Source organism: Haliotis cracherodii, unplaced genomic scaffold (assembly GCF_022045235.1).
Source record: "Haliotis cracherodii isolate W230 unplaced genomic scaffold, xgHalCrac1.p SCAF_6, whole genome shotgun sequence".
NCBI classification, from domain to species: Eukaryota; Metazoa; Mollusca; class Gastropoda; order Lepetellida; family Haliotidae; genus Haliotis; species Haliotis cracherodii.
Window position 1 is genome coordinate 52,783,560 of NW_027266319.1, and position 144,179 is coordinate 52,927,738.

At 41.4% G+C, this 144,179-nt stretch overlaps 3 protein-coding genes and 1 pseudogene across 4 annotated transcripts; 2 read left to right on the forward strand and 2 right to left on the reverse strand.

Moving 5' to 3' along the window:
* Window positions 1–2,822: 2,822 nt before the first annotated feature.
* On the forward strand, window positions 2,823–33,733 carry LOC139445042 (DNA repair protein complementing XP-C cells-like). Its single transcript, XM_071226104.1, has 22 exons — window positions 2,823–2,896; window positions 7,215–8,296; window positions 8,824–8,911; window positions 9,763–9,847; window positions 11,034–11,258; window positions 12,206–12,274; window positions 13,341–13,433; window positions 15,124–15,683; window positions 16,558–16,685; window positions 17,730–17,780; window positions 19,719–19,811; window positions 21,139–21,294; window positions 22,221–22,278; window positions 23,373–23,484; window positions 24,487–24,531; window positions 26,037–26,081; window positions 27,287–27,382; window positions 27,527–27,608; window positions 28,368–28,464; window positions 29,087–29,180; window positions 31,061–31,150; window positions 32,064–33,733. The coding sequence occupies exons 2-22, from the start codon at window positions 7,222–7,224 to the stop codon at window positions 32,226–32,228; spliced, it is 3,507 nt and encodes a 1,168-aa protein (XP_071082205.1). The 5' UTR covers window positions 2,823–2,896; window positions 7,215–7,221; the 3' UTR covers window positions 32,229–33,733.
* Window positions 33,734–41,515: 7,782 nt separating this feature from the next.
* Window positions 41,516–64,365, forward strand: LOC139445001 (G/T mismatch-specific thymine DNA glycosylase-like). Of its 2 annotated transcripts, none has more exons than XM_071226042.1 (9): window positions 41,516–41,581; window positions 44,854–44,942; window positions 48,211–48,369; window positions 48,979–49,156; window positions 50,110–50,179; window positions 51,320–51,452; window positions 51,845–51,927; window positions 53,777–53,853; window positions 57,289–64,365. In XM_071226042.1, exons 2-9 carry the CDS (start codon window positions 44,920–44,922, stop codon window positions 58,147–58,149), a joined length of 1,584 nt encoding a protein of 527 aa, XP_071082143.1. In that variant the 5' UTR covers window positions 41,516–41,581; window positions 44,854–44,919; the 3' UTR covers window positions 58,150–64,365. The 2 variants fall into 2 exon arrangements, with proteins under 2 accessions (XP_071082143.1, XP_071082142.1); XM_071226041.1 differs by having other exon boundaries at window positions 41,518–41,602.
* A 7,959-nt stretch (window positions 64,366–72,324) lies between these two features.
* On the reverse strand, window positions 72,325–74,764 carry LOC139445881 (mannan endo-1,4-beta-mannosidase-like). Its single transcript, XM_071227117.1, has 3 exons — window positions 74,399–74,764; window positions 73,864–74,258; window positions 72,325–73,284 (listed from the first exon to the last, which is right to left on the reverse strand). Exons 2-3 carry the CDS (start codon window positions 74,104–74,106, stop codon window positions 72,325–72,327), a joined length of 1,203 nt encoding a protein of 400 aa, XP_071083218.1. The 5' UTR covers window positions 74,107–74,258; window positions 74,399–74,764.
* Window positions 74,765–132,095: 57,331 nt separating this feature from the next.
* On the reverse strand, window positions 132,096–139,805 carry LOC139446491 (uncharacterized protein KIAA1958-like; annotated as a pseudogene).
* Window positions 139,806–144,179: the final 4,374 nt, after the last annotated feature.

Below are 144,179 nucleotides of genomic sequence, written 5' to 3' on the forward strand. Positions count from 1 at the left end.
CAAGAAGCACGTTACTTCTACGTCCAGTGGGTACACAAGGAGCACGTTACCTCTATGTCCAGTGGGTACACAAGGAGTATGTTACTTCTACGTCCAGTGGGTACACAAGAAGCATGTTACTTCTACGTCCAGTGGGTACACAAGGAGCATGTTACTTCTACGTCCAGTGGGTACACAAGAAGCATGTTACTTCTATGTCCAGTGGGTACACTAGGAGCACGTTACTTCTACGTCCAGTGGGTACACAAGGAGCATGTTACTTCTACGTCCAGTGGGTACACAATGAGGATGTTACTTCTACGTCCAGTGGGTACACAAGGAGCACGTTACTTCTACGTCCAGTGGGTGCACAAGGAGCATGTTACTTCTACGTCCAGTGGGTACACAAGGAGCATGTTACTTCTACGTCCAGTGGGTACACAAGAAGCATGTTACTTCTACGTCCAGTGGGTACACAAGGAGCACGTTACTTCTACGTCCAGTGGGTACACAAGGAGCACGTTACTTCTACGTCCAGTGTGTACACAAGGAGCATGTTACTTCTACGTCCAGTGGGTACACAAGAAGCATGTTACTTCTATGTCCAGTGGGTACACTAGGAGCACGTTACTTCTACGTCCAGTGGGTACACAAGAAGCATGTTACATAAGCTGGGAGATAAACATCGTGTAGCTGTATATTGGACGTGACAACCTCGTAATGTGAACATGCATTAGTATTATAAATATACGGCCCATATATAACCATGTTTATTTAAAAAGTAAGGAAGCTTCAATCCAAAATGAGGCGTTTAATCTTCTCTGTTGCTTAACCCTGGCCTTTGTCAGTTTAGCACGCCTCAGCCAGATGATACATCAGGTTCACTGACCAAATACATGCACGCCCAACCAATACTGAATGTCAATACCGGTCGATCATTACCAGCAGGTTAACACGTACTTTGCCTTACAATTAAACACCCGGGGCCCTGCCTTGGTATTTGAAATGAGCGGGAGCATAGCTAGAAATATTATGTAGCGCCGGCGTGAAATTCTTAATCGAATCGTGAGCACAATGAACAAACTGGTTCCTGTAAACATGTTAATTAACTTCCATCTCTCCTGTATTTGTAGGGAATGAATGGACCTCCAGCTTCTTCTAGGGCAGTGAACAAAGGGAGACCACTCGGATTATTAGAGCGAGTTACATTGTAATTAGCGAAGAGCTTCTTAGATGTATTGCACAGCTTGTCTTTCCGCAGCTACCGGCAACGCACATTACGAACATTACGAACTACACACGAGAAGACCGTTCCCAGGTCGGATCAATTGTCTTTGCCAGCAATTAAATACGTGCATAAGTTAGCCAGTTAATACTCGGCGTCAAAAGAAACACAACCTGCCCTTCTTTTAATCACCAAAAGATAAAGCCAAGATGCAAGAGCGAAGGCCCAAACTAACTCATTTCTGAGAGATGGACAGCTACTCGAACGTATGTAAACAGAGTAGCCAAAGATAAAAAAAATGAAGTCATATCAATATACGGAAAAAGAATCAATACAAAACAGAACCTTAATGAACACCCAAAGTGACACTATATCAAGATCTAGATATGTGTACACTACTCACACGTAGACGAGTCCCAAAAAGGGACAGGTCAGACGAAATTACTATGGCAGATGGCGACCTCTTAAACACCTGAAACAACAACAACAACAACAACAACAACAACAACAGCAATGCAGACAAAATCGAACAGGAAAAGCTTGATGTGTGGCAAACTGTCTCACAGAAATGCTGGAATTCAGGGCGTCTTTAATAATTCACTTATTTTTCACAAATTGACTCGGTGTACACCAGACATTTCACGTTAACCGAAAAGTTAAAAATACACTTCGAACAATTTTACATTGTGTGTATATCCAATTTTATCTCACACAAGCCCCATAGTACAAAGTTATCTTCTCCAACGAATCTATCGGGAATGTGAACAATCGGCGCCCTAGCTTGATGTCACACCCACACCGAGACACACACTTATGTAGGTATCCCGTTGGAGGAGCTCTCTATGCTATCGCTGCCAAGCTTCGGACAAATACAAGCTCCTTCAATACGCGTGACACCTTCGTTGCACTCTCGGTAACATCGCTGTTACCAGTGTGGGCGTGGCCGTTACAAGAATTTTTGAAATATGCCCTCTAACCATATATGTAGAAACGTTTATACTTTTGTTTCTGTCTTTGGGCATGCCATCATCTTGAATTTTGAAAAGGTTTACGACTGACCATATTTCCCTCATGAATTACCTTTTTGTTTGTTTAATCAGATTGGTTCGAGATTGGAGACGAACAGAAAATCAACCAACTTCCCCCTTACATTCTTACTATGCTAATTACATGATAGTTGTAATGAAGCAGAAATTCAAATTGACAAACAAAGACGGCAGTCAGCACTTGTTTGTAAACATAACGGTCAATCGGCTGCGAGTTCAACTCCAAGCATGGTAGCCACCTATAACAGTGAGGAGCTTTGACCGGTGGCAGCGATATAGCTCCGCGAACGGCCTACCCCTGTGAGGAGCTTGGAAAGGACAACAAAGGGAAGTCACTCTTATGAATTAAAGCGGAAAATCTTCAGCCGAGAAGGTCCGATAATAAAATAATCTCTAATGCTAAAGGAATAAGAAACTCTCTTTTTGAAATTTAAACATATCTAAGTAGTTTATAACTTATCATTAGATTTAGTATAGGGCCGATAAAATGAAACGCTTGTCCTTCCTTCAATACCGCGTAGGAATGAACAGACGGAACATTTTTTTTTAGGTGATATGGTTTGAGGCTAACTGTTGCATAAACATTGCCATGTGTTTGGCGGGTAGTTCTGTCAATAGGCTTTAAAAACGTATTCCTCGTTTCCAGGTAATCACAGATATTGTCATATGGTTTTCAACCAATAATTTATATAAGTATTAAAATATATAGTTCCCCCTGTCTAGGCTACTGATTACAAATGAGAGACACGAAAGATTGGAATCTTTATCAGCTGTTCTGTAGTGAAAGTTTGGGACATAATTTAATGTGACCCAGTTTTGACTTGGGGCAATGGTTAGTGTAGGTTACTCCAAACACTACCCTTAGCCCTTGGATCCCCTCTCTGAACACACTCTTTAACAGTTAAGTTCGATCTTTAGGTTCGGATTATATTTCTCAATTCTTTTTATGAATGTTTCCAACATGAATTCAATGTAAGGCATCATTGAAGTTGACCGGGTCGGCTTTTGCTAACAGCTGCCGGCTGTGGTTTTCACAGATCTCGAGTGCCTCATCAGTTAGTTTGTGTTGGGGTTTGGGTAGGTACCCCAACTCTTTCCTTAGCCCATGTATACCCTTTCCGATCATGGAACCCATTAGGGTTATGCATGTACACCTTTCCCATCAAACAGCCGTTCACGATCCTAAGGGTTGAGCACCACTTGCCCTATACCCCTATGCAATGCTTAAGATTTAGGCACTCCCTTTAGCATCATTAGGGTTAGTTGTGAGGTAGGTTATGAATGTGTTAGCAATCTTTTTATTAACATTTTTTTCCAGTGTAAATTGATGCAAATATGTAAAAAAAATTTATCAAGTTTCCATTATCAGAAAGAAAATGGCTATTGTAAAGATAAATATAGTGTGCTTATCATGCTTATTCATCATGTTTTGCTAGAAAAAAGTGCATTTACACTGAATATCCAGATGATCGTTTACATTTATGCATGAATCAGGTGTTTATCTCATGTTAAAGTTTGGGCTTATTAGCTCTTTAATTGAGCCTATATTGAAGCTGGCAACATAAGTTCAATCCTCCTATATCTGAATGAAGCCAATTGGAATCTGAAAAACACTGGTGCCCCCAATAATGTGCACAACTCAAGAATATTTGTTTAAATCTTTCAATGAATCAAATATCAATATCTGACATTTGGATTACCTTGACATGGGTTTTCATCCATCTTCTGTAACTGTAAATCAATTAAAAGTGGTGCGAAATGAAACATGTCAAAAGTACTGAACATAGCGATATCATATTCCCATCACATATTCAGGGGTAGAAAATTACATTTTTAGTCCACTAGTCCTTATAATGATAACAGAGAGCAAAACCTTATAAAATAGCAAATTTCTTCTAGTCCTTGTGATACCTAACTATTGGGCAGTTTGGCAAGGACTATAGGATTAGTGCCAATTTCTAACCCTGACATATTCCACCACTGTCTCTGGTCATAACAAAGTATTTTTTCATTTTCAAAAATGCAAACTAGCTGCTGACACAGCACATTTTTAAGTAGAGTACAGCCTACATACATTAACAGTGTAACAACTTTCTCATGTGATAGTTAGAGTAATATACTTAGCAGGGCTCGATATGAAGAACTTGATTTAACTTGCACCAAGTGCATGTTGACATGAAAATCTACTTGCACCACATAAGGACGTATATATAGATATACATTTTGCACCAGACATAACCAGGTTGCACCCGGGTACGAGTTTATCAAAGTTGAAACATAGACATGACCGATGCATAAAACTAGTCGAAATAATTAAAATATGTGTATTGATTTTGCATAAAAAAGTCATATATTGCTGTGAAAGCACATAATCTTGAAGTACCTCAGTTTGATAACTTCAAGCCCAAGAAAGCATGACAAATTACACATAACACAGGGATTAGTGATGCTGTATGATATATCAGCTTAGACATGTTAGAGGTATTGAGTGTGTTCAAAGATCATTTTTGTTTGGAAAAATAAGTGTTAGTCGGCCACAAATTTGAATTCTTTTTGACCATGTTGACATGCACATGGTGCATAAAAACTTGTATATTAGGATGCAGTTTTCAATAACAGGCTGCACTGGTGCCTGTTTTATATAGTAAATTGTGCCCTGCTTAGTCTCTGAAAATAACTTATATTTATAGAAACAAGCAGCTACATATAAATTGAAAAGGAGCACTAGAGAGATTGGAGATTCCTGGCGACAATCTAGACTTGCTTCATTTAGGGCTGAGCGGAAGGGCAAATAGTATGGTTCAGGGACTGTGAGACAGACTAGTGACAGGTTTGCTCCAAGTAAGTGTGCTGATAATTACTGTTTGAGATATGATACATAGGAAAACGAAGGATTTGAAATATGATGATGTTAGTCTCTATATTTGGGCTAAGCAGTGCATGAAATAATTCCTCCATGACTTGTGTATAGGTGAAGATCCGGGGTAGAATAGGTTTTCATGCTTGCTGTAAAAGGGGACTATGCTTGTCGTAAGAGAGGACTAATTGGATCAGGTGGTCAGGCGGTCAGCCTCGCTGACTTGATTGATGCATGTCATCGTATCCCAACTTCGTGGATCGATGCCCATGATGTCAATCACCGGATTGTCTGGTATACATACAGACTGCCATCCTATAGCTGGAATATTGCTGAGTGTGGCGTTAAACAACCAACCAATAGGTTAAGATATGACTGGGGTCTCAAACAAAATAGGTGAGAGGGTTTCCCCTTGACATACGATAGTAGAACACAATCACTTCACAGTTCCAGTCAACAACACATCAAAATGACACATAACAGGAATTTAATTAGACCTGCTGTGAGCCGGAAATTTGGTCCAAATGTCAGTAAAAATTTCAAAATTGGGATTTAATAATTTGCTATGTCATTTTATTGTGGTGATAATTTGAGGGTTTTGGTGATAATAGGCAGGGATAGAAATTAACCCAAAAATCAACAACCCAAAATAATGAAAACATAGCCATATTCCAAAAAATGTTTAAAGATCTACTGGCCCTTAGAGTACCTTTAACATTAATGAAGCTGGTCTGGGCTATCAGCATGATCAGGCTAGTGCAAATTTCTATCCCAGACAGGGCCAATAAACAAAATGCGGCTTTAACATTAAACATGTTAAATATACCCTGAAATTAAAAAAATTAATAACTTTTGAGTAAATTCAAATTTTGTATAATATTATGTCTTTTTCCCAATTTGGTTGCCAAGGGAACTTAGTTTAGCATCCTAGATAAGTCTCACCAAAATTAAAACCTTCTTTGACAAATTTACACCCGAGGATATGATACATAATATAACTACCGATGTATCGATCCATGTTTAATTTCTGTGTCATGTTTCAATGCCTAATAACCATTAATAGCACAAAAGTGCTTAATCTGGTTGTAAGATGCCACTAGAACCAGCCTACATTAACCAGCCATGCAAACAAAGCACCAACTGCATGAGAGCAGCAGCCTCAACAAAGAATTTCCTGCAAAAACAGAGTGGATCACTTATCCTGATATGTATCATATCTTGACTCAAGATTCACTATGTGTATCGATACGTGATGTATCATGTAAGTGTATTGTGACAGCTTTGCAGAATGGCACTCGCCCATAAACCATAGACAGTTTATCCAGTGTTAAGAGGTTAGAGTACAATTTCAGATTTTTAATGGGAAGTCCTTGTATGTTGTCACTATTACCATGACTACGGCTGGTACTAGTATATGTTTGCATGTTGCTGAGTTACTTTCAACCACTGCAAAGCTACATCGCCATGCCCTTGAAGGTTTCTGGAAGTTGGTCTGATTTTTATACCCCACGACCTAAAAGGTCGGGGGTATATAGTTATACCAAGGTTCCATCCCTCTGTCTGTCCGTCCGAAAACTTTGTCCTCGCGGTTTCTCTTAAACTATTCAGTGGATTGATCTCAAACTTAGTGCATATAATCTGTGTCATATGGTGGGGTGCAGTCAAAAGAAAAAAAATTCTTTTGATTAATTTTCCATTTTCTTATGAATATTTCAAACCCTAACGTACGTCCGAAAGCTTTGTCCGAGCAATATCTCTTAAACTATTCAGTGGATTCATGTCAAACTTAGTACATATAATCTGTGTCATATGGAGGGGTGCAGTCAAAAGAAAAAATTGTTTTTATTAATTTTCCATTTTTTTTATGAATATTTGAAACCCTAACCCTATCCTAGCTATTTAATTTAAAACTACTGACACACTAAGCGGGTCGGGGATATTAGTGAGCCACGCTCACTTTTGCTCTTGTTTAAAATTAATAATGGAGTCAAAATATACAACTCAACATTTGCTAAGGACCAAAATACATGTAGTCACCTTTAGTGAAAGGTGTGGCTCTTGGCAAGTGTTGAATAGTATGTAATGTTGTGTATTCTGACAATTTCAGCCTTACGATGCCTCCAAAGAGAAAAACGAGAGCACCTGTGAAAAAGCTAACTGATAAAGAAACGAAGTTAGTTAATCATGATTTTGAAGAAAAAGATAGTACCCAGAAAAAATCTATAAAAGGGAATAAAAAAAAAAATATAGAACAAAATGAAAAGAAGACACAGCCTGTTAGGAAAAGGAGAAGTGAGGAAAATATAAACCAAAATGTGCCATCAGCTAAACAGAAGCGAAAAGAAGAAATAGAAAATGCTGTGAGTGAACAGAAAAGTTCGAAAGGAAAAAAATCTAAATGTGGTGATTTGACTCTGGAAGGTTCGCAGGGGAAAAAACCTGTGACAAATACAAAGAAAATTCTTAAAAAACATGCTGATTCCAAGGATGGTTTGAAGAAACGAAAGAAAATATTAAAGGGGAAAGAAGACTTAAAACTAGATGGCAAAAATAAGTCAAAACAGGAAGATATAACAAATAAAGAAGAAATTATCAATGAATCGTTGAATGAAAGTGATACAGAAGAGGATGATTTTGAGGAAGTAAAAGACAAATCCATTAAGGAAATAAAAGTGGAAATGGTTGCCTTGGAGACAAAACCTGATATATTGCATCCTGTTGGTGTGATGAGTGATTCAGATGACTCAGACTTTGAAAATGTCGAAGATTTGGCATCCAAAAAGGATGAGGCTAAAACAAGTAAAAAGAAGCCTACAATTACTAGGAAAACTCTCAAAACTACGCCATCGGCAAAGAGAAGAAGTAAATCGAGTTCCGATGTTAAAAGCAAGCCTGGAACCCGAAAACGGCAGAGTAGAAAAGGTGCAGCAGAAGCAAAATCTAAGTATTCCAAGATGGATGAAGTTAAAGCTGAAGCAGACGTCCCTTCAGCCACCAAACTAGACGATATTGATGAAGGGGATGTGACGGCCATCTTGTTGAGAATGGAAGGTGCAAGCTGCTCTCAATCAGTAGCTTCAGGTGAAGGTCAAGGTGAGAGGAAGGTCAAAGGGTTAAGGTCATCAACTGAAGACGAAGATGATGATGATGATGAGGAAGAAGATAGTGAAGACTGGGAGGAAGTGGAAGGTAAATCTTTTCCCTAACATACTGGGGTAGTTTGGTAGCCTTTTGATTGAGGCTATTGCTCGTCAAGTCGAAGGCCCGGGTTTGATTCCCGACACATGTACAATGTATGAAGCCTATTTCTGGTGTCACATGGAGCGGTTGGGTAGCCTAGTGGTTAAAGTGTTCGCTCATCACGCCGAAGACCCGGGTTTGATTCCCGACATGGGTACAATGTATGAAGCCCATTTCTGGTGTCCCCCGCCGTTATATTGCTGGAATATTGCTAAAAGCGGCGTAAAACCATACTCACTCACTCACTCTGGTGTTACATGCTGTGATATTGCTGGAAGTTTGCTGAAAGTGGTGTAAACCCCAAATAACATAGTTTGTGTTTGAACTTGATTGAGATGACAGTGCTGTAAGTTTTTGAACAAGTTATTGTCTTAAGTATACTACATGTTATTTATCACTGTTAATCAGGTCCCAGGTATTTCTAGGCATGTCTTATGTATGCTCAGTGCTTAATGTCCAATTCTCCTTTTGTTCAGATCACAAAGGAAGCCAGTTAATATCTCGGATTCCAACAGAGCCGGTGGAAATCACACTAGAAGCACCTGATGTCATGAGGAAGAAGAGGTAGTGTAGTCTTCAAGGAGACTCATATATTCATTGACAAGACACTATTGGTGGGAATTCTCTAAGTACACTGTATGTTTGTAGAAGGATAGTCTTGATGAGGTTACTTCAGTAATGTGTCCTCTACCTATTATAGGGGGCTCCGGGTAGCCTAGTGGTTAAAGCGTTCGCTCATCACACCGAAGACCTGGGTTTGATACCCGACATGGGTACAATGTGTGAAGCCCATTTTCTGGTGTCCCCCGCTGTGATTGGCTTGAATATTGCTAAAAGGGGCGTAAAACCTCACTCACTCACTCACTCATCCTGTCCCCACACAAGAAAATACAGGGCAAGTAAGTTTGGCCAATATGATTTGAGTGAGTGAGTGAGTTGGGTTTAACGTCGCTTTTAACAGTATTCTAGTTATATCACGGCGTGTCAGCTTAATATGGGAGGAAAGCCCGAAGTGATGCAGGTCTTAAATGTTTACCACCGGTGAAACCCACAAGTGCTGACAAACCTAGAAACATAATCGGGGCGAACTGGGATTCGAACCCACAATCATAGGTTTCTGGTGTGCCCAAGGGACGCAACTCTGCACAGCGAATCCCTGCGCCTTAGACGACTGGGCCACTCGTGCCCCCCAATATGATTTGAACCTGATTGCTGTTCCATTTTTGTTATTTGGCTATACAGTTGTACATGCTAAAAGTTGCATTGCGCCACTGAATCCGAATTACCCAGATCAATTGGTGATGTTTTAAATTCCCTGAGATTATTCCACTTCAGTTTTTGTTTTTGTTTTAAGATGTTGTATTTCTTATGAAAAGAAACCAAACCTCTAATGTGTATGTGTTGTTTTTTTTAAGGAAAAAGAAGAAGTTTGACTGGCTTGGTTACATTCAGCGAACAATGAGAAGGTTTCAGAAAGATGTTCGAATTAACATGCATAAGGTAAACTTGTATGTGTTGTAGTTAAATAGTTTTTGTGAATGGTTGCTGATACTCTGGCCTTACTAATCAGGGACCCGTGAAGATCCGGGGTAGAACAGCAACCAAAGCTTGTCGTAAGAGCTGACTAATGGGATCGGGTGGTCAGGCTTGCTGACCCAATTGTGTGGTTAGATGCTCATGATGTCAATCACTGGATCGTCTGGTCCATCCTTAATTTTTACAGGCCTCTGTCGTGTAGCTGAAGGTGAGGTGATGTGAAATTGGGTTTAACGCCGCGTCCAAGATTATTGCACTTATATAGCGACGTGCATGCACATGTATGTGTGTGTGTAGCCGCTTGTACTAGTCCCGACTGATGGCGATTTATAGTGCTAGCTCACTGAGATACCATGCCGCAGTTTAACATGGATACCCCACTCAGACACAGTATACTGACTCCGAGCCGACCAGTCCTTGTTTTAGCCTCTTAATGCCGAGCGCCAGACAGGGTAACAACAAGTACCATCTTTTAACGTCTTTTGGTATGACGCGACCGGGGATTGAACCCTGGACCTTCCGCTCTCCGGGCGGACGCTCTACCACTAGATTACGGAGGCGGTCCGTGTAGCTGGAATATTGCAGAGTGCAATGTTAAACAACAAACAAACATTACTTAGCTTATTTGATATTTTTTTGTTCACAAAGTTTGGGGTAAGGTTTATGTGTTCCTGAACCCTACCTCTGTGGGTTTTAGTTCCTGATTCCCCCTGACCCGTGAAGATCCGGGTTAGAATAGGTCTTCAGCTACCCATGCTTGCCGTTAAAGGCGACTATGCTTGTCGGTAGAGGCGACTAACGGGATCGGGCGGTCAGGCTCGCTGACATTGTTGATGCATGTCATCTATCCCAATTGCATGGATCGATGCTCATGTATGAATCATTGAATTGTCTGGTCCAGACTCGACTATTTACAGACCGCCATCATATGTATCTGGAATATTGTTGAGTGCGGCTTAAAACAACCAACCCACCAACCAGATTCCCCCCGATTGTTCCTAGGTTTGTCAGCACCATTCCATGCTCATGGACTTCATCATAGTTGTAAAAAGTTTTGAATCCTTTCAGGCCACCAAACTCCCCCACTCACTCATTAGCACTCCTTGACCACTGACCAGTGTGTGACAGTTGCAGTGCTTGATCTTCACAGGTGCATCTTCTGTGTCTACTGGCCCACGGCTTCCGTCAGAGCAACATCTGCAACGCCGACACGCTGGAGGCGCAGGCCATCTCGGTCATCCCGGCCAGGTTTACTCATGGCGCCGCGTCCTGCAGCTTCGAGGGGTTGAGGCAGATTGTCAAGTGGTTCCGCGAGGAATTCCCCCTCCAGGCCAAGTCTCAGTACTTCGATGGTGATGAAAACAATGCTGGATTGGTACGTAGCCTGGTGTTGGCAATTCTCACAGAATTTGTAATACATGACATCACCAGAAAATAATGGATTCTTATGAGATGACAATTTTATTGTTCCTGTATTATCAGCAGAATTTCTAGGATTGTCCAAATATAGAGTTTTACCTTACCTGGCGCTACACCTATAGCACTGTGTAGCGTCAGGTAAGTATAAAAACATTGCATTTAATCAGAAATGCTCATTTTAAAACTATATTTAATTTGTTTGACTTGATAGGCACAAATGTCAGCAGCTTTTTGTGAAGGGAAGTTACCATATTCTCATGACAAGAGGTGGTGGAATTTACCATGCAGAGTTTAGCCCCTTAGGTATACCAGGATCCTATAATGTGAGTTCAAATGTCAGATTCCCCCTGATTACATTTTTTGTGTTTTTCACCAAAGTGGCCGAGTCTGACCACCGACTGGAATACTGTTCAAAGCGGCATTAGACCCAACTCACTCACTCACTCACACAGAAAGATACAGTAGGGGAAGGTTATGAGATTGAAAAATGTCATAATCATCATTGTTTTGTCACCCATGTGATGGTCCACTGTACCTCATACTGGTCATCAAGCAGGATCAAGATCAGTTGGTTGGGGTCTGTCACTTGGCTGATAGCAAGTTACTGTTCTGGTGATGCAGATTGCATGTTCCCGAGGCAAGGGAGGTAACTGGCTGTAAAGGTCCAGAAATCCCATAATTTCATCCATAGTTCGGCAAGGTTTTTATAGTCAGTTAACTCCTTTCCCTCAGGAAGATGTGTGGATCGTTGCTCATGCTTTCAGTCACTGGTTTACTTGGTTCTGACGCGATTGTGTACAGGCTGCTGTGACACAACGGGAATATTGCTGCTAAACAACATTCTCTCCCTCACTCACTCACTCACTCCTGAATGTTGTTTTATTTGTCATTTGTATCATGCAGATTAACCAAGCCCAGTTAGAAGCAGCCATTTCAACACGCCAGATTTGTGACGGCAGAATTCTTGCAGTTGTAAGTATTATTCCATCTGTATGTACTTTTTGCCCTGTAATGTCGGTTGTGGTGTGTTCCATGTAGTTCCACACCTGCAATAGCCCATAGTCCATATTCTGTATTGTGGGAGACCCGTAAAGATCCGGGTAGAGAATAGGTCTTTAGCAACCCATGCTTGACGTAAAAATGGTGACTAACGGAATTGGTTGGTCAGACTCGCTGACTTGGTTGATGCATGTTATCATATCCCAATTGTGTGGATCGATGCTCGTGATGTCAATCTTTGGATTGTCTGGTCCAGACTCGATTATTTACAGATTGCCGTCGTATAGCTGGAATGTTGCTGAGTGTGATGTTAAACACCAAAACAAAAACAAACAAAAAAACATCTCTAACTAGCGATTTAGGCAAACTCAGAAAACGTTGTCCTTTTGTTCAACATTTGATTTTTTCTTTAGTGTCTTTTTTCTTAAATATGAGGTACATTATTATTGTATTTTGATATTGCATTCAATGCAGTGATATGAAACTAAGTGTTTAAGTCTCTTCCTGTTTATTAGTCGTGGTGTTAATGAAAAAAATTTGTTCTATGTAGTAATAAATTAGTTATTAGTTATGTATGTAACCATAAATTTGTAATTAAAATTAAGGAATTTAGTAATGATATTTACTACTGACTTTGGGACGAACACAACCATGGACATTGCAACCCGTCTGCCCACAACTATAGAACTGTGGGTACATGTGTGTACATCACTTGTGCGCTTTCATTAAAAACATGAAAAGATAGGGAAAATATGTTGATGCCCAGTCGGCTTTACGTATGTTCTGCAAATCCTGCGAAAGTTTGCATGGGGGTCACCATGCTGTTTTGGAACCAGATATTGATTTCGTTTTGCGATCATGATCGGACTATGCATAGTCTCGTTAGTCCAGCCAAAATAGAACAAAATTCCAGCCTAGTTCAACAAGGGTGGAAACTGGACTTTCATGGTCAGTTAACTCCCTTGCTAGGCAAGATGCAGTCAGTCGCTCCATGCAATCATTAATCAGTCACAATGTGCAAAATTCAACTTCTCCCCAGATTTTCATCATTATCTTGCGGACACTAGGATTTGATGTACGACTGATGATGTCACTCCAGCCAATGGGAATCAAGCTTGCGGAAGAAGATAAGGTAGAATCATAAGTCATGTTTGTTTGACCATGTGGGATATACAAGCAGGGTTTAACCACACACAAATTATTGCGTTCTTTTCGCATACACGTTGAGAATGGATGCAATTAATTTGAGATGAGCGTGTGCAGTGTTAGCGTGAAGATCCTGGCTTGTTTGATGCATGCTCATGATGTCAATCACTGGATTGTCTGGTCCAGACCCGATTATTGACAGACCACCGTCATATAGCTGAATTAATGCTGAATGTGGCGTTAAACAACAAACAAACAAACAAAGCAATGAGTTCTAAGCAGTCAGGGAAGCGTGTCACAGGGATCCAACCTGGGAATGACCCCCATACTCACGCCATGAACCCCCAAATTACAAAGAGTCCCCTGGACTCAAACATAGATAAGGTATTGATCTTAATGAAATGGAGATACAGTCAAGTCTCGTTAATCCGACACTCGTTAATCCGACACTCGGCTTTATCCGACACAAATGATGGGAACCGATTGATTCCGCGCTATTTAGTCCCGTTAATCCGACATTCTCGCACTCCGACTCCGACACACCTAATTTGCAACGAATTACCGAAATCACTCATTAATCAGTCTCGTTAATCCGACACAGTGGTCAGCGTACTCCGTGGTCATCTGCCCGTGAGTACACAACCCTGTGTTTTGACACGCACTGGCTGCAGAGATTAACTTTAGCAATTAACAGGAAAAGCTATTCAAACCTGTATGTACAAAGCTATACAAATGTAGTTTACAGATTGAAGCCAGATAAATGTGCATGAAGCCAGTTTAAAATACGAACAGGTATATAAAACATGGCGGACTGGTATGTAAACAAGAAAGCATGGATGACTTCATTAATATTCAAAGCCTGGCTACTGATCTTGGATCGGCAAATGCGATTGGAGCGACGCCATGTGGTATTGCTGTTGGACAACACCCCATCACATGCTACTGTCGACACAACTATTGTGAAATGTCACTTTTTGCCACCAAACACCACATCGCACATTCAGCCACTAAATCCCGGGATCATAAAGAATTTCAAGCTTTATTATAAGAAACAGCAAATGAAATTACACCTCGACAATGTTGATGCTGAAGAACCACAAGCCCTAGACGTCAAGTGAACAGGGGACTTTGAGAAATGTGCCTTCAAAATGTGAGAAACAGAAAACACTGACAGACTATTTTAAGTAGATGAAGCAAGTTGTTAAGACAGTAGCACTTGCATTTACACGAGGAAACGTGTGTGGTTGATGTGATATATTCAGTGAGTAATGTCTCTATTGTTACGTATAAATGGGAAAATTATTATTATTATTGCAATGTCATTAATTATAAATTAAGGAATGAATGAATAAACAACATAACAATGTAAATATTTCGTTTTTAATGATTTTATTACAAGGTACACAAGGTTATTACCTATCGTGAAGATGTCCGATTTTAATTTCCTTAATTTCGTTAATCCGACATACTCGTTAATCCGACACAATCATGTGCAACCAACGATGTCGGATTAATGAGACTTGACTGTAGTACACTAGAACATCAAGGATGATGATTGTCAAGAACAGAAACCCCGATAAACACCTTTGTCAGCATGTCATAGTTTGATGTTGTTGATGTGTAACCAGTATAAAATCTGCTGTGTTTGGTGTTCATACGACAATATTTATCTTCAGTTTAAAGTGAAGAAAGAATCCAAAACTGGAGATAGCCCTTCCAGTTCAGTAACAACTCAGGTTAAAGAAGAAACTGCAGAAAAAGGCAAAAAGCGTGCTGGAAAAAATAAAAGATCTGACAACCCCAAATACTCTAAAAGTAGTTCTGCTGGACTAAAAGTAAACTCTAAGTTCAAAGATCAATGTAAAACAGAAGCGGTGGACAAAGACACTAAAACCAAAGCCAGGAAACAAAAAGGTGAAAACAAGCCTAAGAAGGGCAAGGCTGCCAAGGGGAAACAACTCTCAAAGAAAAAGCGTTCTTCAGAAGATTCTGATTCTGATTCTGATGCGGAAGAGAAGCCCAAGAGGACATTACGGAAAAGAGATGAGAAGAAAACGATGATTGAAGAAAAGGATGGGAGTGAGTCCGGGTTTGAAGAAAGTGTTCCCAGTGACCGCGACAGTAGCTTCTCAGAGGAGGAATGTAATATGAAGAAGAGGAAAGGAAAGCGAGGAAGCAAAGGGAAGCAGAAAGCTGTAAAGAAGGAGGAGATGGAGGAAGAGGTCATTCAACTGAGGTATGATAGGGTTTGTTGACACGCATTAGGCTTGCCAGGATGAGTCCAATTTACTTCTCAGGTACCAGTGCCCTATCACCCGACCCTACCCAGGTACTCGCTATAGGTCTCAAAAGTTAGGTACAAAATGTCTGATTAGGGATTGTTTTACCGAAGCCTATCAAAACCTTTCAAATGTATGTAGATGATCTGATCATTCATACACTAAAGTTCGCTGAAGCTTTGTCTTTATTCAAACATATAAAAGTCAGAAGAAATATGTGCATAGTTTGAGAGAAATGCAGACATTAGTTCCTTGTAGAGTAACCATGGACTTAAAACAAATTTTTTGTCATTAAACAATATATCATGTGACTAACCACGGGTCTGGGTAGTCCTGTGGGTACTCGGGTCCAACTTAGTACCAAACCCAGTACAGAGTTACCCATCCCAGCCCTACCATCCTGTGGTATACGGTCATATTTATTCTGCCAATTAGTGGGGCGGCAGGTAGCCTAGTGGTTAAAGCGTTCGCTCATCAGGCCGAAGACCCAGGTTCCATTCCCGACATGGGTACAATGTGTGAAGCCCATTTCTGGTGTCCCCCGCCGTGATATTGCTGGAATATTGCTAAAAGCGGTGTAAAACCATACTCACTCACTCACTCTGCCAATTAGTAATACAAGTCTCCATATGAAAGCTGCAAGGGTAGTGATATTGTAATAGTTTTTCTTAAAAAAGTTCATTGAAACTTGTTTCTGGCCACTTTTGTGGAACTCTGGTATCAGTGATGAGCCGTGGACAAATTGACTGTTATTTATTGTACTGATTGGCAACATAAGTGATGACTGGAATGTCGCTGACTGTGGGGTTCGACATTCACTTGATGCTTCAGCTCTGGGAGTGAGTTCACAGAGGAAGAGACATCTTTCCGGAGCCCCCTCTCGGAGAAGTTGCGAAGGAAGAAGAACAGGAAGATTCTCTCTTCGGACTCGGATGCTGACAGCAGATCTGGAAAGAAAGGTTGGTTTCCATGACAATGTAGAATCCTGGGAATCTTTCACATTATTAGAGGGCATGGTGGATCAGCTATCTAAGGGGTTGCAATTCACAGTTCATGAAAGAAAATACCAAGGTTCCTACAGGCTTGAAAAGGCCTTCTATTTTAAGGTCCCACTTGAAAAGTGGTTTGATTTTTAGTGTCAGTCTTGCAAAGCCTTGAAAACCACCCAGATAGCTTGAATATGACATATACTATGAAAGTATTAATAGCGTTCCCGGTAATTACCAGTAAAATTTGGCTTGGTCTGGTAATTCATGTGACTATGGGTCTCTATTGACTCACAAATAAAGAACCTTATAGATCTTTGTTGAACAAAACATCGATGATATTCATATAAGTACATTTTTCGAACAAAGTCAGCTTGTCTGCTACCATCAGGGTTTCCCCTTGTCTATTTCTAGGTCAAAATATCCATTTGTAGCGCCTAGTCTCAAAATTTAAAAAAGTGTGAAAATTGTGACTGAAGTTTGTGTGAATGACGTTTAATTCTAAGTTACTTCAGAGATGACATCCTTGCATTGAACATGATGTTGAAAGAATTAAAACCAAATAATCTTCATATGTTTTTTTATTTGTTGAAAGTTGGGGCTGGCAAAAATTAGGGGTAACTGGTATTTTTTAGAGGTGACAGTCCACAAGGAAAGCCATGATTAACATTTACTATGAAAGTCATGACAGACTTTATCAATTTTATTTCTTGGTTATGAAAATAAATCTTTTTGGAAAATTTGTGATGTTCATACTGCTTTTAAAATCTTACGACTAATATGTAGTAAACTGGATTAAAAAATATTGACAGATTTAAAGAAGCCTTCAAAATGGAAGTTGAAAGTCTTGAATAGCCTTGAAAAAAGGCCGTTAATTTGAGTGTTTCATATATGTATGAACCTTGATCACCCATAAACCCATAAACCCATAAACCCTAAAGCTCCGAAACCTATTCTCCCCTACAAAACTAAATGTGCCTCATACTTTCAACTGTGAGATGAGCATTGATGTTTCAGGCTGTGACATCTGGACGGAAGTGTTTCTGCCGAAAGAATCAAGATGGGTGTGTAAGTACTGTTAATGTATCTGCACATCGGTCAACACAAGAAGCCAATCTCATTAAAATCAGACCTCAGTTCTTGCTACCACTAAACAAAGATCTGAAGACATCCCATGAGGGGTCACGTCAGAACGACCTTTCATCCGACCAATCAGAGCATCGCTTACCAGATAATGAAAGTGACTGTTAGAATGTGATTTCTAATCATGCAACCTCGAAAACTTTAACTCTGAACGATAGTTACGGGTTTAACGACTTAATCCATCCAATCTAGACCATCTATTAGCCATTCCAGAATGTTCTTTTGTTCAGGTTTCAAATTTGTAATCGAGAATTTGTCAAAATATGTTTCGAAGTGTATCGCGAATTTGAAATTTGTGCCGTAAAGCACGAGAAAGCTGCCTTCTGATTAGTCATTCCATTGGTCGGTCAAAGTTCGCGTAAGGTCGGTCTGACGTGACCCATAATGGGATGTTCTCAGATCTTTGTTTAGCGGTAGCGAGAACTAAGATCTGATTTTAAAGAGATTCCACAAGAAGCAGGATAACCATGAAATCTAACCCTCACCAGAGTGTTATCAGTTTGTTGTTTAACTACACTGCATCATTCCACCTATATGATGGTCTAGACTAGACAAACTAGTGATTGATATTACAAAGTCGGGGTACGATGACACAGTATCACAGAGTATGACGACACCTGGGACCCATTCCACAAAGTGATCATAATGCTATGATTGTCGTAAGAAGTGTTAAAGAATCATTCTGAATGGGAGTTACGACTTAGCGCTAAGATCACTTTGTGGAACGGGGCCCTGGTCCATGTTGTCCCTTGTACATCAAGCTTAGGTTGCCGGGAATCTATTCTAACCAGGAATTACCGATGGGATATCAATTTGTGTAAACATTAATTATGATTTGCATCATGCTGTGTTGTTTTTTCTATTCAGCAATATAACATCAAAATGTGTTTGTGGAAATAACAGATATTTATAACCTTCAGTCTAGGGCTAGGATGGGTTACGCGGGTACTCGGGTCGGATGGGTCCTGAGTAGGACCTGGATCCCATATGGTCTAATAGGATTACCTGGATTTGTGACCCGTGAAGATCCGGGGTAGAATAGGTCTTTAGCAACCCATGCTTGTTGAAAAGGTGACTATGCTTGTCGTAAGAGGCGACTGACGGGATCAGGTGGTCTGGCTCGCTGACTTCGTTGATGCATGTCATCGATCCCAATCAGGTAGATCGATGCTGCAGTCATATAGCGGGAATATTGCTGAGTGCAGCCTTAAACAAACAAACAAACAAACAAACAAACAAACTTGGATTTGTGGTTACATGGTTACACTACAAGTCGCTAATGTTTACATGTATTCAATCTCACTAGGCGTGCATTCCTTCTGACTTTTATAGGTTTGAATAAAGATAAAGCTTCATTCAACGTCAAATTATGAATGATCCGACCATTATATATATGTATCTAAATAGTCTTTGCCAGGGCCCTGGTAAACAATTCTGGCTGAGTGGGTTAGATCGCTGACTTTGTGTGCTGGCAATGAGGTGCCTCCCAGACGGGACCCTAAAAAGTACGAGAATGTGTACTTTACTCAGAAAGTGTTATCCCAAATATAACATTTGTTACATATTTAATTAGGTGCTGGAACATAGTCAGATGTAATGTATGACTAATGTAACCATGGTAACTTGAATAGTGCTCAATAATTCCAGGACATCTGTTCAGGGCCCAGTTCCACAAAGCGATCTTAGCGCTAAGTCGATCGTAACTCCCATTCTTTAACACTGACTTACGACAGTCTTAGCGCTAAGATCGCTTTGTGGAACGGGTCCCTGGAGAATATACAAAACACCCTGCATGGTAAAGGGTCTGTGTTGTTTTTGAATGAGTTGATTTTCAGTAGATTTACGTTATTTCTCTTCAACCAGGTGTTGACTGTGCACACAATATTATGGACAAGCCATATGAGATTGAATCCAAGCTGGTCCAGCCAGTTCACTACGTGATCGCCTTCAGTGCCGGTAAGGAGACAGTAGCCATGCTACCTGAGACACTGTTGAGTGAAGCATTTAAGGTGAGGTGAGATAAAATTGGGATTAACGTCGTGTCCAAGATTATTGCACTTATATAGCGACATGCATGCACGTGTGTGTGTGTGGCTGCTTGTACTAGTCTGGACTGATGCCGATTTATAGTGCTAGCTCACTGAGATACCATGCCGCAGTTCAACATGAATACCCCACTTGGACACAGTATACTGACTCCGAGTCGACCAGTCCTTGTTTTAGCCCCTTAATGCTGAGCGCCAGAAAGGGTAACAACAAGTACCATCTTTTAATGTCTTTTGGTATGACGCGGCCGGGATCGAACCCCGGATCTTCCGCTCTCCGGGCGGATGCTCTATCACTAGACCACGGAGACGGTCGTAAAGCCTTTAAGAACACAGCCTGTAACATGAATGAAATGATCAGATGATCAAGAGGTGACACCTTTCTGGAGCTTGAATAATCATGTTAGCTAAAGTTTACGTATATCTTACTGTGGGCTAAACACAGACAATTGTTTGTGATATTATGGTTTGGTTGATTTTGTCCATTTTATCCGTTTTGCGGTCCGTGAGATGTCCCATGATTCTAACTTTGCTGATCATTTGAAACAGGGGTGGTCGGGTAGCCTAGTTGTTAAAGCGTTCGCTCATCACGCCGAAGACCCTGGTTCGATTCCCTCCATGGTTTCAGTGTGTGAAGCCCATTTCTGGTGTCCCCTGACGTGATATTGCTGGTATATTGCTAAAAGCGGCGTAAAATCAAACTCACTCACTGAAACAGGACATGGTAGGGGGATGAACACTTCGTCTGCTTATCAGGATGCCATGATGATATATGGACTGTGGGTCATACGTATCTAGGTCATTTGACTGTGAGTTTGATGGTAACCATTTTGTCCTTTCGCATGTTCTTGGTCACTTTTCACTTAATTGGGCAGAAAATTCAGAATCAAATGTTTTTCAGATCTGTATACCGTATTCAACGTAATAAGCGCCGAGGGCGCTCTCAAAATTAGGAATAGGGGGCTCTTATTAGAATATTATTTTGGTGGAAAAAGACGACCTGAAATGTTTATGTACGACAGATATATTTTTCCAGAATTAAATTGCCCATAATTAAGGGTGCATATAACACACCAGTGTGTATCATATGCGAATAAATAAGTCTTGTGTACATTGATCAGTTGGAAGGGGTGCTAATTGGGATTGTTCATTTGCCAATATATTAACAAATATCGCCCTGGGTGCTTATTAGAGTGGGGTGCTTATTACGTCGAACACGGTATGTGTTTTTGTTGTAGATGGGTTTCTCCGAGACGTGACTGCCAGGTATGCCTCCCAGTGGATGTCCCACACCCGGAAACTGAGAGTGGATCCGGAGTGGTGGGATGAAACACTGGAGCTCTACAAGAACCCAGCACCAGAGCAGGGAGATAACGATGAAGATGATATCAGGGGTAGGAGTGTGTGGATGTTATCAGAGGTTGGGAAATGGATGATATCAGAGGAAGGGATACTTGGATGATATCAGGCGTAAGGAGATGTGGATGATATCATTGATAGGGAGATGTGGATGATATCAGAAGTAGGGAGATGTGAATGATGTGAGAAGTAGGGAGATGTGGATGATATCAGAGGTAGGGAGATGTGGATGATATTAGAAGTAGGGAGATGTGGATGATATCATAGGTAGGGAGATGTGGATGATATCAGAGGTAGGGAGATGTGGATGATATTAGAAGTAGGGAGATGTGGATGATATCAGAGGTAGGGAGATGTGGATGATATCAGAGGTAGGGAGATGTGGATGATATTAGAAGTAGGGAGATGTGGATGATATCAGAGGTAGGGAGATGTGGATGGTATCAGAGGTAGGGAGATGTGGATGATATCAGAGGTAGGGAGATGTGGATGATATCAGAAGTAGGGAGATGTGGATGATATTAGAAGTAGGGAGATGTGGATGATATCAGAGGTAGGGAGATGTGGATGTTATCAGAGGTAGGGAGATGTGGATGATATCAGAGGTAGGGAGATGTGGATGGTATCAGAGGTAGGGAGATGTGGATGATATCAGAGGTAGGGAGATGTGGATGATATCAGAGGTAGGGAGATGTGGATGGTATCAGAAGTAGGGAGATGTGGATGATATAAGTCAGAGACATGATGTTTTAGATGAATGTACTTTATGTGAATTTTAACAGGCCCATCACCAACCTTCTGTATTTTATTCAGGCCCTAGATAAAATGAGTATTAGAAACTAAATACTTCACATTCACCCCTCAACACCTGTGTCCTGCGATGTCCAGATCAAGTTCTCACAGTGACATTTGTGAAGCCAGTTATTGTGCCGTCTTACAGGACTTTGATCTCTACTTCCAGCTCAGCTCATGAAGAGACCACTGCCTACCAGCATAGGCCAGTTCAAGAATCACCCACTGTAAGCAGCTTCTGGCATTGTTAACAAGACATCAACCTGTCAATATTGTTGTGTGTGATCTTATCTAATCTAGTAGTGCCAGCAGGTATTTATCTAGGATTCCAAACTAAGCACCAAGCAAGTTGGGTAAAAATATCAATATTTTACTAAATTTTGGGATTTTCTAAAAATGTACCAATGTATTTTCAGCATTGCATTTTTTGTAATGCTTTACAACTAAGTGTTAAGCCTCATACTCATTGTCATGCCTACTATTATGAAATTGGGAAGATTAAATTTCCAATTTCCAAGTACTGACATCATCTTCACGAGGCAATTGACTTTAAAAGTCCAGTTTCCACCCTTGCCGAACTAGGCTGGAATTCCTGGGTTCGATTGTAGCGCCACCAGTGGTTAACCAGAGTTATGTCCCTTCTAAGCCTCTCCTATGGACCAATCCGAGTCCAGCACTTGCATTGGTTTCAAACAAAATGGCAGCGACCATTCAAGATGATCTGATCGATTATTAAGATCTATATTGTGATTAAACAGGTCTTACATCGCGAAGTGCATCAAATCACGTGAGCACCTTGTTTAAAAACATATAAAGGTTTTGAAAGTATCTGTTGACGTCGATTTGGCCGTGCGCATGCTTTGCAAATCCTGCAATTGACTGAAATCTGCACGACAGTTTATTTGACAATATCATTGCGAGATTTTGATTGAACTATGCATAGACTCGTTAGTCCAGCCAAAATGTAACTCCATAATACCAGCCTAGTTCGGTAAGGGTGGAAACTGGACTTTTATAGACAGTTAACTCTCTTGCCTCGGGAAGATGTACTGACATATGCTTCAGATTTTGGGCCTAATATCCCTGACCAGATCAGTCTGGAGATTACTATCCATATTGACAATCATAATCAATATCAGTATAACTATCAATATTGATGTTGGTCACATGGTATTATCCACCATTGAAGCAAAATAGCAGGAGCTTACAACAATTCCTAAACAGTCTCTTGATATTCAAACCAGATATAAAAAAAAAAATGAAATTAGAAAAACTTGCTCTTGTGCTATATTCCACTGAGGGTCTCTCCTGTGTCCATCAGGTATGCACTGTCTCGTCACCTGTTGAAGTACGAGGCGATCTACCCTGAGTCCTCCATCCCCCTCGGCTACATCCGGAGTGAGCCTATCTACGCGAGAGAGTGTGTTCACACTGTAAGTATTGGGTGTCTTGTCGCTTCTTTGAGGGAGCACAGGATTTATCTAGGATTTCAAATAAAGTTCTCAAGTCCTCTTAGGGGGCACGGGTGGCCCAGCCGTCTAAGACGCCGCGATTCGCTGTGCAGAGTTGCGTCCCTTGGGCACGCCAGAAACCTATGAATGTGGGTTCAAAACCCGGTTAACCCCAATTATGTTTCTAGGTTTTCAGCACCATACCCCTGCTCTTGGGTTTTAACCGAAATGGTAAATGTCTGAGACCTGCATCACTTCGGGCTTTCCTCCCACATTAAGCTGACACGCCGCGATATAACTGGAATACTATTAAAAGCGGCGTTAAACCCAACTCACCCCCTTAAGTCTTCTTAAATTAAACATTGCGATTAATGCACTAATGTAATGCTTAATATTAAACCTCCATTGCTGTTTATTGGACCTGTTATCAGTGAAATATGAGTCACCTCTGCTAAGCTGTACATTAGCCATGGCAATAATAGCTTGGTATTTTTATGTGGGAATTTTTACATATGTTTGCAAATAATTGCAAATAATTGCCTGTCCCACTGTTGGTGACGGGTTAATTCCACCAAAGACGTGTGAAATACAAAGTAGACCCATCCTGTAGAGCTGTGATGAGTCCAAATTTACTACCCGGGTACCCAACCCCCTATTATCCAACCCTACCTGGGTACACACTGTAGGTCTCGAAGATAGGTACAAAATGTCCAAATGGGAATTGTTTTACAGACCCCTGGCAAAAACCTTTCAGATACATGTAGAAGGTCTGATCATAGATTCATTTTTGCCACGGCAATGGTCAAACTATTCCATTCAGACAGTTTGACCATAGCCTTGGCAAGAATGTATTTAGATATACATGTAAAATGATCTAGCCGTGTATATACTAAAGTTGACAGATGCTTTATCTTTATTTAAAACTATGAAAGTCAGAAGGAATACGTTAATAGAAATGTGAATATATGTGACTTGTGTTCACAGCTTCATTCCCGGGAGAACTGGCTGAAAGAGGGAAGAGCTGTTCGGGTAAGAATGTCGCTGATTGGTCATTTTAAATGTGCATATCAGTCTTTTTCAATCTTATTTCAAAAATGTCATTTCCAGCCTTGTATATTCAGTGTTATGTTATGCTTTCATGAACACTGGATTGGTGAGTCTGGTTGGTGAGATGAGGCAAGGTGAAATGGGGTTTAACATTGTGTCCAAGATTATTGCACTTTTATAGTGACATGCAAGCACGTGTGTATGTGGCTACTTGTACTAGTCCGGACTGATGCTGATTTATAGTGCTAGCTCACTGAGGCACTATGTCGCAGTTTAACATGAATACCCCACTCAGACACAGTATACTGACTCCGAGTCGACCAGTCCTTGTTTTAGCCCCTTAATGCCGATCGCCAGACAGGGCAACAACAAGTACCATCTTTTAACGTCTTTTGGTATGACGTGGTCGGGGATCGAACCCCGGACTGCTCTCCGGGCGGATGTTCTACCACTAGACCACGGAGGCGGCTGAGCCTGGTTGGCTTCAGACTGGAACTATTTGCCTGCAACAATGTATTTTATCTACATCGACAACACATGTGGAAAGATTTCAAACCTTACTGTCCATAAATATGTAAAGTTGCATGTCAGTATCTTCAAAAATAGAGATATAGCAAACCACATCGCACCACAATACTTAATATCAGTCCTGGGTGTACCAACCTTCCACTTGACACTTAGACAGCAAAATACCAACCTGGATCGAGCATCTAGATATCGCAGTAACCACATCAACAATGGACACCAGAGGTTTCGAATCAACACACACACACAGTGGCCTTGACCTTGGGGTCAAATCCTGGAACCTGGAGTCAGTACCATGTACAGATTGTAGATAAAACAAATCGCAACAAAATGCAAGGTCGAATCTTTTATTTAGGTTTTCACAAGTACAATGTAACTCCAAAACAGCCAACTTAAGGCTAAAAAAAATAATAGTGGTTCTCAGGCACTGTCCGCATCATCAGAAAGTCTGCAGCATGTTTTGTTTATATTTCCATTTCGCAAACAAAATATAAAAATCGTAATACTTGAAAACAATGTGATCCAATATGGCACGCACTTACTTCCCTTTACATGGCGGCAATAGGAGTTTGCATACTTATTTATGTAAGGGTCCCTTTTCCTTTTAGTTGAGAAGGAAAATGACCTCTCGTTTACTGCCCTTCTCCGTTACAATAATCCAAATAATTGTTTCACCTTCATCAGTTGGAAAAAATATAGGTTCCCTAGGAACATAAACTATTTATATTAAGTGATACATTCACACTTCTACACTCCAACAAGCTCATGTTTATAACATATATAATGATCTTTTATGTTATGAAATTGCATGATCATGATTTGATCTTTATAAATCTTATTCTTCAATGATAAAGTTTACATTATCAGTGGTAAGTCATAATTATTCAAGGTAATTCAAAATAATCATGTTTTTAGAAATATTTTTCGTTACTTCATGGCCTGCCTTACTTGTTCTATTTCAGCTGGGTGAACAAACATATAAAAATGTCAAATCGAGGAAGAGATGGGTGAGTATTGCATATATACTACTCAAAAGAAGTTGAGATACACAATCCTTTCATATTACTATCCGTCATGGCATGGTAATCTGTCATGGCATGGTAATCTGTCATGGCATGGTAATCTGTCATGGCATGGTAATCTGTCATGGCATGGTAATCTGTCATGGCATGGTAATCTGTCATGGCATGACAGGTTAACTATAGTAATATGAAAGCATCGGGTGATCTTTAACTTCTTTGAGTAGTATATTATTGGATAGAAAATATGAATAAGGGCCCAGCCAATGGATGTTCTTGGCACAGCTTGGTCTTGAAGCAGTCGCCGAAAAATATTACCTAGCTGTTTCTAACAAAAGTCCAGTGCCTAAGTAATACTGTTTAGTAAGCCAGCAATCATTTGTGACAGTGTGAAGACACAATACTAATTGGTTTACTGATGTTGTTTAAAAATGTTGGGTTAGTGGTTTAAAAAAAAAAGTTCCACACATGTTGTCTTATATTCCATTTATGTTATGAGCTTTAAGGATGGACATATGGCCTATTTCATGATGGGCCTATGGCCTATTTCATGATGGGCTTAAGGCCTATTTCATGATGGGCCTGTGGCCTATTTCACGATGGGCCTATGTCCTATTTCATGATGGGCCTATGGCCTATTTCATGATGGGCCTATGGCCTATTTCATGATGGGCCTATGTCCTATTTCAAGATGGGCCTACGTCCTATTTCATTATGGCCTATTTCATGATGGGCCTATGTCCTATTTCATGATGGGCCTATGTCCTATTTCATGATGGGCCTATGTCCTATTTCAAGATGGGCCTATTTTCTATTTCATGATGGGCCTATGTCCTATTTCATGATGGGCCTATGTCCTATTTCATGATGGGCCTGTGGCCTATTTCACGATGGGCCTATGGCCTATTTCACGATGGGCTTAAGGCCTATTTCATGATTGGCTTAAGGCCTATTTCAAGATGGGCCTATGACCTATTTTAAGATGGGCCATATGTCCTATTTCATGATGAGCCTATGTCCTATTTCATTATGGGCTTAAGGCCTATTTCATGATGGGCCTATTTACAGACTTGGCAAAAAGAATAAAAACAACTCTCCAGATGTCCCATGTAATATATTTTCTCCCTCCCTTTTTTACTTCCCCCTTCTGTTGCGCTGCTTATGTGATTGTCACACTGTCATCTCTTGTTTAGAAACAAAAGCAACCAAAGGAAGATCCTGATGCCCTTGACCTTGAGCTGTTTGGACTGTGGCAGACGGAGATCTACATCCCTCCTCCTGCTGTTGACGTAGGTTCTCAAACTGTCAGCTCATAACGTTTCTCCCATTTGTCTTGATTTCTGCAAAAGAAATATTTCCATGTGTTCATTTTCAAAATCTAATCTCATCTGTATTTTATTGAGCCATGCTACCAGTATGCTGTGTTTCTGCAGGGCAAGATTCAGCGGAACGAGTACGGGAACATTGAGCTGTTCAAGCCGTGGATGTTGCCGGGGGGAACAGTGCACCTGCAAGGTAGTTGTCCTCATAGCTGATGTATATCACTGACAATATCTTTGAGAATAACCTGTGAAGATCCGGGGTAGAATAGGTCTTCAGCAAACCATGCTTGTTGTCCTGTAGAATAACCTGTGAAGATCCGGTGTAGAATAGGTCTTCAGCAAACCATGCTTGTTGTCCTTTAGAATAACCTGTGAAGATCCGGGGTAGAATAGGTCTTCAGCAAACCATGCTTGTTGTAAGAGGCGACTAATGGGATTGGGTGGTCTGGTTGTTGATTTGGTTGATGCATGTCATCGTATCCCAATTGCGTGGATCTATACTCATGATGTCAAATACTGGATTGTCTGGTCCAGACTTGACTATTTTCAGACTGCTGCCATATAGCAGGAATATTGCTGAGTGCGTTGTTAAACAACCAACAGTCAATCAATGTATGAGAATAGGACAACATATTAGTGATGGAAATTTAAAAACAGAATACGTACAGTGTTAAACTAATCATTAAAGTCTTTGTGAAAATCACATCATTTAGCTGTTGAACATGTTGTGGTGTCATGTTGTGATAGAAAGGTCATGTTTCAATACATGATATAATATGTGAAAAATCAAACTAGACATGTCAGGATGATTTGACATATGAGACGATTTGAGACAGTTCGTGAAACGTACTTTTCATTCAGTTTTATGTGTTATATATATAAATGGATGTATTGTTTTGTATCGATACATGACTTACATAGGCTTGGTATCAGTTTATTGTTTGTTGTCCAGGATTCCCAGCTCTGAACAGAGTGGCGAAGAAGCTGAACCTGGACGTGGCGCCGGCCATGGTGGGCTGGGACACTCACTGTGGCTTCGCTCATCCTCTGTGAGTTGAGAGAAGAAATTAAGAATGGAACAGTTTCTATTATTATAACTGCTGTTGCTGTGTGCCAAAATATTTTGTCTGGGTGTTAGTTTGTTGATGCAGGATTGGTGTATGATGTTAGTTTGTTGATGCAGGATTGATGTACGACATAAGTTTGTTGTGTTCTGGATTGATGTTCAATCCTGCACACAACAAACTAACGTTGTACATCAATCCTGCATCAACAAACTAACACCAAATATCAAATGTCGTACATCAATCCTGCACACAACAAACTAATGTCGTACATCAAATGTTGAAGTTGAAGCAGGATTGACCATGGGTGTTGTATTTTTTATGCAGGATTGACGGCAGGTGTTATTGTATTTTTTATGCAGGATTGACGGCAGGTGTTATTGTATTTTTTATGCAGGATTGACGGCAGGTGTTATTGTATTTTTTATGCAGGATTGACGGCAGGTGTTATTGTATTTTTCATGAAGGATTGACGGCAGGTGTTATTGTATTTTTTATGCAGGTTTGACGGCAGGTGTTATTGTATTTTTCATGAAGGATTGACGGCAGGTGTTATTGTATTTTTTATGCAGGATTGACGGCTCGTGTTATTGTATTTTTTATGCAGGATTGACGGCTGGGTTGTGTGTGAGGAACACAAGGACATCCTGATCGCTGCGTGGGACGAGGACCAGGAGATACAGAAGCAGAGGGAGATGGAGGTACATGGCTCTCAGATATGTGCCAGGATGTGCTCAACCCTCACTCACTCAGTTGGTGTCCTGCTTTGTCCGTGACAAGGATTTGCAGGCAGCAACCTGACAGCTAACCACAGTATTCTAGCATTCCAGTTATATCACGGCATGTCAGCTTAGTGTGGGATGAGAAATCCCGACGTGATGCATGTCTCAGGTGTAAACCACTTTTGTGCTTACAAGCCTAGAAACATTAGGGGACTCACGATCAAAGGTTTCTGGCGTGCCTCAAGGATGCAACTCTGCACAATGAATTGTGGCATCATAGGAGACTGGGCCATGCATGCCTCCTTCAACATATTCTTGCTTTTTTCCACAAGCTTCAGTTTCCGGCTAACTTGCAGACTGCTCTAACCAAAACACATCTGTCACAATGTATACTACTCAAAAGAAGTTAAGGATCACCTGATTCTTTGATATTACAATAGTTAATCTCTCATGCCATGACAGATTAACATTACCAATATGAAAGAATCGGATGATCCTTAACTTCTTTTAAATAGTATATTTGGCGCCATGCGTGGCCCAGTTGCTTGTCAACTATGCTTGTCGAAAGAGGCGACTAACAGGATTTGGCGGCCAGGCTCGCTGACTTGGTTGCTGCATGTCATCGTATCCCAATTGCGTAGATCAATGCTCATGATGTCAGTCACTAGATTGTCTGGTCCAGACTCGATTCTTTACAGACCCCCACCATATAGCTGGACTATTGCTGTAAACAATAACTATAAACAACAAACAAGGATCAGTTGTCTGAGGCACTGAAAATCACTCTGCATTGGTGCACCATGTAGGTTCGCAAAAAACTAAAGAGCATGGTTACAAATCCAAGATTCTGTTTGTCAATACCACACCGGTGATCTTAAACCTGATTTCAAACCTGACATCAAGCTGACTTGATGTAATTAATGTTTGTATCGGTAGCTTGCTTTTTGTTCTTGCACCTGGTCACTTGCCCTCTGTGTATGAGGTGTATTGGTTGATATCAGTTATAAGATTTTCATCATGTCTGCCTCGGTACCATTCTCTGCGTCATGTCCTTCTAATGACCCCAGTGCATACAAAGGACCTGTGAATAGAATAGGGTAGAATAGGTCTTCAGCAACCCATGCTTGCCGTAAAAGGTGACTAACGGGATCGGGTGGTCAGACTCACCAACTTGGTTGATGCATGTCATCAATCCCAATTGCATGGATCGATGCTCATGATGTCAATCACTGGATTGTCTGGTCCACACTCGGTTATTTATAGACCGCCCTTATAGGTGGAATATTGCAGAGTGCAGCGTTAACAAACAAACAAACAAAAACATACAGACAAAGGAAATAGCTTCTGTATTTCTTTACTTGAGGAATGACACCATTAACTTCCTTTTACTAGACATTCATGCTTTGTGTGAATCACATCCATTCACAGTTCATGTACACAGGTACCTTGAACATTTTGGACCCGTGAAGATCCGGGGTAGAATAGATCTTCAGCAACCCATCCTTGCCGTAAAAGGCGACTATGCTTGTCGTAAAAGGCGACTTACGGGATCGGGTGATCAGGCTCGCTGACTTGGTTGACACATGTCATCGATCTCAATTGCATGGATTGATGCTCATGATATCAATCACTGGATTGTCTGGTCCAGACTCGATTATTTACGGACTGACGTCATACAGCTGGAATATTGCTGAGTGCGGCGTTAAACCACAAACAAACAAACCAACTTGAACATTTTGTCTGCAAAAAGTAATATAAAAACATGTCTCCTGCCTAACTTTGGATGAAAATCTAATACTTGATATAATGTGGCCTTGCTAAGATGTTGTACTAAATGACTGTATCATGTATGTCAACAGAAAAGGGAGAAGCGAGCCCTTGGAAACTGGAAACTGTTGACACGATCCCTGCTTATCAGAGAGAGGCTGAAAAAACGCTTCGATCTGCAGGTGAGTCAGATAAAAAAAAATTAACAATTTGATGGAAAATTACCTCAAATATGACAATGATATAATAAGTTCCTGTAGCGTTGAAAACTGTCACTAACTGATCGAACCTGTAGGGTTTCTGGGTTTGCATATAGGTCAACCTGTCCTCATCATTAGAGGCCATTAAATGGATTGGGTGGTCAGACTCGATGACTGGGTGATTACATGTCATTGTATCTCATTTGCATGGATAGAACTCAATCACTTGATTCTCTGGCCTGTATCAAGAAATTAATCTTAAGATTAATTCTTAAGAGATGGTAGAGTGTCTGCCTGGAGAGCAGAAAGTCGGGGGTTTGTGAATATGTCCAGTATTCATGGTGAATAGATAATAACATTGATCATTTGCATTTAGAGGATTACACTTACTCGTCTAACAATACTTTTAACCTCTTCATCAGTGACCTGACCCACATTTGTATGTGCGTTATAGGGAATTTCTTGCTTTTGATTCCATTCAAAGCAGTGGCAAGTTTAGTTTCATGAAGATACCAAATGATATTATTCAATTAAACTGCTATCTCCCCATTCTATATGATACCTCGAGTATTGGTGTTGTTTGAGGATTAGTTTAACAGTTCAAGGGCAGGGCTACTCACATTCATTTTGTGATACATTTTAGGCGGGGGATAGACACTCACATTAATTTGTTGACAGATTAATCCGCAGCAACAGAAACTGGCACTTGTCCTATAGTCCTTGCCAAACTGCCCAATAGTTAAGGTACTATAAGGACTAGCAGAAATGTGTCACTTTTAGGGGTTTCTATGTTCTGATTATGAGGACTAGTGAACTAAAAATGTTGAATTTCATGATTTACTAATCTGTATTGTGAAGATGTTTCATGCAATATTTGTCAATGTTTTGTTGCTAGGATACAAACCCCGAGGAGGTGGAGGTGGAGGAGGACAAGGATGATGAGGAGAAGGGGGGAAAGGGGGAGAAGGCAATGGACGTCATTCAGTCGTGGCCGGCAAACAGGCAGAAGGGGAAGCACAAAAAACACCATCCCCCATCTGAAACCATGGAAACCATGTGATCAGTGTGGAACTATCAGTGAGATACAAGCAGCTGTGGCTTCAGGGTCATGGCGACCCGGTGACACAACCCACTGAAATGTGGAAACTTCCAAGTCATTTGAAGATGAACTTCGACCTTATATTCAGGGTGTTGCCAGTTTTACAACTGTCCATGCTTTAAACTATTTCAGCGATTCAGCTCATCAACACATTCCTCCTTCCCCTGCTGAAGCTGACACGATAAGCTGAACAATATGTTTCGGACATTATTAACCTGGGGAAATCAACCAAGTGATGCGAGTCTTGATAATCTGACCAACACATGCCCACTGTTATTGTACATATTTTTTTACTTGGCTGGCTCAAGTCGGAATACTGTATTCTGAAAATTCATTCAACCAGCCTCACATAATTTCTCTTAAGGATTTTGCTAGTCTTTGTTGAGACGATTTAAATATTTTGTTTTAAATCTGGGAGACACGGATGGCCCAGATGGCCCAGGAGCCGCGATTCGCTGTGCAGCATTGCGTCCCGTGGGCACGCCAGAAACCCATGATTGTGGTTTCGAATCCTGGTTCGCCCCGATTATGTTCTAGGTTTGTTAGCACCATACCCGTGCTTGTGGGTTTCACCGAAGTGGTAAACGTCTGAGACTTGTATAACTTGGGCTTTCCTCCCACATTAAGCTGACACACCATGATATAACTGGAATAATGTTAAAAGTGGCGCTAAACTTTTAAATCTGAATGATTTAATCTAACTTTCCAATTGGAAAAAGAAGAGCATTCTCATGGGCAAAGGACCTTCATAAGCTACCATCACTACTGATCCACCCTATAGGGCCTCTGGGGAAGAAGAGGTCCCAAGTACCCCATGCTGGTTGTGAGAGCTGATTGAGAGGAACGGGTGGTCAGTTTCGGTGATCAGTGATTTTGTTGATGGTGTGTCGTGCCCTGATGGACTGTTGCTCATGTTTTCAGTCACTGGTTTGCCTGATCCAGACCTGAATATTTACAGGGAGCAATTTTAAAGAGAGACTATGCTTCATGGTCCCATTTTCAGTCTTGGCGCATACTTTGTCAGAGGGGGCACGGGTGGCCCAGTCGTCTAAGGCGCCATGATTCACTGTGCAGAGTTGCGTCCCTTGGGCACGCCAGAAACCTATGATTGTGGGTTCGAATCCCGATTCGCCCTGATTATGTTTCTAGGCTTGTCAGCACCATACCCCTGCTCGTGGGTTTCACCGAAGTGGTAAACGTCTGACACCTGCATCACTTCGGGTTTTCCTCCCACATTAAGCTGACATGCCGTGATATAACTGTAATGCTGTTAAGAGCGGCGTTAAACCCAACTCACTCACTCACACTTTGTCAGACATGGGTATTATCAGACCAAGGAACCAAGGGAGGCAACTCACTCTGTACAGCGAGTTGCCAAACAGTGTCACAAGAAATTATGAGAATCTTTATGACTGAAATTATCTCATCTCATCATCATCCATTAAGTGCTAACTGTTATTTTATATATGGCATCATTATACACAATGATCAGTTTTGTAACAATTGTCATTCCAAATAGGGAAATAGTCTAGAAGACTTTTATACTGAAAATAAGTCAGTGACTACATTGACAATGGTAATAAAAAAAAATACACAAATGTGTCACTTCTGTTTTATTTGTTTTCCTGAATTACAGATTCCTGTTTTCTCAGATGGTGAAGTAAGTGAGTGAGTGAGTGAGTGAGTGAGTGAGTGAGTGAGTGAGTGAAAGCTATTTCACCTCCCCCTGGAACAGACCACCTGCGTGGGTAGTGGATAGAGTGTCTACATGGAGACCACATCAATGGTGTAGTGGATAGTGTCTACATGGAGACCGCCTCCGTGGTGTAGTGGATAGAGCGTCTGCCCAGAGAGGACGATAGACTTGAGTCAGTATACTGTGTCTGGGTGGGGTATCCATGTTAAAGTGTGGCATGGTATCTCAGTGAGCCAGCACAATAGAACCATATGAGTCCTGACTAGTGCAAGAAGACACACTCACACATGCATGCTTGACACTATATAAGTTGATAAGTTTGGAGGCAAAATGTACCCCATTTCACCTCCCTCTCTTTCGACCACTATCTTCCTAAGAAGGAAAGGCACAAACCCCAAGCCTGGTTCAAGTTTACAGAAGAAAGATTGAAGGTCTTTCAGAGTAGTTCCAGAAACTCAACCTTTAAATGATGCACAAATGAGCAAAACAAATGTCAAAACCATTGTTGAAATTGTTTAAATTTTCTGAAATTGTGCAGTCTTAAATTTTGGACAACCAGTGAAACAGATGATTCTTTCATAATTCTGTTGATGATGTCAGACACACTTTTTGATCTACCATAACACCATGTTCCAAATAGTTCCGGGGCAGTCGGGTAGCCTAGTGGTTAAAGCGTTCTCTCATGACGCTGAAGACTCGGGTTTGAATCCCGACATGGGTACAATGTGTGAAGCCCATTTCTGGTGTCCCCCGCCTTGATATTGCTGGAATATTGCTAAAAGCGGCGTAAAACTAACTGTACTCACTCACTCAGAGTGGTTCCAGAAAATTTAGCTTATAGTTGGTTTCAAGTTTGAATGCAAAGTAAATTAAAAAGGACTTGTCAACAGTCCCTGCATTACCACTGACTAAGTACAGTGTGCAGTGGATTAAGGGCACACTTGCAGATCTCGACCTGCCAGTTATCTTTGGAAGGTACACCATACTATTTCAGTGTTTGGTGCAGGATGTTTGTTAGCTCACCTGACTGAAAGTCGAGTGAGCTGATGTCATGTCCTGTTTGTCCTACGTACATCATAAACATGGCAGAAACCAATGAAGCGGATACTTCACATGCTTGTTCCACCTGGTCAACAGGTTGGAATCCCATTTTCAATGTGGTTGCCAGAGAAGCCTTCTTACAAAAGCTATTTGTGGCCATCACCCGGTCAATATGTTAATGATCTAGTCAGTACTTAGGACACATGTTCTATATTTGCAACTGTTGTATTTTTTTACAATTAGTCTTAAAAAAAATAAAAGAATTGGATCTCAGGCAGGCAATGGCTTTTGAAAATATAGTGAGAGCAGGGTTTTTCTTGTTTTTTTTGGGTGGGAGGGTTGTTTAAACTAGTATGTAACCAAATAAACAGTTGTGTACAATCAACCTGGGAGAGGGCCTCCCTACATAAATGTTTTCCTTGATGAGTCAAAAACTGGAATACAGAATTTTACCACCGTTGGACTTGCAATATTTAAGGATATTTTTTTTTTTTTTAAATGGAAATGAAAATGAAACGTGGCAAACTTTAAGATGATGCGGGCGGTGCCTGAGAACCAAGATTATTTTCTTTTTTAGCCATATATATTTTCTATTTGCACCTGTGGCTCCAGTCGGTCAAACCCGCAAAAAGGAAAAAAGCTTGTGCAGTCACTGTGACCATGCACTCCACAAAAAACGGAAGAGAAATCAAACAGACTAATCATAATTTAATACATTTTCAAGGTTTTTCAGTCCACATATTCACAATTCACAACTGAATCTCACACAGCACTATGCAGCTTATATCAACATCTCATGACCTTACACTATGACTGATGGACACTTGAAACATACAGTCAACATGTCAAATATCACTTTCACTAACATACATAATTATAGTCTGCGGTATCAATCTTGCAAATGTGGAAATTAACCTTCCAGTAAATGTGAATTTCAGGTGAACCATATGTTTTGTTTGTTGTTTAACACCGCACTCAGCAATATTCCAGCTATATGACGGCGGTCTGTAAATAATCGAGCCTGGACCACACAATCCAGTGATTGACAACAGGAGCACAATTGGGATCGATGACATGCATCAACCAAGTCAGCGAGCCTGACTACCCGATCCCGTTAGTCGCCTCTTACAACAAGCATAGTCACCTTTTACGGCAAGCATGGGTTACTGAAGACCAATTCTATCCCAGAATCTTCACGGGCCAAACCATATGTACAAAAGCGTACAATGACATGACCTGCCCAGATCTTGACCTGGTCTCTGCCCTAAGATGACTAAGAAACTGTACGAGGCTGTGGTCAACTGCTAGTCCAACAAATGAGGAGCTTGTGTTCCTCTGCCAACCTTGGAGGGCTTCCTGTTCAGAGACAAACCATCAGAGGGCATCTTTGATAGACCAACCCTCTGTAGGCCTATGTTTCTAAATACCAACCAACCCAAGGCCTTTTTTTAAAGGCACATATCACCTAAATCCACTGAATTCACAGTCTAAACTGTAAGTCGGTCTTTAGGGGTAACAATCACAATCACCATGCCCTTGTTAACAAACAAGTTCCGTAGCAGCTAAAACACTCCCCCAGTGTTCATAAAAACTCTTCCTAAGGGGCCTCCTTTCATGACCATGTCCTCTAAGTTCAACCCCAATGTAGTATATGTCCCAAACAATAATTATTCAAAATTACGAAACAGTCGGACAAAGTTTTTCTGAGGTGTGAAATTGAAAGTTCACAGTGAATGCTAACATCAACTCTACTGATCATGACCATAAACCGAAAGTAATTTTTAATAATCTACTTTACATTCCTCCAAATGGAACACTTCACCATGGTAACCCTGATTATTGACAGATTAAATCAAGTGTTGATACTATGTGTTTTACGTTACCTAAAGACATGAAACAGTTTATGGATAACAACTACCTTATATTTTTTATAATGAAGAAAAAAAGTTACCAACAAAAATTTAATGTCTTCATGTTCTTCCAACTTCTAGATGTCCATCAAAGTCTTTGAATAATGATATCAGTAGATGTCAGCTCTTGGACTTTTCCAAAGCAATCTTCTTCCTTTCTTTCTCAATCCAAACGTCCATATCCTGTGAAAAAAACACAATCAGTGACAAGAAAATCAGTCTGTCAAACTGTGAGGTCACACTTTTATATTTTTAGGTAACAGTATTTTTCTTACAATCAATTTGACCTGCATCACTTCAGGCTTTCCTCCCACATTAAGCTGACAAACCATAATAGAAGTGGAATACTGTTAACAGCGGCGTTAAACCCAACTCACTCACAATTGGGTTGGTCAAAATAAAAATAAATTTGTGTGCTTTATAGTTTTGGGTTTCATTTGGCATGAAGTTGTTTGGGTTGGGTGGCAGTTGCCAGGAACTACATGCAATAAGTTTGCATAACTATAATTTTCTTAATATCAAACTAAACCAGCGGTCAGGGGAACGAACATTTCTATTTCATTTCATAATTGTGGTGTTCAGCTATGGTTTGTGAAAATTGAGAAAAATAAAAAAAATAAAAAAAATTGGATTTCTTGTTCATTGGACATGATGGATGAGCTGCCTCGTTTTCCTAGTCTAAACATCATGAGGGGGGCACAGGTGGCCCAGTCGTCTGAGGCGCCGAGATTCGCTGTGCAGAGTTGCGTCCCTTGGGCACGCCAGAAACCTATGATTGTAGGTTTGTACCCCAGTTCGCCCTGATTATGTTTCTAGGTTTGTCAGCATTATACCCATGCTCGAGGGTTTCACCGAAATGGTAAACGTCTGAGACCTGCATCACTTCGGGCTTTTCTCCCACATTAAGCTGACACGCCGTGATATAACTGGAATACTGTTAAAAGCGGCGTTAAACCCAACTCACTCACTCACTAAACATCATGATGGTAATTCTGTTGCCTTTAATAAGATCATATGCTGTGCCTCCAATATATCTGAACTATTCCTTCAGGACGTCTAGCACCATGCCTTACCAAGTCTTACACTATGTATACCTACATCCAACGGCCGATACAGCAGGTGGACTGTCTGAGACCCAGCAAACATGGACAACATGGCCGCTGCTGTGAAGCGCAGATACCGGCCCCAGGTCACTCCAGCAGGCATGATGGGAACCGGTACCGATGTGCAGCTGACCACCTAAGACGAGGCTTCCTCGAGCTCTAGGGCTTTTCTGACTGCTTGTTTTCTCTTGTATACAGAATCTGAAACCAACAGAACACTTTTCAGATATTCTTGCCAATACTAAGAATGAAAAAATATAGTTAAGCATGTGGCTTTTAGCTTGAGCCACTTGTCTTAAGCTGGGGTCTAGTCTTTCTTTTTGTCTAATAAAAGTCTAAATTGTACTGGAAATGAGAAAAGTGTTTGCAAATACTAGCAAAAACAGAAGCAGCTCCAGAAATCATTTCATATACTACCCACCTTCACTCATGTCTTGAGGTGAAATGATACACGATATGTTTTTTTCTGTATCAATACAAGACAATGCACTTGCTAAAAACAATGCTAAAATATACTTGTTTTAACGGATAAATTTTGAGTGTCTACACTGTCTTGATACAAAATTTTTAATATTGATACTAAATTGATAATTCATTGCCACAAAAACATTTGCAGGTCTCAGACGTTTACCAGATTCGTGAAACCCACAAGCATGGGTATGGTGGTGACAAGCATTGAAACATTACCAGGTCAAATTGAGATTCGAACCCATGACCATAAGTTTCTGGCATGCCCAAGGGACATAACTCTGTATAGTGACCTGCTGCCCCTTAGACAACTGCCCCCATCCCTACCCCCCACCCTCCAATGTGCCCCCATTATGATGGACAATGACAAGTCAGAACATTTAATTCTTAACATTCAATGGATCATCCTAGTTCCTATAACATAAAGTCATTAATTGCAGGTCTGGATAGAAAAAGTTCTATCTCTACAAATACAGAATGCTGATTTTGTTCTCAATCGATACTGCACTTTCTAATCAATAACACCACTAAGGAACACTGATGTCTAATGCAAGGCGACGTTGAAAGGAAGTCCTTTGCCTCCAGCTACATTAAAGGGCAAGTATAGTTAAAACAGTTAATTCAGATTTTGTTAGATACAGATACATGAAGTCATTTTCTTAGGAGACAAAAAGCAAAACATTCGTCATCTTCCTGTGGCAAGAGAGTTAACTGACTTTAAAAGTCCAGTTTCCACCCTTGCCGAACTAGGCTGGAATAACTGGGCTCGATCGTAACGCCACCAGTGGCTATTACACATTATGTCCCTTCTAAGCCTCTCTGAAGGACCAATGAGATTCCACCTCTCGTATCACTTGCGTTTGCTTCACACAAAATGGTTGCGTCTGGTCAGGACGATCTAAACGATAATCAATATCTATGTTGTGATAAAACGGGTCTTACATCGCAAAATGCATCAAATCATGTGAGCACCTTGATTAAAAACATGAGAAGATTTTGAAAATATCTGCTGACAACGAGTTAGCGGTGCACATGCTTTGCAAATCCTGCAATCGACCGAAATCTGCAGGACAGTTTAAGAACCGGATTTCAATTTCGGTGTGCGATTTTGATTGGACTATGCATAGACTCGTTAGTCCAGCCAAAATGTAACTCCATAATACCAGCCTGGTTCGGCAAGGGTGGAAACTGGACTTTTATAGTCAGGTAACTCTCTTACCTCGGGAAGATGAACATTCGTAGAAAGTTCAAGTGTAAGGGATGAAATCACATGTTCTGTAATTGCCTTTCAAAACGAATATATTTGGGGGCGTGGTAGACTTGGGTGCAGCATCCATCTAGTGATATACGGATATGTCAGGAAGCGGTCAGCCACAACTCAAACATCAGTCAAGAACAAATTTGAGGATGAGAGGGTCCTTTTTTACATTTTGAATGGATTGATATAAGTTCATTTCAAGATACAGAAACAAGACATGCTCATCTGAATACGTTGCTCACTTGTGTGCTGTAAATGTAGAAGTATCAATGCTCGATGGGATAAGAAAGTTTGCCTGATGCAACCTTCTTTGGAGCTGTCATCAGATCTTTCCCGCATTGGACCAAAAGATCTGATTTTAAATAGACATGGCCTAACATATATCAGGTGTCGGTTGAGCCATATCATATCACCCATGGGGTATACATGGTATAGAAACAAGAACGGAGAAAAATGAGACAACTTCGATATTTCTCATTTTACAGAAGGACATGTTCTACATTATCCCCATCCTCATCTTTTTTGAGCCCCCAAAACAATACGTTACCATCCATTTAATAATGAAATCAAGGTAGACACTTCAAAGCTAACTGGAGACAGCAAAATGTTCCCTACTTGACGCTAAAGTTCTTTTACAAATCAAGCTACACAATGTAAGATATTTAATAAATAATGAAAACACACCTCAAAACATACTTTTTCACCATTGCACATTTTAATCAAACTTGATCTGATGATACTTTTGCGTCAGATAAACTGTATCAAAGACGTATGTACATGTATATGTATCTATATACGTATTTGATTGTATGCACTGCTAATGTATCGGCTGATGTTTGTAAACTTCCTGTCTGTCATGTCATGTGACTGATCATGGTATGCATCTATTGTCTTGGCTGGAATGGAGGGGCTCGAAAATGTGATGGTAACAAGATTGAGCCAGATTGACTTGTCTCGCTCGGCAAGGCCTTATCACTATAAAATTAACAAGATCATTTTATATGAGTATCTAAATACATTTAGATTTTAAAAGATGGGTCATTAATGTTTTTTCAGGAAATGTTTCTTAGCCCAACGGCAACAAATGTATCTTAGATTCTGAATGAGGTATATGATCCTTCAGTTGATGATCTTGCCGAGTTTCTTGACAATGACAGGGCTGTACATGTTCACTGAACTGTCATATTATACTAGAGATAGAAATGATTTTTTCTTTCAAGTGTGCAACACGGCACCCTTGGAATATTCACGATCTCAGCCTCTAGACCTCTTGATATAAACGTCTTAGATTCAAGTGTATTCGAACTGAGTTGCAACCTTAATTGTGATGCAAAGTTTTGCGCCAAATAAAGTATATATCTCGCGCCAATTATTCAGGCAGTGTTAAGTTTGACCTTCAAAATCACTGTCATCATGTGATCGAAAATTGAACAAATTGTACAACTTACAAAAGTTTACTTCTCCAACTTGCCAATGGATCATTGAAAATTCAACAGTAGCTCCAAGTATAAAAAAGCAAGGAAGGAATCTATAAATGCCAAAAAGTCGCTTTCCGGGCCATTTGTCTATAAAAGATCGAATAAATCTATCAGTTGACATTGTTACATTGTGTAAACAAGGATTTCGTGCATGGCTACATGGGCGCGGCCATTTTCTTTATCAACGCATGCGCAAAGGGAGTAATGGCGATTTACTGTTTTGTAAAGCTTTACATGATTGGATCCTTTGTAATTCTTGTGGCCAATCAGTGGTAGTTTCTTAATCGGGCATCTGTTCGAAACAAAGCCAACATGGAGTGAACTGGCGCTCGCTGAAGCTGGAAAAAAATCTCACTGAAGGTACATCTAGAGGCTCCCGCGGTAAATGCTATTGATCGTCGTTATCTTTAACGCTCTCTTTCCCCGATGCTTCTTCCTTTCGGCTCAGCATCAACGCGATCGCAGAGTAGAGCTGGTTGAAAATTACAACAAATGTCATATCATCAAAACCTTTTGTAGATCGTCATCATCCGCTGACATTTCATTATGGAAGGTTATTATTTCATGTTCGATTTTTTAAACATCAAAACTGCCATGCTATATCTAACGACAGATTCGATTCCCATCAAGTTGTCGTTGCTGGCACTCTTTTAGGTACTAGGAATCAAATTTTGATATTTTCCGAGTTGAATTTGTCATTTTGCCCATTTTGCCGACACGTTGTAGGCCCTAGAGAAATATTAATGGTCGTAGATCTAGGCCTAATCAACCAGACCTGTGCTTCCATATTAATTAGCATTTGCTGATGAAATTATACATAGAAACTGGGATAGAATTTACACCGAAATTGCTTTTGTTTGTGTACCGTACAGCTAAACTTTTTGTTTTAGAGCAATTTGGACCAAGCAGTAACTGTCACTGATCCAGGGCTAAGACTGCTACTATTATACATTTCTGGTTTCACGTTTTTTGTTCAATCAGGACATCACTTTCTGGGATGATTTGTAGCCTGATTTCCACTTCTAAGTGTACCTAAACTTTGAAGTCTTTTTTTCATTACAATCTGAATAAAAAGTAAGAAACTCACACTGTATGATTCAAGTCGGTACAAAAGAATTCCATGGACATAAGTTCGGGAACAGCTAAAAGAAGGCTTATTACACATCTTTTCACCAATTCCTGGGAATTTCAGTGTCTTGACTTGTCATCCCTTTGTTGTAATACTAATCACTGATAATGAAAAAGGAGCAGTTCTATAATGTCTGGACAAAAATAATGTACTATAATGGACTTTTGGTGCCAAATGTCATGCATCTGGAGTGTTATTTCCTCCACACTTATTTTGTAGGTCTTGTTAACATGGTAGATCATTGTCCATTTTCTGTTCACTATTGTCATGATTATTGATACCATAGCAAATTGTGAAATACCTTATTTGACCTAGTAGGATTTGACATGTTTGGCAAATAAATCATAATTCTGGTTACAGTAACCAGTTACCTTGGAGATTTTGCTCATTATCCATTTTTAGTTGTGAGCATGATCATGGCATACTTGTGCTTTTGGAGATCATTACGACTGATAATAATGATTCAAAACAAACATGTTAAATGTCATCATGAATATCATCATACAGTGCACATCACAATCAAAGTTCATCTTAGTGATCACTGAAGGGCTGTGATGTAGCCTAGTGGTGAATAGAGCTGATTTGCCTGGTAACTTGTGATACGATTCGTATCACGATACAGACTGACAATACTACTTGTATCAAGATACACCACATCGGATAGTAGGAAATGAAGAGTTCACTGAAATACAGTTCAAAATTTCTTTCTTCATACATTTATTTATTGTTATCTCAAAAAGGTTAACAAAGAAAACCACAAGAACTAAACAGTTTTTATGAAGGGATGGTTATTTATCTAACAGTTAGTCAGCGTTTCCTCCGTCCTTGTGTTCTGTATTGCTACTTCTTCCATTATGGGAGGTAACTGTTAGTTCCTGTTCTATTTATAGTGTATTGCGATCTCACAAATTGACGAGTCAAGTATCGTGTGTACCTAAGTATCAATGACATCTTGGTATCAGTGAATTGTTACCGCCCTAGTGATGAAAGTTTTGGCTCATCATGCTGAAGACCAGTGTTTGATTCCTCACATGGCATCTTCCTGAAGCAAGGGAGTGAACTGACTATAAAAGTCCAGTTTCCACCCTTGCCGAACTAGGCTTGAATTCTGGAGTTTAATTTTGGCTGGACTGACAAGTCTATTTAGATTTCGGTCAACTGCAGGATTTGCAAAGCATGTGTACTGCTCGTCGACGGATATATTGCAAATCTTTTCATGATTTTAATCAAGGTGCTCAAGTGATTTGATGCATTATGTGGGTACCTGTTTTATAATGGCATTGATCTTGAATTTTGTGATCAGATCATTTTGCCTGGGTGCCATCATTTTGTTTGAAGCAAATGCAAGTGATATGAGAGACTGAATCTCATTGGCCATTAGGAGGGACATAGAAGGGACATAACTCATTATAGCCACTGGTGTCACTACGTTTGACCGAGGAAATTTCAGCTTAGTTTGGCAAGGACGGAACTGGACTTTTTAAGTTAGTTAACACCCTTGTCTCGGGAAGATGCCATATGTATACATTGTGTGAAACCCATTCATGGTATCCCGCAGCTGTTATGTGGTTAGTCCAGTGTTTGAAATTAAGAATTGAAAGTCACTGACTGATGTTACAAGTATGTATGTTCTCATTATAAGGACTGGTGGTCTAAAACTGCTAGTTTCTATTGCTAAATAATGGTCAAAGCAACTCAAGCCAACTTATTCTCTGTTTCTACATAATTAATGTCTGCAGCAATAGGAACTAACCTTTTTAGTCCACTAGTCCTTAATATAACATATACTGGTCACCGACAAGTTATCACCATTTCTTTCATGTTATTTCTGAAATATAATGAAATACTATGGATTTTGCAATACATACAGAGTCATGCATTGTTGGAAAAATAGCCGAAATAGGTTTTAGAATTGTAATTTGGGGAAGAAATGACAGTGAGCTATAAGAGAACTGAATGTGCATCATCATGTTGGAATTTTGTTTATGTGTGAATTAGTCACGTGACACCTCTCGCGTGTCTCTTCTAAAGTTGTATTTGAGCAAGGTGATTATATGGTTTGTTTTTTAATAATTCTTCACAAGAGTCAGTTTTGTGAATCATTTTTGGATAAACATTTCTCTCTTCTAATGAAACTGAGCAAAAGTAAAATGAGATTCGATCACAAGCAAAAGGGAGTTGGCTATAATTGGTCCTCGGTGATAACAGATCGCTAGCCAGTAGCAAAACCCTTAAAAAATGACATTTCTACTAGTCCTTATGGTACTTTAAATATTGGGAAGTTCAGCAAGGACTATTGGACTAGTGCCAGTTTTTATTGCTGGTTTGTTTGTCAGTTTTACGTTTTCAAAGTCAATGTGTTTTGATGCTTTCCGTGAATGAGGCACTTGATGGTGACAAGATGTTTAGCATTTTCCTAACTTGATGTGTGCTGTCTTAGCATGTAAAGAGAGTGTTGACAAGTGTTCATGTGACACACATTTGATGCAGTGCTTTGTTGCAGGTCCCCTACCCCCAAGGCCTGGGCCACATCAGTATTCCCCTACCCAGTATTGGTCACATTAGCAACATGGACGAAAGCGTGCCCATTTTGTGAGTATAAGCTACCAAGGCTCATGACAGGGTGACATGAGACTTTTGAAACCAGGTCATTTCAGATGTCATGTGTGGATTAATATTTATGTATAAAAAGATACCCAATACTGTTTGCAGGGCTCTATTTAACTATACAAAACATGCACCAGTGCATCCTATTATTAAAAAGCGCAACCTAATATTTTAATCAAGTAAGACATTTTACAATTTGTGTGTGACTAACCCTTGCTTTTCCACACAAAAACAATCTTTGAATACACTCAATGCCTCTAAGCTTCCATGTATCAGACTACATCACTAATCCCATGTGTTTGACATCAAACTGTTGGTACTTCAAGATTACACGCGGGGCGGTCAGGTAGCCTAGTGGTTAAAGTGTTCGCTCGTCACGCCGAAGACATGGGTACAATGTGTGAAGCCCATTTCTGGTGTCCCCCGCCGTGATATTGCTGGAATATTGCTAAAAGCGGCGTAAAACCATACTCACTCACTCAAGATTACATGCAAATGTTCCTGTTATGTTTTGCAATTGCAGCAATAGATCAATAATTTATGTAAAATGATGACCCTTTCATCAGAGATCTGGGATCTTATTTATTTAGACTAGTTTATGCATCTGTGTTTCAACTTTGGTCATGTTATGGTTTTGTCTGGTGCAGCTAGGTTTCCCGGTCAACATGCACTTGGTACAAGTTAAACAAAGTTCCTTTAATCGAGCCCTGGTCTGTTTTGATCCATCAGTGTTTAAAAGATCTTATACAAGCTGTGCCAATGGCCTGTGATTTTACTAGCATGACTTGCCCAATCTTGTCTTTCTGCATCTTTTTCTGTAGCTTTTACTCCTAACATGCTTCCATGCACTTGGGCTGTCATAAGATAAGCTTACCATCCTTCCCGATTACTAGATCATGTTTGATATCTATGAGTACCATGTGCCAATGTTAAAGTATCAGAGTTACAAGCATCTTGGTGCTAAGATCACTTTGTGGAATGGGTCCAAGGACCAATTCACAACCATACCTTTTTCTGTTGTTTGGTTTGAATGAGACTGAAGTTAGTGGTCCAATCAACTTACTGTTCTTTTATGAATGAAACAAGTGGCGATATTACTAATACTCTCCTGGCACATTGTCTCAAATACATACACAATGACATTAAAGACATCCCGTCTCCATCTTTATACCAAGGAAAACCTCTGCCATTGATAGCAGTCCTCTCATTTGACTAAAAATACTGAGGACTAACTCATACGATTTTGAATATATATCATGGTGTATCTATGCCACACTCACGTTAAGAATTCTTTGCTTAGGTAGTGATTGGAGATGTTTATGACTTCCAAGATGAAGCTTATTCGAAACTGGCCTGAAATGTCAACAGGGCATATTTCTTTGTTATTATCAATGTACATGTTATTGACAAAAGAATTGTAACAGCAAGTCTCTGTCTGTTGTTTGTCACATGGCCGTGTTATGTACATCTTCCTGAGGCAAGGGAGTTAACTGACTATAAAAGTCCAGTTTCCACCCTTGCCGAACTAGGCTGGTATTATGGAGTTACATTTTGGCTGGACTAACGACTCTATGGATAGTCCAGTCAAAATCGCGCACCAAAATCGAAATCCGGTTCGTACAATGTTGTGCAGATTTCTGTCGATTGCAGGATTTGCAAAGCATGTACACCGCCAACTCGTTGTCAACAGTCTTTTCATGTTTTTAATCAAGGTGCTCACATGATTTGATGCACTTCGCTATGTAAGACCCATTTTATCACAATATAGATCTTGATTATCAATCAGATCGCCTTGACTGGTCGCCACCGTTTTGTTTGAAGCAAATGCAAGTTATACGAGAGGTTGAATCTGATTGGTCAATAGGAGGGGCATAGAAAGGACATAACTCGTAATAGCCACTGGTGGCGCTACGGTCGAGCCCAGGAATTCCAGCCTAGTTCGGCAAGGGTGGAAACTGGACTTTTAAAGTCAGTTAACTCTCTTGCCTCGGGAAGATGTGTTATGTAATCCTTTGTTGTCACTGTGTTTGCCTCAGTAATTGTTTGTGTGTGATTCAGTGGCATGATGACTTATATCGCAACAATCAGTTTTAGTCCTCAGCAAAGTGATGATCAATCAAGTGAGATTTGTTTTGGAAATCTGAACTACATTTTCTTTATCATGTTTATAGTTTTACACCTTCAGATTTGAAGGAATTTGTTTTTTTTTGTATGAAAATAACAGATTTTCATGTTAAGCATGAAAATAGAATCAGATAGCTTGCTCTTTATGTTTACCTATGCTGTCTGTGTGACTTGTTGTATGAGTAACAGTGCATTGTAGTGTTGACAGTTGTTTCTCTGGTGTTTTGTCTCTAGTGTGTGTAATAAAAGATTATGCAGTGAGCACTCAGCCAGGTACTCAGGGTTCAACAAATGCCAGGGAAAATGGATCCAGGCCATCTATTTACATCTATGCTTGACCATCTACAAGGAACTAAACTGAAGTTGTTCAAAGCAATTGGATCACTTTAATTTGTTCCTCAACACGCTCAGTCTTGTTTCCAAGAGGTAGATTAAATTGGAATTTAGCTGTCACAATAGCTGCTGAACATTCTGAAGAGGAATAATTGTTTTTGTAGTGACCATCCACATTTTCAGTCAGAATTAAAGAATAAGTAGCAGCTGTGCCAAAAAAACATTTTAGATTACTACTTTGAATAATATTCAGTAGATTTTAGTGTTATATGGACATATATTAGTGTTATTTGGACGTATATTAGTGTTATATGGACATATATTAGCTGAACTCACAAGACCTAACAGACTTTTACTAGACTCTGGTTTGGGACTAGTGACTAGTCACAGACTGAAGTAGCCATCTGGATATAACTAGAAGTCAAATTCTCAACTATCGACTAACAATGATTGATAAATAGACAGATAAAGATGATAAATACATAGCATCTTACAGTGATGACATGGACTGTTACAACTACAGTTATCTTCTGGTTTGCATAGTCTGGCTCAAACACTTCAGGTGTAATAGTGCTGACTGTGCCAAATATTATTCACTCACTCACTCACCTAGCATTGATGTAGCATGTGTAGTCTGAGCATGTTTGACGTATACTTATTGCAGTACCCCAGCCCAGTTCCAACTCCCAGCCAGATTCCAACAGCTACCCAACCCTCTGCCCATGAACCTGATGAGGCCGGGACCTCCCGGCGCTATGGTCAAAGCATACAGTAGTATGATGTTTGACTATTGCAGCACGCCTGCTCAGTTCCAACTCCCTGCGGGGTTCCAGCAGCTCCCAGACTCCATGCCCATCAAACAGGAGCCTCAGGAGCCTCAACCTGTCCTTGACCTTCAACCTCCTGCCAAGGCCAAGGCCAAGAAGAAGAAGATTAAGAAGGAACCCCAAGACAAGTGAGAGATGGATAAAGATAGATCATGGCATATGTCTGTATGGAATTGTTAACTGAATAATGTTGGCCGATGAGTTGTCAGGCATCATGAATAGTGTAGGCTTTGTTTTTGAGTTCAGTTCCTTGTTTCAGCATCAGCTGAAATTGGTGATAAATGATTTACATGTTTCTTTATGATGTTTGTTACGTTTATCATGTTTATATTGTCACGTTCATGATGTCCAGGATATGACAAAATTATTCATTTTTAATCATACACCGACAATGGTATCTTTCCTATAATGTTGACAAAAGGTTACTAAGGGAAAGGTATTTTTGAGAATTTCTCTTTTACCCATTTAAATATTTTTTTTTTTCATATCTTAAAGGGTCTTCTAGACATGTCTAAAAGCTTTTTCAAATCACCTGTTATAACATGATTTGTTAATAAGATATTACATTGTGCCAAAATTTAATTATTCTGTCCGGATTGTGTGACAGGCATGTGACATATTGCATATTTTCAAGCATCCAACCTATTGGAGAAAGTTGATTAATTGTTATCAGTATTCAATATTCACTCACTCACTCACTCACTCACTCACTCACTGTCTCTGTACTGACTTTGTAGGACACAGGTTGTGGAAGGAGAAGATGGGAAAGCCCCCAAGAAGAAGTTAAAACAAGAGAAGATTACAGAGCATCTGACCGTGAAGAAGAAACGTGACCGCTTCAATGGCATGCCTGAGGAAGAGGTGGTTCTGAGGCTGTTGCCAGATCACTTGATTGAGAATCTGGACATTGTCATTGTAAGAGCATGGGGTGGAGGGGATGCTATTAAAAAATTGATTATAAGTGTTGAAAATTAATGAGGTTCCTTGAAGGTTGCTCTTATGGTTTTTGAATTAGGGACCCATGAAACCTAAACTTTCAACATTAGGGATATGACGAGGACCCCTTGACTTGCATGGTTTATTTTGAGCACTGCTAATATGATGAATAAATACCTCTCAAAATAACCAAAAAATAGTTTTAAAAAAGTTTTTCCCAATTTGCCTGCCTAGGACACTTAGTTTAGGATCCTAGGCAAATCGCTGATGTATGATAGGTGTTGTAACCTTGAACTTGACTTTGATGTGTTGGTTACGACTTCTGACAGACACAGGCTTCTTCTGACACTGACATGGACTGTGTCAAACAATTGTTTTCAAACTTTGTTTTTACTCTTACTTCTTTAAATTTGGTTTGTTAACTTTAGATCATGTGCATAACGTATTGAATGTCTTACAATCTGTGCCCCAGGCTACTGTGGTAAAACTTCTGCACCTCATAAGCAAGTTTTACTCCTTACATATGAGCAATCACAAGCTCACCTTACTAGACCAGTTGACATTTCTCAGAAGACAAGGACTGATTTGAAACTATGTATCTATATAAAAGTGTATTACTTCTAGCCTTCCAGTGGTATGAGCTATTTGTTCTCACGATGCATTCATTTCACCAGGGGGTGCAATTAGCTGTGCAGAGTTGTGTCCCTTGTGTACACCAGAAACCTATGACTGCTGGAATCCCGGTTCACCCTGATAATGTTTCTTGGTTTGTCGGCACCATACCTGTGCTCATGGGTTGCACCAAAGTAGTAAGCACCTGAGGCATGCATCACTTCGGGCCTTCCCACAGTAAGCTGACACGCCGTTTTATGACTGGAATTCTATTCAAAATGGTATTAAACCTAACTGACTCACTCTCTTGTTCTCACCAGGTGGGAATCAACCCAGGACTGTTTGCTGCCTACGTCGGACATCACTATGCTGGGCCAGGAAACCACTTCTGTAAGTACACCAATCTCCTTAAAATCAGATCTTAGTTCTTGTTACCGTTAAACAAGATCTGAGGACATCCCATTACGGGTCACGTCAGACCGACTTTGCGTGAACTTTGACCGACCAATGGAATGACCAGTCAGAGGGCAGCTTTCTCATGCTTTACGGCACAAATTTCAAATTGGCGACTACGCTTCGAAACATATTTTGACAAATTCTCGATTACAAATTTGAAACCTGACCCAAAAAACATTCTGGAATGGCTAATAGATGGTCCAGATTGTAAGGACTCAGTCGTTAAACCCGTTACTATCGTTTGGATACCCCATGTTAATGTTTTCGAGATTGCATGATTAGAAATCACATTCTGATTGTCACTTTCATAATCTGGTAAGCGATGCACTGATTGGTTGGATGAAAGGTCGTTCTGACGTGACATCTAATGGGATGTCTTCAGATCTTTGTTTAGTGGTAGCGAGAATTAAGATCTGATTTTAATGAGATTGGTAAGTACACTAAAAGAACATGAAACTCAAAGAATCCATCTCTGTTCAGTACCTACTGACATAGTGCTCACTGGGCTAGTGTACCTGATGATAATGCATGTAAGACTCTCTAATAGTTAGCAATGGTTAGTAATACATCACAGGACTGAGGCTAGGTACATCTGTGTGCATGTGGACTTGTGACATGTGGTATGTTCAGCATAGGGATATATCTAGGCCATCTCAGAGACCATGTTCGGCCTCAGGCAGATGTCATTACCAATCCACATGGGTACAATACTGGATAAAATGTGATTCCCCTTTGTAGACATGGTAGACGTGGTGACTGGTTTCCCCAGATACAAGGACCAACAGAGGGACTTCAATATTTATCATGTTTAGTTAAAATTGATTTCATCATTGAATTCAAAACACAATTTAACAAAATAAGGACTATAATAATCCCATATGCCTGCCCCATGCAATTGAAACAAAACCTAGACAAACCCCTTCAGCATTTAATGAATGCTGGTATGAATATCTGTCAATCTAAATGTCACATAATACAATTGACAGTCTAGATGAAACAGAAACAGGATGTTTTTACAAGAAAATACATAGAAACCACTTATGAACGCCTGACTTCACCTTCCTCTTCTCGCAGGGAAATGCCTGTACCTGTCAGGTCTCATCCCGGAACCCATGAATGCCTACCAGGATCATGAACTTCAAAATTTCGGCATTGGCTTCACAAATATTTGTGCTAGGACCACAAGAGGAAGTGCAGATCTGAAGAGGTAGGGGACATAACTCTCTTTCTAAAGATATCTTCTTTACCTTTCTCATGAATAATAAACAGCTGTTGGACATCATTCTGTTCAGTAATTCTGGTTAATACGGGATATTTTCGTCAGTGCTTTTGTTTCTAAAAGACTTATCACCTACCACTTACTGGCTTTGGAGGTCAGGAAGGTCAGTGTGCTGTTAATAGGCTAAACCTAATGTACTTACCCAACACAGTATTATACAATCCCAGGATTTGCACCAGGTACTGTCTGTCAATATCAAGTTAGTGTATGTGTTTCACCATTGTGATAATATGACCAGCTTTGTTTTGGGTCTCATCCCCGAAGCCATGAATGCTTCCTCCCACGTTATTTCCTGACACAGTAGGGGCATGTTGTTGCAGGACTGAAATCAAGGAGGGAGCCACTATACTGAGGGAGAAACTACAGAAATACAAACCGAAGATTGCAGCATTTAATGGAAAAGGTAACTTATCATAAAGGGAATAGATTTCTACTTATCATGTGGCAATCAGTTCATTTTTTTACTATGATTTTGGTAGAAATTTGATGCTAATTGGTCATTTTAAAGATTTCAAATCACAATAACCACCTCTGAAATACCTGGTTTGACAGCTGAGTGATAGCGAGGTAGCTGTGCTTCAAGCCATGAATGCCTGTCACATAAATTCGACAAATGATTTCGTCATGGTAGAATGAAGATCACTTACTGTCTTTGGCGTTTACCCGTGTGTGATAAATTTAACATTTGAAATCTCATGCTGCACATTTGCAACCAAATTCAATTTAGTGCCATCAAATCTACAGGTAACAGCTCACATTGACAATACACTATGTTTATCTCATCATCACATTAAGGTTATAGATTATTTATGACCTTAGCATTGAAAACTGATTACTCAGCAGATAGTTGTAACCTTCTCAACTCTTTGTAATCAAGGTACATGATTATCCACCCATGAAGATCTGGGTTAGAATAGTTCTTTAATTCATTATTGCTGTAAAAGGCGACGACTATGCTTGTCATATGAGGTGACCAACGGGATGGATTGGTCAGGCTCGCTGAATTGGTTGATGCATGTCTTTGTATCCCAATTGTGTGGATTGATGCTCATGATGTCAATCACTGGAATGTCTGGTCCAGACTTGATTATTTTTCAGACCGGAATATTGCTGAGTGCGGGGTTAAACAACAAACAAACAAACATGATTTTCATTTTGGGTATATATAGTTGGCCAAGACTGCCAACTTACCTTGACTTGTGCTGCCAAACTTTTCAAATCAGCAATGGTTTTAGGCGATCTTAAGAAAATGTATCTACCTGGTTACAGATCCATCATGTCTGTTCTTTAGATTAAAGGAAGTGGATTTTAGTTTCAAACAACACTGTAACCGTGCAAGAAATTAGGAAATATTTTACAAGCAATTTTATTTAAAAAAAATGTCTATCCATTGCAAGATGTAAAATATATCTCCCTTCTAAGGACTCCATTTTGCTATATAAAACAAGCACCGGTGCAAGCTATTATTGAAAAGGGCAACCTAATATTAATGTCTACATGCACCATGTGAATGGCAAAAGAAGTCAGATTTTTACCACACTAACTTTTCCACACAATGTTGATCTTTGAACATTCAATACCTCTATTTCTTGGGCTTCACGTCATCAAACTGGGGGTACTTAAGGATTATGTGCTTGTGGTCCTATTACATTTTACAGCAATATGTCATACATTTATGTAAAATCATGACTCAGTCATCAGAGATCTGCTCTCTTTTCTATATTTATACTAATTTATGCATATATGTTTCAACTTTGATAAATTTAAATGAATCAGGTGAATCTATTTTTGTCTGGTGCAACTTGATTTTTATGTGAGTAAGGATAAGATATATGGATGAACAACTTCTTTATTACAATTAGGAGCAACATTTTGGTGTAGGGTCTAACCCCATTATCAAGCATGTGTGTCCCACTTGCTTGATAACGGTTTTAGAACCTACACCGAATCGTTGCTCCTAATTGTAATAAAGAAGTTGTTCATCCATATATCTTATCCTTACTTAGTACTCCAACTTCTAAATGCCTCTCAAAGAAGTTGATTTTTATGTCAACTGGCACCCGAGGCAAGTTAAGTCAAGTACCTTAAATCAAGCTCTGCTTTTGCATTGTTATGTTCATGAAAAGAAGTCGGAACAGAAGTCAAGCAAAATTCTGGCCAAACTGAGCCTGATATGAACATGCACGGTAATCATGGTAGTATTGTGAGAAACTTTGAGACACTTTCATCACCTCTTGGGTGTTTTGCTGCAGGTATTTATGAGGTGTACTGTGGCCACAAGAACTTCATTCTGGGAAAACAACCCGAGCCGGTAGAAGGAACAAATACAGTAAGTATTGAGCAGGGTGTGAAGTCAGGACAGCCAGACGTGAAGTCGGACTGCTTGGCATACCGGGGGAGGGGCTCAACTATGTGTACAATGACATGTAGCAAACGATTGGTCCTCATATAATAATGATACTAGTTGATCCATTCTGACAATGAAAGTAAGTAAGAATGTCCCAATAACTGTTTGAAAGCACACTTTGGTCATACTTGTGGCCTTGAAACGTGTGCTCATTGCCACCAGTAGGCATGAAAAGCTCTATAACTGGTTGTCAACTTTTTCTAAGAACCATGTGCCAGGGTCCATTGTTTACAGGTTTGATCCTAGAACATTATGAAAATAACTTCTCTCACACATTAAGCTGACACACTGTGATGTGACTTAAGATCCTGTTCATAACATGTTTAAGCTCAACCCCCCTCTCATCCCTGTGGTAGACTTGTGATTATTAAAGTGATATGCAGGTATTTGTTATTCTGTATTTGAATTCCACTTATTACACTGTTGAATATTGTCCCATAAAAATGTGACATTTAACTTATCCTACCTCTCTTGCTGTTAAACCGAGACATAATACCCAACAGAGATCTCTCACCCACTTCCATAAATGAACTGTCCAAACATACCTTCTGCCACACATCACATGACCCAAATTGCACACGACATTCTTTTGTTGAGTGAATCAAGTACATTCCAAAGAAGGTCCTTGCAGGGAGAAAGCAAGTCCTGTCCCGAGAAGCTATCACCCTTTCTTGTCCTTTGTACAGGTATGGCTGTGTTATATTCATAATAAATGAACGTCTTATAAGTAATGATTTGCTTAGGGGGTGGGTTATGATGCCTAATTTTGTCATTTTGGGCACCTACAAGCAACAGAAAGCATTCTACTTCGGTCCCGAAGGGGTCAGAGCAGCAACCAGACCTTTCGTGGGAAGGTAAACCCTTCAGTCTGGTGCAAGCAGATGTAAGTGCGTGCAGTCAAGCAGTGACCTTAAATGAAGCATGACCTGTCAGTGACTGGGGACTCTTTTTGGGAACCCCTACATAACCAACCCACTACGTCATGGGTACAGGGTACAGGCTACATGCTACATCTGCACACAGCACCTCCATTATTAACATCACCACTCCCCAGGGAGGGACTGCTTCACTCCATACACAACCTTGTAGAAAAGCAGTGATGTACAGGAAGTACCTCAGGTTTTTCCATGGAGGTTGGCACTACTAGTGGGCGGACTTGCCATTTGGCATTTCCACGGCCTTGTGGCTAGTTATGTGAGTGACGAGACCAATCACAGTGTACCTCCACACACAGGTTCTTCACTTCGACGTATGTCTTGACGACTGCCTGCTACATCACCAGTGAGACAGTGACAACCAAGCCAGCTCCAGTTGACCCAAGATCAGCTACTTCAACTGGGCTGGCTGATCAACCAAGAGAAATCAGAGCTGACTCTGACACATGCTCTAAACTTCATCTGGGGTCACTTCAACCCAGCTGTCTCAAAGGTCCCAATGAAACAGTGGCACAAGGTCAAGGTGCTTCTACCCCTGGCGTTCACCACAGGACTTAACGCTCCGGGGTTGCCTCTTCTTACAGCCGCTGTTTCTCAAGCCTACCTCAGACACAACGACCGTCACCTGATTGTCCTACATCAGACACTTCACCAATTTCTCTGATGGTGGACAAACCCCTTGAATGTCTAAGGTGGAGTCTCGGTGATAGAACTCATACCTACTCCTCATCTGTTCATGGATGTCTACCCCCAGGGGTAGGGAGTGCACATGGGCAAACAGATCCATGTCTACTCCAAACCGGCCAAGCAGGCGGTGGCCAAGGCACATTGTCCCTCCACTAGAGGCCTTGATGATGATGACATGTCTTTTTGTTGGCGCCATGACAAGTCCCTTGTGGATGATGTACTGCAGTTCATCGCCGACTTCCTAGTGTACTTGCATTGGACGTGTCATCTGAAGGGGAAGGGGAACTATCGCGATCGCCTTCAGCTCAGTTTTAACTGTCCCTTGTGATATGAAGTTTCATGTAGACCAGAACTCCAGCTTATGTTAAAGGCCTATGAGCTTACGAAGCCTTGGTGTCGGCATCACCAGAGTGTGTGTCCAGGATTTTTGACAGCACTTGCTACAGCTTCGTGTCTAGGTGAACTGCATGCCCCCGCCATTGGTCCAGTCTCATTATGGTGTTGTACATTTGGGCATCTGTTGGGACTTTATAGCCAAACTAAATTCCTGGTGAACAAATTCCTCGTTTTAGTGTCCAACCATTATCATCTCAACCTCACTCAAACTAAATCAACTCATATGAGGATGTACCTATTTATTTTGCCTTCACTTTGCTGCTCGTCAGAAGTGTCTATAACAACTGTTACCATCTGTCAGGAGTGACTCTACCTCCTCTTCAAGCAAACATTGACATTAGAGCACTAGCATTGACGATGGTGCTTCATGGCAACTGCTCTGTCACTTCAATTAAGGATGTTTTGGGAAATCTGACACAAGCCACTTCGCAAGCCACTATCAAGTGAGACATGTCTTAGGGGATCTAAAAGGCATACACAGTTTGGCCATTGGTGGTAGCACGGCTATTGCAGACCCAAGACGTCTCCGCCGATAGTGTACTACCAGGCACTATCCTGTGCTATCTCCCAAACCTTGAATGGTGTTGACGTTAACACTTGCACTCGAGTGGCAGTCGAGGTGAGGTGAAACGTCTCATGTTTACGATTTTGTCTAGTGGTAGAGCATCCGTCCGGTGAGCAGAAGGTCCAGGGTTTAATGCCTCTGCGTTATACCAAAATACGTTAAAAGATGGTACTTGTTGTTACCCTGTGTGGCGCATTAAGGGGCTTAAACAAGGACTGGTCGGCTCGAAGTCAGTATACTGTATCTTAGTTGGATGTTCATGTTAAACTGCAGCATCGTATCTCAGTGGGCTAGCACTATAAAATCGCCATTAGTCTTGACTAGAACAAGCAGCCCCAACAACCGCCCCAACACCCACCCCACAACCCCCACCCCCCAACCCCCACACACGTGCAAGCATGTCGCTGTATATATACAATAATTTTGGACGCGATTTTAAACCCCATTTCACCTCAAATCACTTTGAAGGTTTGCCAACCATCCCATGGGAATAAATTTGAATTATGTGTAATGCAGGATCAGTTAAAAATTTATCAATATCTGATTATACATATATCCTTCATTACAATCATCCCTACTCCCACAAGGACCAAGAACCTTCTTTGGCATGTGCTTGATTCACTCAGCAAAAGGATGTCGTGTGCAGTCACGTAATGCCTGGTGGTAGGCATGTTTGTGCAATTTGTTTTGGTTCAACAGCACGAAATTAGATCATGTGTAATGCAGGATAAGTATATAAATATCAAACCATAATGCTATGTCCATTGTTTTCAGATGGTATATGTAATGCCTTCGTCTAGTGCTCGGTGTGCTCAGCTGCCAAGAGCTGTTGACAAAGTCCCATTCTACCTGGCCTTGAAGAAGTTGAGGGACCACTGTCGAGGAGACCAACCGATCCTCGACGAATCTGAAGTCTGTTTCCCTAACCTGGAACTCAAGATCAAAACTGAGCCCAAAGTCGAACTTGATGCCGATGGCAATCCTATCAAAACTGAGCCAAAACCAAAAGCTGAACCAAAATCCAAATCCAAGAGCAAGAAAAGTAAAGCCCAAAGTCAATCCCAAACTAGTCAGTCCCAGAACATTCCAGTTCCAACTAGTCATGGCCAGATGGCTAATGGGATGTGGTCTGCCGTGAAGCAAGAGAAGCCATATGATCCGAGTGAGTATGGCGGACAGCCGTACGGCACTCCGATATCTGCTGCTTGTGCGGTTCCCATGTCCACTCAAATGATGCCAGTGTATCAGAATGCCCACATATACTCCCAGCCAAATGGCCAGAGTAGCGCACAGGGTCAAGTAACCATCCACAACGGCACAAAATCCACAAGTCAAGATGATATGGGACGGACTTTGCCAAGCACAACAGCAGTTTTTTACCCAGCGTCAGCGCAGCCGATGTACCAAGGGCAGATGTACTCCCAGGGATCTTTCTTACAGCAGTTGCAGGAGCCCAACCTGACCAATGACAGGAACTCACAGACCTGGCAGTATCCCTCCTTCTCAGCCAATGAAATGCTGGATAACAGCTCAGCCAATAAGACGACAGAAGACAATGCTTCATCTCAGGTTGTCCAGATCAAGACAGAACCTGAGGATTATGGCTACACTGAGATTCCTTTCAATAGCATGTAGCAGTTCATATGACTCAGATATTGTCATCCTGTCATTGTGTACACTGATTGTAGGAATATGTCTGTCAGTACACGAGATGGCGTACAGCTCAGGGTGTGTTTCGCAAAAACCATCATCGTGCTACGACTGGCGTAACTAAAACTTTAAGGTGTAATGTCAGATTTCAGAGCCTGCTTTGTCATACCCCAACATGACTGGTGATTCATTGGAATTGATTGTGAAATACAATCCATACAATCATGGTGACTATGTAAAATACCTCGTAAAATATATACTAGCATGACAGCAAGGATTTATCTTGACCTGCCTATTTCAGTTTGCAGCAAATGTCATTAAAAATTCCCAAATCGGAATTTATTTTATGATATTGCATTGAATACTCTCTCAAATTTCAAAACACCTCTGAATTTAAGAAATTAAGGACTTATAAAGAAAATCCCAATTCTGAAAAAAATAACAGTATTCCCCCCAATTTGACTGCCAGTTTGGAATTCTGGATTCCTGTTGAGAGTTTGTTTGAAAGTCCAGACATTCTGCCATAGTTGGCAAGAGTCCTTGAATGAAAGTTTGTAAACAGGAAACAATTGTGCTTATTTCTCAACTGGTTAATAGAATCTGCAAAATATTAATAAACTATAGACATAGAAATCTGACGTTGCACCATTAAGCATAGACTTATGACAGATTGCTGTTGAGGAAAGGGCCTTGATGTATTTACATAGATCTGTGACAGATTAGTTTTTACTTATATGCTCCTGTTAATAATCATGTTCCATGTCGTAATTGATCTCATCTGAGGCATCACTGTCAAAAATGGTCAGTAGGGTACAACAGAGCAAACGATTATGACAGTAGCGTATGCATACTTTATGCCGAGGTAAGTCAAGAAAATATCAAGCAGTAATATTCATATATGATCGTCTGACTTGGTGTATTCAACTGAACCACCTGCAAGATGCCCCAAACATGTGTTTGAAATGTGTTTAAAGGACTGTAGGCTTTTCCCAAGTCATTGCCAAGTGGAGGATTTGATCTGCGATTTGTACCAGTGCTGAACTGACATCGTGGTATTTTTATTTTTTCGACAGCGGTTTTGTAGTTACCGTGGTTACTGGGGAAGGAAAGAGCTAAATAATTTAGTTAGATTTGTTTGTGAACTCTTTAAGAACTCAAATGAAATTTGCATGAATGGATGGGGCTGACAGGTACCGGTATATAATTTACAATGATTTGTTCTCAATACTATATATATAGATATATCATGTCACTACTTTGGATAAAGAATGTGTGAATGTCTTACGTTCATGTTATTTTTAACACCAGTGTACAATTATATAGATGATCAAACCATATGATACTGACTACAATAGTACATGGAAAAGACACAATGTCCGAGTATTTAAATGATTTGTTATGTGTCAATACAGAACGAAGTATAGTGAAACCTCATTAATCCAGACCCTGTTAAACTGGAAACCCTTCCCACTGCACGATTAATTTGGTAACACTTACACAAGTGAACAGTGATTTAAAATGGTATCCATCGTTGGTTAATATGAAAGCAGGATGGTTTCACTGGAAAAGCTGGTGTCTGGATTAACAGGGTGTCTCTGTATTTTGAGGATATGTTATACTTGCTGAAAGAAAACTGAGTATTCTTTTCACTTTCCCTACCCCTTATACATGTTCTATAAAACCGCTTTCTTCCCTTGTTGGAGATCACTGTCAGGGTAACAGGAACACTTCTGTACATAACATCAATTTGAAGTCAGCAGTGTTATACTCAGAAGTTGACATGCTTTATGTGTGGAATTAGCAGTTCAAGGTCAACAAATTGAAGAACTGGCGGACATAGTTGTAACCATGAATACCATTTTTCATATCATGATTTGTGAATATGAATTGTTACTGACTGTGTTAATGGATGATATTCTCAAAGTTGTCTACTCTTTACCGGGCACTGTATTAACGTTTGGTGAAAGCCAGCAATATTATCAAACCACCATGCCACAACAAATATCATCTCAGTGTCTTTTGAAAAGGATTTTGAAAATTTTAAGTCTGCACTAGGAACCAATCATTTTACCCTAAACATGGTTTGACAATAATCGATATGACAAGCCTTAAGTTTTGTATGGTTCTATACACTTTGAGAATATCGTTTATCAATGACCTTGGAGATTGTGCTTACTTCTCTTGTAATGGCAATATGTTGAAAACCATTTATACTGGTCCATATTTCACACTCATGGTTCATTGCTTGAATATTTATAAACCATTGCATTTATATTTGCTCACACTGTTTCCATGGTCACCAGGGCCCGGTACATGATTTTAGTTCCTGGTATTTACTAATACAAACAAATATGATGAAATAATTATAATTTCTTATGATCTAAAGACAGTGAAGGGCAAATGGGCCCAGCGGTTTAAGGCACAACAATGTGCTGTGCAGAGTTGTGTCCCTTAGCAGTTACCGGATCCATTGGTTGTAGGTTCAGATACCATATATGTTTCATGATCTTTCAGAGCCATACCTCATGGATTAAACAAAAATGGTAAACGTCTAAGACCTGCCTCATTTTTGTTTCACCGTGTTTATCTCCACATTGATTTACCACACAATGACCTATCTGTACTACCATTCAAAGCACTGTTAGACCCTTCACTCACTCACTGTTGAAAGACGTTATTCCTTCTGAAAGTTTCTTACTACACTTGTGCCCTGGTAACCATGGTTCCAGAGATAAAGAGAGTGGACCGTATGCCATGTTTAAACATTTCTTCATGTTTCTGTCTATATGGATGCTGTATATACATCACTAAATGAATTGTTCGGACACTGTTGTAACTTGATTGATATTGTATCAATTTTTTAGAGTGTAAAGTTCACTATGTCAGTTGATTTACTTTGATATGTGTTTTTGTTGTCTGATTTTATGATTTTGTTGACTTTTAGACTGAACTGTCTTTTTGAAGAAATGTTAGCAATCTTTATATTGGAATTGTACAACTGAGCTACAATTGTGTTTTAATCTTGGTGATTGATATCTGTTTGGTTAAGAAATGAACTGTAAAATATTTTACAGCATAATGAGCTATTTTATTGTTTTCGTATATTTAAGATCAGTTTACTGACTTAATCAAAATTAGAGTATGTTTTATAGAAAAAAATAAAGTTCAATGTTTAGCTACTAGTTGTTTTGTGAAGTAAAATACATATTTTTATTGAAGCATTTCACCTATTTTAAGTCCCATGGCATTATTATTTGATGTAAATTGTAGTTCAAGTCCAGATAGTAGTCACATGTAATAGATAGTCACCAGAGTAATGAAGTAGATGCAGCCTATTCCCTTAAATGACAAAATTAGAAAGAATCAACTGAATTTTACAATTAGATTAAATGATGCTAAGGCACTGTGAAGGTTACTTAAAAATTCATTGGATGTGATTTTGATGCAAGTACAACTAGTGTTCAGTATGGACCATGTAAGAAGAGCACTTCAAGTTCCATTGTGGTGACCCATGCCCAGGTTTCTAAAATGTCCAAGTTTGTAACTTGTGGTTGTGAAGGGTGTGTGTAATGAAGGTTGGTGCAGTGAAACCTTAGAGCAGACCTAAGCTTAATAATGATGACCGGGTCAGTGTTTGGGATATGATTACTAGTTTACGACAAACATGATCTGTGGAGACATAGTTTCACGCCTTGCCCAATTCTCACATGTTCAAGTACTTATACATTGGTGCAAATTGTGAGTGATATATCGGATCCATTAATTCTGGGTTTGGTCCTTGAATGGCTTGGTGCTGCAATTAATATTCACAATAAATTAATTCAAATCGAAGCACACCATAGCAAGCAGTTGCCTTTAAACAATATTCCAATCCTAAGAAAAGCTAACCTTATTTGGACTACTTCCTTGAGAGGAAAAAGGGATACAAATGTCTTAATCAAGCACTGTTACCAAGTATTGTTTATATGATAATTCCAAATGAAAACCCATTATTATTCATACTGTGATTTTAGCTGTGTACTTGATAGTGTATATAGTGCCTTCTTTGCCCCATAGAACTGAACAAGTGCGCTTGCTTCTGTTTTGATGCAATCTCAAGACCTGCAACTAGTCTCTCATTAAGCATTGACTGTTATGTTATAATGTTAGGCATGAAAAGAATTCCCCCCCCCCCTCTATTTTTTCAGGATTATAAAGACACAATTAGATTTCATTAAATGAATCTTTAAGAATTCTTTTGAGGTCAAGATCTTTTTTCAGAAATATAGCTCTGTCTTGATTCATTTTTGTTTTTTTGCCAATGTGTTTAGTCTTCCAAAGTTTTTGTGTCTTGCCAAAATTTTGGGTGACTGATTTTGTTAAGAATCAACCATGGCCAGTTCTAATCCTTAAAGATGAAATTTGTTGTACGTTTCAAGCATGTATAAGATATGCACTCTGCTGTTTGAGTTGCATTTCGATCTGTCAAGGCTATAGTGATACCATGATAATGTGTTTCCATTTCCTCAAATGAAATCATGTTGTGTATGACATTTCATACTTTTATACTGCAAATTGAAACAAGTGCAATACTTTTGAAATGCAACCAACTCATAATTTATCTGATGATAGTGGCACGCTTGGTTAGGAAAACTGCCATTATTATCAAGTTTGACATGTTTCAAATAGGGCTCATTCTGCAGAGCGGTTTTAGTGCTACAACATTGTAAGTCTATTTTAGAACATGGGAGACATGACAGTCATAAGGATAAGATAGCTTTGTGGAACAGGGCCGCGTTACTCAAAGCGATCTTAGCACTAAGGTGATCGTAAGTCCCATACTTTAACATAGGGTTACGATCATCGTAGCGCTAAGATCGCTTTGAGGAACGGGGCCCAGTTCCATAAGATGATCATGGCTATGACCTTTCTAAGTCCACCTTCTACAGCAGTGGTCACAATTAAGGGGGACCTGGGGTCCTTGAGATTTCCTCCTATATTATTTGATTCTGGGGACCCCCTTTGCCCTTAACCATTAGGGCAATGGCAAGGACCCCATGACTTTGGAATTTGGAACACTGTACAGTGTAGATCCACCAACAGCCGTGGCACACTAATCACTTTGTTGAATGGCTCAGATCAGTAACGGCCACCATGTCATGCAAGAGTTGTTTTTGATGTATTTCACTGACAGTTTTAAATATGTATAATGTCTCATTGCTTCTTTAAGCAGGTATGAATTGTAGGTCAATTTGGCTGTTCATGAGATTGTGTTACACATTGAAGTATAAAAAGACATTTCTCATGCATTCATATAGTGGAACCTCTAGTAGCTCACAGTATCAACCAACAGTTTTTCTGGTCAAGTTACAATCACTTGAGGTCAAGGATAGATAATTTCTGTTCAAGGATTGATAACTTCAGGTCAAGGATTGATGACTTCAGGTCAAAGGCGACTACGCTTGTCATAAGAGGCGACTAACGGGATCGGGTGGTCAGGCTCGCTGACTTGGTTGATGCATGTCATCGTATCTCAGTAGATCAATACTCATGTCAATTAATGGATTGTCTGGTCCATACTTGAATATTTACAGACTGCCATCATATAGCTGGAATATTGCTGAGTGCAGTGTTATACATGAATCGAACAAACAAAAGAAAAGCATTAAACTATTGTCATTTTCAACAAAATTAATTCAGTGTCAACAAAATATGCCCAGCCATTGACGAGAAAATGGTTTATCAAATTTTTTTAAAAACACTATTGAACTGTTGGATGAAGAGGTTCCACTGTAAACAGGAATCAGTTGACTCCTTAGTTTCATCATATCAGTTCTGTCTTCATCTTGAAGATGAAGATAACACACCATATGTTGCTTTGTACAATATGCAGTAATTTATTACATGACGTCATTGTTTCATGGTGCACCCTGAACAAGTCCTGAACAAACAGATTATTTGTGTGGCAGTTTAGCTGATGCTCTCTGCATAGCCCTCTAACATTATAGACATATAGGTTAGTGTTTTGCTGAATTTATGGTAGATGTCCTGTTTATGTTATTTGAAGATTTGAATGTGGATGTAGATTGATTGATATAATTACTGAGAGTCGGCCTGTGTTTCCTTATACTGACTGTTTAAAGTGTTTGTTGATATACAATGTTTAGCTTTACATATTAATGTGAACTAAATTATGTGAATCAGATATTGTACTGTACATGTATCACCCTTTTTATGGTGAACAAAATGAAATATAGTTTCATAGCATTTTACAAATGTTTTGTTGTTTTGTGCTTATGGATGCCCACTCGTCTGAAGTTTGTTTGTTCATGTTGAATGCCGCACTCAGCACTCAGCACTCAGCTATATGACCGCGGTCTGTAAAAAATCGAGTTTGAACCAGACAACCCAGTGATTGACATTGGTCTGAGATAAGAGTAGGTAATAACTTTTCTACAAAAGGTACTTCTAAAATCTTAGTTAATCCCACTGTCCAGTCTATTGTGCCAGGTACACTTGTAAACTACCATACCAAATTCACACTTTCCTATGGGGGCACGGGTGGCCCTGTCGTCTAAGGCATCGCGATTCGCTGTGCAGAGTTGCATCCCCTGGACACGCCAGAAGCCTATGATTATGTGTTGGAATAGAGGTTGGATCTGATTATGTTTCTAGGTTTGTCAGCACCATACCTGTGCTCGTGGGTTTCACCGAAGTGGTAAATGTCTGAGACCTGCATCACTTCGGGCTCTCCTCCCACATTAAGCTGACACGTTGTGATATAACCTGAATAATGTTAAAAGTGGCGTTAAACCCAACTCACTCACTCACTCACACTTTCCTATAGTCAGACATAGATCACTCAGGGTGGCAACAGTTTTGCAAGAAAGTATGATTAATGGTATTTAACCTTTAACAACAGAATAAAATGGTCATCTATTAGAAAACATAATTCTCCATGTTGAGCAAATCTTAAAAAAATGTGCATTTACATTTCCCCCTCAATTTGTAAGATGAAGCAACATTTCTTTGATTTCATACAGTGCAATGACCTCACAGCAAAGTAAACTAAACAGTGACCTCATAGTTTAAAGAACAACACTACCAAGTTTTGCTAAGATAATTGCGTGACATGGAGGTAAATGGACCTAAATGGTACGAATTGGTCCCAAGCAACTGCAGGTTGCACGAAGTTGCATGGAATGGTTGGTCAGGCTCATTGACTTGGTTGAAGGATGTCATACCCTAAACGTGTAGACAGTTGTCCATAATATCAATCACTGAATTGTCTAGTCCAGACATGATAAATTACAGGCTGCTGGAATATTGTGTGTGTGTTAACAGACACATTCTGGAGGAAGGATCCAATCAGCTTAGGTTTGAATGCCAGACTCAAGGGATTATCATCCTTGGTTTGATCACACCAGGCCTAGGCTCTCTTCACCTAATATGTCCATGACCATTGTCACGATGGGTATTTCTACCTCATAATAAAATGCCATGATAATACAGAAAAAACTGTTCAAAGCCATCTTAAACCGAGCTCCCTCACTGACTAATGATATGGCTAGGGGGCCCTGTGGTTTGCTGTGCAGAGTTGCGTCCCTTGAGCACGCCAGGAACCTATGATTGTGGGTCTGAATCCGGTTCACCCTGATTATGTTTCTAGGTTTGTCAGCACCATACCCATGCTCATGGGTTTCACCGAGGTGGTAAACGTCTGAGACCTGCATCACTTCGGGCTTTCCTCCCACATTAAGCCTACAGGCCGTGATATAACTGGAATAATGTTAAAAGCGGCCTTAAACCCAACTCACTCATGATATTGTTAAGCTTTTGAAAACCCAGAAAAAAAATACCTCAGGTACAATGAAGCACTATATTTTCAGGAACAGGATCAATCCTGAAATGTGTAGGACTGCACAGAGTGAGTTAATGCCATCTTGACAGTGTTGAGAATTGAAAGGTCATTCAAATAATTATACAGCCAGTCAGTTTTCCATCAATATGAAGACAGTCTCACGCCGATAGGGATGTGTAGCGTAGCAAAACGGAGTACATTTTGTAGTAAATGTGAATGTAAATTTCACATAAGGATAAGCATGTTATCTTTATTTCTGGCGGTTTGAAATGAAATGACGTTTTGGATTATCTGCCCTTGGGCAGAGGTGATGGAAGAGAATAAAATATGGCGGCAAAAGAAAAAGGAAGAGAATAAAATATGGCGGCAAAAGAACGGCGTCTAGTCTGCGGTAGCCAGAATAATTACAAGGTGTAGAAGACGGGTCCAACAACGCAACAGATGCGAAGCGCACATACAATCACTAGCCACAGGCCCAACACTTACGACACCCCAACAAAATCTGCTACCGCCTGTAAATGACCATGGCGTTATCAAAAATACCAATTTTCCCAATCGAATTAATTTTGAAAAACACAGTCGAATATATTGACAATGGGAAGTGTAGACTAAACCTCTCAAACTCGTAAGGGAAGATGCCGAGTAGAACTATAACCATTACTTTGCGCTGATACACAGGAAACATGATCGTATTTTGTTAACGTTTATATTCTATACCGCAGTCTGAGAGTTGGTCCTTATCTGCTTATATATGAACACTTGAATTCATCCAGACGACCTCAGCTGACACTTCAACTGCCTTTCTACGGTAACTGGGGTATCATTGGGTGTGGACAGCACCCGCAACTCATTCTTACACTTCGCCATGAATGCGAAGGTTATACTTTCCCCGCTACTCGGAACATTCTGACCAGCAAAATACACCCCTATATCTACTGACCACATTCTTCACAGGGAAAGTCCAGCATAACATGGCTTTCTCAGAATGGAGCCCACGTGACCACGGACAGTTGTAGTGTGTAACCCATATCCAGGCACCTTGGTCGTCTTGGCCAACGGTATATCCTACATTACAGTAAATCGAAGTGACCATTGCAAATATATCGAGTCAACTTTTGTCGCTTTTACATCAAAGTGCCGAAAACAATTCTCCCGGTTGTGAGAGATGTGTCTTATTAAACCATGGAGGGAATCGAACCCGGGCGTTAGGCGTGACGAGCGGACGCTTTAACCACTAGACTACCCCACCGACCCTCACGAAGATCGACATAACAAGATTTTACTGATATTCCAGCTTGTGTTTAAATCCATCCCTTGACTCCTAAATGGAGGTGCCTTGTTCATTATGGCTTTGTGGGAAAGAATTTTATCTATAGTGCTATTGGGAGCTGCTATTGGAAATGCTACATTGATATCGCCATTGTTCATCAAGACACCTTGATTGGAACATATTTCATTGTCAATAAACCCAAAGATTACGCTGACACATACTCGCATTGTGCGTTTAAGAACAGAGGCAAAGCTTGAGACAAAGTCTTGTTTGTGAAATAGGATGGCCTATGTATGTAATATATTATTGTCGGAAAAATATAATATACTTCATGCTGATATCAAACTTGTCCAATACAAATGATGCATCAGAGTGAGTGTGTGAGGCGGGTTTAACGCCGCTTTAAACAGTATTACAGTTATATCACGATGTGTCAGCTTGATGTAGGAGGAAAGCCCAATGTGATGCAGGTCTCAGACGTTTACCACTTCGGTGAAACTCACGAGCACTGGTATGGTGTTGACAAACCTAGAAACTCAATCGGGGCGAACAGGGATTCGAACCCACAATCATAGGTTTCTGGCGTGTCCAAGGGACGCAACTCTGCACAGCGAATCACGGCGCCTTAGACGACAGGGCCACTCGTGCACCCATGATGCATTAGAATTGACTTAAGTACAAAACGGATGATCTTCATTGCCAAGAGGGGAGGTGGGGTAGACTAGTGGTTAAAATGTTCGCTCGTCATGCCGAGGACCCGGGTTCGATACCCCACATGGGTACAATGTGTGAAGCCCATTTCTGGTGTCCCCCGCCGTGATATTGCTGGAATATTGCTAAAAGCGGCGTAAAAACCATACTTAATCACATAGAGTACTGCGGGGACCAATTCTCACCCGGAATCCTTATGAAGAGTCTATTTCTTTACAGAACATTTCTATGAACCTTGCAATTCATACTTCCATTGTGAGCGACACGACCAGGAGAGAGAATTTACTAAATTGACTGAACACTTCGTTGGATGAACAAATCTCACCACAAGAGTAGTATGGTACTGCAGTAAAGGGAAGTGCGTTTTAGTGTTATAATTTTTTAGCGAAACGAGCAATTATTTTTAACAGAATCATGAACTCAGGAATCAGGATTATTATCACAATATTTTTTATACTCATTGTGAATTGACCAGGAAACCCACGCATGATCATATGAGAGAGTGGGTGAAACACATTTGAATACACAATTGAGGGAGGGCGTTATATGTCTACATGTATAATTATTTTGGTCGAGTTATGTTTGGATATGTAGGATGGTGACAATGAATAAAGAATATACATAATGATATGTGTTTATTTCATGTGTCTTACACAGATAAGGGTTTTGGAACTTGAATTCACTGTGAATTAAGGAAAATGGTAAAAAAAAAAGTTTTGGTCTCAAGGTAGGCTGTTGTTTCGAATATTGTTAATGTACTATGTAGTATAGCAAGCTGTATAATGGCAGTTTGCATAAAGCCAAATGTAATATGGATGTGTGAGAGTAGTGCGTAGCATGATGTAATTTTGGTACAGACCCGACCCCTTCCGTAGTACAGTGTTTTCCTTTACAAGCATTATTATCATGAACTCAGAGACCCCAATACCCAGTAAGACATTTGGTTTATGAAACGACATTCTATTTGAAAAGATGTTAGGTATAATAAATTAAATTAGTTTTGTTAATAAATGTCTGTTTGTTTGTTGTTTGACCCTGAACTCAGCAATGTTCCAGCTACATGACGGCGATCTGTAAATAATCGAGTCTGCACCAGACAATCTAGTGATTGACATCATGAGCATCGATCTACGCAACTGGGATACGATGAGTTTCCAGTGTATATGAATGTATGAGCAATGTCTTGTCATACTTTCAGGTGTAACACAATCTCATGAACAGCCAATCAGCTCATACCGACTTGAAGAAGCAATGAGACATTATACGTATTTAAAACTGTCAGTGTCAGAAATACATACAAATATAAAAAACAATTCGTTCAAGACACGTTGGCCGTTAGTCGGCTCTTACAAGCATAGTCGCCCTTGAACGGGATTGCTTTGCTGTTTAATGCCGCACTCCGCACTATTCATATTTTCAGGATACCAGTTACGCTATGCGACACATATCACGAGTGTAGGCACCACTGTGATGAATCGAACCCTGGTTTTGGGGTGACGAATGAATATTTAACCACGAGGCTATCACCCACCATAATTAGTGATTACTAGCAATTATCTTACTATAATCAATCCTTACGAGTCGTGATAGTGTTTGTCAGTTTTATACGACATCATGGCACTGTAATAAAGTTGATGAATGAATGCTTCTGCATGGTCATCGAAACAGTTTATTTTGCCGTTCCTCGGGTCCCAAGTTCTGTTATAAGGACTGTGACGTCACACACACACATACGCACACGCACGCACGCACGCACACACACATATAATCATATAATCTCCCATTTTTTAGAGGTCGTGTTCCACTATCAAAGGGATGATCATTTGAATTAATAATAGTTCGATATCTCATGAGCATGTCGTCAGAAAATAGCTTACAGTTCATTTCCATATCATGTGTCATTTACACATTACGCATGTCACAAGTTACTTAGTATTGATATTGACATGGTACACGGTAATCGAATTGTGTATCTCGATACACCGATGTTTCCTTGAACGATTACACCAATAACATACTGCTGAAAGCGGTTTTAAACCCATATTCACTCTGCCACTACCAACATAAAGAGTAGTACTACTTATTGTGAATACACGATACATGATATAGCCACAAACAGGTTGTTTCATAACATTATCAGATGGACTTACCTTTAATATTGCTATTTTCAACGCTCTTTAAAATAGGACAGCAGCGCACGCAAAGATATAAGGAGCGTTACTTCGTCGATGGCCTTCATAGTTGACATTAACTGCCATTTTATCCTTAAGCACCTTCATTATAGCGTGTATGGAGATCAGAAATGTCAATAATTAGAGTCAAAGTTAGTTTTCATTTCGATATAAATAAATTCTTACCACCTTAAATTGAATTAAATGGACCTTCGTCGGTTCAATTGTTGAATATATTCGTGACGTCTGCTTCCATCCATCGGGTCTGGAATAAACGCGCACGGAAAACTCGTGCAGCGGAAGTGAACTGTGATTGGTTAAAACGCGTCACCACGACACCACGTGACATTCCTGCGTGAACACCTGCGTGAAATGTACAAGACTTCAAACTGGATTTGACATTTGTTTATGTAAATATTAACAACGACGATAAACAGCCTTCAGAGGTCAAAATGTAATATGTTATAGTGCCTTATATATATATTTCAATACCAACCTTTTATGACTGTCATAAGCATTTTCTACTTGCACATAATGACTAGTTATACATACGTAGAATTTTAATCGGCTGAAAAATACTACACATGTCTGCAGTTTGACTTGTACCATGTGATCCCGTGTTTTTTCAATGAACATTTGACTTGCCTTTGCATGTGTTTGTGACGAGTGGCACTAGCCCTGCTTATCTTATTCTTTTACATTGTATCCAGAATTATTTTGCATTCTTTTGAAATGAGTGTTAACTTATTGAAACACATATGGCCCAGTCTTTAAATAGGAGTCGCAATTCACGGTTCGGAGTTGCGTCCCTTGGGGTGTCAGGTCAGATGATCATGGGTTCGAATTCAAGATTCACCTGGTTATGAAGCTTGGTTTGTCAGTTTAATACCTGTGTGCTCGTTGCCTTCATCAAAGTGGCAAACGTCTGAAATTTGCATCAGTTTACCTACCAGATGTCCAGAATCAAAGATAATAAGGGAAAAGAGCCCATAGGTCTGGTCACACGTCAAGGTCTTCTGCTTTTTTATGTACTGACCAACCCCCAGTGGTGGTATGATATGATTGGAAGTGCTAGCACCCATCTTTCTACTGGAGAGAATCATACATTTCATTTGCCGAATTTGAAGGAAGGTCAAAGTAACTGGAGTGAGTGAGTATTATTCTACGCCGCTTTAAGCAATATTCCAGCAATATCACGGCAGGGCACACCAGAAATGGGTTTCACACATTGTACCCATGTCGGGAATCGAACCCGGGTCTTCAGCGTGACGAGCGAACGCTTTTACCACTAGGCTACCCGACCGCCCCTAAAGTAACTGGAGCATTCTTTAACAACATACTGTAGCCTTATGTTAAAGTTGTCTTACTTGTCATATATGCTTTCCAAAACCGCAAGTAATAAAAATAGAAGTTCATATAACATTTGTGTTAAAATTATTAAAGTCATGGGACTTTCTGGTATAAAGTTGTCTTGTCTTGACATGTGTTATCTAAAACCGCGCGTGATATCAAATAAAAAAATGTATATACCTGTCTTGTTAATATTATTAGAGACAAGGGGACTTTCTGGTTTAAAATTGCCTTTTAGAAATGTGTGAAGTAAAAAAAACGGAGTCCACTGAACTTTCTTATTTATGTTGTTAGAGGTATTGGTCTTTCTGGTTAGACGGGCGTTTTCCCAAATTGGAAGGGATGTCATTAAACCAATAAAGGTTATAACTCAGGTAGGTACAGGGATAGGACATTCTCGTTAAAGTTGTACGCATTGGCCAGAAATGTCATTATGCTGGAAATGCCTTAAAGATTCTTCTTTATGTTACCTAGAGGTCAGCGGCGGTCGGGTAGCCTACTGGTTCACTCGTCACGCCTGAGACCCGGGTTCGATTCCCTACATGGGTACAATGTGTGAAACCGATTTCTGGTGTCCCTCGCCGTGATATTGCTAAAATATGGTTAAAAGCGGCGTAAAACCATACTCACTCACTCACTAACTCACCTAGAGGTAAGGGTCTTCAATCTGTGATGAGTTTGAAGAAGGCATGTTTTATCACTTTTCTAGTTTGACCTACATTTTTTAATTATCATCCGCTTTTATATTGATTGAAATTATGCCAAATTGTTCATTTTAAAATTTGTTAACATATTCATAATAGAATTTATTTATTTCACTACGAGTAAATGTTTGGTATGTTCTTTCCCCATAGAGTGGCCGGGTCATTGAAGAACTTCAGGAAGTCGTCTGCTGCGGGATGTCCCTTATATGGCGTGTAAAGTTTCCCACACTTCCCGTCGCCCGAACACCTGTTAATCCACGTTGATAAATAGGCGATTCCTAGAGCAGTCTTACTCTCCTTCATTGGCTTGAGGACCAGGTCCATCCACAAGTTGGGATGAGTATCCACTGTGGGGTTATTAGATCCGAACTCAGTCACTGCCGCTATCTTATTCCTCCTCTTGGCCACATCAACAATGGACTCGATTTTAGCGATGAGGTCTGTGGGGTTTCTTGAAGTCGAACCGCTGTAGTAGTAGTCTTGTCCCACCACGTCGACGTAGTCGTCCCCAGGGTAGGTTAGCATATATTCATGGTTATCCTTCACCCAGCCGGGGCTGTAGGCGTAGAGGAAGTTGTGGACGTGTTTGATGTCACGGAGGTAGTGGACAAGGAACTGCCAGAGTTTCTTATACTCGTCCGGGGTGTTGTGAGCAGCATTTCCCATCCCCCAGAAGAACCATCTTCCGTTCATCTCATGGTAGGGACGGAATATTACGGGGATATGTTTACCCTGGGGATCTTTGAAGTTTAGTGCCCATTCTGCGATTTTGTCCAGGCTCTTCGTCAGGTTGACGTGGTTGGGTCCACCAGGGAGAGATTTTTGGATGCTGTGGGCCACGTCCCCCTGGTCGTCGGCAATGTAGAACGGCCCTCCTGTAACTGGGTTGCTGTGGTGCCATGAAAACGTGATAACTTCTCCTCGAGCGTAGGCCTTGTGGGCGAGATACGTCACGGTGTCAATGTAAGAAGGTGTCAGATCCCGGAAGTCCATACCCATGATGCCCGGATGTTGGTTCGTGATTGAGCAGACGTCACAAAGGTCATCGCTATCCATATGATGTGCCTGTTCACTCTGGAAAAATATGCAATGAAACACAATTTCGTTTCAATAAATAAAGGCAATTAATAGCGTTTATCATCCCAAACTGGCCCCCACAGGAGATATCGCTTGGGTGACATCAAGCGATATCTACATTGTAGATATCGCTGCAATGAAATTGCATCACAATAATTTGCAGACCATTGTGACGTCATAATCAAATGACATATCTTAAGGCTCTGCTAATGAAACTGTTAGCAGTACTTTTTACAACGAAGACACTTATTACTGTCTACAAACTGCAAAAGTTGGAAGGATGATGTTGGATGATTCATAAAATCTCACTTTCGTGTCTTCTGATATCAAATATATCAACACTCGTTGATATAATTGATATCAAAAGACACGAGGGTGAGATTCTCTATTTATTGGTACAAACAAACTATATAACTCTCTCCCTCTATTCTAAGTATAATAACAATTATGGCTGTCAATTTTAATGATAAATCTGATTGTGTTGAAATTTTAACTCAATCGTCACCACTCGCGTCTGTCCGTCAGACTTCGGTCTTTCCGGAAGGAAACGAGCGGTCATGAAAGTCGCCAACTCACGGTGAACGCCCATCCTTTGGTATTTCCATTCTGGTAGACATGGTAAGGAGAGTGCCCGCCATATTCTCCCCACTGTGTGGATCCTTGCATCCCAAACATGAACTTGCTGTCGTCACGTGACAGCTTCAGTAGATTGCTGTACAAGTTCTTCGTCTCCAAGGTAGCGCGTTGATCGATCGGAAGTCCATAGCAGCCATATTGGATCGCAGTCAAAATAAGAAACCCCTTAGAAAGAGGCACCATGTTGGTTTATATTATCCTTTTTGGATACGCCACAATATAGCCAAGTCTGCTGAATATATGCTTGAAGCTTGACCCAGTCAACAGGTAAGATTATCTGAGATTACATGGACGACAGCTGTTGTTTGTGCTGATTAGGTCCAAGCAAACTGTGCCTGATTATAAGATAATGAAATAATTAGGGTTTCTTTATTGTGCAGGTTTCTGAGATTGTATTTAGTGGATATTGTCTACTGACACATACTAATATGATAAAGTACCACCACTTCTATATTTTCATTTATCCTGAACTTACATGCGTCATTTGAAAAGGGTGTCAGGCCTATCCCATCCTCTCTCTCTAGGCATCCGCTATTTCTTTTGGCATTCCCCTTGAAGATCCGGGGTTGAATAGGTCTTCACCAATCCATGCTTGCCGTAAAAGGCGAATATGCTTGTGGTAAGAGGCGACTAACGGGAAGCGGTGGTCAGGCTCGCTGAGTTGGATGATACATGTTATCGTATCCGAATTACGTAGATCAATGCTTAAATATCAATCACTGCATTGTGGTCCCCGAAGTCGTCCTGTTTATTCGGTTGCTGTGGTGCCATGAAAACGTGATAACGTCTCCTCGAGCGTAGGCCTTGTGGGCGAGATACGTCACGATTTCCATATACCAGGACTCCATGCACAGGAAGTCCAAACCGATGATGCCCGGATGTTGGTTCGTGATTGAGCAGACGTCACAAAGGTCATCGCTATCCTTATCACGTACTTGTTGTTTCTAGCAAAAAACAAAACAACAAGGAAACGAGTAATTAATTTGTACACCCCTTCAGTATAATAGTGTGTTTGTCCATGGTATTTTTTGCCTTTTAAATTTAAAGACGAACCTGGATAACAACTTCTATATTGTTCGTGACGTTTCAGGGCTACTTAATGTCCCTGTACCGACTTTCATGTCTTAATGGTCTTTCAACTTTTAAATTTCTGTCCAAGAAAAATGTAATTACTAATTCTGAAATTGCTGAGTTGAAAACATTCCAAAACGAATAAAAACCCGATAAATTCATTTTCTCTTATCTACTCGCATTCATATTGAATCACTTTTTTGTATGTGTGTGTATGTTTGTGCATGTGTGTGTGTGTGTGTCTGTGTCTGAATGTGTGCGCGAGGGTGTATGTATATATATGTGTATGTATGTGTGTGCGTGTATGTATGTGTATGTTTGCGCGCGTGTATGTGTGTATGTATGTGTGTGTCTGTGTGTACACTTAACTAGTCATTGTGTCTTTCATTATAAAAAGGGGGCACGTGTGGCCCAGTCGTCTAAGGCGCCGCGATTCGCTGTGCAGAGTTGCGTCCCTTGGGCATGCCAGAAACCTATGATTGTGGGTTCGAATCCCGGTTCACCCCGATTATGTGTCTAGGTTTGTCAGCACCACACCCGTGCTCGTGGGTTTCACCGAAGTGGTAAACGTCCGAGACCTGCATTACTTCGGGCCTTCCTCCCACATAAAGCTGACACGCCGTGATATACCTCGAATACTGTTAAAAACGGTGTTAAAACCCAACACACTCACTCACTAGAAGTCCTCTGTGTTGAAAGCGTGTGCTGATATGTTATGAATATCGATAAATAAACCATTACCAAGGGCAGGTCGACCTAGGCAGGTCGACCTAGGTCGACCTAGAGAAAAAGATATATTTTATGTAACTCGCTATTATATCTTTTTGCTAATTCTGTTTGTTATAAAGGTTGAGAGTTTGATATTCAGTAACATGAACATTTTATAAATTATAACAAAAATAGCAAATTTTAATACTTTTTATCTTTTTATCACTCAGATATGAAGGGCCGGACAATTAAAAAAAGACTTGAGCTGTTTATATTTCCTTTGCTGTTTTGGCTTTGCTCATTCAAAACCACAATCATGAAAAAACAATGTGTTGTTTTACCCGTGTGCAAAGACGTGTTTTATCATCTGGTCCAAATTCACAAGACCTAGTTACCCAAGTATATAGAGACGTCAACAGGTCAGTGGTTACAGTTCCTGTACCGAGATTGCCAATAGCACCAGGCTGTGGAACTAGCGCCTCTTTTCACAAGGATAAGGCTCCGGTTCAGTAGACAATGTGATAAGTGACTTGTGTGTGAAATGAAGACATTGTCTCGGCTTGATAACGGTAATCAGTTATTCTAGATTCAGCAACATCATACAATTTGACTCTGCTGACAAATATGATGTTTTAATAACTTGATTCACACAAGTCAGAATGTGTTGGGTTAACGCCGCTTTGAGTGAGTGGGTATATCACGGTGTGTCAGCTTAATGTGGGAGGAAAGCCCGAAGTGATTGAGGTCTAAGACATTAACCACTTGGTGAAACCAACGAGCTCGGATATGATGGTGACAAACCTAGAAACATGAAAAGGCCGAATCTGTTATTCGAAACCACGAACATAGGTTTCTGGTGCGCCCAAGGGACACAACTCGGCATTGCGGCGCCATGGACGACTGGTCCACCAGTCAACGGTCGGAGCCGGAACCAGGAATTTGGTGAAGTAGGTGCATAGTAGATCAACATCAAGAAGTGGAAACACATAACACGTTACCATGGTTTCTGAAAAAAAGTGAGTTGGGGATTGCACAATAAGGGCGTTGTATTTATGTTTTCCGTTATCGAAAAAAAGGAGTCGTAACGCACAAGGTTTACGAAAGATCTAGCCAAGATTTTTGTTTGGATTCATGGGGATTCACTGGGGATTCATGGGAGTACACTCAAAAGAATGAACTAACTTGTTCAATGTTCGTCTACAAACACCAACCGTTGTGCTTTAATGTGAGTTTGGTCGTCAATGTTGGTCTTCAAATACTAACCGTTATGCTTTGTGGTGAGTTTAGTCGTCAACGTTGTTCTATAAACACTAACCGTTGCGCTTTATGGTGAGTTTAGACGTCAATGTTAGTCTATAAACACTAACCGTTGCGCTTTATGGTGAGTTTAGACGTCAATGTTAGTCTATAAACACTAACCGTTGCGCTTTATGGTGAGTTTAGACGTCAATGTTAGTCTATAAACACTAACCGTTGCGCTTTATGGTGAGTTTAGACGTCAATGTTAGTCTATAAACACTAACCGTTGCGCTTTATGGTGAGTTTAGACGTCAATGTTAGTCTATAAACACTAACCGTTGCGCTTTATGGTGAGTTTAGACGTCAATGTTAGTCTATAAACACTAACCGTTGCGCTTTATGGTGAGTTTAGTCGTCAATGTTGGTCTACAAACACTAAACGTTACGCTTTATGGTGAGTTTAGACGTCAATGTAAGTCTATAAACACTAACCGTTGCGCTTTATGGTGAGTTTGGTCGTAATCACGTGTATGTTTATATACTGTTTACAATATTTTTTTCGAACTTTCAAGAAACAAAATCAACCAAAAAAACAAACCCAGTAACCTCAAAGTTCTGCTAGGGCTCAGTCACACATTCAGGATTTTTACTGCCGTCCTGGAAAGGACCATTCCCGATTAAAATTTGTCAAAAGTCTGATCAAGATCCTGTGATTCGTGGTGGGAAATTCACAAATAATCAGATATTGTTCTGGAAGCGTCCCGATTCAGCCGTGACCAGCCGAATTCGTCCCGATTCTCCCGTTCTCAATCCGAATCTGATCCTATTTGTATCTTCCGCATGGTAAAAAACGACCAAATCTGTCCCGACAGCGTCCCGATTCTCCCGAATGCGATCCGACAGAGATCAGACAGTAAAACCGACAAATGCGGTTCGCATTCAGCAAGATCTGGACGCAATCTGGACTCGATCGACAAGAAACGACAATGAACAATTCATGTCCGTTCATCACGACAGCGTCCCGATCCCCAGGACACCGTCAATTTAAGGCAACACAGGAAATTGTGGCGATTTTGATCCGATACAGCAGAATCTGTCACGACATAGTCACGATTGTAATCCGACTAGACAAAATCGGCGGAGTTTCCCGAATGTTACAGGACGCACCACACTGTCGGTAGTTCTTGGCCGACCTCTCTGGACCTTTCCCGATCCGTAGGCCTATGTTGCGAACGTATACGACTGCGTTCAGACAATGATAGGACATTCCAGATCATTGAGGATAGTAATCCGACTTTTTCACTTTCGTAGCGCTGCCTGATCTCAAACGGGAGCCATAATCGGCACTGTGTGAACCTGGCCTAATGTGGCAGTAGAGTGCATTTGTAAAAGTTACATTTTTTATTAGTAGTATTTGTCAGACTTTACTGCCCCTGATCGTTCGTGAAATCTCAGTTTGGGACAATTCCTATAAGACTTTCTGTACCTTTATAAGAGCGACACGTGAGCGATTCGATCACTATCTTGAAATCTCAATTTAGTATATTGAAGATATCAAGATAAAAAGCGTAAGAGGCGACTAACGGGATCGGGAGGTCAGGCTCGCTGACTTGGTTGATGCATGTCATCGTATCCCAGTTGCGTGGATCGATGCTCATGATGTCAACCACTGGATTGTCTTGTCCAGACTCGATTATTTACAGACTGCGGGGGTACGGGTGGCACTGTCGTCTAAGGCGCCGCAATTCCCTTGGGCACGTAAGAAACCTATGATTGTGGGTTCGAATCCCGGTTCGCCCCGATTATGTTTCTAGGTTTGTCAGCACCATACCAATGCTCGTGGGTTTCACCGAAGTGGTAAACGTCTGAGACCTGCATCACTTCGGGCTTTCCTCCCACATTCAGCTGACACGCCATGATATAATTATTGGAATACTGTTGAAAGCGGCGTTAAACCCAACTCACTCACTCACTCATTTACAGACTGCCGTCATATAGCTGGAATATAGCTGGTTTTCACTGGTCCTCTCTGTAAGTAAAAAATTGCTGGGCAGTCAAAGTAAAACAACTTCTTTATTCATATGGTTTTGGCCATATTTTGGATAATCAAGGAATAAATCATATTGGTTTTATTGATAACTTTAAAATAAGATGTATTGAAATAGATAACCAACCGTGGTCTAGCAGTTTAGGAACGTACTCAAAACCTTCTTTCTATTCTTGTATTAAGCAATATCATGTATTTGAAAATTATCTAGATTGCATTTCAGCAAGTGACTATCGTATTGCTGTGAATAAATTTAGATGTTCTGGTCATACTTTGCTAATTGAAAATGGAAGGAAGTACAATATACCTAGAGCTAAGAGACTATGTCCATTTTGTGTAAGACCTGAAGTGGAAGCTGAATATCATTTTTGTTTACAATGTCCATATTATGACAGTTTGAGACGTAATGTTTTACCTTATTATGTTTACACAAATGTAACTTTTGATATATTTGTAACACTCTGTTACATCTAAAACCCCATGCATAATTAATGCTTTAGCTTAATTTATATGTCTTGCTTTTAAAAAGCGTAATAACTTTCTCATTGGCGCTGAAATTGTCTAACTCTGATATCATGTATTGTATAATTGGCCGGTGGCCCCTTTACTGAAATAAAGCTCTCTTTCTCTCTCTTAATCAAACATGCAAAGCACGTCCTGTCATATGTAAAATACTGCACCTCAAACTAACATGCAATCACTCATGCAAAATGCATTTTTTCACATGCAGACAAAATCACTCATGCAAAACTCATCCTCTCACATGCTCACGCAATCACTCATACACAACGCATCCTCGTACCCATACACACTCACATCCAATCACACGTGCAAACCACAACATCTCTCTCTCCTTCTCTCTCTGTCTCTCTCTCTCTCTGTCTCTCTCTCTCTCTCATCTCATCACATTATTTACATCAGTACATAATTTATTCTAACTGAGTGACCTGAGTCAACCTACGTTACTACATTTCTGGCAACAAGAAACACAACAATGAGAAGTTAACACAACTTTTCTATTGAATGCACGCAAAACGACAAGAAAGACAAGAAAGTTGCCTTATTATTATTGTCTCATATTCATATCAACAATCGAAAGTTAAATGTCTCTGACGCATTTCAGAATACACATATGCAATTAGCACCTATTTAATTATATTAATTAAAATCCTTTTATTCATGATTGAATCAATAAACAAAATTAATTTTCTTTACGCCACTTGGAGGCTGTTAACGGGGGTTATAATATGGTTAATCTAGGTCAACCGAAGAATGACGTATTTGAGTTGACATGAGTTCATCTCGGTCGTTCAGGGTTTTCAAATCGAACGCAAGCCACTATTTCTGCAAAAGTCACAGAGGCGTACGTAAAATGTCTCTCGCGAAGTGCCTGTAACGACAAAATGACTTCTGATGATTGTGTCGAAGTGTCACACATAAATTCATAAATATTCGGAATTCAAGGCGGTCACCACTCCCCGGGCTAGCTAAATGTACAGCACCCTGACTATCTCGATCTCCAACCCCGGGACAGTTAGATATACACTGGACTAGTATCCTGACTATCTCGATTTCCACCCCCGGGCCAGTTAGATATACACTGGACTAGTACCCTGACTATCTCGATCTGCACCCCCGGGCCAGTTAGATATACACTGGACTAGTACCCTGACTATCTCGATCTCCACCCCCGGGCCAGTCAAATATACACTGGACTAGTACCCTGACTATCTCGATCTGCACCCCCGGGCCAGCTAGATATGTACACTGGACTAGCACCTTGACCATCTCGATCTCCAACCACGGGCCAGTTAGATATACACTGGACTAGTACCCTGACTATCTCGATATCCACCCCCGGGATGGCTAGATATACACTGGACTAGTACCCTGACTATCTCGATCTGCACCCCCGGGCCAGTTAGATATACACTGGACTAGTACCCTGACTATCTCTATCTCCACCCCCGGGCGAGTTAGATATACACTGGACTAGTACCCTGACTATCTCTATCTCCACCCCCGGGCTAGCTAGATATACACTGGACAAGTACCCTGACTATCTCTATCTCCACCCCCGGGCGAGTTAGATATACACTGGACTAGTACCCTGACTATCTCTATCTCCACCCCCGGGCGAGTTAGATATACACTGGACTAGCACCCTGACTATCTCGATCTCCACCCCCGGGATGGCTAGATATACACTGGACAAGTACCCTGACTATCTCGATCTCCACCCCCGGGGCGAGCTAGATATACACTGGACTAGCACCCTGACAATCTCGATCTCCACCCGCGGGATGGCTAGATATACACTGGACTAGTACCCTGACTATCTCAATCTCCACCCCCGGGATGGATAGATATACACTGGACTAGCACCCTGACTATCTCTATCTCCACCCCCGGGCCAGTTAGATATACACTGGACTAGCACCCTGACTATCTCAATCTCCACCCCGGGATGGCTAGATATACACTGGACTAGCACCCTGACTATCTCGATCTCCACCCCCGGGATGGCTAGATATACACTGGACTAGCACCCTATCTCGATCTGCACCCCCGGGATGGCTAGATATACACTGGACTAGCACCCTGACCTTCTCGATCTCCACCCCCGGGATGGCTAGATATACACTGGACTAGCACCCTGACTATCTCTATCTCCACCCCCGGGCCAGTTAGATATACACTGGACTAGCACCCTGACTATCTCAATCTCCACCCCGGGATGGCTAGATATACACTGGACTAGCACCCTGACTATCTCGATCTCCACCCCCGGGATGGCTAGATATACACTGGACTAGCACCCTGACTATCTCGATCTGCACCCCCGGGATGGCTAGATATACACTGGACTAGCACCCTGACCTTCTCGATCTCCACCCCCGGGATGGCTAGATATACACTGGACTAGCACCCTGACTATCTCGATCTCCAACCCCGGGCCAGTTAGATATACACTGGACTAGCACCCTGACTATCTCGATCTCCACCCCCGGGCCAGTTAGATATACACTGAACTAGTACCCTGACTATCTCGATCTCCACCCCCGGGATGGCTAGATATACACTGGACTAGCACCCTGACTATCTTGATCTCCACCCCCGGGATGACTAGATATACACTGGACTAGCACCCTGACCATCTCGATCTACACCCCCGGGATGGCTAGATATACACTACCTCACCCACCACCACTACACAGACCACAACCTCTACTACAGAAACAACTTCACGGACCACCACAACACCAATCGGGGGCCCGGGGGGCCCGGTCGTCTAAGGCGCCACAATTCTCTGTGCAGAGTTGCGTCCATTGGTCACACCAGAAACATACGATCGTGGGTTTGAATCCTCCCAGGCTCGCCTGACATATGCATACTGTGATATAACTGGTAAGATGTTTAAAGCGGCGTTAAACCCAACACACTCATTATTTCAAATTATTCAAGTGTTATTTTCATGGCCCAATGTTATATATAAACTGTTTACTTAAGAAGTAATATGTTGGAAAAATGTTTGCTAAAGAAGTAATACATGTATATTGGAAACAATACGAGATGATATTCATAATTTGCTAAAATCATATCATAATGATTACCTCTATAATATCCGCTTATTATCGTCCTTGTAATGTCAGTCTCTATGGACTGATCGTGGATTTTTAAATGTTTTTTCTCAAATCAAAAATTTCTAGTTATTTCAATTATTTATTAATTTCTGGATGTTTCGAGGTTTTTTTCTCGTTGCTTCGATTAGGTTTTCGTAATTTCAATTATTTTCTCGTTCCTTCGATTATTTCTCATTACTGCGATATTTTCACTCTCGTTACCTCAGTTATTTACTCGTTATTTCAATTATTTTCTCCGTGCTTCTAGTATTTTCTCCTTACTTCGAAATATCGAAATTATGATTTTTTTCAATATATCGAAAACTAATCGAAATTGCGGAAAAATAATCGAAGCAACGAAAAAAATAATAATAGGAATTTCGAGTTTTTGTGATATTTGAAGTAAGAGAAAAAACTCGTTATTTCGAGAAAATAATTGAAAAAACAACCGAGAAAATAATCGAAGTATCGAGAAAGAACTCGAAATTTCGAGAAGATAATTGAGATAACGAGAAATTTCTGTTTTAAAAATTCATGCTACCAAAGTGGAACCTTAGGTTTTTGTTCAAATATTCACAATATAACTGAAATGCTGTTGAAAGCGGAATTAAACTAGCCGCTCTCAATCACTGTCATGGCATGATCAAGTGTGTTTGTGTTTAACAGTGATACCATATATATGATACGTATATGGCACAATACTTTAAACATGAGGGTTAAAATACAAAAGAGGAACACCATGTGTATACCATGTGTACCAGTTCAGTTTGTAAAGAAATCATCACGGTCATGTCAACCAATAAAAAAAGAGATACAGTAAACTACGGTTATAACGAACTCGAGGGGACCACTACTTTTTGTTATAACCGTAGTTCGTTATAAGCATACATACAACATATATACAACAAATGGTCGGGACTAAAAACAAAGTTCGTAATATAGGTCAGTTCGTTTTAAGCGTGTTCGTTATAAACGTATCTACTGTACACACAAACTCACTTTCATGTGCCATGCGCAGTAGTGGAGGACAACAAAAGCTTAGTTTCTAGAAAAAAATGGTGTTACATTAATGTTTAAAATACCTAAACTAAAATAACTAAAGCATAAAATTTCATAGATTTCAAAATGCACTACTTTAAAGAAGTCAAACAACACCCAATTTGTCATATGACCATAGTTAATCTGTCATGTCATCACAGATTAACTATAGACATATGAAAAAGTCGGTGTTCTTTAACTTCTTTTGAGTAGTTGATGGTAACCCCTTTGTATTAGGGCCTGGAAAGACCAGAAAAAACCTCAACTACATAACTGTATTGTAACTGAATTGAGACTACTTTTAGTAGTGAATAAAACGGGAGATATCTGCATGACTGCAGGTTTTAAAGGCAAATAAACCCTAAGGCAGGCTTATCAGTAGTTTCTGATACAGACCCTGACACAACTATCCGAAAACTCCAAAGAAAGTTAAAATATACTCAACAACAAAGGTTCCTGTGACACCAATATTTTAGTGTATTTTTCAAAAAGTAAAGTTTGGTTTTCAATATTGTAGTGCATGTATGGAATCAAGTCACAAAAACGCAACTGCTACAGAAAAGCATGCAATCCATGCAAAAGTTGACTTTTATGCAAGCCCCATGCATTTCACTACCCAAGAATGGCTATAAAACATGTGCGTTAACGGGATTCTATATGCATTGTTCAGCATCGTGCTGACAACAACCACTCAGAAAAACAATAAAATTACGCAATTATTCAACATTACGAAATGCCACGCCTGTCCGAAAATGAGCGTCTGCGAGTCATTGGTATGCTTGAAGAAGGATCGAGTCAAGGTGATGTTGCAAGACAATTTAACGTCCACAGAAACACCATTTGGTGTTTATGGCAATGTTGGCAACAGATGAATGCAGTCAGAAACCATCCTCGGAGTGGCAGGCCACGCGTAACCAATAATCGACAAGACAACTGGATTCTAACAACACACCTACAAAATCGATTCCAGCCAGCAACAGTGACTGCAAGAAGCATCCCTGGCCTTTGACGAATATCTTCACAAACCGCACGCCTCATGTGCGGGGACTGTCGCCAGAAGACCCGCCAGACGTCCCATTTTGACAGGAAAACACGGTCAGGCACGTCTACAGTGGTGCAGACAGCGTCTACGCTGGACGGCCATGCAGTTCTATTCACTGACGAGTCTCGTTTTCACCTCAGTCACAACGATGGACGGATTCGAGTGTACCGACGTCGAGGTGACGGTTACGTCAATCATTATGTCATGGAAAAAGATCGGTTCGGGGGCGGCAGCGTTATAGTATAGGGTCGAATTACAGCAAGACAGAGGATCCGTTTGATAGTGGTAGAGTGAAATCTCAATGGACAGCGCTACCGCGACGAGATCTTCGGCCCTGTTGTTCTACCGTTTTTGCGTCGTCATGGCCCTGGCATTACCTTTCAACATGACAACGCCCGGCCTGATATTGCTAGACTTGTTCAGGAATCTCTTCAACAAAACAACGTGAATGTCATCCCCTGGCCGGCTCGCTCCCCTGATCTCTCACCGATAGAGCATGTGTGGGATTAGATGGATCGGCGCTTTCGCCGTCAACCACGTGTTCCACAGACACTGAAACTTCGAAACATGCTCCCTCAGATATGGACAGATATGGACAGATATCCCACAGGACTTCCATCAGACGAAAGTGTGTTGCTCGCATCGCAACCAGAGGTGGACACACACGCTATTGATTTGTAAATTGACATTTTGGCATATTCATGTTTTTTTAAATGAAATCACGCATTTTCTGAAGTCAGTATGACAAATTAAAACCATTTGAACACTTACAGGAGTCTTTTATCTGTTGCAAACCGAAATTGTTTCAGATTTGGTAAAAAACATAACTTTGCATAAATTCTTATTCAATGTCACAGGTACTTTTGTTGTTCAGTATACTTTGCAACTCTAGATTTCTTCAGTTTCTTTTAGAAGAGATTGTTGCCTTTATAATGTTTAATAAATGACAATGTGGTCAACAGTGTATGGCAGCGACCGACGGGCAGATGAAAGTGCTTGCACACTAATGTCTCAGTAAATTATGTCAACAGTACTCAAATCTAACATTCTAGGAGTAACATCGTGTCCATCAATAATATAGATTACTGGGGTTGTGCGTGCTGAGATTGTGTAAGAAGTCTGGATGTTTCTTCAGCTGCAGCTGCACAACCAGATATTCTTTTCAAATTAAAACTATGGGCCAAAATAAGTTTTTGGCAACAATGTAGTTTTATTGGCAGGCACTTTTTTTTAACAATCTGAAGCATATTTATTCTTTTGAGACTACGTCAACTTTAAAGGACAGTGGGGGCAGGAGTTGCCCTATCTTCGGAGGCGCCGAAATTTCCTGTGCACAGTTGCGTCGCTTATTAAGGGGTACCGGAAGTGACGTAAAACCCAGCTTACTACCTTACTCAAGGCCAACGCAGATTTGTCTTATCGATCCTGTTAATGGAATTTGAGAGCTGATTTGTCCAAGCTGACCCAACAATACGTGACCAATCAATGTCTCTGTCGAAGGGTAGACAAATATACAAGGTCTTTAAGTTTTACGTTCCTGTTCACAAAGCCATGTCTGGGCTCTGAATAGATCACCTGCTTTAAACGCAACATTCTAATTACATTGGAGATTAATTCCGATCACGACGGACAAGTAAATCGTTCTAAATGAGACAGAAGCTGTTTGCAAAGTCTGATCATGAAGCACCTTTAATTGGATCGATATAATTTGTGGTGATTAAATGATGCAATTGTGCTATAAAAAGATACATGCGTGTCTATTCGCATGACGTCTCTGAAAGGAAAATAGCTTTTGGGTTGCAGTCACCGTGTCTTTTGTGCACAAAAATGTCAGTCTGCTTTTGCAGTCAGTAGTGTACAGGAGGGTCATACTTCATACGTGAAGTGCATCTACAAATTATGAAGCTGCCCGATGCAATAGAATAACCCTTTAGGTGAGATGAAATGGCTTTTTACCATCACGTCCAGGAGTATTGCAATTTTATATAACGCCGTGCATGCACGTGTGTGTGGGTGTGGCTGCTTGTACTAGTCCGGACTAATGACGATTTTAAAGTGCTAGCCTACTGAGATACCATGCTGCAGTTTAACATAAATACCCCACTCAGACACAGTATACTGACTCCGAGCCGAGCTTTTTTAGCCCCTGAATGCCGAGTGCCAGACAGGGTAACAACAAGTACCATCTTTAAACGTTTTTTGGTATGACGCTGCCGGGGATTGAACCCCGGATCTTCCGCTCTCCGGGCGGACGCTCTCCCACTAGACCACGAAGGCGGAAAAAACAATCTTTTCAAATCTGAACCGCAATGGGTAATAGCTAACGAGAAAAGTTTAAAAATCTTAATATTTTTTAACAACTTTGACAACTACTTTCAAAGTTTTCCATATAGTACATTGCTTATTTGAATCAGTGTTGGACAACCCCTCATCCTGCAGACGGATAAACTGTAAGAAAAATCTAAAACAACATTTATCCAACACACGCTCTTTGAAACGGACGTAAAATATATCTTGCTGGCGTACAAATACTTGAAAAGGCGATCTTTAAAGACATCGTGGCTTATCAGCGCCTCGGAAGCTTCGTGGCCGACTCACTAGCATTTGTCACCACTCGCCCCGTTCCGTAACTGCAAGAAGACTCATCCCCGTGTCGCATTCGTCACCACTCGCCCCTTTCCGTAACCTGCAAGAAGACTCGTCCCCCTATCGATGAATGTTATGTGCGAAAATACGACAAACCAATCAGAATGCGCGTATGATTTCAAGTACTTCGTCAAAGAATCCCTCAGAAATAATTTTTAAATTTACATATGTCTTGCATCTAAAAATATAGCCAAGACACAGTTAAATGTTTTTAGTCATACTATATAATTCTGCACGTCCCGATGTGCTTTCAATTGCATCTGAAATATGTATAATATATGGGGAAATATATGTGAACCATTACGCAACGAATTGACAATTGTTTTAGGTATGCCCGTTTGCGCAAAGACGGAACCCGGTCGCAAAATGGCCACGAGAGGGGCACGAGTCGCTATTCGGCTTGTCCCGGAATAACACGAGTTGGTCACGAATGCCCCGTGTCGATGAATGTTATCATTCGTCACCACTCGCCCCTTTCCGTAACCTGCAAGAAGACTCGCCCCCCTATCGATGAATGTTATGTGCGAAAATACGACAAGTTTCAAGTTTTTCGTCAAAGAATCCCTCAGAAATAATTTTTGATTTTACATATCTTGCATCTGAAAATATACCAAACACACTGTTAAATGTGTTCAATCATACTGTATACTTCCGCATGTCCCGATGTGCTTTAAATTGCATATGAAATATATATAATATATGGGGAAATATATGTGAACCAGTACGCAACGAGTTGACAATTGTTTTTGGTATGCCCGTTTGCGCCAAGACGGAACCCGGTCACAAAAATGGCCACGAGAGGGGCACGAGTCGCTATTCGGCTTGTCCCGGAATAACACGAGTTGGTCACGAATGACACACAAGGTTACATATACGCATTCTGCAGTTTCCACTGATTATATTAGAAACATTTGACGTTTGATATTACATCATTCCGCACATGTCCTTAAGTTAGCACTGTAATGTGTGTAATGTGGATTGTGTTCTAATACAAAATTATTCTAATGGAACTGCGGAACTTACTATAGAAAATCCCCGAGACGGGCTGAAAGGTTGTTCCACGAAAAGAAGGCCCCGTTAAATAGGTTATATGATAATTTAATATATACCAAAGTTTGGGCATCGATGTCACGCTTCACCGCTGACAGAGACCATATACCGACGTATAAAAATACTTTGTCTCTCGTTTTTATTGAATAGATTTGTCTTAACGCTGCGCATCAGTCAGACGTTTTCCCAGTTGGAACCACGCTGAAGACTTATTGTCTGAAAGAGGGTAGAGAAGCATCAGATATCCAAAATCACAACTGTGCCTTGTAGGTTATGTGGTACTGAGAAACTGCACGGGGACTAGCATCAGGTGCTCTCCGACGCTAATAACCTTCCAAACCACAATCCTCCTTATAGCCCCTCGTTTATCTTTGTTTGGCGAAATCTTTTGTTTTTTCTTGAATACTGCTGACAATTCCTTGTTCATATATAATTTTTATTGTTAATACTCCGCTTTCTATTTCATCTTTGAATTTGTAAATGTACCCCGTTGGGACTGGTGTCTGGGACTGGGGCGTAATGATTCGGACTCTGTTCTCTGGTACTAGGGTGTCAATCAAACGAGATTTTGTTTGTTTGTTTGTTGTTTAACGCCGCACTCAGCAACATTCCAGCCATATTACGGCGGTCTGTAAATAATCGAGTTTGGACCAGACAATCCAGAGACAATCACATTTTACAACACGCAAAGGTTGCTGAAGACCAAGTCAGCGAGCCTGGCTACCAGACCCCGTTAGACTTCTCTTACGACAAGCATAGTCACCTTTTACGGCAAGCATGGGTTTCTGAAGACCTATTCTAACCCAGATCTTCACGGGTCCAAACTAGATTAAACCAACAACGTTCGCATTATCAGACATCCAGGCTCAGTAATAGGGGTATCCCTGAAGATCCGGGGTAGAATAGGTCTTCAGAAACCCATGCTTGCCGTAAAAGGTGACTATGCTTGTCGTAAGAGGAGTCTAACGGGGTCTGGTAGCCAGGCTCGCTGACTTGGTTGATGTCATCGTATCCCATTTGCGTAGATGGATGCTCATATCAATCACTGGATTGTCTGGTCCAGGTTCGATTTTTTACAGACCACCCTCATATATAGTTGGAATATTGCTGAGTGCGGCGTTAAACCACAAACAAACAAACAGTAATGAGGGTCACATTTGTATAAGTGTTTGTTCCACGAAAACATGATATCTGACAATCAAATATAAGGTGACATACTATGAGTGAGTGAGTGAGTGAGTTGGGTTTAACGCCGCGTTTAACAGTATTCCAGTTATATCGCGGCGTGTCAGCTTAATGTGGGAGGAAAGCCCGAGGTGGTGCGAGTCTCAGACGTTTACCACTTCGGTGAAACCCACGAGCACGGGCATGGTGCTGACAAACCTAGAAACATAATCGTGGCGAACCGGGATTCGAACCAATTATAGGTTTCTGGCGTGCCCAAGGGTCGCAACTCTGCACAGCGAACCGCGGCGCCCTAGACGACTGGGCCACCCGTGCCCCCGACATACTATGAGGTAAGGTGAAATGAGGTTTAACATCACGTTAAAGATTATTGCTTTAATATTGCAAAGTGCATGTGGCTGCATGTTGAATTCCGGGCTATTTTATAGTGCAAGTCCACTGAGACACCCAAAACCCGTTAAACACCGTTAAACCCAACTCACTCACTCACTCACTCATCTGGAATGACGCGGCAGAAGGATCGAACGACATCGAGAGAAAGAAGGACAACATCGGCATCAATGTTCCCGAAAATATACATATTAGCAAAAATAACAACCAATACACAATGAGCGGAATATCTGCTCGACGCCAGGAGCACAGCGATTTGCGGTGTTTTGAGCTCATACTACAAGCAGATGAAGTTACCGGATAACTACCCGAAACACCCCAAAATCCTTTGAGAGTTATATCTAACCCTGCGTTGCATGTAGTGTAAAACGCACTCACAATCTCCTTTTCGAGATGGAAGTATTCCAAAATAAGAAGAGTTATTTTCGGGGTATACTCAGAGTGAGTGAGTTGGGTTTAACGCCGCTTTGAACAGTATTCCAGTTATATCAAGGCGTGTCAGCTTAATGTGGGAGGAAAGCCCGAGGTGATGCAGGTCTCAGACCTTTTCCACTTCGGTCAAACCCACGAGCACGGATATGGTGCTGACAAACCTAGAAACATAATTGGGGCGGACCGGGATTCGAACCCACATAGGTTTCTGGCGTCCCCAAGGGACGCAACTCTGCACAGCGAATCGCGGCGCCTTCGACGACTGGGCCACCCGTGCCCCCGGATATACACAGAATTTGTATTTTGTTAAATGGACTGTGTAAGGTGTGACGAATCGTTGCTGTGGCAACCGAAAGTTACCGAAAACTTGATAAACCTGTGCTTTAAATTTGTGGTTTTCATTGAGTGTTATTGCATTTTAACATAAACAAACACCGATTTACGCTACATCGCCAAATATAATAAACACATTCAATGAAATTCATAAATATAATATTTTACCTCCTTAGTGGGGCACGGGTGGCCCAGTCGTCTAAGGCGCCGCGATTCGCTTTGCAGAGTTGAGTCCCTGGGGCACGCCAGAAACCTTTGATTGAGGGTTCGAATCCCGGTTCGCCCCGATTATGTTTCTAGGTTTGTCAGCACCATACCCGTGCTCGTGGGTTTCACCGAAGTGGTAAACGTCTGACACCTGCATCACTTCGGGCTTTCCTCCCACATGAAGCTGACACGCCGCGATATAACTGGAATAATGTTAAAAGCGGCGTTAAACCCAACTCACTCACTCACTACCTCCTTAGTACTTTTTTTGACCAGGACTTTTTACCTGGTGACGTAATCCAGAAATCTGTTTATCCAGATTTGTGCAGAAAGACACGATATACACTTAAAATTTTGATTTCACCAACAAATTACAAACGTTATAAAAACGTTACTAGACTGAGAACAGTTACCGAAACACTGCACAATTAAAGTCCAAAACACAACGATGATTGCCGTATAAAATACACCACCATCGAATAAAAATATCTTGGTCTTTTTTCATTTCTAGCCATCTTCAAACGTTGGTGTATACTTTCCTTTTCTCGGTGTTACCAGATGACAGTTATGCGTTCCTACAACCTGTAGTCATGGCTGCAGCAGCAGTTTTCTTTAACGATTTGTTAAATCAAAATATAAGTACATGGGTTACCGGAGAGCTATCTAAAACACTCCAAAATCTATTGGGAGTTGTATCTAAAATTGCGCTGCGTGTAAATAAAACTCACTCACAATCTCCTTTTTGAGATGGAAGCGTTATTTTCGGGATTAAGCTGGGTGAGGGAGACTTTTAGAGGTTGTGAACACCCAACCAGATCACGCAACCCAATATGTGATAGTGAGATCATCGATCACAGAGACCAGCCCGATCACAGACTCATCCCTGGCGGTCACACATGGAACTAACTTACAGGCACTGTTGTTTTGTACGTTCGATTTAAGTTGCTTTTTACGACAGCTACCAGCTGCTGGTGATCAATTTCCCCCACTGGTACTCTTAATGTAGCGATACGTTGCCTGACTCAGTGTACAAAAGTTGACCGCATTACCTTACCACGGGGCTAACATAGCGCGCCTTGATTTAATGAAGTGGAAGCTTGGTGGACAAATTTGTCTTCCCTGAAACCTCACGATCCAGATCATGATAAATGACAACAGATTATGTACTTCATGTTGTAAAATGAATGTTAGTGAATGCTGTAATCTGATTGGTTGAAAATCGACGGCAAATGGAACTTAAAGCCCGGCAATAATTTGGACTATATACAGCGTGAATACTTTTTGTGCTAAATGTAAATAGTCAAAAAGATTTAAATACTTGGTAGTCTATAGGCCGCGTACAGATTGTATTATTTATGTCTTCAATTGTATTATCTTGTACAGGAACATAGGATTTTTTACCCAACATGGGTACAATGTGTGAAGCCTATTTTTTGCTGGAATATTGCTAAATGCGGCTTGAAAAACATACTCACTCTCTCACTTGAGTTCATAGGGTTTGGCTCGACTCAGCTGGAATATTGCTGAGTACGGCGTTAAACAACAAACAAACAAACATTTTACCCACATTTCGTGATGAGAGCATTACGCAAAACTCACAAGCAAATTTTCATATTACGTAACCGGAGTAATCTCTTGTTTGTAAACAAACGCACCTGTTGTTAAAACAGACCAATCTTTTGATGCTACTGACATATTGTCTTGCCTAATTATAAATTTATTTTACCAAAGCCGCGACAGAATTTCAGGGTTGGGCCGGGATTTCTTACTAAAAATATAATCAAGCCCAAGTTTTACTAATATAATTAATATTAATTATGTATGCATCGCTTTGTAAGAAAGAACAGTGTGCCTTTTTCTTGCAGAGAAATGTCCAAAGAATTCAGTTCGTTTTTTGAATTAATTTAAAAGAAATCAAAATTATCACCGTTTTATGTTGGAAAACATAATTGAGCTCCTAAACAATTAAAAAAAAAATGCTGAGCAAGAATAAGGACAGATCAGGAAGTCCGTGGTTCGAACCCCATCACGGTTGTCGGGAATTGTATGACCGCTATACATGCACATGTAAATCGTTATCCTTACCAACCGCCAGCCTCATAGTCGGTGCAAGTATTATAACCCGGCCCAGGCCGCTTCACCACAGGTTGTAAATGTCCACTGGCAGTCGGTGGGACTGTACTGCACGTGCTGCACGAAATTCACGCGGTTGTAACGTGAAACAACACACTTGGCGATGTAGCAGGACTTGCGGAAGCTTTGCAATTGACAGATTTAAAAAAGTGTCTCTATCATCGTATGCTGTCAATCAAATTCAAGAACTGTTTATCACACCTTCGAATATACTTCAAGCAATACGTGCCTGTGTAAAAGCCAACGCATCGTCAGCTTTTTGTTTATTTGTTTGTTTGTTGTTTAACGCCGCACTCAGCAATATTCCAGCTATCTGACGGCGGTGTGTATATAATTGAGTGTGTACAAGACAATCCAGTGATTGACACCATGAGCATCGATCTACGCAATTGCGATACGATGACATGCATTTCTTAACAGATTCGATGAAACTGTGGCAACCAAAGGATAAATACGTAACTGGAAATAGTTTTCACGATATTCTCTCTATTAAAGTTAACCATTTTATTTCAGTGCTTCACAAGTGAAATGAACGATAATAATATGGACGAATCGTTTCTGACCAGTGGCTACCGTACGTTATCGAAAACGTATATAAGGTTGATAAGCCTGTGTTTCAAATTTGTGGTTTTTATTGAGTGTTATTGTATTTTAACATTAAAAAACACCGACTAACGCTACGTCGCCAAATATCATTCACATTCAATGAAATTCATAAACATAATTTTTACCTTCTTAGTACATTTTTTTACCTGGAGGTAATATACTTATTACCTGGTAGACCGCCTCCGTGGTCTAGTGGTAGAGCGTCCGCCCGGAGAGCGGAAGGTCCAGGGTTCGATCCCCGGCCGCGTCAGACCAAAAAACGTTAAAAGATGGTACTTCTTGTTACCCTGTCAGGCGCTCGGCGTTAAGGAGCTAAAACAAGGATTGGTCGGCTCGGAGTCAGTATACTGTGGTATACTGTGTCTGAGTGGGGTATTCATGTTAAACTGCAGTATGGTATCTCAGTGGGCTAGCACTATAAATCGGCATCAGTCAGGACTGTTACAAGCAGCCACACACACACGTGCATGCACGTCGTTATATAAGTGACGACGCGACGTTAAATCCAATTTCACCTCACATCACCTATTACCTGGTTACTTAATCCAGAAATTTGTGCAGAAAGAGATGATAAACTGTCGGGCAAAAGAAAGTATACACTTTAAAATTTGATTTCATCAACAAGTTGCAACCGTTGTCAAAACGTTACTCGTCTGAGAGCAATCACCGAAACACTGCAACATCGAATAACCATTTATTATTTGTTTAATTTCTAGCCACCCTCAAACATGGGTGTAAACTTTCTTTTGGAGAGCTTTATCAGAAGACAATAACTTAATCCAGAAATCCATTAATCAAGATTTGAGAAGCCATGATGATAATATGTTCCTACAACCTGTAGTAATGATTGTTTTCTTTCAATTGTTAATTAATTTTGTTACTAGAAAAAACCCAATGCAAGATAATAGCAACAGTTACTCTACTACATATACATGGCGATATCATTCGTCAAAATGAGAACTCCCAGCACGCGTATCACCTAAAAATAGATTACTAAGGATTAGTGTATAAACAAATCCGTTGTGACGTGTAAAGCTGTCGCAGGGCAACGGGAGCATGGGACCAGTACATGTTTTGAACAGTATTTCAGTTATATCATTGTGTCAGCTTGTGGCAGTATGGTGGTGGACATTGTTACATGATCTCGCTGTGTGGGGTCTCGGGAAATCTCGTGGGTTAACACATGACGTCACGATTGCTTGCTATAAATAAATAAATAAATGAGATCATCAATAAATAAGATCATGTTTTCCGTAAAATCACAGTTACACTCCGCTACCACTTCTATAGACTAAACATTTCTTTGTCACAATAGGCGAAAATGAAGTAGGCAGACGAAATGGTGTGCCTTTAAAATAACTTCTAACTAAATAGACTTCCTTTGCCGACCGGCCCTCTAATAACGGCGCAGTCATAACAAACGTTCGTTTATATAGTGTCAGCTGTGATCGCAGCGTTAACGTTGACGGGTTTCATCCGTCTGTAGTGTTATATGTTGAGTGTTAGAATAATCTGCATTCATGACATAGACAGGTTTCGAACCGTTTACGGTGTTTACCGACGTCGAGATTTGATTAGGGAGCCTTGACTGTCTCGTGTCTGGCGAGTATCGTGATGGCGGTGGTGGTTGGTTGGTTGGTTTGTTGTTTAACGCCGCACTCAGCAATATTCAAGCTATATGACGGCAGTCTGTAAATAATCGAGTCTGGACCAGACAATCCAGTGATTGACATCATGAGCATCGATCCACGCAATTGGGATCGATGACATGTATCAACCAAGTCAGCGAGCCTGACCACCCGATCCCGTTAGTCGCCTTTTACGACAAGCATAGTCGCCTTTTACGGCAGGTATGGGTTGCGGAAGACCTATTCTACCCCGGATTCTCACGGGTCATAGCTGTTAAACACAATCCTAAACATGTTAAGGCCTAAACATGTTAAAATAATGGGACAAGGAACGTGTTTAGGTTTTTGTTTTGGATCTAATCACATTTTGACAGCGTATAACAAATCCAAGACCCGTATCCGGTAAACTCTGTTTAATGAATATTTAACCTAGAATTAACCAAAAACATAACAATAAAAAAGTGGAACTTGTAAATACCCTCATCAAACATTACAAGACCTTCAATCAGCTGTCGAAGGCGATTGTCCTGTGTCATCAGACGCCGCACACGACCCCAGCCCTCGAGCGTTGTTTGAAGGGGCTACTAACCCTTAAAACAGCTGCCTGACATTCTCTATTATCACGTTGTATCGCAAAAGTAACATTCTTTGCATTGGCAACGCTGAGTTTGTGTTTGCTTAAAAAATGCACTGTTTTGTGGATCCTTACCGCTTTAGCCCGACTGTGCCTGCCAATCGCGTGGATTTGATCAACGGTAGCGCCAAAACACGAACGCAACAAAATATCAATTATTTGACTGCAATGCACAAATTTATGCTTGGTTATATCAGTTTGAGAAGTGAGGCATTTTGTTTGAAGACGGATAAGGAGTAAATCCTTGTATTCATAACCACAACTGGTCGGATGGCCAAACGTGTCACTGACGAAAGAAAAAAATGCTGAAGCTTCTTCAAACAGAAATTTGTTTGTTTGCACCCAAAATAAACAAACCACAGCTTTGGAAGCGCATTAGGAATTATTTGGAGAGATAAAATGTAACATTTCTAAGATGGCCCCTGGCATAAATAATCGTTTAAACAAGCAATATGATACTCTGATGCTCTCGTAGAGGTCAAGGTATGTGTGATGGTCAACAGAACCAAACGACAGACGAGTTTGTTCTGTTGGAAACTGACCAGGCATTGGTTGACCGTACGGTTAAAATCTTTGAACGCGACCGGAAATACATTTTGGCGATCTTACAAAAGTACATCTAGAGGTCATGTCACAATCGGGGGCACGGATGGCCCAGTTGTCTGAGGCGGTACAATTCTGTGCAAGGCAGAGTTACGTCCCTTAGGTGTACAAGCAACCTATAATCATGGTTTAAATCCTACATTCGCTCTGAGGTATGTCCATCAGTGCTAAACGTTTAAGACCTCCGACAAGAGTTGCCACACAGATACTGTTTAAAGCGACTTTAACCCAAACTCACGCGTATGATAATCATATTCACGCCATTGATTAAAAGTCATGCAGTACTCTGAAATTAGCTATATTTTAAAACTTGCATTAGGGAGGCTTGTTTGTTTGTTTGTTTGTTAAACGCCGCAATCAGCAATATTGCAGCTATGTGACGGCGGTCTGTGTAAATAATCGAGTCTGGACCAGACAATCAAGTGATTGATATCATGAGCATCGGTCCATGGAATTGGGATCGATGACATGCATCAATCAAGACAGCGGGCCTAACCCCCACCCGATCCCGTTAGTCGACTCTTACGACAAGCATAGTCGCCTTTTACAGCAAGCATGGGTTGCTTAAGACCTATTCTACCCCGGATCTTAACGGGTCCATTGGGAGGTGGGTAGGTGTACGTATCCCCCTTTGATCCCGGTTAGAATTGATCTTCAGCAACCCATGCTTGTAAGAGGCGACTAACGGGACCGGGTAGTCACGTTGGATGACGTGTCATCGTACCCCCCTTGCGTGTACTGATGTTCACGGTGTCAATCACTTGATTGTCTGGGACAGAGACGATTATTTACAGACAGCCGTCATAAAGTCGGCATAGAGCTGAGTACGGCGTTAAACAACAACAACAACATTATGATTCCATGCACCTTGCTAAGGTCTGTGGGCGGTGGGGTAGCCTAGTGGTTAAAGCATTCGCTCGTCGCGTCGAAGGTCTGGGTTTTTTTCTCCACGGAGTTGCCAAATTGACTACCTTCACTTGCCTCCTCAATACGGAAACAAAGAAATCGCAATATTGTATTGTAATTAGCCGAATGTTTTGTCCTAATGGAATTCAAAATCAAAACTGTTTTGCGCTTAATCGTAATGTCCAGGTTTTTCAATCGAGTGCAGTGTGTCACCCATTCTATGTGTCCCTCGTCTCGATTTTGCTTAAAGGGATTTAAAACCGTCCTCACACTCTCACTGACGGTACATCACGTCTTTGTGCAACTAACCCAAAAATCCACAAAGCAACCTTAGGTTGTATGACGTAATCTACATAACGGGACTTACAGCAGTCGTAGCGGTAATATCGCTTTGTGGAGATGGTGCGTGAGTTAGTGTGGGAGGGGATGAGTGGCGGAAGGAGGGACCAAGCAAACGAGCGCAAACTTCTAAAAATGAAACCAAAGCCATGTTGAGTCGAACTTGGTTTTCGTCGTGACGAGCGAACGATTTAACCACTAAGCTCTTGGATGCTACGCTTAATCAGCACCAGACGCTCAAAAACAACTGAATATTCCTATGGCAGTGTTGTTATTGGAGCTGGCGTATTTGTCAGTCTGACAGACGCCTGTTTTCACCATGAAGGCTATAATTAACGCTGCCATCAGTTGTCAACAAGCAGATCAAAGATGCCTCGTGGTTCGTTCACTCAGACGAATCTCACTGCTTGGCTACCAGCTAGACTTCCTGTAGGCGTAATATGACGCCCGACCTTGGCGTGCGGGTACTACTTACCCTTCTATCTGTGAGTAGATAGCTAATCTTGGATGCTATTGGTCAGTCTGTTTAGCCTCCCTCTGGCAGGAAATCGATAATGAGGTTTCATGCAAGCTTACTAATGTAATGAAAATGTCAGGGCCGTCAGAGAGTTCAGAGGTCGGGTCGGACGTCTATTGTGGTTAGTGATGTGATAAGCATTTGGAGATGACGTTCGTAGCTGTACAGACCACAGTAAATCATTGTTGTGTAACAGAACATGGCGGAGGTGAAGGTCTCCCGTCACCGGTGTCTAGAATACCGCCGTCACTTGTGTTATCCACGATGCCGCGTTAGAGACAAGTATCATTATCATACCCCCATGTCAGAATTATGATTGATTGATTGATTGATTGATTGAGCCTGACCACCGATCCCGTTAGTCGCCTCTTACGACAAGCATAGTCGCCTTTAACGGCAAGCATGGGTTGCTGAAGACCTGAGTCAAATATTGCCGTCACTTTCGCCGTTAACGCGGCCTTGTTAGAAGTTAATAACGTCCTCATTAATATCATACATAAGACCTTATTGGAGGTACATACGTTCATCACTTATATCATAGACGGGGCCCACGAGAGGCGTAGAACGCCGTGACTTGTGTCGTCAACCTGATCTTGTTAGGGAAATAAATCGTGACTTTGTTATGTTGCAGGCCTTGTTGGGAGGGGACACTACTGTATCTGGCTAGTTCAGGACATACAGGGGGGTGGGGGGGTGGGGGGTGGGGGTAAGGTTTAATGTTCATTATTATATAAAAGAACTGAAATAAGGTCCTGGTGTGCGTTCTCTTGATTGTCATCGCGTACCTTTTCGACCGTTATTCCCCTTCAGCAATAAACCAGGCTGCTGTAACGTAAAACTTCACTCCTGAGTTTTCTCTTCTATCGTTCGTCGTCATCCTGAACTACCAATTTGAAGGCAACATGTGCGCCTGGACAATATTAATCCCACCATTTAGGCTTAAATTACAAAACATACTTTGAAGTCATTTTTTGTATGAGCACTATTTCACAGAAGAATTTTCTGTACCAAATAAAGGTGCTGAGAAAATAAAACACGAATCTGATTATTCAACTTAATACACACTCATGTTTTTGCTTGCTTACTTTTTCAAACTATGTGTTTTATATAAATGACATCATTAAAGATACATACATAACACATTGCACGACATAACACGCGGACACATTTAGGGAGCATCTTCTCATGACGTTATACCATCAATTCTTTCACAATATTTCAGATAGGGATTTGTCTTGGCCCAAAACGCTTGACAACTGAAAGAATTATTCATTTTCATTTGGTCAATAAATATTTCTAGTCGTGTCCTTGCAAATAGGAAACATTAATCTGTACTGTTTATCTTTATGTTGCGGAAATTCTTCAGCATTTATTTGATTACACAAGATAACTATCCTCCAAATATTTCCTTGAATCAAATATAGCATTCAAAAGTTTTTTTTGTCTAAGCTTTTCATAAAGAAGCAGCAACTTTTGTAAAAGTTTAGTGTTTTTTTTCATCTTTCAGGAAATATTTGCGGACTTAAATGCCAAAGAGCAGCTAACATAGTGGAATAAGAATTCAAAGAAAAAAGAACATTCTGAGCAATTTTAGAAAATCCTGTCCTTAATCCAAATATTTGATACGAAAACCAAAGTCAAGTCTGAGCTGGGTTATGAAATTCTACAGGTGCCTGTAAAGGCGAAAGTTGGCTCAGAGTTACTACACTGCTGGGGGATCGCCATTCCCCGATAATCGCTCTAACCAGCTGGATTAGGTGTCAATTTGTGATAATAATACTAAAAAAACAAACCCCCAGCAAAGTGATTAGATTATTTGTAATTGTGTTAGATAACCATGAGGCGTGTTACATCTTTTTTAATTTCAGCTCTGAAGAACGTTCATCGACATGTAGTTCACACGCAGTGGAGGATATTGTTTCAGGTGGAATATTAGAGGATTCGTATTTAGATATTTATTGTGAGTGGGTGGGTGTTTTACAGAGCTAATTCACAGAGTTCGATCACCTGATTGACATTTTACTCGGCTTCTAAGAATATGGGATATTGGCGGCGTTTTCGAGTGTTACTGGGTGAGTGAGTGAGTTTGGTTTAACTTCGCTTTAAACAGTATTCCAGTTATAGCATGGCGTGTCAGCTCAATGTGGGAGGAAAGCCCGAAGTGATGCAGATCTCAGACGTTCACCACTTTGGTGGAGGAAACCCACGAGCACGGGTATGGTGCTAACAAACCTAGGAACATAATTGGGTCGAACCGGGATTCGAACCCACAATCATAAGTTTCTGGACAGCGAATCGCGGCGCCATAGACAACTGGGCCACCCGTGCCCCCTCCATGACGTAAGTGAGATACTGTTCAAAGTTACACACTGATCTTTGACACTGCATTGAGTAACAGCACATCGGTATCGCGTCGGCCTCAACAGTGAGTTGAGTGAGTGTATCAGCCAAGTCAGCGAGTCTGACCACCCGATCCCGTTAGTCGCCTCTTACGACAAGCATAGTCGCCTTTTACGGCAAGCATGAATTGCTGAAGACCTATTCTACCCGACCCGTGAAGATCCGGGGCAACCCATGCTTGCCGTAAGAGGCGACTAACGGGATCGGGTGGTCAGGCTCGCTGACTTGGCTGATGCACTCACTCACTACAGTGTGTGACTGATTGTGTGCATCATTACTAGATTCTTTGTTCATGGTATCAACCACCGGTTTGAAACTGGACTGGAACATGCTAAGGTCGGGTGGTCCCAATTGCGTGGATCGATGATCATGATATCAATCACTGGATTGTCTGGTCCAGACTCGATTATTTACAGACCGCCGTTATATAGCTGGAATATTGCTGAGTGCGGCGTAAAACAACAAACCAAACCAAAACCAACCAAAGCCTATTCTACCCCGGATCTTCAAAGGTCCACACACTGCAGTGGTGTATATATGGAATATTACTGAGTGCGGCGTTAAACAACCAATAAACCAACAATCACTCGTAAAACAATCTTAAAGTCATTCTTTTGTCCACAATGCAGTCCCAACAATCGATTCTGTTCGAAAACCACGACACAGTGTTACCCAAATGATAACAAGCATGTGCACCTATGCCTCGAATACTTCCTTTTCCACGTGCTTCTCGTGCAGGTTCAACTTGGTGTCAGCTCGACACGGTCTTTGTTACATTCCCTGCGCAGAGTCTTTGAGTTCCGTTGCCATCTATCACATCAGATCGATTCTCGCCTCATGTGCTGATCATGTAATCGAATTTGTACCACAATCGCGTCGAACGTCAAAAGAAGTTGACTTTTCACAAAACGTCTAATTCAATATTTTTCTTCCTAATCTAATCTAATCTAAAATCCTGTTCTTATTTTCCAAATATTGCTGTATCCATAAGAAGTTGAAAAGGTTATTATAACAAACAAACACTTTAATTTGGCGCTCCTTGTATTTGCCCGTACATGGATTCAATGGAAACCAAAGGGTGCGCAACGTTAGGAGGAACAGCGTAAACACGTACTGCACGTGCTACACAGTACACGTGTCATTGACTGACGATGCCCTTCTCAGCTGATGTGAAACGGTGGATTTTTAATGTGCATGATTTCTTTCAATGCGAGGCAGAAAGAGGAAAACCATTTTGTGGCATTAATAAATACTTGGAACGAGAATCTAAAGGTCTTGGCATGTCTCCTAACAAGCTGAAAAATGTTGTCCGTCGACGGGACTCTAACAATCACATTCGGACCAACTCGTGTTATTCCGGGACAAGCCGAATAGCGACTCGTGCCATTTTTGCGACCGGGTTCCGTCTTAGCGCAAAACGGGCATACCTGAAACAATAGTCAACTCGTTGCGTAATGGTTCACATGTATTTCCCCATATATTTTATATTTTAGATGCAATTTAAAGCACGACGGGACATGCGGAATTATACAGTATGATTGAACACATTTAACTGTGTCTTGGGTATATTTTTAGATGCAAGACATATGTAAAATCAAAAATTATTTCTGAGGGATTCTTTGACGAAGAACTTGAAATCATACGCACATTCTTATCGGCTTGTCGTGTTTTCGCACATAACATTCATCGATAGGGGGACGAGTCTTCTTGCAGGTCACGGAAAGGGGCGAGTGGTGACGAATGTAGCAATCAGTCGAAGTAGGTGGGGAGCATATCAAAACCATGTAGGGTTAATAAATGAGACATTTTCCAGTAAAATCAAGTCAGATGTGCAGTTGTTAGACTGCGTTCAGAATGTAAGCACAAGTCATTAAGACTCTTGAAGAAATACCTTGAAACTGATCATAATTTAATTGTTGCAAAACACAAGCTATGGCAACTTTTGCATACATTTGGATACAGATACAAAAAGATAAGCGGTGAAAATAGAGCTGTGTTATGTGAACGATCTGACATCCCTCGTCTCCGAAATCGATATCTTCGAACCATCAAGCAGAAAAGTGAAGAAGGATGAGGCGTGGGTAAGTGCCTCTCACACAGCCAGCCGTTAGTGGGTACCCAGTGGGGAGTGTAAAGAGTCTGGGAGAAGGTTACCAATGGAAAAAGGTGAAAGACACATCGTTCTCCATGCTGGCTGTGCTAGTCAGGGTTTTCTCTCAGGCTGTGACCTTTCTTTCGAGCCAAAGGTCAAGGACAATAGGGACTACGACACAAAAATAAACGGCAAGGTATTTCTGGAGTGGGTGAACATTTGATTGGTCCCTGCTTTCAAGGTAGACACAATTTTATGGATAACAACTTCTTTAATGCTGTTATCCATAAATTTTGTCTACCTTGTCATTCATCAACTTCTAAGTAATGCCTATCAAACAAGGTGCCTGCTTTGTCTGTCAAGTCTCCTATTAAACAGCAAGGCTCCGACGTCTAATAGCCTTATAGGAGATATGGTGACGAATGAATGTGACCTGTCGTCCCAGGCAACGGATGACTATGACCTTTCCTTCAAGGGCTACAAAACCACAACTCTTATGACATCATCAAATCTTACAAACCTGAGCCCGTGTATATGGTTGAAAAAAAATACATCAAAGCTTCGCTGACTTGTTTGAGGCATGCCATTGTATCCCAGCTACGTATAGATTGATGTACGTGATGTCAATCAATAGATTGTCAGGTCCAGACTCGATTATTTACAGATCGCCGCCATATAGCTGGAATATTTCTGAGTGTGGCGTTAAACAACCAAACAGAACAAACATGTGCATCCATCTTCGCAATTTGATTGCACGAACGCGAGCGCGTGCGTGCGTGCGTGCGTGCGTGTGTTTGTGTGTGTTAGATCCATACCACAGTTTAACATGGATAACATACCAATACACAGTATACTGACTCCGAGAATTCCTTGTTTTATCCCCTGAATGCCTAACGCCAGACAGGGTAACAATAAATTTAATCTTTTAACGTCTTTTGGTGTGCCGTGATCGAACCTCCGACCTTTCACCCTCAGGGCAGACGCTCTATCCACTAGACCAAGGACTTAAGCCTGGTCGTACGTTTCACCACAAGCTTACCGTCCTCAGTCTTTCAATAGCATCTCTTAATCTATCCTGAACACACCAGCTAACATTGTATTGATTTTTGTAATGTACACGACCAAAGCATAAACGTCTGATATTTAAATAAGATAAAAAAACCTTACCGAACATAAAAAATCAATGAGTCAACAATGTCGATAAAACATAAAAACTTTCGTTTTCCTCACAAAATTGAAAAAAGGCAAACATATAGAAGCATTTAAGTAATTGTAAAGGTGAAAGAAATTGTCATATAATACCAACATTTATTGATTTGCCGTCATAAACTTTCCGAACACACAGAGGAAAAACTGGCACGTTGTTGTCATGTCACGTGCAGGAAACTGAATCTAACAATTTATGAAATTGGTGACATTGTTCAAGGTCACGAAACCCCATCCGTGGAGCCCGTGCAACACCGTGATTGATCCATTAGACCCCTCAACAAGGCAGCTTGTCATTTGTATATATCATATTGTTGGCAGTAGTGTATTTAGTAACGGTAAGGTCGACAGGAGCAATATAGCTACCATAAACACGCAGGATTATTAGATATAGTTAATAATTATAATTATGACGTATGCATGATGCTGTCGCCAACGTCTCCTCTGTCACTGTTTAAAAATTAATGTTCTTGTCTAACGACGTATCGTCATTTGGCCACGTGATGTATTTATATATAAATGGTGATAAATGGACATATCAGATGCTGGTGTGCTGAAAGTGAGCTTCATACACAATGTAATATTTGGCGATGTCTTATATAAGTGCCTGGAGCCCTCGTGACTATACATTAGGAATGACAGCTCATGTCTAAAAGATTAATAACCATGAATTCGATCTGTCGAGCAAAGGAGTCAGTGAGTTGGGTTTAACGCCGCTTTTAACAGTATTCCATTTATATCACGGCGTGTCAGTTTAATGTGGGGGGAAAGCCTGAAGTGATGCAGGTCTCTGACGTTTACCACTTCGGTGAAACCCAAGAGCACTGGTATGGTGCTGACAAACCTAGAAACATAATTGGGGCGAACCGGGATTCGAACCACAACCATAGGTTTCTGGCGTGCCCAAGGGACGCAACTCTGCACAGCGAATCGCGGCGCCTAAGACGACTGGGCCACCCGTGCCCCCTGTGGAGCAGAGGAAACCATGGAGCAAAAGAATCTGTACCTCTCAGTTGATTTATCAGATGTCGAACTTTTAAAACTTTTGGTGGGTATTTTAGACATCTTCATTTTGAAAACAATTTGCTTTTTTCATTCCAAACATAGTAGGGGTCACGTGGTTGCAAATTCATTTCTTACCTCATTGAACTAATTTATTTTTACACAAAATGTACCAAGCTACAGATTACTTTTTACAAAGACATATAGGTAGGCGTTGTTTAACGCCGCACTCAGCAATATTCCAGCTATATGACGGCGGTCTGTAAGTAATCGAGTCTGGGCCAGACAGTCCAGTGATTAATATCATGAGCATCGATCCACGCAATTTGGGTCGATGAGAAGCATCAACCAAGTCAGCGAGCTTGACCATCCGATCCCGTTAGTCGCTTCTTACGACAAGCATAGTCGCCTTTAAGGGCAAGCATGTGTTGCTGAAGACCTATTCTACCCCGGTTGTTCACGGGCCCTTCTAGGTATGAAAGATGGTTAAATAGACACAGTCAAATTCAACACAGTTTATTTTAAAAATTCATGGACACAAAAAAAAAACTCAGTATACGTTCTTTTGTCCCTCAGTTTACAATCAATAGAAAACCCATCCGAAAAACTCTATTGACATTCGTTTTCGAAACACCTTTTAAATATTTTTTCAAACACGAAATTGCAGCATGTGTCAAATGTGAAATAGTGTCATTCTGTTTCTTTTCCCGACCGACATAGTTCTTCTTTTAAAGAATAAAATCTGAGAACCGGAAATGACATGTGTTTCTTTAAGACGAGACACTTCAAAGCAAGCACATGCATGCCTGTAACAGAAATTACGATGCTCTGAAAACAATGTCTCGGCTAAAAGATCGCAGATTCCCGTCAGTACTGGCGCCACAGTAATTCTCCAGTGTATAGAACATGAAACGTCAGATATCAGACTTCGGCTCTCAAATAGAGACAATCATTAATCCCCCACACTCACAAGACACGAGGGCCCGGATCTTCCTTCGTTTTCAGCTGTGTCAATGCACTCGTGATGGAGGAGGACCCCTTGGCCTAATTAATCATTTCACAAGTACGAGGGTTATTAGATGAGAGTGATCTCCCTTGGACAGCAGTTGACAGGAAGTGACTTCGCGGATAGGGTCCAGTTGACAGTCTTCCAACGCCAGGATGCCCACTAAGGACAATGGACTCCGGAAATGGATAATTAATCACCCTGGTGTTTATTCGGCGGTTCCAGAGGCAATGAAATGGCAGCAGAGATATTTGTAAGACAACTGCGAACAGTTAGATTTATCAACGCCGAGAGCGAATCCTTTCTGTGACTTTGCTCATTCAAATTATCAAAAGGTCTGGCAAATATTTCATTGATGTGGCATACATATTGTCTTCTCGCCATTTATATGATTAAAACAGTAAGATGAACGTATCAGATTATGTACAGGAAATGATTCGATTAGTGTGGAATAGACTTGGTATTTGTGTTTCAACTGACGAACATTTTATACCATGGTACATGTACCTTTAAGCTACATACTCAATAATTAACACAGTTAATCATTTATGTAGGGAGCCTGGGTGTCAATTATCACCAAGAGCCGCCTGAAGGGGGGATCGTGTTGTCATATCCGGTCACTTGCTAAATGATTTTCAGTGATCCGTTGATATGATTTTTCACCACTGTTTTGCCTTGTGCGCCCAGTGTGATCTGTTTCGTCAGATAACCAGGACTGGTTGATCTCTGGCTCACATTCGACTGAATAAGTAGAACCAGTCACAGAGTCCAGAATGACAGGCCGCCATGATCGAAGTGGAATATTGCCGACTGCGGCGCTTAATAACATTTACTCATCTAACGTGTGACGAGGCCAGGGGTAACAACAATGAATATAACTGGGCGGTCGCGTCAGGTATGACTACTGTTTGCTCAGTGACTGCTAATTACTACCCATCACACCTGTTTCTAGGTGTAGTTGAATACGGAATCTACCTACCTACCTACCTACCCACCCACTACCTATCTACCTACCCACCCACACACTGCAACTTATCTACCTACGTACCTACCTAATCACATACCAACTCATCTACCTACTTACCTACCTACCTACACATTCACCCAGCCACCTACCGATCTACCTACCTAAACCTACCCACCCACCCACTACCTACTTACCTACCCACCCACCCAATCACCCACCTACCGATCCACCCGCCCACTACCTACCTACACATCCACCCACTACCTACCCACCCACCCACTACCTACCCACCTACCTAACCACCCAGCCATTCACCCACCTACCGACCCAACCCCCCACTACCTACCTACCCAACTGCCTACCTACCTACCCACCCAATCACCCACCTACCGATCCATCCGCCCACTACCTACCTACACATCCACCCACTACCTACCCATCCACCCACTACCTACCCACCTACCTACCTACCTACCCACCCACTCAATCACCCACCTACCGACCACCCGCCCACTACCTACCCATCGACTACCTACCTGCCTACCTATTCACTCACCCACCCACTACCTACCTACCCACCCACCCACCCACTACCTTCCTACCTACCCTACACATACCCACCCGCCCACCTATCTTCGCACACACCCAATCACCCACCTACCCAACCACCCACTACATACCTACCCACCTACCTACCTACCTACCTACACACCCATCTACTACCTACCTATCTACCTATCCACTCACCCACCAACTACCTACCCACCCACCCACGTACCGACCCACCCGCCCACTACCTACCTACCCACCCACCCACCCTCTCCATACCTACCAACTAACCCACCCCCTCCATACCTACCCACCCACCCAACTAACGACCCACCCGCCCACTACCTACCTACCTACACACCCTCCACTACCTACCTACCAAACTACCTACCTACCTACACACCCATCCACTACCTACCTACTTACCTACCTATACACCCATCCACTACCTACCTACTTACCTACCTATACACCCATCCACTACCTACCTACCTACCTACCTACCTACCTACCTACCTACCTACCTACCTACCTACCTACCTACCTACCTACCAAGTCACCCATCCACCCAACCACCCACCTATACACCCATCCACTACCTACCTACCTACCTACCCACCTATAAACCCATCCACTACCTACCTACCTACCTACACACCCATCCACTACCTACCTACCTACACACCCATCCAATACCTACCTACCCACCTATACACACATCCACTACCTACCTACCTACCTACACACCCATCCACTACCTACCTACCTACACACCCATCCAATACCTACCTACCCACCTATACACACATCCACTACCTACCTACCCACCTACACACCCATCCACTACCTACCTACCTACCTACACACCCATCCACTACCTACCTACCCACCTACACACCCATCTACTACCTACCTACCTATTCACCCATCCACTACCTACCTACCCACCTATACACCCATCCTCTACCTACCTACCTACCTACACACCCATCCACTACCTACCTACCGACACACCCATCCACTACCTACCTACCCACCTATACACCCATCCACTACCTACCTACCTACCTACACACCCATCCACTACCTACCTACCCACCTATACACACATCCACTACCTACCTACCTACCTACACACCCATCCACTACCCACCTACACACCCATCCACTACCTACCTACCCACCTATACACCCATCCACTACCTACCTACCCACCTATACACCCATCCACTACCTACCTACCTTCCTACATACCCATCCACTACCCACCTACACACCCATCCACTACCTACCTACCCACCTATACACCAATCCACTACCTACCTACCCACCTATACACCCATCCACTACCTACCTACCTACACACCCATCCACTACCCACCTACACACCTATACACCCATCCACTACCTACCTACCTACCTACACACCCATCCACTACCTACCTACCTACCTACACACCCATCCACTACCTACCTACCCACCTATACACCCATCCACTACCTACCTACCTTCCTACACACCCATCCACTACCCACCTACACACCCATCCACTACCTACCTACCTACCTACACACCCATCCACTACCTACCTACCCACCTACACACCCATCTACTACCTACCTACCTATTCACCCATCCACTACCTACCTACCCACCTATACACCCATCCTCTACCTACCTACCTACCTACACACCCATCCACTACCTACCTACCGACACACCCATCCACTACCTACCTACCCACCTATACACCCATCCACTACCTACCTACCTACCTACACACCCATCCACTACCTACCTACCTACACACCCATCCACTACCTACCTACCCACCTATACACACATCCACTACCTACCTACCTACCTACACACCCATCCACTACCCACCTACACACCCATCCACTACCTACCTACCCACCTATACACCCATCCACTACCTACCTACCTACCTACACACCCATCCACTACCTACCTACCTACACACCCATCCACTACCTACCTACCCACCTATACACACATCCACTACCTACCTACCTACCTCCACACCCATCCACTACCCACCTACACACCCATCCACTACGTACCTACCCACGTATACACCCATCCACTACCTACCTACCCACCTATACACCCATCCACTACCTACCTACCTTCCTACACACCCATCCACTACCTACCTACCTACCCATCCACTACCTACCTACCCACCTATACACCCATCCACTACCTACCTACCCACCTATACACACATCCACTACCTACCTACCTACCTACACACCCATCCACTACCCACCTACACACCCATCCACTACCTACCTACCCACCTATACACCCATCCACTACCTACCTACCCACCTACACACCCATCCACTACCTACCTACCTACCTATACACCCATCCACTACCCAGCTACACACCCATCCACTACCTACCTACCTACCTACACACCCATCCACTACCTACCTACCTACCTACACACCCATCCACTACACACCTACACACCTATACACCCATCCACTAACTACCTACCTACCTATACAACCATCCACTACCTACCTACCTACCTACACACCCATCCACTACCCACCTACACACCTATACACCCATCCACTACCTACCTACACACCTATACAACCATCCACTACCTACCTACCTACCTACACACCCATCCACTACCCACCTACACACCTATACACCCATCCACTACCTACCTACCTACCTACACACCCATCCACTACCTACCTACCCACCTACACACCCATCCACTACCCACCTATACACCCATCCACTACCTACCTACCTACCTACACACCCATCCTCTACCTACCTACACACCTATACACCCATCCACTAACTACCTACCTACCTACACACCCATCCACTACCCACCTATACACCCATCCACTACCTACCTACACACCCATCCACTACCTACCTACCCACCTACACACCCATCCACTACCCACCTATACAACCATCCACTACCTACCTACCCACCTACACACCCATCCTCTACCTACCTACACACCTATACACCCATCCACTAACTACCTACCTACCTACACACCCATCCACTACCCACCTACACACCTATACACCCATCCACTACCTATCTACCTACACACCCATCCACTACCTACCTACCCACCTATACACCCATCCACTACCCACCTATACACCCATCCACTACCTACCTACACACCCATCCACTACCTACCTACCTACACACCCATCCACTACCTACCTACCTACCTTCCTATACACCAATCCACTACCTACCTACCCACCTACACACCCATCCACTACCTACCTACCTATACACCCATCCACTACCTACCTACCTACACATCCATCCACTACCTACCTACCCACCTATACACCCATCCACTACCTACCTACACACCCATCCACTACCTACCTACACACCCATCCACTACCTACCTACCCACCTACACACCCATCCACTACCTACCTACCTTCCTAGACACCCATCCACTACTTACCTACCTACCTACACACCCATCCACTACCCACCCACCCACCTACCTACCTACCCACCCACCTGCTACCTACCTACCTCAAGTTCATTCAAGGTCATTCAGCAAGGGAAGGGCATATCGTGTACCTCTCTGAGAGATCACACACCCTGCACGCTGCACTTAAAACATATTGACAGCAGCTCACACGTTATACGAAAACGTGACACAGTGCAGGATAGTGCACTATGCAGTGGGTAAGTTATAAGATCTAACTCTGAGAATATGCTGATGCACTTTTTGGGGTAAGAAGACTCAATTCATTGTTGTGCAGACCCTTCGACGTTTCCATACTGAGCTGCGCCAATTTTGCAGATATTGATATTGACATTTTTTCACAAAGCAAACCTATGGTATGAACATACATTTTTTTTACAAGACAACAATTACGGTCATTCAACCAACCACAGAACTTTGAACAAGTCACATCCATAGCCCTTTCACAAAAGAGAAGACTTTTTGCAATTCTTTCATGTACCGCCATGAGAGTGACAGAGTGTTCTCAACATCCAAATACATCACCATTCGGCGTCTCCTTTACACATCCGACCTATGGCATTTCCACCAGTGCATACCTATATACATAACGGGCCAGAGACGCTAATCCTATTCTATACCTCAACCGGTCACAACGAGTTACCGTGTGTAGAGAGACGAGCTGAGAGAATAATCAGGCGAAGATTTGAGCGGAATCCTGTAATTCGTGCCGACACCGAAATCCTCGCTGTCAAGCCTATGCTTTGACTATGGGAAGGATCGATCTATCAAACAATAGAAACAAACAGCTTTTACGACTGCCCGAAAAGTGGATTGATTGGCGGAAACTTCAAAGGTTACGTTTGTCCCTCTGTTGCGTAATCATTCCGCAATTTGAAAGCTATTTCGTGGATAAACATGTGGAATCTCCCAAAGTTGTCTCTTCTCTGGGACAAAGCATTAAATCTTCAAGGGAATTGGTATTGAGTTTCCGATTATGGCTCTTAACCATGGTTACAACACACGCACCGAAAAGTTTAACGGGCATTTCTTTCAGTTTCATATTTTTATGACAATTCGACGGAAAATCGGGTTCTGTAGCTCACCTTCAAAAGGTGCTGAAATAAAGATTATTTGGTCATAAAACTTTATACTTTTTTTGCATGAGAAAAATAGTCATTTTACCTTTACACGGTTAGATAGTTTCACGATACTAGCAACAATCAACAACGACTCTCACACAGACTTAAGATAGTCGTAATTTTAAGGGCGCATCTATTAATGGGAACCCGGGAGTTTTTAGTGGTAAAGCGAGGCGCTGAAACATTCACATATTTGGTTAAACTATGGCATTTATTGGTCCCGATTCACGAGTGAGTGAGTGAGTGAGTGAGTGAGTGAGTTTTTACGCCGCTTTTAGCAATATTCCAGCAATATCACGGCGGGGGACACCAGAAATGGGCTTCACACATTGTACCCATGTCGGGAATCGAACCCGGGTCTTCGGCGTGACGAGCTAACGCTTTAACCACTAGGCTACCCGACCGCCCCCTCATGACTGTAATAAGCCAATGTTATGTGAGTGTATGAGTTTGGTTTTGCGCTAGATATAGTGCTTACACCGTGTACCTGTGTTGGGAATCGAACCCTGACCTTAAGTGACGCAGAGCTCAGACGTTTACCACTGTGGTGAAACCGACCAGTTCGGGTATAGTGCTGACAAACATCCCCGGGGGAAACGGATTCAAACCCACGATAATAGATTTCCGTGCTGCAAATTGCGACGTCTCAGGCGACTCGGTCACCTGTGAAAACAACCTAGAAACAGCACCAGAACGTATTATGGATTCGAATCAACGATAATAGCTTCAGGGCACGTCCAGGGGACGCAACTCTGCACGGCGAGTTGCGGCGCTGTAGACAACTACGCTATCCGTGGCCCCAGAATCCAAATGAAGGGGAAAATACGCCATTCAATGTTTACCAGAGTACATTAACACTGTTACCGTAAAAGTGCCGTTTGCTATCCCTGAAGCAGCTGTAGCATATTTTCTGTAAGCACCAGAGGCCTTCCGAATGTAACAGGAAGTTGTTAGGCAGACAGTATCGCGATCCTGCCGCCAGGTGGCGTAACGACGGACCACGGAAGGAATGTTTGAACATGGTTGTTGACGAATGTGGGGCGCGGCCGGCGATTTACAAACACATGTTCAACAGGGAAATGATGTCCCACTACCAGAGAAAGAAGACGAATGAAGAAAACGTGGGGAAGGCTGAAAGGGTTATTAGTGACCTCTAGCGAAGTCAGGAAGAGCCAACAGAGGATGGTAAACATGAAACCCGTTGAAGTTGAAGTGTCATTTGTTCGATGTTTGGAAAATTTGAGACAGCTTGTTGCTGTGCCAGATTTAGACATATTTAAGGACGTGATTCGTGTTGCTCTGACATGAGGCGGCGGGATAGCATAGTGGTTTAAGAGTTCATGCTGATGACTGGGTTCGATTCCCGACAAAGGCATAATGTGTGCAGCTCATTCTGAGTGTTTTTGTTTGTTTGCTTGTTGTTTAACGTCGCAATATTCCAGCTATAATTAAATAATCGAGTTTGGACCAGACGACCCAGTGATGGACATCATGAGCATCGATCAACGCATTTGGAATACGATGACATGCACCAACCAAGTCAGCGAGACTGACCACCCGATCCGTTAGTCGTCTCTTACGACAAGAAGAATGGGTTGCTGAAGACTTATTCTACCCCGGATCTTCACATGTCCAATCTGATTGTCTTCAGCCGTGATGAGGCAGGGATATCGCTGAAAATGACGTTCCAAGGGTTGTTCTGTCTTCCTACGCAGATGTCTCTAATCACATGTTTTATATTTTTTACAATGTACATGCTCTTAAGTGCTTAAGCAACTGAGAAATGTGGACGCCATATAAGCCGTAGCTGATGCTAAATTGCTCAACATGAAGAGGCAATTAACGAATGGAAAATCGAAATAACCCTCTTGTCGTATAACTTGGTTCTGATGCAGTCATCCTTTTAATTGACTAATTTTGATGAACTTGAAAAAGCCACATGAAATAACAGTGAAATATGGTAAGAACATGATCCTCACCACAGAAGCGTCTAATGGACAATGAAACAGTAGACTGTAAACTGAAGACTGAGCACTGAAACTATCTTGCACTGTACAGCACTTCCAAAACTTTAACCTTTGTGAATGTTTTGTTTAAGAACGCCGAAGACGATGTTTCATTTTTTCAGACGAGCGGCCCGAACTTAAAACGTGGAGATATTTCTTTATCGGGTTAGCATACAACATGTAATGAAAGATGAAATGTGCTCTGTTGAAAGAACGCTTTCAAATGTGGAAAATGATATCAAAATATTTTCCTCATAAAATGTAAAAGTTATCTTGTCGAATTCATTTAAATCGCCCGTATTGTCTGCTGCATCCAGATCTCGTCAGCTGCACGAGATCAAAATACACCTCCCTCTTGCATTTGATGAAAAGTTCAAATCAGTCTTTGAAACTATTTCTTGTCAAAACATTTCTAAACCAAACTAACCCTAACTAAATACCGTCCACGATGCGCGAGATGTAATGATTAATATTGATGTTGTTGATGCCAGACGTTAAACATACCAAGTCCTGCTTTTCTCTTTCTCTTCTGGAGTCGAAGTATTTCGGAGACGTTTTTGCTTCTGTGAGATCGATTCCAAAAACAGAGACAGGCTGACGGCCCCGGTAGGCAGTCATTGACATGCAAAAATTTAAATTATTTCGGATGCAGCTATCGCGTCCATGTTGGTGCTCTGGCACAAGTTAATGATACATCTGACGGAGTAGCGTAAAGAAATGGTGCGCCGAGTCTAAATCTTTTCAACTTTGAAGTATGGTAATTGGAATGTAGATTATGTCTTTTTCACTGTTTTCAGTGTTGTGTCATTACGTGCTCATATGTGCATTTTAGAATTGACTTCAATAGGTTTTGCGTTAAAGGGGGTATACAAGTACAAACTGGTTTGTACACTGCGTAAATTATTATACATATAAACAAGTCATTCATTGTTCTGTGAAAGAGAAAAAGCAGCGAAGGTGATCAGGAAAACATCATAAACAGAAGGTCAACAAACTGATAACATAAACATTGGGGGGAATACATGTTTGTACGACCGGTGAAGATTCCGGGGTAGAATAGGTCTTCAGCAACTCATGCTTGCGGTAAAAGGCGACTAACGGGATCGGTTGGTCAGGCTCGCTGAATTGGTTGATGTATGTCATGATATCCCAATTGCGTAGATCGATGCTCATGATGTCAATCACTGGACTGTCTTCTCCAGAATCGATTATTTACAGACCGCCGCCATGTAGCTGGGGTATTGCTGAGTGCGGCTTTAAACAACAAATAAACAAAACAAACAAAACATGTTAGTACACGCATGGATTAAAACAAAATCTTTAAATATAAGACTACAATCTTTGAAGTCTTAAAATATTTAATCATTGAAGTATTTCTCTGGCACAAAGGTGGGGAGGGCGGTAGGACTTTATCTTTTTTTTGTTATTTAAAAACAAGTGCTGCGGTTGGAATTTATCGGACACTCTTTATTTTTACTCGGCAAGACAACCAACAAACCAAACTGGGTACACATTTTACTCGGTCCCTTTGTGCAATGTCAGTTGCCATTTTTTATTAGATGGATTAAAGAGTATGCTTCATATGACGCACGACATTTCAAAAGTATTTTCTACTGCAATAGAAATGACAGACCACCAGGATTTAAAGTGACGCAACGATGCTCTAGAAACATTTCCATTTTGTGTAGCCCAATAAATGACTATCGTGACGTAAAACTGTTGAAACATATATTACGTTACACATGAATGTCGGATTCTGATTGGCTGAGACCATCTCTATTATGATATTTTCAATATCACCCGCTGACATGGTAGGGAAATGTCTAATGTTCCCGGCTCGAATTGTCGAACTATTGGCAATACATTCGCAAAATACCAACCCCAATTTTGTATCACGAATTAGTGATGTAAGCTGCCATTCTCCGGATATTGACGATATTTTCCGAATGAAATAGACCTAGGGGGAATAACTCTAAGTTTGTTTTTTGTCTGTTGCTTCGGTGAATGTGAAAAATGAACTAAGTGGATAAATGCCTGACTGTGGTATTCTTACCGATTCGGACCAATCCATGTATTAGACATGCAATATGATTAGGTGTGCGGTGAGATTAATTCCCTCGGGTGACAATGGTTGATGCACTCTCTATGTTAGCTTAGGTTCCCCAAGCCCGAAGGACCCATGTTCCTCCAGAGACTGGTGGACAACTTCTATTGTAACTTCTCTTAGACCAGAGACCGCCCCCGTGGTCTAGTGGTAGAGCGTCCGCCCGGAGAGCGGAATGTCCGTCATACCAACAGACCCTATCTGGCGCTTGGCATTAAGGCCCTTAAACAAGGATTGGTCGGCTCGGAGTCAGTGTACTGGGTCTGAGTAGCCCCATCTGCGGTAGTAACTACCGCACTCTAGTGGGCGGAGCTTATACAAGTGATCTGACAGGTCAATATGACGTCATGATAACACATACATTTTATTGGTTAATGCGTAAACGGGTGACGTCTTGTAAACACCCACCCACGTGGGCCGTTTGACAAAAAGGACGTAGGCTTTAATGGTTATAAATATCTACCAAACGATTCCAAGACTTTTCAACAAACGCGTACATCTTTCGTTTCAAAACCTACCTGCCATGTCGTCTTCACATCTTCATAAAAAGATACCGTGGAATGTCCACGATTTATCCAACACAGTCCAACACACAAATCACAGTTCTAGATCTCTGGACGAGAACGTTATACGTTTGTCGTGATGCATATGAGCAGTGTAAATGAACAAGAAACATAATATGTGTTGGGGCACCAATCGTTTTCCTGTGGTGTACGGTATATCTGCAGTTTATAAATAGCTTTTCTCACAATATATACGGCAATCGGTGATTTTAACAATGTTTTTCTTCGTTGTGTTCGTCTTGCCTCATCTGGAATCTGGATGACAACGATCGTGTAAAAAAAACCTGGAAATGGTCGAATATATTTTCAAGTGATCAAAGTAGTTTCTTGTCGTTTTTTCAATGCCCAGTAGCAATGTATTTTGGCAAAGTCTCACTTGTCCGATGAAGCTCCTCATGCCGAAGTAACTCGATCCGTGAAACTTGGCGGGTCCCAGTGACCCAGATCCCTGTTGATTAGCATTCCAAGTGTCATTTGCATAAGGCCATCCATATTTTTTGTATGTGTTTCTCCCCTCAAGCCTCAACTAATATAACCAGAGAGCGGGCGGACGAAATAAAAATATTACTTATAGCACTTGGTACTAGAATCTAGCCTATGAATTAATTTATGATGTAGATCGATTCGCTTTGCTTCGGAAACGAATTTGTAATAAACAACGGAACAAAGATAAAGTTGACCTGGTTCTTTAATGACGGTGCAATGGTAGATCTAGTAGTATATTTCCTTTATTAGATCGGTGTGCAATTTTCCACAGCGGCAGCAAAACTGAGACACGAAAATGGGTTTCAACATTATTTTTATCAAGCTTACATTCAGGTCACCGGCTACTTCGGCATTATCACATGTTTTGTTTCGAAGCTCAGAGCAATAATGTTTCTCTCAGATACATTTTTCTCTCCATCCATGACGAACATCTGTCATAATGTCAATGCCTCAACAATCGTCCTGGGCAGTTGATTTCAATGTAATACACACGGCCTCATCGCAAAGATTCCTTCCAAATACCCACCACGTGATCAGGGTTACGACCTTGGGATAAATTATTAAATTAATTTGCATTTTTAGAAAAGATTTTTTTCTTGAATATTATTATTAAAAAATATCTTGTACATGGTGCTTTTGGATTGCACTGCTTTTCCTTTTATTACTTTCTAAAACTTTTTGTTTTCCCCTTTCTGGCCACGCGATCTCCTAGCAACCACGCCCCATGAGCGCATCGAGTTGCTGGTTACAACTGTCAAGAACTTTGCAATTTCGCTTGTCTTCAATATGAGCAACAAAACATTTTCATGTGAAGCCTAATTTGACGAAGAGTTGTTCGAGATAATCAGGGAGCCTTTGGTCATTTCGATTATGACGTTGGTGACTTTATCGTGGAGAAAGTTCCAATTCAAGATGACTTTCCGATTCACCACTCGAATCGATAAGATGGCGCCTCTCTTCCCGCCCTTGCAAGTGCAAAAGTAACTTTGATAAATTCAGTGCCGATTCTTCGGATTGGTGAATCAGGTTTACAGCGAAATTTCATTGTGGAACCAGATGAAGCCGAATATGTATGTTCACACTTCTTTTGTCGACCATACGTGACACGGCAAGGCAATCGCAGTTAGGAAATGGTGCGGCCGCCATGTTGCAGAAATTCGTCGATTCGAACAGATTGCTTCTGGACTGAGCTAAATAAACGAAGTGTTTGGAGAGATCGTAGATACTTGGACTTAACAAAACGGAATTAAACGTTGCAGCAGATGAAGGATTGGTGTGGACCAAACGGGAAAGGGATCCCAGATTGTATTTTAAAACTTGTGCTCGAAGTGTATCTCAAATACCCCGAACAAAAAATACATGGAACAAGTGTGGATCTAATGATCAAACTCAGTTTTGTGTGTGAAAATTCTGTGAAAGAAAAGGAAATTCATAATTAAAGTTGTCTTGTATATGAATATGTGTATTGGAGTTTTCGTTTATCGTAAGTACAATATTATCTGGATACGCTTTCTGTAGGTTAACACATCAAGTATATTTCGTTACTTATTTACCAGTTGCTTATGTGCATTGTTATGTTGATACACGTGACATATTCATCTATTGTAGTCAAGCTGAGAAATATTGGCGAAACTTTTGGTGTTTCATATAAAGCCCCTTCCTAAACACTAGTTGAACAGTCTGTGTAATAATTTAAGTTTTATGAATATAAACTGATTATTGTGTGGCACAAATCTAACTGTTAAATGCAAATGACCAAAACTAAACAAATATCTGTAATTTTCGGATTGAACTGAAAGAATCGCGTCGTCAATTTCGTATTTAAGTATCGTTACTGTTACATTTACCGAAACTGATGTTCTGCTGCTGTTCTGCCGTAAAAATATACAACACAATACACTTTGACCACAAATGCATTGAATGTGTCACATGTACACATGACCATGTGCTTTGCTATTTATAGCGCAACCGTAAATAAGCTCCGCCCACTGTCATTGATTCAGACGCCAAACACGATCGATTCGATTTTTTATGATAAAACTACAGAAAATTTATTGCCTTATCTCTTGATATCGAGCGATTTGTTATATCCATGGTTTGTCATTCAAGTTGATAAGTTTGATAAGTTTGATAAGTTTGACGGTTAATGGTGATCTGGTTCCCGTATGGTTTTCAAAACACTTCGGTTGTGTTTACATTGTCAGTCATTGTTCGAAATTGAAACACCGCCACCTTGCGGGCTATTTATAGTCAGGGTGGGGCTATCTCGGTGGGCTGGCACTAGAAATTGACATCAGTCCGGACTAGCACACACACACACACACACACACACACACACACACAAGAAATAATCTTGGATGCGACGTTAAACCCCATTTCACCTCACCTCGCGTCGACCAGTGACTGTTCTGACTTTGATGCCCCTCTGTGGGTCGTGAGCCTTTGGTCAAGCAAATGGGCACAAAGCATCTGCATTCTTCAACTAGCGCTATGTTAACATATACAACACCACTTGTTTGGCAAATCAATGAAATGTTTCACGCTATGTATATGGTGTTGGGAAGGTTATATAGGGTGATACGACCTCAAATATCAAGATGGAAGAGAGCGATACCTCATGAACGTCGGGGCCGGTTGAACTCTGTCCTCTGGTCTCCTTGTGAGGAAACCCCAACTGGTTGCCGAACATGGCTGATACGGTCACCACAAACATAAGTTCCTTACACAACTAGATCTTTTGGTTACAAATATAAACTCTGTTTGTTTGTTGTTTCACGCCGCTTTCAGCAATATTCTAGCTATAGGGGTCTGTAAATAATCGATTCTGGACCAGGCGATCCAGTGATTGACATCATGAGCATCGATCATTTGGAACATGATGACATGCATCTACCAAGTCACAAAGCCTGACCCCGTTAGTCACCGTCAGCGTCCCTGACCACCCGATACCGTTAGTCGCCTCTTACGACAAGCATAGTCGCCCTTAACGGCAAGCATGGGTTGCTGAAGACCTATTCTACCCCGGATCTTTACGGGTCACAAATTTAAGCAACTAAATTTCAATATGACCTGCATATGGTCAAACATTTGTGATTATTGTGTGCTAACAATACATATTATAAAATTAATCCCTTGCATAATAATATAATATACTGAACAAACAAGTTTGGGATCAATTGATTTATTTTGTGTGATAGTAGACACTGGATAGTCTGGTAGAGTATATGAAACTAAATCATACCAATCAATATGATTATTAAAACAGGGATTTATTACTGTTGCCTGTGGCAGGGTTTCACAAATACAACAGAATCAGTGTCGCAGAAAATATGTAGTTCCGAAGACTAGTTTCTATACACGTGCTAAAGAAGGACAAATACCCGTAATAAAATCTAGATCTCTGATTGATTAATCGCCGTCTTGTAAAAGCCGTACAAGTCGGCCGCCCGGCCGCTACGGACATGATGGCGACTGTAATGCTAGTTTTGTTATAAGTCTATTAAGAATCTTGCAAGTCCATTGGTTAATCCGCATCACGTGACAAAACAATACATTTCAATGTAGACCCCCAAATTATGTGGCTGACACTGACCTCGAATATTTACTCGTCACATGATCAGTGTATTGACCTCTCACGTGATGAATATTGATTCGTCTGCTTGAAAACAAGATGGCGTCTTGTACTGACATTTCATGGTTCGCAGCAAAGTTACTGTAATGAAAAAACATACTGTTTAAAGGCTTCATAGACTTTAATGTGTATTTCGGTATTACAAAACGGATGACTACAGAATGCGTGTGGCCCGTGGCCTCGTCCGGTCAGACCACCCCAGGGGTCGGGTCCCCGGGTCCTTGTTTTCGCACACTGACCTCGGCAAGAGTAACTATTTGTACACTGGTATTACATTCACAAATTATATCTGTATTTTCATTGGTTGAGGAAGGGTCACATGACCTCTTAAACACGGTATTACCCTAAGACCCCCTGCCGTGCAGCAATCAAGAGTGGTATTGAACTGCGAGATTAAGCCAATGGACTCTAAGGAGAGATGTATTTTCAGCCAATCAGGGATTGCGTATTAAACGCATGGCTTGTTCCGAACTATCAGTCACTTCCGGTGACATCTGATTCAATCATTCTTGAATTTGTTGGTTAATGAAAACTCAAATTGAAACACTCTTGTTCTTCATACTATATAATGAAACAATTATTGACCACCAATAAGGCAATTTCATGTTTTATCGACCGAAGAAACTGGAACTGACCTCGAACGTGGGCCTATGACAATATCAGTTTCTTGGATCCATAAAACATGATAGTGCCGTCGTGAATGGCCAATAATTGATAAATATTGTCACACAAACACTACGACTCTGATCTGTAAGTTGTGAACACGTGGTTTCACGGTCCTTTGAGCCTGTAACCCCCAGTGCACACCGCCATTTCACACGTTACTCAGACTATAAAATATCGTTTTCAACATTTTGTTTATGATGTCACCAGAGACCATATAATAGACTATATGGTCTCTGATGTCACATCTTTATATGCAGTTGTTACTCTATTTTGTCTCAAATCAATGCGTGTTTGAGTATGGTTTTACGCCACTATTATAAATATTCCAGCAATATCACGGCGAAGGAACTAGAAATGGGCTTCACACATTGTACCCACGTGGTTAATCGAACCGGGGTCTTCGGCATGACGAGCGATCCTGTTAATCACAAGACTACAGCGCTGCCCATCAAATTAATGAAATTGACATGTCTTGCTTCCACTGGCTTGTTGACCACTTCAATTTAAAAGTGACTTGTCCTGATTAATATTAACTTGCATTTGTCCACTGGACTAGCGTATTTCTCGAACCCTATGTGGAAGTGTATTTCTAATTAACCTAATAACAGCTTGTTCATAAATGGTTTAAATGGGTTAACACTTAAGAAAAATAAAATTGTTTATAGAATTCTCTATTTGCACGTGAAGCTTGAAAACATTATCTCGTGTCATCTGTTCGATGCTATGGTCCTCCTCCCCAATGGCTTGTTGCAAAAAGTGACTCGTAAAGAAATAAATTTCAGATTTTAGCACACAGCTGATTGTTCGTCGTTGACATGGCGGGTGTCGGTGACGCTCGATAGGCTGCTTGCTCGATCTCATGTCAACAAATTATTTGTCTGCACCAAGCGTCCCTCTTCCACTCTTGCTAATACTGTTTACCGGCAATACCACCGAACAGGCAATGGGAAGCGATTATTTGAAAGTTTACAGGCAAAGTTTGTAGAAAGATCGAAAACTCGGACTGAGCCCGAATACGGAATCCTTGACGGTCATTGTCAAGTGAGAAGCGTATGGGAGTTGGTGTAAAAAACGGACTTTTAGCTGAAACGAAAAAACACCTTTGCCCTGCCAAGGTTTGGCATGTTTGGGCTTGTGAAAAATAGTTAAAATATTAATGGGTGCGTTGTGGAAAAGGCGCTGGTGAAATTAGGTGGCGCTCGGATTGGATTTTACCTCTCAGCTGTATAAATCCAAGCAAGGTAAGTTTCTTTTAATTGTTGCCAACATTGTTGTGTCTTAACCTCGCTCTGATTATCCCTACGCCAGATATGCGACACAAGAATTTAGTTTGGACTTGAGTTCAGAGAAGGATGAGAGCTTTCAGGGGCAATGAATCCTCTTTAAATTGAAGGGAATGTGCTGACATCGGCCTCTTCGTATAGGGTTTGGCAAGCACAATGTTTGTCCCTTGTAAACCATCTTGTCGGTTCACAATGGTAATGTTTGCCAAAGTTAATTTGTAAAACATGAAAAATAGACAGGACGTGTATTATATTGGAATGTGACAAGGTCGTGTAATTATTTCAGTCGAGCCGTGAAGATAAGGGTTAAAATGGATCTTCAGCAATTCATGCTTGTCGTAAGTGGTCACTGACGGGATCGTGTGATCAGGCTCGCTGACTTAGTTGCTGCATGTCATCGTATCCCAATTACGTGGATCGATTCTCATGATGTCAATCACTGGATTGTCTGGTCCAAACTCTATTATTTATAGATCGCCGTCATAAAGCTGGAATATTGGTGAGTGCGGCGTTAAAAAAAAAACAATTTTGGTGTGGATGTAGACCCTGCAGAGAGAGAGAGAGAGAGAGAGAGAGAGAGAGAGAGAGAGAGAGAGAGAGAGAGAGAGAGAGAGAGAGAGAGAGAGAGAGAGAGAGAGAGATTACATTATCAAGAATCCGAGAATCTCCCGAACACACACAGACAACAGACATACACAAGACAAGACAAACACACCAAACCCATTTCCCCATAAAGTACATTGATGACAACATGACATAAAGAAATTGACAAACACAATCACAATTCAGAGAATATGATGTCATTGTTTACACATCTTTCAAGTGATGAGGAAAAGTACATTTACAATGACAAACAAAATGACAAACACTGTGATTCCCCAAAACAAACAGTTCCAGCATTCACCCCCTTCCATTCGGCTACAATACATCATTTTATAACATCTTGATGAGGTGATGAAGAAAGTTCATTTACAGTCCAACCAGCAAGGTCTCCTCTACTATTGGGAGACCCCAGGCCCCAACCCACACCAAGTGCTGTTGACAGCATACTTTGTATGCAAACAGTCCATTAACCTTTGTATTTGCTTTGTGCTAGCACCACCGTGTCTTGATGTAGAGGCTTCAACGTATCCAACAGTCAGTGTACATGCTGCATATCTGGGCCCGACACACGTAGGGATCACAGGCGGGAGGGGTGGTGGTGATGGTGGGGGTTGGGGTTAATGTAGCAGGTCGCTGCCCGGGGGTCGAGGGCGTTTGCACTATTATTATAAAACCCTCGCTGGAGTTCTGTTTGAATTTGTTTTGATGGAATCGTTTGAAAACGAACGAGAGTGCAAATAATTGTGTTGTGTAAATGATTGTTGGGTAGGCTAATGGTCTAATACTTTTTAAAAAGTATATCATTATATTCAGGTTAAAAGGATATTGTGTAATTTGTAGTCGCTGTATGCTAAGGGCATACATGTAATTAGCATACGTTGAGTTTCAGGCGTAAATGTGTCTTATTTTTACTGAAGCTGGAATTGACTGGTTGGGTCTCACCAATCAGTTCCATTTCATACTTGATAAAACTGGATTATAAGATGTAATTACTGCATATTATTGGAGCGTTCTTTCATCTCTCTGCATACGATGTTATGTAATTATGTAATATAAATGATAAAGGTTGTTTACTCGTATGTTCAATCGTATGCTGTTCAAATGTGTTTTTGTTTTTAAAATTTAGAAATTCTTCTGATTGAAGGAATGTTGAAATAATTCTTTGTGTACTTGATGCTGTAATAGGAATAATGAATACTATATATTTACCGCGCCAAGGCTAGCTAAATACAATGTTTATTACTAATACAACAAATTACTATCCCCAAACGCACTCGCGTTATAACCTCTATATACATGGACATGTATCATGCAATTATTTCTGATAAAAATGTCTATGTCCCCATGGAAGCAATCATGGTATAAATGTTTTATGTCCCCATGTTGGTTGGTTGGTTTGTTGTTTAACCCCGCACTCAGCAGTATCCCAGCTGTATGACGGCGGTCTGTAAATAAGCGAGTCTGGACCAGACAATCCAGTGATTGATATCATGAGCAGCGATCCGGGCAATTGGGATCGATGACATGCATTAACCAAAACAGCGAGCCTGACCACCCGACCCCGTTAGTCGATGTCCCCATGTAAGCAATCATGATATATATATGATAGATATGTTTTATATATATATATATATATATATATATATATATATATATATATATATATATATATATGTTTTATGTTCCCATGGAAGCAATCATGATATAATGAGATGTCTACAGTCCTCTTAGAAAGAATCGTGACATAAACGGCTTATGTCCTCATGGAAACAATCATGATATAAATGTCTTATGTCCTCATGGAAACAATCATGATGTAAATGTCTACGGTCCTCTTGGAAAGAATCGTGACACAAACGGCTAATGTCCTCATGGAAACAATCATGATATCAATGTCTTATGTCCTCATGGAAACAATCATGATGTAAATGTCTACGGTCCTCTTGGAAAGAATCGTGACATAAACGGCTTATGTCCTCATGGAAACACTCATGATATAAATGTCTACGGTCCTCATGGAAACAATCATGATATAATTGTCTTATGTCTTCATGGAAACAATCATGATATAAATGTCTTATGTCCTCATGGAAACAATCATGATACACACATCGTATATCATGGTATATATTTCTATGTCAGTTTGCTGAAATCATGATATGAATACCTATATAACCTTGCAAGATATATTGCCGATGAACCCATTTGAAATCCTGAAGTACATGTATATCTGATCCCATATTAACAGCTAATGTCCTAACATTTAACTAAACGTTGTCACTAGATTGTGTTAAACATTAGCTGTTGTGAGACATCACTTTATGACCCCAAAACCCGACCGAAATATTTGATATAATACCGTATTCGACGTAATAAGCGCCCAGGGCACTCTCAAAATAAGAAATAGGGGGCTCATATTAGAATATAAGTTTGGTGAGAAAAGAAAAGAGAGTCGAAAAGATCGTAAATTTCGTGGTTTATGCTGACAGCCTGAAATTATACAGAAGAAAGACTGTGCGTATTATACACTACAGATATATTTTGCAGAATTTAATTGCCCATAATTAAGGGTGCACATAACACACGAGTGCGTAATATACACGAATAAATAAGTCTTGTGTACAATGATCAATTGGAAGGGATGTTAATTGGGATTGTTCACTAGCCAATATAAACTGGGCGGCAAAAGAAAGTATAGGTCAAGTTCCATGATCGATAAAAAACTAACAAGAAGAGGTTTTGTTGCGAATTATAATATAATCTAGGGAGGGGTAACAAATGATTGATCAACCACAGTTTGAAAGAAAATGTGAAATCACAGGTAAGCTAAACAATGGTGGGGTAAGAAATATCATTTTCAAATGTTGTCTGAAATGTCACCAAAAAATTGCCAGACACACAACAAGTTCATTGTCGACACAGTTGCATTCAATAGCGTGTATGACCTCCAGCTGCCTCAATGCAAGCTGTGATTCGCCGCCTCATCGATGACGTCAGTTTTCTGATCACGTGGACTGGAATCCGTTGCCCCTCGTCTCTCAGGGCCTGCTGCAATTCTAATCTATTGTCGGGAGGCTGTCTGTCAAGATGGTCCCACAGATGTTCAATAGGATTCATATCGGGTGAGTGGGCAGGCCAGGGCAAAACGTCAACGTTCTGCTGGTTTAGAAAGTTCCGAGTCAGACTTGCAGTATGGGGTCTGGCATTGTCGTGTTGAAACAATGGCCCTTGCTGTTGGTTTTGTAAGAACGGAAGCACAGCTGGCTACAATACTTGATCTCTGTACTGCACAGCGTTCAGGTTTCCCTGTATAATCACCAAGTCAGTCTTCTGATCTCCACAAATACCGCCCCACACCATGACACCTCCCCCGCCGAAAGGATGGACCTCTCGAATACTCGCCGGAGCCAAACGTTCCCCTCTTTGTCGATAAACTCTTCTCTGACGTCATTTCGGAACAAGTTAAACCGACTTTAATCAACAGCACTCGAACCTGCCTCGCCCATCGCAGTCTCAGGCGTAGATGTTGAGCAGTCAGTACCATTCCTCGGATTCGTTGTACTGTACGTTGGCTAATGGGATGCTCCAACGCTGTTGCTGCCGTCGCCGTCGCCGTATCGAATCTGTTTCGCAGGTGAATGAGCCGTATCTGACCGTCTTCCAGTGGTGTTGTCACTCGGGGTCGTCCGGTTATAGGCCTGTCCTGTGTCCTCCCTGTCTGCCTGTACCGTTGAATCAGCCTAGCTACTGTCAATGGTGTACAACCAAACCTTCTGGCAATTTGGACCTGTGTTGCCCCCATTTCGGCCATACCGATGGCTCTCTCTCTGCTCCTGTGACAGTCGTGGAATTTCTTTTGTGTGCTTTCATCACGCGTGGTTATACCCTCGCAGACGAACGCATTTATACAGCTAACATGCACGTGCAGTTTATGCCATAGGCGGGAAACCTGTTTCACCATTTTTTGGTCACCGCACGAGCGCCGTCAAAGGTGGCGCGTTCGGGTGAGGTGTTTTTTATACCTGTTCTGGGCAGTCATATTCCCAGTACCCACTTTCCAATACCTATCGCTGTTTTTAGGAAAATTACAAATTGACAACCTATACTTTTTTTTGCCGCTAGTTTATTAGCAAATATTGCCGTGGGCGCTTATTAGGACGGGGCGCTTGAATACGGTAAATGTATCGAGTCTTACCCCGCGGACTACTAAGGTAATTTTAACAAAGTCACACAACCATAAATATCACTAAAACAGGACCGCAGTATGTAATTTTGTTCACCATGTTCATTTTCCATCCATTACGCCATGATGCATCACCACATCCCCAGAACACATGATGAAGATGAGGACTCATGTTTTCCTAATGTACATATGATTGAAACTAATGACAAATGCCAGAAAAAACAATTCAATATACTCCACATTTGTCACTCGCAAAACGTCCCAAAACTTGGAAGACAAGTTATATTAGATAATATGTCTGCCGTCTCTTCCCAAACTGATTTATTACATATTATATCCACTCCATGGATCCTGGTAACATTAGAAGGCTGTCAACGAGAGCTCCAAATGGACGATGGTCTATATTCATATGGATGTGCTGCTGATGCGGGCAGAAAAGGGAGCTTGGTATTGGATCAGCCAGAGACTCTGCTAGACGATGCCGGCAGGGATTGGGCTTAAATAACACTTCTCTGCCAAGTCGACATTAATAAGCGACATGATGAGTCACGTGTGTCAGTGGATCTAATAACCTGGCTGTCAGAACGATACAGGAACACCAAGTCCTTTCCGGTTATTGGATTTGTCAGAAGAATTTGTCCGACCTGAAATATATGTATTTATTATCACGGATTGGAGTTGCTTCACCGTGTCTATTGTCACCATAGAAATTGCTTCATATTTCCACAGATCTGTTGTCTGATACTTCAATCTCCGTGTAGAACCCTCGTCTTTTTGTTGCTATTGGATTGGATTCTTTACACATATCACATGATGTCTTCGAGGTTCATTAAACTGTCTGGTGTATTTTGGTGTTGGAATCTTGGTGGTGTTGGGTGATTTGGAATGAAATGTCAAAGAGTTATGATTTCGCAATAAACTTTTCCTGGCAAAGCTATGCTCAAAAAAGAAAATAACGAAACGTGAACGCTTCCTTGACGATCGGAATAAACAATTATTGATATGGTATGTACATGTACAAGCTTTTGTTTGTTGTTTAACGCCGCACTCAGCAACATTCCAGCTATATAACAGAGGTCTTGCTTCACTGCCTGTCAAAATACCCCGACGGCGTTGCTCATAACATCAATCACTGGATTGTCTGCTATTGTCCTCTGATTTGTTGATTTTCCCTTACATTTTTCTCACAGTATTATTCTGTCATAGCAGTGTATTTTCCTGAAAAAACGTTATCCATTGCTGTAGCAACATACTTAACAAATATTCATCGAAACAAAGGACTTATATATTGACAAATATGATGACTGATGCAAAATGTTCCTTGTTTGACCTGTACCATGGTTTGAGGTAAGATTCTCTTTCTACGGAGATTTTAAAGAGCATCATACGATTTTTGCTCAAAGGATCAAGGTTACAACATTCAAGGCCTCAGCAGAGTTTGGCAGGCATATGTAGGACTTTTCCAAATTCAATGCCTCAGTGACCAAAATTATGTCCGATGCAATTATCTACTTTGACTTATACCTTAACGTTTCATAGGTTCCCGTGTTTGTTCAGGTGAACAATTGACTTGCCTTTGCATGTGTTTGTGACGGGATTCGCTGGTGAAGCAGGATACACTCACCTTTAGACAAACATTATATTTGATAGTGATTCATAAACACATGCTTATGATAAAGTCGGAATCGTACAATGGACTCTGCTTTTAGCAGAGATTTTTATGATTATGGAAATGGTTCTCGAAGCTGTCATTATCTCGTAACAACGCCAGGACCTCGACTGGAAAGTTAGACCACAAGAGCAGACCCTAAGAAACTTCCCTAACAAATTTGGATGAACTGTCCATGAGAGGTGAGGTGAAATGGGGTTTAACGTCGCGGCCAAGATTATTGCACTTATATAGCGAAGTGCATGCACGTGTGTGTGTGTGTGTGGCTGCTTGTACTAGTCCGGACTGATGCCGATTTATAGTGCTAGCTCACTTAGATACCATGCCGCAGTTTAACATGAATACCCAACTCAGACACAGTATACTGACTCCGAGCCGACTAGTCCTTGTTTTAGCCCCTTAATGCCGATCGAGCGCCAGACAGGGTAACAACAAGTACCATCTTTAACATCTTTTGGTATGACGCGGCCGGGGATCGAACCTCGGACCTTCCGCTCTGCGGGCGGACGCTCTACCTCTAGACCACGGATGCTGTCCTGTCCATAAGAAACTCTTAAGAGCTTGAATAAAATTTGCTGGGATTGCCAATCAGCTCAAGCTTGTCCCCTTTAAGGCCCACGTTGTAATTATTGCAGCTCGTAGACGCGGACTCAAAATGGTACCAAGACCATGTAGCATAGTTCTTTGAGGAACAATAGCTTCAGATGAAATCCCAGGACCTACACCATCAAGGTATGGATTTTGTGGAGAAGTGCCGTTAACGAGCTGCTCTAGACGGTAACTGCAAGTACGTGCCATACTATCTTGTTGTGTGTCCCAGAGCAGCTGTTGCCTGATGACACTGTGCACCCACCTGTGTTATACAACCCTGTACACGTGAAGACTTGCTTAAATAGGTCGCCACTGGGAACATACCGTTATATTGCCCTACTTAACACAGTCTAACAGAGGAAAGTCAGGCTTTTGCCTGTGAAGGGGGCCAACGGAATGTTAGTGTTTGTTGGAGGGATCTTAAGGTGGCAGGCTGGTCGTAATCAGTTCTTAAAAGACAGCATCAATGCCGACGAAGTGGCACCTTTTGAAGAACCTAGCTAAAAAAAGTTGCTTTTCTTCCTATAGGCTTCAACACCTGGTGACTTCATTTTGATTTTACAGTGACTCGTGAGCCAAGCATATTTGCTTTCACTGACATTCATTTCTTGTGACAGCGATATAAATACGAATCGTCCTAAGGTATTGACTTAAGGTTGGGTGAATGTTGTTTAACGCCGCATTCAACAAAAATTCAGTCATATCACGACAACCTGTCTTGTTTACATATTATTTTCTGGTGGTAGCGATACAAATATGAATCGTCCAGAGGTATTGACGTTTGGTAGGATGAACTTTGTTTATCGCCGCATTCAACAATAATTCAGCCATATAACGACAGCCTGTCTTGTTTTCATATGTGACAGCAATATAAAAATGAAGCGTCCAAAGGTGTTGAAGCTAAGTTGGGTGGATATTGTTTAACGCCACATTCAACAATTATTCAGCTGTATCACAACAGTGTGTAAATAATGTAAAGTCTGTAAAGTGAGACCCGTGAGTAGAACCTTGAGTGAGTGAGTGAGTGAATATGGTTTTACGCCGCGCTTAGCAATATTCCAGCAATATCACGGCGGGGAACACCAGAAATGGGCTTCACACATTGTACCCATGTCGGGAATCGAACCCGGGTCTTCGGCGTGACGAGCGAACGCTTTAACCACTAGGCTACCCGACCGCCCCGTAGAACCTTGAGCATCGATCCACATCTTTAAGGCACGATGCCAGGCAATCAGCGCAGCACTGAGCTCAACCACCGAGCCCATTCTTCCCCAGATCCTCACAGGAACCCAGAGTAGTGACGCCATCAACTTAACGCGTGGAATGAGTGAGGGAGTCGTGTTTAACGCCGCTTTTAACAGTATTCCAGTTATATCACGGCGTGTCAGCTCAATGTGGGAGGAAAGCCCGAAGTGATGCAGGTCTCAGACGTTTACCACTTCGGTGAAACCCACGAGAACGGAAACATAATCGGGGCGAACCGTGGTTCGAACCCACAATCATAGGTTTCTGGCGTGTCCAAGGGACGTAACTCAGACAACTGGGCCACACGTGTCCCCACTAAACGAGTACTTGTATTATATTAATTCTTGTACATGATACAACCAAACTAAACAAATATGACCTGCACATTGTTTGTAAGGACGCCAATGTCAATGTTCAATGTAAAGATGCGAATGCTTCACACGTGGTTGGGATTGGGTTATTCATCTTGCTGAATAAAAGATTAAAATAAAATACTGACTTGTATATTCCTGTATAAAACATTTGTTCAATTATATAAAAAGAATTGACTGACTGTATAACAAAAACAAGCTAATTTGAATTTGATTTAATTTAATTTGATTACAATCTTTAGATCGTTATCTGATGGTGAAGCCACTTCTAAAGCACGAGAGGTAAACTGAGATGTTAGTTTCGAAACTGTGAATTCAAAGTGAATCTGGCATCAAACCAGTGGTCGATAATTCGAGCATCGATTTAAGCGGGATAAAGAAAAACGCTAATGCAATCAATTGTTGCGGTAGCACGTTTCCTGTGACATTTCGATGGCGCTGCTACCATCAACAAAACATTCTCGCGATGGGATCATATTTCTTCCCCTTGATGATTAACCCTGAAAGTGTCTTTCTTTTAAAGGAACCGAACTTCCTCACGTTCAGTCAAATCAATCTGCTCCCTCTCCAGAACTAAATCGTCCATCTCTCTGACTCCGCGTAACTGAAGATGATGCTCGTCCACAGCAGGAGACCCGGCTCCTAGAACATCATGCTCTCCACAATATCGCCCTGCATCTGTGGCTGGATAATTAAGTGGGATTTGTTCCATCTCTGGTGGCAGTAATGGGGAGTACCTGTTATCTGATCCCCAAAACGTGAGGAATATTCTACTTGCTGAGTACTGTTAGGTGTTTCGTTAACAGCCTCCCATGCTGTCGAGGTGCCAGGGGAAATGATTGTCTTTGGGACCGACCAGGAGATTATTTTAAGGGATATGAGAATGAGGGGAGGAGGGGATAGGTTGTGAAAATGTTTATGCCAGAAATACCATATTGCAAAAAAATCACCGCTCAACGAAAAAAACAACAATAGCAAAAAAACAACAAAAAACTTTAGACGGACACACTGGATGTTATGAGGAATTGGGGAAAGAACACAGAGAATAAAGTCTGTATTTTCCACTGACAAAATATGAAAAGATTTGATTTATTACAGATATCTAGCCCCCAGCCACCACCCCCACACACCTAAGATCATGCAATGGTCGTCCTTGATCCGGGGGCATGGACGGCCCCAGTCGTCTAAGGCGCCGCGATTCGAAGTGCAGAGTTGCGTCCCTTGGGCACGCCAGAAACCTTTGATTGTGGATTCGAATCCCGGTTCGCCCCGATTATGTTTCTAGGTTTGTCAGCGCCGGACCCGTTGGTTTCACCGAAGTGGTAAACATCTGAGACCTGCATCTCTTCGGGCTTTCCTCCCACATTAAGCTGACACGCCGTGTTATAACTTGAATTCTGACTAGTGTTAAACGCAGCGTTAAACCCAACTCACTCATCGTCCATGATACAAACAATTTTCTCGGACATTTTGACAGCACGAGAGGCTGTGAGCAGACTCCCTATTTTATTGGTAATGAGTAGCCGTTGACTGTATCTGATTGGCGGGGGAAAAAAGCCCCCATGTTTGAATCAGAAGGTTGTCGAGACTGAAATAGAACTTGACAGGTCCCCAATGGTGCAGTAAGGACATCACATTTGCATCCGCTTTTCACGATTGGCAAGGGCATTTCAAAGTCATGCAGCCTTACGAAGTTCATTGAAAGGCTTGGGAGACAAGATGGAGGGCTTACATTGATCGTGGTTCTAATTCACCGAACGTTCGACAACAAAATATGTACAGCATTGAATATTACGGCGAAAGTAGACCTACTCACACACAGAAAGAGTGCCGAGCCGTTGTTGTTGCTGGCTGTGAGTGTGAGTGGGTGAGTTGGGTTTAACGCCGCTTTTAACAGTATTACAGTTATATCACGGCGTGTCTGCTTAATGTAGGAGGAAATCCCGAAGTGATGCAGGTCTCCGACGTTTACCACTTCGGTGAAACCCACGAGCACGGGTATAGTGCTGACAAACCTAGAAACATAATCGGGGCGAACCGGGATTCGAACCCACAATCATAGGTTTCTGGCGTGCCCAAGGGACGCAACTCTGCAGAGCTAATCGCGGGGCCCCCTGCAGGCTGTGCATTACCCGTATAACGACATGACTACAGACCAGCGACATTATAAAACATTAATCCGTACGGGTAGAGGCAGACAGACACACGCACGCACGCACGTAGCTATATACGTACAATAATTTAGATCGTGAGGTTAAACTCATTTTCACCTCACCCAGCGGGCACGGTTGTCTAATGCGCCACAAAACGCTATGCAGACTTGCGAACCTCGTGCACACTAGAAACCAATGACTGTGGGTTCGGATTCCGGTTCGCTCCGAATATGTTTTTAGATTTGTCAGCGCCATACCCGCGTTCGTTGGTTTCACCGAAGCGGTAAACGTCCAAGACCTACATCACTTCGGGCTTTCCTCCCACATAAAGCTGATAATGGAATAATGTTAAAAGCGGCGTTAAACCCAAATCACTCTCAACCTCGCCCCTTTCCGTAATCACAAAGAAGACTCGACTGTGAATACTGGAAGAGGGACAACTTGTCCAAATGCCGTAACTCGATCGCGGATGCACACTTTATGCGCGTTAATTGTTCATCTGTATTTAATTTACGTTTGTCTTATATATATGTTTTATCCTTAATATATTCAAAATATACTTGTACACAACTTTTGGAAACTATAGTTCCATCATGGTGACTGTATACAAAAGCAGTGGGGTGCCTGCACTCGAGTCATCATGACTTGCATTGAACTACAAACGATAATTGAATTTGCTATAAATATATGGGAGTGAATTGTGAACTCGAAACCCAAACAGATCAAGGTGTTTGTGTGTGTTTGTTTAACGCCGCACTGAGCAATAGTCCAGCTATATGACGGCGGTCTGTAAATAATCGAGTCTGGACCAGACAATACAGTGATTGATATCATGAGCATCGATTCACGCAATTGGGATCGATGACATGCATCAACGAAGTCAGCGAGCCTGAACACCCGATCCCGTCAGTCGCCTCTTACGACAAGCATCGTCGCCTTTTACGGCAAGCATGGGTTGCTGAAACCTATTCTACCCCGGAATCTTCAAGGGTAACAGATCAAAGAACTAATAACCCTTTATGTTTGTCGAAACACAATTGCTCTTCTTCCTGTTGGGTAAAGTTCCACATTCCAGTCACTTCTTTGGCTGTCGACTGCAGGCGGGGAGGTTTACATCAAGTAACGGACATGTGCAAGCGAGGTCAAATATAGTCCCGACTTACAATGGCGAGTCACTTTAGGGGTCTGTTGTCAGCTGAAATGGCCGATCGTGTCCAGATTGGCACCTATGCTGATCCTCATTGCCAGGTTCAACTATGCTCAATAAATGTTCACGTCACGAAATAACATTTGATAACACAATTTATAATTACCTGAACCACCGCTGAAATAGTTCTTATTCTTGTCTTCTACTTTGAGAATTCAAAAGAAAGACTAGCGCGATTGTGGTTGTCACGAAAAACATGTGTTGCACGTGCGAAATGGACTAAGCGCCAATTGTTTGTTTAACGCCGCACTCTATATGACGCACTCTTGCGGCTATGTGGCGTCGGGAGTATTAGTTTTAATTATATCACGTGTGATATACGGGAAGAAGAAGTTGATGTTATATGTTTGTTGTTTAACGCCGCACTCAGCAATATCCCGGCTATATGACGGCAGTCTGTAAATAATCGAGTCTTGACCAGACAATCCAGTGATTGAAATCATGAGCATCGATACACGCAATTGGGATACGATGACATGCATCAACGAAGTCAGCGAGCCTGACCACCCGATCCCGTTAGTCGCCCTCACGACAAGCATAGTCGCCGAGTTGCAGAAGACCTATTCTAACCCGGATCTTCACGGATTAAACAAACAAACAAACAAACATTTAATCGTATCCCTATTGTGTGGATCGATGGTCATGATGTCACTCATGGAATTGCCAGGTCCAGACTCGTCTACTTACACACCGCCGTCATAGAGCTGGAATATTGTTGAGTGCGGCGTTAAACAAACAAACAAAGCATACCGGATAAAACATTTTATAACGAACTTTACTGCGGCATTCGGAATTCCACTCAGCAGGGCTCGGCATCCGGCGTTCCAAAAGGGGGTTTGCACCCTAATACTCTGACCCGGAATCCCAGTGGAGTCTAGTGCTGTGGCTTGTAAATTATCACTCAACCTGCCTATTAATCATGAGACATGCATATCTCTGACTGAGTTCCAAACTCAAACAGGAAATTAAACACTTTAAACCTCGCCGCAGCGACGGTAATAACAACTGTCAAATCCAATTCGACAACTTCAGATTAGACCAGTATTTACACGATGCTCTAGAAATCCGATATTAGTGATTCCACTGGAGAGGCAACCGAGAAAAAACATTCATCCTGCCAAATAAAACCGGATTTATAATGCTGGGTGGGCAAGATGGCATCTCATCCAATATTGCGCGCTCCTTGACTCAAAGTGCCTGCAAACTCATGTCGTCAACGCGACTTCATCCAATTTGCACGTGCAAATCATGCGATTTGGCGTAATGGAAGCAAAAACGAAGAGGTGGTCATTGTATTTGACACGGTCACATTCTGCACGTGCAAAATGTACGTTTGACCTGAAATAACATGATATGCACGAAATGCTCGAGATTTGACAAGGCCATTCTGAAGATAAGATACAACCTGAGAACAAATTGTCAGCAGGCGTTCATAGGACGAGCCTATTCTTTTTCACGGGGGAGGCGGTATAACGTGAGGTGAAATGGGGTTGAACGTCGCGTCCAAGATTATTACACTTATATAGCGACGTGCATGGTACGTGTGTGTGTGTGTGTGTGTGTGTGTGTGTGTGTGTGTAATGCCGATTTTATAGTGCCGGCCCATTGAGATACCATGTCGTAGTTTAACAGGAATACCCCACTCTGACAGTATACCGACTCCGAGCCGACCAGTTCTTGTTAAAGCCCCTTCATGCCCAGCGCCAGACAGGGTAACAACAAGTACCTTCTTTAAACGTCTTTTGGTAAGTCGCGGCAGGGGATCGAACCCCGGACCTCACGCTTTCCGGGCAGACGCTCTAGATCTACCACGGAGGCGGTCGGCGGTTCAAGGGAATCAGATGGTATCCTCGTGCATTATCGCACATATATTCACATGTATTGATGTGCATAATTGCGTCCCTCAGTCTTACCAGGATCCGATGATTGTAGGTTCGAATCCCGTTTCGCCCTGATTATGATCCTTTATATTTCAGGACCGTCCCCTGTGCTCGTTGACTTCACCAGAATGTAGAAGTCATTTACTCTTGGAGACACCGGTCTTGCAAAAATGTGATGTAAAGTTTACAGGAACAGTTCAACATGTAATACTATTGTTTAACACAACGTATAAACCTATCATGGTGTTGTAACATCTCCCAGACGACCTTTCTTTTGTAGTAAGACCACTCAGCAGGTTTTACAATTGCTCCCTAGGTTTTACAATTGCAATCGTAAAACCTGAGGAGCAATTGTAAAACCTGTCGTGAAATCCCGATTGCTGGATGGCATTTGTAGTTTCTCTAAAATGCACTTGAAAAACCTTTCAAATGAAAATGTCAAGAACAAGACGAAAACTTTATTTCGGCATGTTTACATTTAATTGAGGTTGAATGTGAGGGAAATTGATTTCCCAGCATCGTTAGAAACTGACTGGACCACGTTAACGGGATCTGTGGGTACCGAACAAGTTTCCGCTGGACAATCCATCTTCGGGGCTTTAGCCCAAATAATATCGCTGACCTGGGCCTTCTGTGCGTCGCTGGACCACATGTAAATACGCACAGCTTCGCTTTTGTGCCCTGAAATAGAAAGAAACGATGAAATCACTGCTCATAATTTGAGATCAACGGTTGCTGTTTGTTGTTTTTGTTGTTGGTTGTCTGTTGGTTCTTACTGGTTGTTAATGTTCCCAGTTTTAGTAGTTGAAAAATACTCTAAGCGCTAGTACTTTACACGTTTTTAAATAGATATACATAAATATGGTTATGGTTCTACCAGTGAGTGAGTGAGTATGGTTTTACGCCGCTTTTAGCAATATTCCAGCAATATCACGGCGGGGGACACCACAAATGGGCTTCACACATTGTACCCATGTCGGGAATCAAACCCGGGTCTTCGGCGTGACGAGCGAACGCTTTAACCACTAGGCTACCCGACCGCCCCTATGGTTCTACCAGCAAGAACAGAATTGAATGAGATATCAGTATCAATTAAGCATATGATTTGTTACGTAGGACAATGATTTTGTCCCAGTACTTTGAAAGTGGATACTTGTATCGAATATTGATATACATGTATACTGCTCACCTGTCTGCTCGCATATGGTTTGCTTGTCGACAATGGCTTGGAACAGCCTGGTTGCCGCCATCGCCCTAAGGGAGCGATTCGTTTTTCGACCAACAATACCAGCCCCAGAACAGATCTTTTTCACAGTTGCTTGCAGCACGTTATGCCCAACCGGAACGCTGTGGAACCATCGCTCCGTCGTAGGTTTCTTCAATGGAGTTAGGTAGAACGCATCTCTAGCCTTGAAATACAACGTCTCTGGGCTGAAATTTAAATCATTGTGAGAGTCAAGATAAGGGAAATACACGTTAAGCATTCAAAAAATAAAGTACTATCGTAAATGTCAGGAAACGAGTTTCTCTTTAAATTAAGATTGATCAAATTCGTAATTAGATTTAAAATATCTTATTTTCTTAACTCGCTGCTAAAAATCTCCAAAAAAGTATACTTAAAATGAAATTTATCAAACCATTTACAGCTTTAAAAAGACTTTATACTTACCACAAAGATTTGTACTTTTTGTACAAACGCAAGTAGCACCTCTCGGGATTCTGAGTATTTTCATACGCTCGTACTTTTTTCGGCTTGCTCCTCCTTTGATTCATGCCACCCGGGTTCGTCTTTGACACGTCCTCGGTGTACAGCAGATAACGACGGCCGTCTGAATCTGAATGTGGACCGTTGATCTGGGGATTATGGAACATGCGAAGATTCCGATGATCCTGGCCTCCACGAGGGGCAAAGTACAACCCTACAACAAAAAACTCATTTGTATCGATACAGAGTATTTTTTTAAACACCAGGGCCCTCTTTCACAAAGCGAACTTAGCGCTAATTTGATCGTAAGTCCATGTTAATGTATGAACGTAACGATCAACTTACAGCTAAGATGGCTTTGTGAAAGAGGGTCCAGCATGCATTGCACAAAGCACTGTTAGCGTTACCATCTCTTAGCCATCTGAATAACATGGGCTACGATCATCTTAGTGCTAAGGGAAGTTTGTGCAAAATGCTGCCTGTACCATTTGGTTCATAGAAATCATTTATTAGGTGATTTGAGAGAAATGGACGAAATTGAAGATGTTTTCAGTGTCTATTCCGTAAAAGTTTAACATTCGAACACCAAGCTGTACACCATTTAAGAAATTTGTCTAGTTCAAATTTATACATTTTTGAAAACCTGTATCTAATCTTACCAGTAAGATAGATCATTGTGTCGAGTAGCTGCTGTGGCCCTTTGTCTCCCAGCGCCCCACTTGCCCAAAGCTGATTTTCTTCCTAATAAGTGATAATTTCTGTAGGGCGACGACAGCTTGCCCCTAGACCTTCCGTAGATCTCTCCTTCATTGCCGCATCGAGTGCTGAACGGGCTTCTTTAAACTCGTCATCTTCAAATAATTTGTGAAAAGAACCTGCATTCTTCAAGATAGAGGCAAAGACAGCAAACATCCCAAGTAAGGTCGCAGATGGGTAATTTGTTCGGTCCTGTTTACGAGCTTCAAAGAAGAAGAATTTCAAAGCTGTGTTTAAAGTCTTGGCACTCATTTCGACTAAAGATTCTGTCAAACAACTTTGTGACAAGGACAAATTGTCAACAAGAGAACGTTGCTTCCTCTTCTCTTGTCATCTTTTCAGGACACCAAAAACCCAATCGTTTTTAATTCTCGTTCGCTCCGAAATTTTGTTCCGCAGTAACTTCATCATCTGACAAAGGGTCACCAAAACGGAAACAAAAGTCATTCTCATCCTTTTGTGCAGAATTTTCATCAATTAACTTACTTTGAGTAAGGAAAATATCGTCATCGTCATCGTCAGGCATCCTCTCTTGTGAACAGTCAACGACACAATGCCATGTGGTACGACGTACGCGGTTCTTTCTGCACGTACAGTCCTCTTCTGCACGTGCAGTCCGCGCAGCGGCCCGCGATAACAACTGTTATAAAAGCGTGTCTCGTTATACCGCGCTTATTTTCGACCCGTATACCGCGTAAATATAAGCTCCAAAAATGACATAGATTAATGGATAGCGGTTTATAAGTTGGACAAACCATTCCACCTCAGGAATGGTATGATTGTATAACCGGGTAGGCACAGAAAAGCCGAGGTTGAATGGTTTCTCCATTACATAAACACGTTACGGTGTAGCTAAAGTTTAGAGTTAATTTATCTTCAGAATGTATTGATCTTTGAAAAGTCTGAAAAGTCTGCTTGTTTTGTTAAATGTGAACTGAAAACATCGTGTTTTATCGACCGGAAGTCAGCTATCACAAACAAAACAGGAGTAGGCTTAATAGACAGCGAAGATTGAAATTGGACATTATTACAGTGTGATGAAGAGGATGAAAATGGATGGTTACGATCCGTTACGCAAACTGTCTCCTGATATTACCCGTTAACTACATTTTTCCAATCGAGAGTGAAACCCGGCACGGCTGTAACAATATTATCTCTGCAGCCTAGGGAATATATGATGCTAGCAACTGCTATAGATGCGGAGTGCACAGGGGACATTGGGATTCGGGGGCACGTAAGTCAGGAGGCACGACTCGGCGTTGAATAGCGCTGTACTCAGTCCCTTAGTCGCATGTTGAGTATGTTATTTGATGTGGTCGCGCTCCAAGATTCTTCAAAGTGGTAAACATGTACGAACTGACATGCTTCGAACCTCCCCTTCCAACGTTTGTTTGTGTGTTGTTTAACGCCGCATTCGGCAATATTCCAACAATATGAGGCGGTCAGTAAATAATCTAGTCTGGACCAGGCAAACCAGTGATTAACATCATGAGCATCGTGTGTGAGTGAGTGAGTTTAGTTTTACGCCGCTTTTAGCAATATTCCAGCAATATCACGGCGGGGGACACCAGAAATGGGCTTCACGCATTGTACCCATGTCGGGAATCGAACCCGGGTCTTCGGCATGACGAGCGAACGCTTTAACCACTAGGCTACCCGACCGCCCCTCATGAGCATCGATCCACGCAATTGGGATACGGTGACATGCATCAACCAAGTCAGCAAACCTGACCACCCGATCCCGTAAGTCGCCTCTTACGACAAGCATAGTCACCTCTTACGACAAGCATTGTCGCCTCTTCAGATAAGCATGGGTTGCTGAAGAACTATTCTAACCCGGATGTTCACGACGTTTCGATGTAGATTCTTACACCTTTTACAAGTTCCAACTCCAACTTGATAACGGTGTAAAAATGTTCATCGGAACGTCGAAAAATGTAACAAACCAGACGTTGATAACCATATTTCCCGTTTTCTTATATATTCACCAACTTCTAACATATAATGAGCGGGCCTAACATAAGAACAAATCTGCTTCTCACTTCGTGAATTTCTATTTCAAAATTCCATTATATGAAAGTCCAAATATCGATGTAATTGAACACTGATCCGTGGGATGAGTAATCAGATATGTCTTTTTCATGTTGCTGTTCGTAAATACCCAAAAGATGGACGTTGTAATTGTATTCTGTAAATAGACACTTAACCTCAAACAGAGAACATTTTAATGACATTGAAGTTAAAAACTGAATGATGAAAATTCACATTACGCTTCATTTTGGCGAAAGCATTTTCATGTAATGCACAACAGCATGCCTTTTACATGTAATACGTAATCATGAAATTACATTTTTTATGTCCCCAAAGAGAATCTTTGCATGTAAGGTTTTCAGTGCGGTTGATTCAAGATCACACTCAACAAACCCTCTACGGGTTAATCGTCTTCTTTAAGGAGCCCGGCGGGATTTACGTTTCAAACACAACCCCTCTACGCATTCCAGTGCACATGCCCTAACGCATGGCACGAACCGAATATTGTCATCTATTTTATAAACGTCAGTACATGTCTCAAATGAAATATGGGTTATTAATAAAATGGCGTTTTTCTTGTGATTCCCCGCGGAATCGTTCCTGGTTTTTCAGACCAATAATTCACCAGCTCTATGTTCTGCTTGACGTATCGACTTTATAAGGAGAGGTCGTCGGGTTCGTTTGAATAAATGTCTCCTGTCTGATAGCCCCAAGTGTTACCCGTGGAGATTCTCGTGGATGCTGAATAGGTCCCCATCAACCATGCGTGTCTGAATAGCTGGTTGTGATTACTGGCGAATAAAGTGTGTGCGGTGAGGTGGCCAAGAGGTAAACGCGTTCGCTCGTCACGTCGACGACCCGGGTTCGATTCCTCATATTGGGAGAGTGTGTGAGACCAATTTCTGGTGTACCCCGCTGGGTGTACATTGAATGTTGCTAAAAGAGATGTAGAACTCCATTCACTCACTCACTACTGCGTATGAACTGCTGATTTTGTGGCAAATAGAGTGGTCTTAACCAAGAAGCACCACATAGGATGGTCTTAACCAAGAAGCACCACATAGGATGGTCTTTACCAAGATGCACCACATAGGATGGTCTTTACCAAGAAGCACCACATAGGATGGTCTTTACCAAGATGCACCACATAGGATGGTCTTTACCAAGATGCACCACATAGGATGGTTTTAACCAAGATGCAACACACAGGATGGTTTTAACCAAGATGCAACACACAGGATGGTTTTAACCAAGATGCAACACACAGGATGGTTTTAACCAAGATGAACCACACAGGATGGTCTTAACCAAGATGCACAACATAGGATGGTCTTAACCAAGATGCACAACATAGGATGGTCTTAACCAAGATGCACAACATAGGATGGTCTTAACCAAGATGCAACACACAGGATGGTCTTAACCAAGATGCACAACATAGGATGGTTTTAATCAAGATGCAACACACAGGATGGTCTTAACCAAGATGCACCACATAGGATGTTCTTAACCAAGATGAACCACACAGGATGGTCTTAACCAAGATGCACCACACAGGGGGGTCTTAATCAAGATGCAGTTAGTGGCCTTAACCTACACAGGGCGTTACTGAAACAAGCAACTAACGTTCAAACACTTCGAACCAGTCTGTTAATCTACTTAACGCGAGGAACCGTTTTGTATGAGTTAAACGTCTTCGAAAGTCGGACCCGAAATCAAAAGACGCAATCTCACAACGCCAGCCGATGGGACTCTTTGCCCTCCTCACCAGCCCTGATCGGGGATAAGGTCAACGAGACACGGCGAGACGCCACCAGTACGTGAACACCTTTCAAGTGACGTGTGGTTTTCCCGACGTGCCGCAGACCCATCGAATGTGTGTCGTATTTGTCAGATGGTTTCACACTGGAGTACCATCCAGGAAACACCGCGCCGGAGATGTTCCGCATGTTTGTCCAGATGAATTTAAACAGGAATCTACACACAGATTTCAGCGACTGTCGAAGCCCCTACACGATCAACACTTGTCTTCAGTCACATTTTCTTACACAATGTTTTTTTCTTGAAGAACTTGACTGTCGTTGCAATGACACTCATTACACGAAAAAATAGAATCTCAAGGACATTTCTTCGACTCGAATGCTCTGTAAATGTGAGAGTGCGGATTGCCCCAGACGAAGCTCATGTCATAATCGCATTTCGAAAGCAGTCGTTTCAACTGGCATTTTATTTACCACGCTTTAACCTTTACCCTTCCTGGAACATGGTACGACACTATTGCTCAGCCTTGCTGACTGACAGCCTACATATTCTTGACCTGTTATTAAGATCGATCGAGATTTTTTACGGTCTTTTTAAAGACTATGTGTGTGGGCTTTCCCGTTTTAAACTTTAAATCACATTATTCAGAGGGTTGATCATTTTGTGGAACGGAAACGTCAGTCATTTACCCTTTTTTGTTTCTCGAAGCAAGTGCTTTATGAAACAAGGTCTGTACATGCGAACCCTTCCGTCATACAGTAAACAGAGGTAAAGCACATTTCCATTTTTGTTGTAAAAATTAGATATTTATTTCAGCGATAGATAGACAATACATGGTGTCTTTATTACTTACATATATCAATTTGATATTGACACACAATTCATATTTCAATAGTGAACATTCAGGAGATTTACCTCCCAAAATAATGTATTGAAGTACATGTTTGTCTGTGGTTGTGTAACGCCGCACTCAGCAACATTCCAGCCATATGGAATGGCGGTCTGTAAATAATCGAGTCTGGACCAGACAATCCAGTGATTGACATCATGAACATCGATCTACGTATTTGGGATACGGTGACGTGCATCGACAAGGTCAACGAGCCTG

Excerpts from the sequence above, each read along its gene's own strand:
- LOC139445042 (XM_071226104.1), top strand. The coding sequence starts at position 7,222 with ATGCCTCCAAAGAGAAAAACGAGAGCACCTGTGAAAAAGCTAACTGAT. Across the intron at positions 9,848-11,033 it reads TTCGAATTAACATGCATAAG|GTGCATCTTCTGTGTCTACT; the intron begins GTAAACTTGTAT and ends TGATCTTCACAG. Across the intron at positions 26,082-27,286 it reads TCAAATCGAGGAAGAGATGG|AAACAAAAGCAACCAAAGGA; the intron begins GTGAGTATTGCA and ends TCTCTTGTTTAG.
- LOC139445881 (XM_071227117.1), bottom strand. The coding sequence starts at position 74,106 with ATGGTGCCTCTTTCTAAGGGGTTTCTTATTTTGACTGCGATCCAATAT. Across the intron at positions 73,285-73,863 it reads CCAAAGGATGGGCGTTCACC|AGTGAACAGGCACATCATAT; the intron begins GTGAGTTGGCGA and ends ATATTTTTCCAG.
- LOC139445001 (XM_071226042.1), top strand. The coding sequence starts at position 44,920 with ATGGACGAAAGCGTGCCCATTTT. Across the intron at positions 50,180-51,319 it reads TGGGCCAGGAAACCACTTCT|GGAAATGCCTGTACCTGTCA; the intron begins GTAAGTACACCA and ends CTCTTCTCGCAG. Across the intron at positions 51,453-51,844 it reads GGAAGTGCAGATCTGAAGAG|GACTGAAATCAAGGAGGGAG; the intron begins GTAGGGGACATA and ends ATGTTGTTGCAG.